Source organism: Bos javanicus, chromosome 15 (assembly GCF_032452875.1).
Source record: "Bos javanicus breed banteng chromosome 15, ARS-OSU_banteng_1.0, whole genome shotgun sequence".
Classification (NCBI taxonomy): domain Eukaryota; kingdom Metazoa; phylum Chordata; class Mammalia; order Artiodactyla; family Bovidae; genus Bos; species Bos javanicus.
Genome location: NC_083882.1, coordinates 275,886 through 420,064, shown reverse-complemented (window position 1 = coordinate 420,064; position 144,179 = coordinate 275,886). Strand labels below are relative to the sequence as shown.

General features: G+C 37.7%; 3 protein-coding genes, 1 long non-coding RNA gene and 4 pseudogenes across 4 annotated transcripts; all 8 read left to right on the top strand.

Moving 5' to 3' along the window:
* Nucleotides 1–13,560: 13,560 nt before the first annotated feature.
* On the top strand, nucleotides 13,561–15,062 carry LOC133261580 (olfactory receptor 5M5-like; annotated as a pseudogene).
* An 8,093-nt stretch (nucleotides 15,063–23,155) lies between these two features.
* On the top strand, nucleotides 23,156–32,401 carry LOC133261145 (uncharacterized). Its single transcript, XR_009741027.1, has 3 exons — nucleotides 23,156–23,308; nucleotides 29,728–29,780; nucleotides 32,224–32,401. It is a non-coding gene; the product is annotated as an uncharacterized LOC133261145 (long non-coding RNA).
* On the top strand, nucleotides 27,713–28,703 carry LOC133261139 (olfactory receptor 5M5-like; annotated as a pseudogene).
* Nucleotides 32,402–55,234: 22,833 nt separating the features above from the next.
* Nucleotides 55,235–56,394, top strand: LOC133261144 (olfactory receptor 5M5-like; annotated as a pseudogene).
* A 12,165-nt stretch (nucleotides 56,395–68,559) lies between these two features.
* On the top strand, nucleotides 68,560–71,066 carry LOC133261579 (olfactory receptor 5M11-like; annotated as a pseudogene).
* Nucleotides 71,067–87,451: 16,385 nt separating this feature from the next.
* LOC133261142 (olfactory receptor 5M5) lies at nucleotides 87,452–88,408 on the top strand. Its single transcript, XM_061439688.1, has one exon. It carries the CDS (start codon nucleotides 87,452–87,454, stop codon nucleotides 88,406–88,408), a length of 957 nt encoding a protein of 318 aa, XP_061295672.1.
* Nucleotides 88,409–102,783: 14,375 nt separating this feature from the next.
* LOC133261578 (olfactory receptor 5M8-like) lies at nucleotides 102,784–104,337 on the top strand. Its single transcript, XM_061440031.1, is given in 3 exon segments — nucleotides 102,784–104,091; nucleotides 104,094–104,114; nucleotides 104,117–104,337. Coding segments are annotated over 3 exon segments (918 nt in total). The 5' UTR covers nucleotides 102,784–103,415.
* An 18,293-nt stretch (nucleotides 104,338–122,630) lies between these two features.
* LOC133261141 (olfactory receptor 5M9) lies at nucleotides 122,631–123,925 on the top strand. The gene has a single exon (XM_061439687.1). It carries the CDS (start codon nucleotides 122,631–122,633, stop codon nucleotides 123,561–123,563), a length of 933 nt encoding a protein of 310 aa, XP_061295671.1. The 3' UTR covers nucleotides 123,564–123,925.
* The last annotated feature ends 20,254 nt before the right edge of the window (nucleotides 123,926–144,179 follow it).

The following is a 144,179-nucleotide window of genomic DNA, read 5'->3' as shown; positions in this document are numbered from 1 at the left end:
CTTTTTTTAATCTATGTTAAAACATATGTATAGAAGATTTATAAGAAAAACAATTTAATGCATTGAGGACATTTCCTCCTGAATGTGAGATTATGGTTGATATTTTATTTCTCATGTTTTTCAGTATTTTCTAAATTTCTACAGCTTACATTACTAATTATATCATGAGAAAATAAATATAATTTTCATGTTTTGTCTTAGAGTTGTGATGTTGAAACTATGTTGTTTTAAATTGATTGGAATATGCATGAGAAAACAGACATAGGGAATTGTACTTTTGTAAATCATGGGACCCCAAGAAATATCTAAATATAATTTTAGTTAACTGCTTTAAGGTACTTGAAATTGTTATCAATTCACCAACTAGACATAGAGTGAGGACACAACTGGCACTCTTTGACTTGAAAATTAGGGTGAAGTGTGAGGCTTCCACGGCTGCCCCATGGGTCACTTATAATTACCCTAAATCCCATCTTTATTCTACCAAGCAAAAATTTTGGCCTCTGCTTTTAACTTATACCATTTATACATATAGCCAATAAGTCCTCTGAATAATCAACCATATCAGTTTAAAGCAAAGTCTATTTCAACTTACTTGTAATAGTAATACACACATTATTCAAATAAACTTTAAGGTAGCATATAAAACTAAGTTTTATAGGACATTAATAATGGCATTATTAATGTTCACTTTTTTCCTGGATCTCAGATTCTCTTATTCTCTTTAGGTATTCTTAAAGCAAAAAGGCAGTGAATAGTAAAATGATTTCTCCCAGTTACACATGGCCAAGTTGAATAATGAGTTATGTGGAAAGGAAATATCTTCCAGATGATCCCACATATTCTTCATTGAGAAGCTAGTTTTAGTGTTCCAAGCCCCAGGATAGTGGTCTCCCTTCTGGATAGCCCAGTGTATCACAGAATCCTTCCAGAGAAGGGAACACCTGAGGAACAAGTTGAATATACTTCTAATTGCTTCTCTTCCCTAGAGAAGATGGCCTTTGGGAGAACCAAGAAACAAATAATATGTTTTTATAATTTCCTGAGGGTCTGTATCAAAGGTTGGATTTCATGATCAAAATCACATAGAAAATTCCAAACATGACCCACCTGTTCTCATTATTTCACTTATTGCTTCAGTTTCTTGAAAACCTTAAAGTAATTAGAACTATGTTTAAAATAATTCTATCTTATCAATGTCTTTGATATCCTCTATTAACTGACAGACTCAAACACATGATCATTTTCTTCTTACGTACTAGACTTAACTATGCCTGCTGGTGCTGCTGCTGCTGCTAAGTTGCTTCAGTCGTGTCCGACTCTGTGTGACCACATAGACGGCAGCCCACCAGGCTCCTCTGTCCCTGGGATTTTCCAGGCAAGAATACTGGAGTGGGGTGTCATCATTGCCTATTAACACTCAAATCCTCTATGATACATATGTTTGGGGGAATGAGAAATAATGTTAATCTCACAGAGTAATTCTTATCTCTCATAAAGGCATTAATACTACAATTGAGAGGCAATAACAAGCAGATAAACTTCCTTCCAATCAGAGAAACCTTTATTACTTGTTTATTTTTTTTTTAAGTCCACAGCTCTTTCTTCCTTTAGTTATTTTTTTAAATTTTATTTTATTTTTAAACTTTACATAATTGTATTAGTTTTGCCAAATATCAAAATGAATCCGCCACATGTATACATGTGTTCCCCATCCTGAACCCTCCTCCCTCCTCCCTCCTCCCTCCCCATACCATCCCTCTGGGTCGTCCCAGTGCACTAGCCCCAAGCATCCAGTATCGTGCATCGAACCTGGACTGGCAACTCGTTTCTTACATGATATTTTACATGTTTCAATGTCATTCTCCCAAATCTTCCCACCCTCTCCCTCTCCCACAGAGTCCATAAGACTGTTCTATACATCAGTGTCTCTTTTGCTGTCTCGTACACCGGGTTATTGTTACCATCTTTCTAAATTCCACATATATGCGTTAGTATACTGTATTTATGTTTTTCCTTCTGGCTTACTTCACTCTGTATAATAGGCTCCAGTTTCATCCACCTCATTAGAACTGATTCAAATGTATTCTTTTTAATGGCTGAGTAATACTCCATTGTGTATATGTACCATAGCTTTCTTATCCATTCATCTGCTGATGGACATCTAGGTACTTGTTTAAATTCCATATACTCTAACATTATAAGATATAAACTTTTACTATAAATCTGCTTTTTCTCATTTTTAATAGAATGCAGAGATTAAATTTCCACCATGTGGTTCTTAAGGGCTTCCCAGGTGGCACTAGAGGTAAAGAACCTGCCTGCCAGTACAGGAGACATAAGAGACACAGGTTCAATCCCTGGGTCAGGATGATCCCCAGAGGAGGTCATGGCAACCCACTCTAGTACTTTTAACTGGAGAATCCCCAAGGATAGAGGAGCCTGGTCAGTGATAGTGCATAGGGCTGCAAAGAGCCGGACATGACCGAAGCAACTTATCACACATTGTTCTTATAATAATCTTAAAATGTTGTTGAGTTTTTGCTATGTGCTATCATTATACTGCTGCTGCTGCTGCTGCTAAGACGTTTCAGTCGTGTCCAACTCTGTGCAACCCCATAGATGGCAGCCCACCAGGCTCCCCTGTCCCTGGGATTCTCCAGGCAAGATCACTATACTACAAGCTTTATATACACTATTCCATTTAACAACACTAGTATCTGTAGTCTAAAGAAAAGTAAATGTGGTGAGAAGGTAAACAATTTGTCCAAGTCAAAATGATAAAAAAAAAAATAAAAAAATAAAGTCTGTATTAAAAACCAGGATGTCTGGCTCTAGCTCTTTGGAATTTAGCTCTCTAGTGTAGATCCAGTTTACTACTAGGAATCAGCAATGTCAGAGTTCTGACAAAGCTACCACCTGTGACCATATGTAATCCATGGCAGCTATTTGGCTAAGCTGTGAGATGTACAGTTAGATGTTAATGAGTTCAGGATCTATTTAACAATTGCAGAGTTTTTGTGCCCTAAAATTCTTCCGGTACTAAGGAATAGTTCGGGAGTTTTGGATGGACATGTACACATTGCTAGATTTAAAATGGATAACCAACAAAGACCTACTGTATAGCACATGGAACTCTGATCAATGTTATGTGGCACTGAGGAGAGGAGGGGAGTTTGGGGGAAAATAGATACACATATGTGTGTATGGCTGAGTCATTGTTAATTGGCTATACCCCAGTACAAAATTAAAAGTTAAATTTTTTTTTTCTAGGACTTGTATTTTATCAACTCATATTCTCTTTAAAGATGAAGGAGCTGAGGTCAGAGAAGAAACACAGCTGATTAGTAGCAGATAAGAATCCAAGTTTTCTAATGATTTTTTTTTCCCACCACCACACCTTACCTTCCTTAAGATGACTGAAGTCCAGTGTATACAAGGACAAAAAAAAACAAAAAACAAAAAACAAAAAAACACCTTATGGTGACAAAGAAAATTAACTTTCATCTTTTATCTTCAGCAATATGCATCTTGCCTCTCTAAGATCAAAGTCTAAGTCTGAGGTCAGGGATGCAGAAATTCAGTCATATTGCAAAGACCACATCTATTTCCAGCAGAAATAAGATCTTACCTGGTTAGAATATCCAAGAATGTTTAAATATAATCAGAATAAAAAGTTACCCAGAGCTTGGGATTTAATGTATATTCCCAACTACAGCAAAGGGTACGTTCATTATAGCATTCTTGTAGATGCCATATATTAATGCATTTTCCACTTGGAATTCAATATTTGAGCTGAAGATTTCCTTCAAAGAACAAAATCTAAATGCTGACCTTCCCTTTAGTCCCAGGCTGACTTAAAAATTGACTTCAGAATCCACAAATTATAATCCTATTCTGGATAAATTACAGATAAATCCATATATATGCAGGAGAACAAATATTTCTGCAAAAGATCCCAGGGTATATAAAAGTAATACATAAAATATTAGGAAGTAAATCTTTAATGATTTTCATTGTAAAAATCCCTTGGAAGAAAACAGAATTGTAAAAACTCGAGAAAAACAACAACAACAAAAAATAGCAATTCTAATTCACTTACCATGGTTGACTCTGTAGTTAAGGAGAATGCCCAAGGCATTTAGTAATAAGAAATAACCATTACTTGTAATGTCAAATCATACATATTTCTCAAGTCCCCACTGCCTGGACAATTCTAGAGGAAGCAGAGATGTAAAGATGACACAAGTTTATTTAAATGGATTCAGCATCCTCCAATGCCTTGGAAAACCAAGTCAAAATAAAAGAAAATGCTCTGTTGAAACCCAAAGTCTTAGGTACTAAGGGGAATCTTCTGATCTTTAGAACCTAGTCTATGGCTAATAGAACAAGAGACACAAATATTTCTGTTACCTAATAAGCTTTTCTTAAGTTTTCTCTGAAAATTAGGAAACATCTTCTCCATGAATGCTAGTGTTTAGAGAGAATACTGAGAACATCAAAGAACCAATCTTTCTATCTAAGGTTTTATCCTCCCTGGAATTAATTACCTCTGTTTTGTAATATTTTGCCAGAAGCAGATATTCGGGAGAATCCATCCATGAGCAACACATTATCACCTTATTGGTTCTTTCCCTGCACTATAACAGCCTACATTCTTGGTCTGGAAAATTATGTGGTAAAGCTGAGGCACGAAGGACTCTAAATGATGGAACCATGGTGTTTCATCCAGGTGGAATATCCCTGAGAAAATTTACTCACTGACTGATGTCACCAGAGGAGGCTGAGATACATATAGGTTCATGATTATTATATCTTGAGTAACTGACTATTTATTTAATCATTATAAAATGTCTTTCTTGGTCTATAGCAACAATTTATGGCCTAAAGTTTATTTTGTCCTATATTTGCATTGTCCGTTCTTTCACCTCTCTTTTTGTTACTATTTCCATAATATATACTTCTTGACATTTTCACTTTCCACTGTGTCTTTGGATTATGAACCTTGTAGATAAAATATATATGAGTCATGTTTTTTGTCCATTCTGCTAATCTCTGCCTATTAATTGGAGTGCTAAACCAATTCTACTTTATATAATTATTGATAAGATAGGATTTACATCTTACATCCACTCCTGCTAGTTCTTTCCCCTTTCCACTCCTTCATCCTTTCCCCTGTGCAGGTCTATAAAATTATGGAAACCTTTTATTCAAGGCTCCCTCAGCAATGAGATGACTCGCATATCTGTGCTAATCCACCTGACTCCTGGCTGTGCAATGTTTCATGAGGGATAATGGAACAGGGGGAAGTTGATACTTACTCTACTTTTGACCTGTCACTTATACTATGTCAGCAAATGATTGCTTTCATTTGTGACTTATTAATTTATTCATTCCTCTGTCATCTGACAATTCAGTTCTCTTTTCCTCTCAGCTGAGCCCTTGAGTCTATATATAAAATTATGATATCTGTGAATAACAATGGTCTTATATTTTATTTTCCCATCTTGATACCTTTCATTTTATTTTCCTATTGTATTGTATTGAATAAGCTTCCCAGATTGTGCTAGAGAACCCATCTACCAATGCAGGAGACATAAGAGATACAGGTTCTATCCCTGGGTCGAGAAGATCCCCTGGAGGAGGGCATGGCAAGCCACTCCAGTATTCCTGCCTGGAGAATCCTGTGGACAGAGGAGCCTGGTGGGCTACAGTCCATAGGGCTGCAACTGAAGTGACTTAGCACAATATATTGGATAAGACCTCCAATATTATATTAAATATAATATATCCAATGTTATATTAAATTTCTGAGTCTTTTCAGAAAACAATTTTCCAGAAATCCACAGATTCTATCTTTTGACTCCTGGTCAAGTCATTAAATAAAAATCAGTCATAATTATTCATCTCCTGCATATATCACTTATAAAACAGAAAAGAATAGAATGACATCTGCCAAGCTGCTAATGCCTTGTATCATCAAATGAGGTGTGGGCATTTTTAAAAGAAGCATTTCATTTAACCAAATATTTCACCACAAACTTGTTCATAAGGATGCATGACTTTGATAACCGTTTTATCTCCTCTGACCACTAAAATTTAAACTTAAAGAAAAGTATCAATGTATTGATTATGTAACAATTCATTGATTGTTAACTAACTCTAGTTCCTCCTCTAACACATCAGCTTTCATCTAATGAATATCATGGGGAGATTTTAATTCAATTTCCTAATATGTTTGATCATCAATATCAGTATTATCACAGATTTCATTGAAATAAAATTAATCCTACCAGTTATACCTGTATTAATCCCCCAAAAAGGTACACTATTATTTATTTATTTATTGGCTCCCTTTTTAGCAACAATTATTTCTTTCTATTATTTGAATTAATTTTCACTCAGATTCCCCTATTTGATATAATCCAGGGTTCCCCTTATCTTCCAGTTATCTAAGGCCCATTTTGCAGACTCTATTATGAATCCATTGGATACTTAGTGAGAATCAGTAGTCCATCTGATGCCACTACCATTATAATCCATTTCTCATTCCACAAGGAACACCACTCTTCATTCTACTCACTGAATGGATTTACATTTTCCTCTTCAGTGAATTAGTTTCTATGCTGCTACTTACCAGATTGAGAAATAGCTTTTCACTCTTGAGCCACCATTTGTAAATAATACTGATTTTAGGCATCTTCCAATAACTGATCATAGGGAGGGACTCCTTCAGCCATGAGGTTTTGATAGTCTTCAGGTGGATCTAGTATAGGGCTTGAAGGCAAAGCAGCCGTTGTTCATACATGCAATGATTACTGTATTCACACATTCTTAAATTTGATTTCCTATTTGATAAAATAACTCTTCTGTTCATTTTCCTACATACTAGAATGATTATCTGACATAATTCAGGGTAGTTTAGATCTCAATAATGTATGTCCTCTAGTAATAAAAAGCAGTTTCAGGTAAAGTTCAATTACAAGCTAGAAAATCATCATTCAGTGTGTTCTCTTTAAGTGTTTCAGGTAAATTCTCAGTCCAAAATCCCACTGATTAACAATAAGTGGCAATTCTGGCATCCCCTTGCAAAAAAGCATTATTCAGAAAAGAAAAAAATTGTTTCATAACTCTTTTTAGGAACAGAGAAGCATCACTCAGAAGTGCACCCACATGTGGAGAAAAGGGAATGCTCCTATGGAAAATAGGATGGAGGTTCCTCAAAACAAAACAAAACAAACAAACAAAAAAGAAACCCAGAGTTGCCATATGACCCAGCAATTCCACTTCTGAGCATATACTCAGAAAAAACTAATTTGAAAAGATACCATTCCTACATTCATAGCAACACTATTTACAATAGCCAATACAAGGAAACAGCCTAAATGTCCATGAACAGAAGAATGGGTAAAGAAAGATGTGGTACATATATACAGCAGAATATTATTCAACCATCAAAAGAATGAATCAATGCATTTGCAGAACATGGATGGACTAGAGATTATAATACTAAGCAAAGTAAGTCAGAAAGAGAAACATAAATACCATATGATATCACTTATATGTGGAATCTAAAATATGACACCAAAAAATGTGTGGGTATATGTATATGTATATGTATATGTATAATTACTTCACTTTGCTATACACCTGAAGCTGACACAACATTGTAAATCAATGATATGCCAATAAAAATTTTAATAAATAAATAAAATATGACACAAATGAACATATCTACAAAACAGAAACAGACTCACAGACATAGAGAACAGAGTTGCAGTTGCTAAGGGGGAGATTGGGTAGGGGAGGGAAGGAATGGAATGGGAGTTTAGGATTAGCAGAGGCGAACTGGTATATACAGGATGGATAAACAAGGTCATATTATTTAGCACCAGGAACTATATTTAATATCTTGTGACAAATCATAATGGGAAATAATATATATTCTAAGTCACTTTGCTGTACAGAAGAAATTAACAGAATATTGTAAATCAACTATATTTCAATCAAATTTTTTTAAAAGTAATACCCAGAGTTTTTTTTTTTTTCCTTAGCTAGAATTGTGTCACATGCCTATTCCTAAATTTATCACTAGAAAGGAGAAAAACATAGTCATAGTTACTTAAACTAATTCAGAGTCACACTATGGTCTGGAGATGGACCACAGTTTCCCCTGAACACATGGTCACCTGGCACCAGAACAAATGAAGCTTTGGTTGAAAGAAAGAAGATGAGAAATAGCTACTCTGTGGACAACTGTCTGCCATACCTAATAAGCCTCTACTGATTACTCCTTCTCACTCCTGTATCTATAACTTTATTACTCCTTCCCTGCCCCCTCCATTTCCCTTCCCCTCCTCCTTCCTCTGCCTCTTCCTCTTCTTTTCTTCTCTCCCAATTTCTCACCCTCCCTCATCTCCTCTCTTTTTAAGCTCTTCCATTGGTATTTAGACACGACCAACTTTCTCCCGTTTTGAAAAACAACCATCTTCAATCCCATATCCCAAGATAGTACCTAAGTACCTAATTTGATTCTAATCAACCTATGAGGTACTGTTATTATCTCTCTTTATAAGATAGAGGAAACTGAGGCACAGAGAAGTTGAATAACTAACCCAAGATTACACAGCTTAGCCAGGATTCAATAAATGATGATCAACATTATTATAGTTGTGGAGAAATGCAAAATTTTCAGGAAATATTTTTATGCATAAAGCACTAATGGGTAATTGTATATGATATTTTTTGGTGTCCCTCCCAATAACCCCTATTTATTTAAGCTGTATTTAAGCTGTTTAACAGGTTCTGGTAAGTTCGATGACAAGCATAAAATCTACAGTAAATAGAACTGATCATCAATACCCAGGTTCATGTCTTTGGTATATTATTTCTCTAGGACTCCACCATGCCCCATTCATATAGAGATTATCCCTGGTCCTAGGTCTGAACATCTGCTCAGTCTTCCATTCTACTCTGAAAACATCAGGAAATTTATAGAATGAAAACTCCCAAGAAAGTGCTTAGGACGATATCCCAGATAGGGGCCAAATGTGGAAAGGGAGATGAGAAATATTCTCTTTTCTCAATGGTCCTTTCTGGTCAGTGCTACACAGGGGGTATGTCTGAGGAATATGTATTCCTTGCCACTGGTGGTAGAAGTAAAGCCTCTAAATAATGTACAGTTGGTCTGAATCAGCACCTTTTCCCTCACCAATACCAGTGCAAAAAACACATCACAGAATCAGTGCCCGGTGCCCTATAATAACATAATTGTTAGAGCTCAAGCTTAGAAATTAGACCAGCTTGTATTTCAATCCAAGGTCTACTTATTATTAGCCTTTTGATCTCAAAAGATGCTCACAGTAAACATCAATTTTAATTTACATAAAGTAGGAGTATGTGAGAATTAGATGAAATACCACACTTAGCGGAGTGACATAAATACAGAGTGCTCATTATCTGTTAGTTCTCATTGCATCCACATTTCCTGTATCTCCTACAACCTTCCTAGGACTCAACTAAACTGTCAGATTTTTTAGTGAGAGAAGGCTGAACATCCATAGATTTCTGGACTATAGTGACTTTTGAATCAGTATTCAATACTTTAAAATTTAACCTTCCTTCTCTCTTAATTTCTGTATTTGTCCAGATTTTACCAGCCATAAGAATAAAGAAGCCATGTATGTGATTTGAGACAATTCTTTCAGAAACTTGAATCAGTCAAGCCATGTGCTCTGGTTTTGTATACAGAAAGTGACGAAAGACAACAGTGAGCTTTTGGTTTATGCCAAGCACTGTTGTAAGCACTTTACACGTGCTCACTCATAGAAACCCCACAATATCCTGTGACAGGTACTCCTATTGCCCTCTTCTTACAAGTATTAGAACTCAGGTATAAAGAAAGAGGCTGAGGAACTTGCCCAAGATCACATAATTAGCAAACAGAAGAGGCAGCAAAACTCTTAACAGTTAATCATGATTCATTATTCTATTACTAAAAGCAGTTTCTCTAGCCTGGCAGTTGCTCAGTCATGTCTGACTCTTTGCAATCCCAAGGACTGTAGCCCCCTAGGCTCCTCTGTCCATGGAATTCTCCAAGAGAGAATACTGGATTGGGTTGCTATTCCCTTCTCCAGGGCACCTTCTCAACCCAAGGACTGAACCCAGATCCCCTGCGTGGCAAGCAAATTCTTTACCTTCTGAGTCACTCTAGCCTACATGCCTTTATCTACTGGGCATTAGCAGTAGAATAGCAGTTCTGCAGGGACTTAGATATTTCCACATGTTCTCTTCCTCAATCCCCCCTACAACTCTGTGTGACAGGTATGAATAAGGCTGTTTTATGAACACTAGGGAGCTCATGCATCCATTATCCCATGACTAGGACCTTCTGTGCCTTGGGTCCCAGAGTCCAAGATCATTTTCTAAACACAGTCATAGATGGGGCGCAAGCCCAGCCCAGATGCCCCTCCCTCGTCTCCTTGATCACAGGTGCCATGGCCACAAGAGAGAATGGATAAACTGGTTTGGCTGCCATCTTGGTTGAAGCTGCTAGTTCTTATCCTCTGGGAGTTGAGAGATCAGAGACTTCCTAACTCCTTGCACTTGAGTAATACGTATTTAAATATTTCCCTGTAACCACACTGGAAAGTGTTGATAAAGATGAACCCCAGAAGACCATATAAGCATAACCATCCCCAGATCACAGAAACTGTGTGGTTTTGAGTCTCCAACACATTTGGATCCAGATTCCCAGGAACCAAAGATCTCTATAGGCTAAGCACAAGTTTAGTAAGAAGAATATTTGAAAGATTTGCCAACCATTTGGCATCACTGACTCGATGGACATGAGTCTCAGTGAACTCCGGGAGTTGGTGATGGATAGGGAGGCCTGGCGTGCTGCGATTCATGGGGTTGTAAAGGGTCGGACATGACTGAGCAACTGAACTGAACTGAACAAATATTTATAACTGTACAGTGGGGTGGTATCATAGCAGAAAAAGAACTAGACCAATGACAGAAACTTAAGTGAGTGTCAAGAGTACAAATTTGTTCATCTCCAAAGACAATTCTGTCCACTTGCAAATACTTCTTCCTGAGTTTTTTTTTTTTTCCCTATCACATAAGATGCTGTGTTCTATTTTTGTAAAAGAAGGTCATTACCATCAAATACTCAAATGATCTGGAATGCTCATTGCTTGCAATCCCTCATTACCCCATAGTAAAAATAAATGGAAAGACAAAAGGTCCTCTATAAATAAATGAGCTCAGTTCTGAGAGTGCATTTGTAATTACAATTTGTAAGTCCAACTAAGTTAGCCTAAGTACCCAATTAACACAGTCGGCAATATACGTTCATAACAGGTACAATAATATGTTTATGGTACAAACAAATAATACACATATAAAGAACAAACACAAAAATAAAGACAACACTTTCAATTTTACAGTACAGTACCTTTAAAAGTTCACTAGTACTCTTGCCTGGAAAATCCCATGGACGGAGGAGTCTGGTAGGCTACAGTCCATGGGGTCGCTAAGAGTTGGACAGGACTGAGCGACTTCCCTTTCACTTTTCACTTTCATGCATTGGAGAAGGAAATGGCAACCCACTCCAGTGTTCTTGCCTGGAGAATCCCAAGGACGGGGGAGCCTGGTGGGCTGCCATCTATGGGATCGCACAGAGTGGAACACGACTGAAGCAACTTAGCAGCAACAGCAGCAGTACTGTGAAATGGCTGGCAAACAGGAGCTGACACCTATGTTCGCACTTTGAAAGTTTGCAACTTGAATGTCTGTATGTAGGGGGTTTACTGTATTAGTTATTTTGGCTTTTGATTAATAATTTAATAAATAGGGACACTAAAATACAATCCCAGAACCAAAAATGCTTTATTATGACAAATACAGAATGATTATAATTTCATTGATTTAGGAGACTTATATTTTATTATGCTGGTCAATAAGTCCAAGTTTCTCAGGTGCATAATGAAATAATGCACATGGGTAAGAAAGCAGGAGTGTTTCATTTACAAAGTACATTACAAGGTGACCTCTGTCCATCACTGAAATGGTAGCTATTAATAAGAGTCATTATAACAATGACATACCTTTATGTGCTATGAAAGTAAAGTGTAGATTTTTCCATCATAATCTTCATGGCCACCTTTATCATGCACAAACGTTGGGAGACACACTTTATGATTTCTTATATACTGTCTCAGTTATATGGATCATATGATTATTTTCAGTATGACTTTTTGCATGCTTTAATGAACTTTATATTGAAAATTCCAGTTTTAGAATTTATACTTACTCTTTGCAAGAGTTAAAACGTGGTAAACTTAAAATCATTATGATCCAAGGATATTGCTGACAATCTTTTTTGATTGCTTTTTAAATTTATATTTAATAGGAGGATAAATGTTTTACAAAATTGTGTTGGCTTCTGCCATAGGACAATGCAAATCAGCCTTACATATACATATGCACCCTCCCTCTTGAACCCCGCTCCTACCTTGCACATCATCCCCCTTCTCAGTTGTCCCAGAGCACCAGGTTGAGTTTCCTGTGTTGTACAGCAACTTTCCATTAGCTCTCTGCTTTACATATGGTTATGTATATGTTTCAATGCTGCTCTCTCAATTCATTCCACCATCTCCTTCCTCTGCTGTGTCTGAAGCCAGTTCTCTATGTCTGAATTTCTATTCCTGCCCTGCAAATAGGTTCATCAGTACCACTTATCTAGATTCCACATATTTCACACCAGGGTGATTTTAATACAATATCACTATACCCCAATCACTCTATACTCGAATATTTAATATCACTGATATATGATACATATATATATATACCCATCCACCAACACAAACATACACATTATTTATGTATTATATGCTTCTCTATTATCCAAAAATAGGGATTTGATTTTGTATCTCATGCAACAAATTTGCCCCCAATAATTGTCTATAAAATACAAAGCAAAGATATTTTGAGCTATCTTAAAAGTTGAATAATATTTGATTATTTTAGGACCCCCTGAGATAGACAAGAGTGGGGAAAGAGGATATGCATTGCAGAGTGAGGGACCAGTCTGAAAGTGATCTTGAGTTTGAAGGGGCAGGTAGACAGAATCTGGTTCTATAAAGACCCACCAATTCCATGAACTTAAGTCCACTAAGCTGTGAAAACACATGAGTTTTGATGACCACATCATAAGTTATATTGAAAAACAAAGTGTCATAATTTCAATGAAAAGCAATGTTTAAAGAATTATAAGTAATTCTGATCATGAAAACAATTTTCAGAAAACATAAATATTTTTCAACTATGAAAAGACTTGGAGAAAAGCATTTGAATGTATGACTTTATGTAAAGAAGCTCTGTATTAATTTAGATATTCAAAGTATTAATTTCACGCTTACTAGGCTATTTATTTCACATGTATTTACATTATGAGAGGAATGGGCATCAGATGATATGATGTGAGTAATGGAAAAATGACAAACGAGTTTTATTTCATTTACTTTAGAACATGTTGGAAGCTGAGCAAACACAATGTTAAAGGAAAACTACACAGAGGTGACTGAGTTTATCCTCCTGGGACTGACAGATGGAGCTGACTCATAGCCTGTCCTTTTTGTGGTCTTCCTAGTCATCTACCTGATCACAGTCATTGGTAATGTGGGCATGATTTTGTTAATCAGAACTGACTCAAAGCTTCAGACTACAATGAATTTCTTCCTCAGCCACCTCTCTTTTGTAGATCTGTTATGCCACCAACATCACTCCTGAGACGCTGGTTCATTTCCTATCCAAGAGAAAAATAATTTCCTTCCTTGGCTGCTTTATACAGTTCTACTTTTTCATTGCCTTGGTGATTGAAGATTATTATATGCTCACAGTGATGGCTTACAATAGCTACATGGCCATCTGCAAACCCTTGTTATATGCCAGCAAGATGTCCCGAGGTGTCTGCCTTTCTCTTTTTGCTGTTCCTTATACCAACCTAGATAGCATATTCAAAAGCAGAGACATTACTTTGCCAACAAAGGTTCGTCTAGTCAAGGCTATGGTTTTTCCAGTGGTCATGTATGGATGTGAGAGTTGGATGGTGAAGAAGGCTGAGCACCGAAGAATTGATGCTTTTGAACTGTGGTGTTGGAGAAGACTCTTGAGAGTCCCTTGGACTGCAAGGAGATCCAATCAGTCCATTCTGAAGGAGATCAGCCCTGGGATTTCTTTGGAAGGAATGATGCTAAAGCTGAAACTCCAGTACCTTGGCCACCTCATGCGAAGAGTTGACCCATTGGAAAAAACTCTGATGCTGGGAGGGATTGGGGGCAGGAGGAGAAGCGGACGACAGAGGATGAGATGGCTGGATGGCATTGCTGACTCGATGGACGTGAGTCTCAGTGAACTCCAGGAGTTGGTGCTGGACAGGGAGGCCTGGCGTGCTGCGATTCATGGGGTCACAAAGAGTCGGACACGACTGAGCTACTGATCTGATCTGATACTTACGGCTTTGCAAATGGTCTTGCACAGACCATCCTGATGCTCCGTCTCTCCTTCTGTGGACCCAATGAAATCAACCACTTTTACTGTGTGGACCCACCTCTCCTAGTCCTGGCCTGCTCAGATACTTATGTCAAAGAGACTGCCATGTTTGTAGTTGCTGGTTCCAACCTCATGTGTTCTCTCACCATCATCTTCATCTCCTACATTTTCATCTGTAGAGCCATTCTGCATATCTGCTCTGCAGGAGGGAGGCACAAGGCCTTCTCCACCTGTAAGTCTCATGTGACGGCTGTCACTATATTTTATGGGACACTGTTCTGCATGCATCTGAGGCCCTCTTCCAAGACCTCTGTAGAACTAGGCAAAACTGTAGCTGTTTTTTACATTTTCTTGAGTCCTATGCTAAACCCTTTGATCACCGCCTTCAGAACAAAGATGTTAAAAACTCAGTAAGGAGAATGATGCAAAGGAAATTTTTTCCCAAAGAGGGTGCACATTTTGATCACAGATATGTAATGTATCCATATTGTCTGATCAATTAGTGAGTTATTTAAATTAAAAAATAATTTTGGCTATGAATTATTCTTTTTCTTTTGAAATTCACCTATAAAACTTGGAGGAATGTTAGCCTATTGTTAGTTGTGACTTAGTGTATTAAAAAAATACCACATATAAATTAAAACACAAGACCAAGCAGCATTGTTATTGCTGTATAAAGTTAATAAAAGAAAGTTTATTCTACCCACTTTACTCATAAGTGTACAGAGTTTTAATATACAGACCTAAAGCCTTCCAAACAAAGATGTAAAAAGAGCAATAAGCAAAGTGTTTCAGGAGAAATTGTTGATCAATTCAGATACACATTTCACCAGAGGTATGTAATATATTTGTATTCTCTAACTAATCAGAGATAATTTTCAGTACATAAATCACTCTTCCTATTTTTTTTTTCTTTTGTAATTCACTTATGAGACTTAGAGGAATGTGTCAGATCATTAGCTTGTGTTATTTTAGTGTATTTAAAATAAATGTCACATAGGAATTTAATGACAAGACCAGACTGCATTGTTATTGTTATGTAAAATTACTAAGGACAGATAATTCTATTCACAGTGCTCATAATAGTCAGTCAGTCAGTTCAGTTCAGTCGCTCAGTTGTGTCCAACTCTTTACAACCCCATGAACCGCAGCATGCCAGGCCTCCCTGTCCATCACCAACGCCCGGAGTTCACTCAAACTCATGTCCATCGAGTTGGTGATGCCATCTAGCCATCTCATCCTCTGTCATCCCCTTCTCTTCCTGCCCCCAATCCCTCCCAGCATCAGGGTCTTTTCCAATGAGTCAACTCTTTGCATAGTACAAAGTTATAAAAGACAGATTTACCAAACGGTGCTAAGACAATGAAATTTTTTTGATTTGGAAGGTTTATAGTTTCTGAAATATTTTCAAAAACTTGTCAGCCATATCATGAAGAGAGGTTTTTCTCTTTGTTTGCTTGATTTTTCCTTGGTTCACACTATGTATCAGTGAATATCATTGGGTATCTTAAGTTATTACTCTAAGAAACTTGTTTAGATGTTAGTACTGGTCCAATGGAATCCTCATTCTTAAATCATTTGGCAGAAATGCCAAATTGCCTTTAGATTTTGAAAAAAAGATTCTTATGATTTGTTTTACCTACAAGTGTCCTTTTAAAATTGATATTTTACTTTCTTTTTTTTTAATTTTTATTTTATTTTATTTTTTTTTAATTTTGTTTTATTTTTAAACTTTACATAATTGTATTAGTTTTGCTAAATAGAGGGATGGTGTGGGGAGGGAGGAGGGAGGAGGGTTCAGGATGGGGAACACATGTATGCCTGTGGTGGATTCATTTTGATATTTTACTTTCATTAATAATTTTTTATTATGATCTTTTACCAGCTCACAACCATAAACACAAAATAATATAAAGAGCACTTGTCTAAGCATAAGAAATCATTGCTAAGTATTCTCACAATGACACTTTTGTTTAGGATTTTCACATATCTCCATGTCATGGACCCCACTGCTCACCTTTGGCATCTCTTTCTGAGGCATACAAGTGGGGGAATCTTATGGTGCTGGAAAATTCTCAGAAGAGATGGCAGTTGAGCAAAACATGGTTTTATTCTGCCAAGTTAGTTGATTTCTCTGCTTTTGTCAGATCTTCAGTATCCCCACACAAGTTTTATTGTTTCACACATAAGACATGAGAGAGATGTTTGTGGGTTTTTCTCTTTTCTTTTCATAGTTCTCTAAATATGGAGTTTATATTATTAAATTATGTCAAGTAATAAGTTAGTATTATTCCTCATATCATTTATAGTTTCTATCCCATCTCTGATACTTAAAAACTAAAAGTTGTTTCTGATAATCATAGTTCTTTAGCAGTACATTTATTGTTTCCAGTTCAGTCAGTTCAGTTCAGTTCAGTTGGTCAGTTATGTCTGACTCTCTGCAACCCCATGGACTGCAGCATGCCAGGCTTTCCTGTCCATTACCAACTCTCAGAACTTGCTCAAACTTGTGTCCATCGAATCAGTGATGCCATCCAACCATCTCATCCTCTGTCGTCCCCTTCTCCTCCTGCCTTCAATCTTTCCTAGCATCAGGGTATTTTCCATTCAGTCAGTTCTTCACATCAGGTGGTCAAGGTATTGGAGTTTCAGCTTTAGCATCAGTCCTTCCAGTGAATATTCAGGACTGATTTCTTCTACGATAGAGTGGTTGGATCTCCTTGCAGTCCAAGGGACTCTTGAGAATCTTCTCCAACACCACAGTTCAAAAGCATCAATTCTTCGGTGCTCAGCTTTCTTTATAGTCCAGCTCTCACATCCATACTACTGGAAGAACAACAGCTTTGATTAGAAGGACCTTTGTTGGCAAAGTAATATCTTTGCTTTTTAATATGCTGTCTAGATTGAGGTTCCCTGGTGGCTTAGAGAGTAAAGCATCCACCTGCAATGCAGGAGACTCTGGTTCAATCCCTGAGTTGGGAAGATCCCCTGGAGAAGGCAGTGGCAACCCACTGTAGTACTCTTGCCTGGAAAATCGCATGGACAGAGGAGCCTGGGAGACTACAGTCCATGGGGTCGCAAAGAGTCGGACATGACTGAGCGACTTTCACTTTCCTAGATTGGTCAAAGCTTTTTTATTTTACCCACTGTGAATTAAATCATATTTTCTAAGCTTCTTTTCTTTTTACTCCTTGTTTGACTATGACACATTCTATCATCTATTTTCAATAAATTGACTTAAAATTTATATTCATACTTGTCTTAGTCATTAATCAGTAGATCTACTTTATTATTAAATAATAAAAGGAGCTTAAAATATTTTAATTATGAATTTATCCTGCTTCTAACTAATAAACTTTCATCTGCAGGCACAGAATTCATCACTAATAATAAATTATTTAATAATGAAGTTTACACATTGTCTATGTAGTATATGATTTCAAGTATATTTATATTAAATATTGATTCAATATCCATGTTCCTTTAACTTTAGTGACATTTATCCCTGTTTCTGTAACAATTCTCTTTGCTGCCACTCTTCGTTTATGGTTTAGTTTTCTTCTGAGAGTTATGAACCCTTAATTAGTTCTTTTAGTGAGAGTCGCTTCAATCCACTTATCTAAGAATATCACTTGTCCATTCGGAATGGAGCATTCATTTGGGTATGAATCAGTCCAGTTCAGTTCAGTCGCTCAGTTCTGTCTGCCTCTTTGCGACCCCATGAATCACAGCATGCCAGGCCTCCCTGTCTATCAACTCCCGGAGTTCACTCAGACTTATGTCCATCAAGTCAGTGATGCCATCCAGCCATCTCATCCTCTGTCGTCCCCTTCTCCTCCTGCCCCCAATCCCTCCCAGCATCAGTCTTTTCCAATGAGTCAACTCTTGAGGTGGCCAAAGTACTGGAGTTCAGCTTTAGCATCATCCCTTCCAAAGAAATCCCAGGGCTGATCTCCTTCAGAATGGACTGGTTGGATCTCCTTGCAGTCCAAGGGACTCTCAAGAGTCTTCTCCAACACCACAGTTAAAAAGCATCAATTTCTCAGTGCTCAGCTTTCCTCACAGTCCAACTCTCACATCCATACATGACCACTGGAAAAACCATAGCCTTAACTAGACGAACCTTTGTTGGCAAAGTAATGTCTCTGCTCTTGAATATGCTATCTAGGTTGGTCATAACTTTCCTTCCAAGGAGTAAGCGTCTTTTAATTTCATGGCTGCAGTCGCCATCTGCAGTGATTTTGGAGCCCCCCAAAATAAAGTCTGACACTGTTTCCCCATCTATTTCCCATGAAGTGATGGGACCGGATGCCATGATCTTCGTTTTCTGAATGTTGAGCTTTAAGCCAACTTTTTCACTCTCCTCTTTCACTTTCATCAAGAGGCTTTTTAGTTCCTCTTCACTTTCTGCCGTAAGGGTGGTGTCATCTGCATATCTGAGGTTATTGATATTTCTCCCAGCAATCTTGATTTCAGCTTGTGCTTCTTCCAGCCCAGCGTTTCTCATGATGTACTCTGCATAGAAGTTAAATAAGCAGGGTGAAAATATACAGCCTTGACATACTCCTTTTGCTATTTGGAACCAGTCTGTTGGTATGAATACTCCAAGACAAATACTTGTTTTCAGTATTTAAAATATATTTTATTTTCTGGCTTCTTCTAGTTTAATTATAGAGAGAGATGCACTATCAGATTATCTTTCTCTGTGGGTAAAGTGTTATCGTTATTAGTTTTATTATTTTCAGTTTCAGTGTTGTGCTAGCTGTGGAAACCTGTCTTCAGGTTGAGGTATGGAAACCACCTATGACTGAAACTGTAGACAGTTTGGTTTCTGAAGGCAGGAACTCAAACACTACCTGAACACAAACTAGCCACATAGGACGAGGTGAGTTAGTGACACAATTTTCCTTTAAAAGCATCTCTATCTGTTTAGCTGAAACTTCAAGAGTGAGTCACTGTCTCTTTGGGTTGTTTTGAGGAATCAACTTACCTATATAAATGATGTTTGCCAATCACTTTGCCAGTTTCAGACTCCTGTTAAAGCCTGACCTGTTCAAGACATGCACATGCATCGTGAAGGATATTGATAAGAGCTCTGAATTTTAGAGAGGAAGTCATTTCTTTATAAAAGAAAGAGAAAACATAAAACAAGCAGTCATCAAACTTTCAATTTGATATTTTTTGTGTGCCCACATACAGCTTTTAAGGCAAACAGTGGTTTGAAATTATGGAGAATAAGACTAAGACATGATTTTCTCTCTGGTCCCAGGTGTTACAATGAATCTCGAGAGGGATGATTCCCAATGTCACATTCAGGTCCCTACTTCCCATATCCTGCTAGAAATGTGGTTACATTTCTCAGCTTGCTGCTGCTGCTGCTGCTGCTGCTGCTAAGTCACTTCAGTCGTGTCCGACTCTGTGCGACCCCATAGACGGCAGCCCACCAGGCTCCCCTTCCCTGGGATTCTCCAGGCAAGAACACTGGAGTGGGTTGCCATTTCCTTCTCCAATGCATGAAAGTGAAAAGTGAAAGTGAAGTCGCTCAGTCATGTCGGACTCTAGCGACCCCATAGACTGCAGCCCACCAGGCTCCTCTGCCCATGGGATTTTCTAGGCAAAAGTACTGGAGTGGGGTGCCATTGCCTTCTCAGCTTAGAGAGGATCAATGAACTATCTTAATCAGAGGTAGAGAAAACAAGTGCACATCCAAACCAGAAGTAAACCTTTGTGTTTCTACTTTCTCTTTTTAGTCAAAAGAAACTTTAGTAAAGTCTCAATCTAATGCCTACAATTTACACTTTGTTTTATCAAGTTATGTGCAGACATTCCTTTCTATTTTCAGTGTCAGTTTGAAATTCAACTAATTTCCTAGGCAACAAAGTTATTGAAATGTCTATTGATCTTTCTGAGCAATATTTTACAGAGCTGTCAGTGGTGCAGAAGAACCAAGAAAGGCAAACATTCTGCTCCTCACATACTAATATAAGGACATGTCCTCAGGCATATGATGGACCTGATCTAGTACAAGAGATTTTATCATTAGAGGCAGACAACCTAAGAACCACTTGTATATTGATTTTTTGATTTCTTGTTAAGATTGTGTGGGGTTGCCTTATTTTTATTGAGGATCCATGATTTTAATATACTTTTGAAGGTTTTCATGAGATATAAAGCAAAGCAAACAAATAAAACAGAGGATGTGAAAACCATCTTACAGTGAATTCATGCTAAAATTTTACCTTTACTGATTTTTTCTGAAACAAAATATTTTCTCATTGACTTGTAATTAAATATCTTAAAAAATTCATCTGTACAAGTAGGTTGCCCTCTGTCTTACAGGAATGGTATGCTTTGTGTACATACAACTAGTATGTTAACAGTGTTTTGGTCTCAGAAACCCTTATATTAGATGCAATGCTCTCCTCTCATTGTCTTGAAATGCTTGATAGTTTTTGACAAGGATATAGTATATTTGTTATTGTACTGGATCTTATCTATAATGTACAAAGTCCTACTTCCAGGTTTAACAATTTGTAGCTTTCTACCGTCCTTGAGCTAATCCTTTGATATATACTTTTTCCAACAGATAGAGGCTCTTCTTGGCTATGAACTAGTAAACCCATAAGTACCTTGTTCAGAAGATACTCATCTTCACTCCAGCCTGACCAGGCAGCCAGGTCAACTGTGATTTTCTTTCTGTGTATCCAAATTCTCTCAACAGGCCTTTTTTTTTTTTTTTTTTTTTTGGTCTTTCCATTTATCAGTAGCTCTATTCTACTTCAGTTGTTGTATGTCTGGATCTCACATAAGTCATTGAGCTTATGAGTCAAGACTACTTTGAGTTCCACAGGCAAACATCAAGTGATACATAATAAATGAATCCTTCAACTGAACTTCTCTAGTTCAGTTTCCTACACATCTTTATACATTTGAAATTCCCAAGTCTTGATCATTTTCCTTCCATTTTTCTCTGTTCTGGTAATCACCACTTATTCTATCTCTTGAGTTGCTTGTGTGTTAAAGATCATGAAAAATTTCCTAAGCCATCTTGATGCTATCATACAAATGAATATGCTGTTTTCAGAGTGTTTCCTCCTAAACGCTCCTTTAGAGCACCTGTAACTCGGTGCTAACTCTTGTTCTCCAGCAAAAGTTGTTGCATCTTGACTGGAAACTCATAGACAGAAATGAGTCACAGCCTCAATGAAGTAAAACATTTGTGTTTGAGGGAGCAACTCACATATGATTTACTGCAGTGCTCTGTGCTGTGTGCACCCACACATGCCTACAGTTTCCAAAGTAAGATTATACTTTTTTACTTAGTGAAAGATTTTTTTAAATTCTACAGTGCTTTAAAATTTTCAAGAGTTTCATACACATAAATATTCTCATAATAACTCGATTTTCCTGTAGCCCTATTCTGCCTTTCCCCATTTCCCTCTCCCCAATGGCAGCCATAGCTTGGCTTCTGTATCTGTGAGTTTGCTTTTTTTTGTTTAATTCACAAGTTTGTTATATTTTTTATATTACACATGTGTGTGATATCATCCAACATTTGTGTGTTTTCTCTTTATGCATTATTTCGGTAGTTTAATGCCCTCCAATTTAATCCATGTTGTCACAAACAGCATAACTGTATTCATATACAATAAGTCCTTTACATATGAACCTTCAATTTGTGAATTTTCAAAGATGTGAATGTGTTGTTCACATGTCAGATCACATAAGTTAGTTCTTGTGACTGGTGTATATTATGTGTGTGCATCCTCTACAAGTGGTTGTGTTTTTGTGTATTCTACTGTACAGTATCTTTATTTCATCCAGAGGCAAGTGTAAAAGAAGTACTGACTTTGAAGGACATTTCAGATGCTCTCTATAGATTCCCACTTACCTACACTGGTTTGAATTGAAGTCTCTTAGTCATGTCTGACTTTGAGACCCCAAGGACTGTAACTTATCAGACTACTCTGACCATGGGATTTTCCAGGCAAGAAGGCCGGAGTGGGTTGCCATTTCCTTCTTCAGAGGATCTTCCTGACCCAGGGATCAAACCCAGGTCTCCTGCATTGCAGGCAGATGATTTACCATCTGAGCCACCAATGGAAATACATAACATGATGAAAAAGATCACTGCAGGTGCCTCATCATCAATAGAAATGTCCTTTTCTGCTCAGTGTGGTTGATACCCATGTCCATCTCAATCAGACATGCTGCTTGGTCATGTCAAGAAGGAGGAGGGAGTAACAGTCCTCTGACTATTCTGCTGTGCCTGGGTGACTCTAATTCTCAAGAAAGGGGTAGAGAGGCATGTCTAAGCCACATTCTCATATCCAGTTTTATCTGCAAGAATGCTGGTATTTTAGCTGGTGAAGAATCCACTTGCAATGCAGGGGGCCCTGGTTCAATTCCTGGGTCAGGAAGTTCCCCTGCAGAAGGGATAGGCTACCCACTCCAGTGTTATGGGGCTTCCTGGTGACTCAGAAAATAAAGAATCTGCCTGCAATGCAAAGACCTGGGTACAATCCCTGGATTGGGAAGATCCCCTGGAGGAGGCCATGGCAACCCACTCCAGCATTCTTGCCTGGAGAATCCCCATGGACAGAGGTGCCTGGCAGTCTACAGCCCATGATGTCACAAAGAGTCAGATCTGTTGAGTGAATAAGCACAGCACAATGCTTAGCAGACTGAGGCACAAAGAACAGTGGCACTCCTCAGTTAAATTTATTTCTTTGAAGTGGTTTCAATTTTGGTGAGTCCTTCCAACTCAAAATACTTCCAACAGTATTTAGAAGGCAAAAGCACCTTTTTTGAGAAAAACTTCCCCGTCCAGATCCATGAAACAAAAATAGATTTATGGTGAAAACTGAAAATGAGCACAGAGAAGAATAGCAAAGTCAGTGGTTTGGTCAGATGGGTTTTTTTGTTGTAGTACTTTTTGATTTCTGGTGTGTTTGGTGTTTCATTTCTAATGTGTTTTATAACTACAAAATGGTTATTACATTTTGTAGCAATTTAAAACCAAAGTTGTTAGCATCATTTTACTGTTGTACCAGTTAATATTCAGATTCCTATTAAATGTGCTAAGAATACTAAATGTAGAAGAAACAGTCTGGTAAACAGCATTCCAGTAGGAAAATAATAATACTATCCCACATTGAGGCTTGACCACCGTCCCCCTCACTGGACATGTGCTGAGCTTCAGACCTTGATTGCTGGACTCCTGTCATTTAATACCTGTTTCTGTTTACAATGGCACCCCACTCCAGCACTCCTGCCTGGAAAACCCCATGGATGGGGGAGCCTGGTAGGCTGCAAACCATGGGGTCGCTAAGAGTCGGACACAACTGAGCAACTTCACTTTCATTTTTTCACTTTCATGCATTGGAGAAGGAAATGGCAGCCCAATCCAGTGTTCTTGCCTAGAGAATCCCAGGGGCAGGAGAGCCTGGTGGGCTGCCATCTATGGTGTCACACAGAGCCGGACACAACTGAAGTGACTTAGCAGTAGCAGTAGCAGCAATGCTAGTAATTTTAATCTCTGACTCCTGCATGTAGTCGGCAAGTGATCCATGACCCAGAAGGATGGTGATTCAATGCCCCCTTTAGTATCCAGCAACGGTGAAGCCAGAAATATCACTTCAATCACAACATTTATTGAGTAATTATTGTGTAACACTCTGGTCTGAGTCAGGGATGTGAGACAAAACAAAATCCTACTCACATGTTTTAACTGAAGAGAATTTAATGGAAAGAATTTAATTTAATGAGGAGAATATTGGCAGTGTTAAATAAATCAGCCCAAGAATTTGAAGCACCTGGAGGCTAAGGTCATAAAGCAATTTTCATACAAATCTGAAGCAGCCAATACAAGGGACTCTGTCAGCGTTCTAGTGTCACAGGATCCAGGAAGAACGTGCCAGGCCACCTTTTCAACACACCTCAACAGGAATTTTCCTTGAAAAGATGCAGCCACCTTAACACTTCATTGTGAAACTGGGAGAAAATGAAAATTAAATTTGGATACTTTTCCCTTCTTCTCATCTCTATTATGCTCCTGGTTTCTCTCGGTGGCCTAACTCAGATGGAAACTAGACACTTGAGGAGCTCTATTGATGGAATTTAAAGATTAAGCTCCAGGTAGACCAAAAAAAAAAAAAAAAAGAAGATAAAAAAGACAAACAGTATAGATGGTCTAGACTGACAAACGAAGCATCATCAGCATATTTATATTATCTGTATATCCATGGTATTCCCTTTGCTAGTTATTTATTATTATAGCAATTTAAAATATAAAGAGCAGGGAGGGTATGGGGAGGGAGGAGGGAGGAGGGTTCAGGATGGGGAACACATGTATACCTGTGGTGGATTCATTTTGATATTTGGCAAAACTAATACAATTATGTAAAGTTTAAAAATAAAATAAAATTAATTAAAAAAATAAATAAAATATAAAGAGCAATGTTCAGAATCAGTAAATAAGTAGTTCAAATGCAGCAAAAGTTATCTGACTGAGGGTTTTCCTATATCATTCAGTCTTCTATCTGCATGGGAACTTAGTAACTTTTCCAAGTCAAGTCTCAAAATATCAAGACATTTAAGCATTAGTTTAAAAAAAAATGAGTCCCATTAGTATACCATTTCAGATTTGATTCCTTAAAGATACTGGGGAGAGGCAAGAATCATGTCCTCAATGGGTTTAAGATTTTAAAAAGAATAAATCACTCATGGTGGTTTATAGTCTAGATGATTTTCTGTGAGAAATAATTGAACCCTAGGGTGTTGGCCCCTCTGTGACAATTTTGGTATAAATTCCTCAGCTTCTTCATATCCATTCTGTCACTGGGAAATCATTCTTCTTTCACAGGTAGGACTAGGTATTAGACAGTTTGCTGTTCTCTATGCTTAGTCACTCAGTCGTCTTTGACTCTTTGCGACCACATGGATGGTAGCCCACCAGACTTCTCTGTCCATGGGGATTCTCCAGGCAGGAACACTGGAGTGGGTTGCCATGGCCTCCTCCAGGAGATCTCCCCAATCCAGGGATCAAACCCAGGTCTTCTGCATTGTAAGCAGATTCTTTACTATCTGGGCCACCAGAGAAGCCCAAGAATACTGCAGTGGGTAGCCTATCCCTTTTCCAGGGGATCTTCGGGACCCTGTAATCAGAATGGGGTCTACTGTTTTGCACTAAGTGAAGTTGCTCAGTTGTGTCCAGTTTGCGATCCCATGGACTGTAGTCTACCAGACTTATCTATCCGTGGGATTTTCTAGGCCAGAGTACTGCAGTGGGTTGCCGTTTCCTTCTCTAGGGGATCTTCCTGACCCAGGGATTGAACACAGGTCTCCTGCACTGCAGACAGATGCTTTACCCTCTGAGCCACCAGGGAAGCTCCTGCATTGCATGCATATTCTTTACCAGCTGAGCTAAATTCTATTTTTTTCATATTACAAATATTTATAAATATGCCATGGAGTGGTATCACAATGGAAAAAGAAATAGATCAAAGGCCACAAGACAGAACCTCAGGTTGAGAGTCTGTCAAGAATACCAAGTTTTATAGTGCCCAGAGCCACTTCTGTCCACTTCTCTCTAAGTTTTCCTTGCCAAGTCATCTCTTCCCATCAGGTGGCCAAAGTACTGGAGTTTCAGCTTCAGCATCAGTCCTTCCAATGAATGTTCATGACTGATTTCTTTTAAGATGAACTGGTTGGATCTCCTTGCAGTCCAAGGGACTCTCAAGAGTCTTCTCCAACACCACATTTCAAAAACATCAATTCTTAGGTGCTTAGCTTTCTTTATGGTCCAGTTCTTACATCCATACCTGATTACTGGAAAAACCACAGCTTGGATTAGACAGACATTTGTCAGCGAAGTAATATCTCTGCTTTTTAATATGCTATCTAGGATCGTCATAGATTTTTCTTCCAAGGAGATAGTCTCCTTTATCATGTACTAAAGATGAGAAATGCACTTTATGATTTCTTACATACTGTCTCAGTTTTATAGATAATATGGTTATTATTAACAGTATGACCTCTACAGACTCAAATTGAATCCCTATCATACAGTTTATTTTTATTTTCTGAGAGTTAAAATGAGGTAAAATTACAACAAAATTATTATGGTTTGGGGATGGGTCTGTCAATCACTCTTTAAAAAATTGTCTTCTTCTCAAGAAGAAATTTTTAATATGTTATTTTACCCCAATTATTCCTTCTTTTAATATTTAATACCACTGATAAATGTGGATATATAAAAATAATCATGTATTGTTTATGTACTGTATTTTTACCTGTATTTATACAAAAACACTGATTTAATTTTTTCCCATGAGCCAATTATTGCCCTAAATAATTGGCTGAAATATACAAAGCTAAGGATAGCCTGGGATATCTAACTGAAGTAAGATCTGGTCATGTGAGGGCCACCTGAGGTAGGCAAGGGTGCATAAAATGAACATGCAATGCAGTGTGAGGGACTACCTAGAAAATAACCTTGAGGTTAGAGTGGCAGGTAGACAGACACCAATTTTATAAAGATCTATTTGTTCTATTTCCCTAAATCATTCACCTGTGGGGAAAAAAACAATGAATTTCAATTATTGACACTTTAGACACTACATCAGAATTATTCTGAAAACAAAAAATCATAGTTTTAAAGAATATAAATATAAATCATATATTTAAAGGGATTGTAAGTGACCAATCCATGGTAATGATTTGTAGAAAAGATCTAAGCTTCTCAACTATGAAAAGACTTGCAGAAAAGTATTTGAAACTATGTAAATGTATCCTATATTAAGTTAAATATTGAAGCATCTACTACATTATTTCTGGATATTTAAAGACAAATTTGATGAGAAACATTTTTAAAGACTACTGAATTTCTTATAACATTGCTTCTGTTTTATGTTTTGTTTTTCTGGCCATGAGGTATGTGGGATCATAGCTCCCTAAAAGGGGATCAAATCTTTGTTCCCTGCATTGCAAAATGAAGTTCTAACCACTGGATAACCTGAAAAGTCCCTTATGTAACTTCTTTATGCCACATATATTTAGAAGTTTGAAAGAAGTAGGCATTGATGAAATGATGTTAATAATGGAGAATGATAAAAAAATGCATTTTTATTTCATTTACTTTAGACATCATTGGAAGCTGAGCAAACACAATGTTAAAGGAAAATTACACAGAGGTGACTGAGTTTATCCTCTTTGGACTGAAGATCGAGCTGACTTGCAGCCTGTCCTTTTTGTAGTCTTCCTAGTCATCTACCTGATCACAGTCGTCGGTAATGTGGGCATAATTTTGTTAATCAGAACTGACTCAAAGCTTCAGACTCCAATGAACTTCTTCCTCAGCTACCTCTCCTTTGTAGATCTCTGTTATGCCACCAATGTTACTCCTCAGATGCTGGTCAATCTCTTATCCAAGAGAAAAACCACTTCCTTCCTCGGTTGCTTTATACAGTTTGACTTTTTCATTTCCTTGGTGCTCAGAGATACCTATATGCTCAAAGCAATGGCTTATGACCACTACATGGCCATCCACAAACCCTTGTTATATGGCAGCAAGATGTCCCGAGGTGTCTGCCTCTCTCTCGTTGCTACATCTTATATTTATGGCTTTGCAAATGGTCTTACCCAGACCATCCTGATGCTCCGTCCCTCCTTCAGTGGACCCAATGAAATCAACCACTTTTACTGTGCTGACTCGCCTTTCCTAGTCCTGGCCTGCTCAGACACTTATGTCAATGAAACTGCCATGTTCGTGGGGGCTGGTTCCAGCCTCATGTTTTCTCTCACCATCATCCTCATCTCCTACATTGTCATCTTTACAGCCATTCTGCAAATGAGTTCTCCAGAAGGGAAGCACAAGGCCTTCTCCACCTGTGGGTCTCATCTGACAGTTGTCACTATGTTTTATGAGACACTGTTCTGGATGTATCTAAGGCCACCTTCTGAGGCATCTGTAGAACAGACCATGCAGCTGTTTTTATGTCTTTCTGAGTCCTATGCTAAACCCTTTCATCTACAGCCTTCAGAACAAAGATGTTAAAAGAGCAATAAGGAAAGTGTTTCGAGAGAATTTGTTTGTCAAATCAGGTACACATTTAGTCAGAGGTATGTATTCTCTGACCAATTAGAGAAAATTTTCTACTAATAAGTCACTTTTTCTCATTGACTTGTCTTTTTCTTTTGTAATTCACTTATGAGACTTGAAAGAATGAGTCCAGTCATTAGCTTGTGTTACTTTACTGTGTTTGAAATGACTACAACCTTGAATGGAGAAGAAAATGGCAATCCACTCCAATATTGTTGCCTGGAGAATCCCATGGACAGAAGAGCCTGGCAGGTTACAGTCCATGGGGTCTCAAGAGTTTGACAGGACTCAGTGACTAAACCACCACCATCCACCATGCTGAAAATCATAAAGCATTGCTATTTTTCTGTAAAATTAATAAATGTCAGATAATTCTACTCGTAGTACCCATAATGGTAGAAATTTATGAAATTTTAAATTTCATAATGCTAAGACAATGACAATTTGTTTGATATGGAGGGCTTAATAATTTGCAACTGTTTACCAAAATCTGTCAACCATATCAGGAAGAAAGATTTTTCTTTCTTTGATTCTTTTGGTCAGTTTTTCCTGTTTTCACCTTATATATCAGTGAAGATCAATGGGTATCTTAAATTATTAATCTAAGAAACATATGTAGATATTAGTACTGATGTAATGGAATCCTCATTCATAAAACTTTTGAGAGAAATGCCAAATTTCCTTTAGGTTTTTAAAAAGCTTATTTATTTTGACTCTTGTTTGCTTGTTTTACCAATATGCTTTTCACTTTAAAAGTGATACTGTGTTTTGATTTAGTATTTTTTTAATTATGAACTATTAACAGCTCACAGCCAGAAGTAGGAAATAATGTAAAGAGCACTTGACTGTGCATAACTAATCATCAGTAAGCATTTACACAAGGACACTTTTGTTTAGGATTTTCACACATCTCCATGTCATGGACCCCACTACTCACCTTTAGCATCTCCTCCTGAGGCATACAAATTGGGGAATCTTATGGTGCTGGAAAACTCTCAGAAGAGATGGCAGTTGAGCAGAACATGGTTCTATTTGGCCAAGTTAGTTGATTTCTCTGTTTTTTTCAGATCTTCAGCATCCCTACACATGTTTATTACTTCATACATAAAACATGAGAAAGGTTTGTGAATTTTTCTCTTTTAATAATTATTTAAATATTGAATTTGTATTATTGTATTATGTCAAGTAATAAACTAGTATTATTCCTCATATCATTTATAGTTTCTATCCCATCTCTGATACTTAAAATCTAAAAGTTGCTTCTGATAATCATAAATCTTCAACAGCACTTTTTATTGTTTTGAGTTGGTGCTTATTTATATATGTCCATTCTTTTAAAAATTAATTTATAATTGATTTATAATTTATAAGTTTCAAGTGTATGACATAAGGATTCACTATTTTTAGAATTTATAGGAAGCTTCCCCATTAGCTCAACAATAAAGAATGCCTGCAGTGCAGGAGACTCAGAAGATTCTGATTTGAGGTCTAGTCAGGAATATGTCTTGGGGGAGGAATTGTTAAAAAAGCAATAAGGAGAGTGACTCAAGAGAAATTATTTGCCAATAGGATAGATATTTTGGTCACTTGTATACCACATATCCATATTCTCTGATCAATTAGTGAGTACTTTAAATCATTTTGGCTATAAACTACTGTTTTTCTTTTTGTAATTCAGGTATTAGACCTGGAAAAATGTTTTCAAATAGTTGTAACTCAATGTATTAAACAAATACCATATATAAATTAAAACACAAGACCAAAAATCATTGCCAGTGCTCTATAAAATTAATTAAAGGCAGATTATTATGTCCACATTACCCATAAGGGTACACAGTTTTACCAGACAGAATTAAAAAATTATGCTAAGGCAATGACATTTTGTTAGATTTCTAGGGCTTTCTAAGGTTTCCAATCTATTTTCCAGGAACCTGTCAAAAATGCATGTGTATTGTCTGTTGATATTTTTCTTTTATTTACTTTTATCCAAATTATATAAGAATGAAGATCATGAGATTTTTTATGTAAATGTAATATATCCTATCAGATCAGATCAGATCAGATCAGTCGCTCAGTCATGTCCAACTCTTTGTGATCCCATGAATCACAGCACTCCAGGCCTCCTTGTCCATCACCAACTCCCAGAGTTCACTCAGACTCACGTCCATCGAGTCAGTGATGCCATCCAGCCATCTCATCCTCTGTCGTCCCCTTTTCCTCCTGCCCCCAATCCCTCCCAGCATCAGAGTCTTTTCAAATGAGTCAACTCTTCCCATGAGGTGGCCAAAGTACTGGAGTTTCAGCTTTAGCATCATTCCTTCCAAAGAAATCCCAGGGCTGATCTCCTTCAGAATGGACTGGTTGGATCTCCTTGCAGTCCAAGGGACACTCAAGAGTCTTCTCCAACACCACAGTTCAAAAGCATCAATTCTTTGGCGCTCAGCCTTCTTCACTGTCCAACTCTCACATCCATACATGACCACAGGAAAAAACCATAGCCTTGACTAGACGAACCTTTGTTGGCAAAGTAATGTCTCTGCTTTTGAATATGCTGTCTAGGTTGGTCATAACTTTTCTTCCAAGGAGTAAGCATCTTTTAATTTCATGGCTGCAGTCACCATCTGCAGTGATTTTGGAGCCCCCCAAAATAGAGTCTGCCACTGTTTCCACTGTTTCCCCATCTATTTCCCATGAAGTGATGGGACCAGATGCCATGATCTTCGTTTTCTGAATGTTGATCTTTAAGCCAACTTTTTCACTCTCCACTTTCTCTTTCATCAAGAGGCTTTTGAGTTCCTCTTCACTTTCTGCCATAAGGGTGGTGTCATCTGCATATCTGAAGTTATTGATATTTCTCCTAGCAATCTTGATTCCAGCTTGTTTTTCTTCCAGCCCAGCGTTTCTCATGATGTACTCTGCATAGAAGTTAAATAAGCAGGGTGACAATATACAGCCTTGATGTATTCCTTTCCCTATTTGGAACAAGTCTGTTGTTCCATGTCCAGTTTTAACTGTTGCTTCCTGACCTGCATACAAATTTCTCAAGAGGTAGATCAGGTGGTCTGGTATTCCCATCTCTTTCAGAATTTTCTACAGTTTATTGTGATCCACACAGTCAAAGGCTTTGGCATAGTCAATAAAGCAGAAATAGATGTTTTTCTGGAACTCTCTTGCTTAATACTTTTATTATTCTGTTAATGTTTTAAAACAATTTATACCCCTATCATAAAACTAGTCTTGTGGTTTCACTTTTATTTATTTTTTGTTATGAACTATTTTGAATACACAGCCAAAATACAAACTCATATAAAGACCACCAGTTTCAGTAACTAACAGGTAACATCTTCGAGCAATGCAACATTTTTCTTTTTCATTTTTATTTGATACTGGAGCAGAGTTGGTTAACAATGTTGTGTTAATTTCAGGTGTACAGCAAGGGGACACAGTTATACACATACATGTAACTACTTTTTTCAAATTGTGTACCCATTTAGATTATTATAGAGTATTGAACAGTGCTTCCTATTCTCTAACAGCAGGTCCTTTTGTTTCATATACTTTAGAAACTCAGATCCTGCACCTCTCCATGTCATGGACCCTACTGCCCATCTTTGTACCCCCTCTGAGGTACATTTGGGGGGAAGACTATGATGCTGAAAGTGCTTATAGGAGATGAGAACTGAGCAGAGCAGGGTTCTATTACTTCCATCTACTGCAATGTATTCCTAAAGATCTTCCATAGCCTTAAAAAAGTTTGAATTTTCTTATGCAAAAATGGAGAAAGATGATGTGGATTTGCCTTTTTTTTAAATTTTTTAAAATATATCGAGGCTGTATGATTAGGTCTAGTCAAGTACTGAACTAGTGTTATTCATTTTAACATTTATGGTTTCTATTCCTTATATGATATATAAAGTCTAAAACTCTGATATTCACATATATTGGGCAGTGTTTTTTTTTATTTTTTTAAATTTTATTTTATTTTTAAACTTTACAATATTGTATTAGTTTTGCCAAACATTGAAATGAATCCGCCACAGGTATATCCGTGCTCCCCATTGATTTTAGTTGGTTATGCCTGTTATGTATATTTCAAAACTTTTATTTTCAGGTCCTGAGTCCTTTTAATCATTGTGTATCTTATTTTATTGTGAGGGTTGACACTTTTGAATATTTTCTAACAAGTTAATTTGTGCTTTTCACAAATTGTCTTTATGTGTTTTTTCCCCCTTTACCTACTATGAATTAAATCATATTTTTAAGTTTCTATTCTTTTTGCTCTTTGTTTATCTATGACACATTCTTTTACTTATTTTTAATAAATTCCTGTAAATTATATGCATACTTGTCTTAACTTAGTCTTCATTAATCAGTACATCTACTTTTCTAATTAAATAGTAAAATGAACTGAGAATATTTTAATTGTGAATACATCCTGCTTCTAACTTATAAATGGTTATTTACAGGTATAGAATACATCACTAATAATAAATCATTTAACAATGAAGTTTAAATATTATCTATATTGTATCTGATTGCAATTATAATTATTTAATATCAATATTCCTTTAATTTTAATTATAGTGACAATTATAAATATATCACTCACAATTCTTTTTGTTCCCACTCTTAATTTACAGTTTAGTTTTCTTCTCTGTGTTATAAACCCTTATTTAGTTCTCTTTAGTGAGATTCTCTCCCTATTCACTTATCTGAGAATATCACTTGTCGGTTCTCAAAGAAACATTTATTTGGATATAAATGTAGAAAGTCAGATACTTGCTTTCAGTACTTAAAATACTTTATTTTCCAGTTTCTTTTAGTTTGGTTATACAGATAGATGTACCATAAGATTACTTGTTATTTCTCCATTGGTAAAATATTTAATAATTTGCTATTTTTCAGTTTCATTATAGGGATTTAGTTATATTGTTCCTTTTATATTTCCAATGCTTCCTTGGCTGATCTCTTAAAGTCATATCCTTTTAGGATATGTTTTCAAAATAGCATATAATTTTAATTCATAGAAATTTGGCAACTGTAGTTTTAATATTACCAGTGTGATTGTCTCATGATTTTATCATCTGCAGTATTCTCAGTTTCATGAAGATCAGATCTATGGTTCATGTCTGGCTTTGCTCACTAATTTAAAGTCAGAAATTATTCCAAAACCTAGAGTTCTCAATAAATATCTACTGAGTTAATAAACTAATAAACTATGCCTACTGCATTATAGTTCTTTGAGTATTGCAAGCTCTATTCTCTTCCATTTCCAACACAATTTTCACTAATTCTTAACTATTTAAAATCTGATTGTACAACTTCTATGCCTCATCTCTCCCATCATGAAACAAAAACTTTTGAAGGACAAAAAAACATCTTTTGTCTTTTTCTTTCACTTTCTTCATCGACCATACAGTGGCAAACAAGGGATTATCTCTGAATATTTGATAACTATATGAATACATGAATGAATGGATTAATGGATAAATGAATGCCACTTTACCCAGAAAATGTGTAGTGAGAGAGTTAATTCGTATGTAGGTTAATAAGGAGTCTGGAGATCTCAAGGAGGAAAGAAAGACAACATTTTTGTCTACATTCCTTTGCCTTAGACACGTAAGACTTTTTCCTTAAATTCTGAGTTATTATGACAATAATCTTTATGACTGACTTCCTTTAAGCCCAGAGATAATGATTATAGAACAAAACAACTCACCTTGTTCAAGGGTATGTTGTTCCTTAAGCTCTGTGCTGGAGCAGCCGTGAAGAGATACCCCACGCCCAATGTAAGAGAAACCCAAGTAAGATGGTACGTGTTGCAAGAGGGCATCAGAGGGCAGACACACGGAAACCATACTCACAGAAAACTAGTCAATCTAATCACACTAGGACCACAGCCTTGTCTAACTCAATGAAACTAAGCCATGCCCATGGGGCAACCCAAGACAGGCAAGTCATGGTGGAGAGGTCTGACAGAATGTGGTCCACTGGAGAAGGGAATGGCAAACAACTTCAGTATTCTTGCCTTGAGAACCCCATGAACAGTATGAAAAGGCAAAATGAAAGGATACTGAAAGAGGAACTCCCCAGGTCAGTAGGTGCCCAATATGCTACTGGAGATCAGTGGAGAAATAACTCCAGAAAGAATGAAGGGATGGAGCCAAAGCAAAAACAATACCCAGTTGTGGATGTGACTGGTGATAGAAGCAAGGTTCGATGCTGTAAAGAGCAATATTGCATAGGAACCTGGAATGTCAGGTCCATGAACAAAGGCAAATTGGAAGTGGTCAAACAAGAGATGGCAAGAGTGAATGTCGACATTCTAGGAATCAGCAAACTAAAATGGACTGGAATGGGGGAATTTAACTCAGATGACCATTATATCTACTACTGCAGGCAGGAATCCCTCAGAAGAAACGGAGTAGTCATCATGGTCAACAAAAGAGTCTGAAATGCAGTCTCAAAAAAGACAATGCATTCTCAAAAAAGACAGAATGATCTCTGTTCATTTCCAAGGCAAACCATTCAATATCACAGTAATCCAAGTCTATGCCTCAACCAGTAATGCTGAAGAAGCTGAAGTTGAAGACCTACAAGACGTTTTAGAACTAACACCCAAAAAAGATGTCCTTTTCATTATAGGGGACTGGAATGCAAAAGCAGGAAGTCAAGAAACACCTGGAGTAACAGGCAAATTTGGCCTTGGAATACAGAATGAAGCAGGGCAAAGGCTAATAGACTTTTGCCAATAAAATGCACTGGTCATAGCAAACACCCTTTTCCAACAACACAAGAGAAGATTCTACACATGGACATCACCAGATGGTCAACACCGAAATCAGATTGATTATATTCTTTGCAGCCAAAGATGGACAAGCTCTGTATAGTCAACAAAAACAAGACCAGGAGCTGACTGTGGCTCAGATTATGAACTCCTTATTACCAAATTCAGACGTAAATTGAAGAAAATAGGGAAAACCACTAGACCATTCAGGTATGACCTAAATCAAATCCCTTATGATTATACAGTGGAAGTGAGAAATAGATTTAAGGACCTAAAACTGATAGATGGAGTGCCTGATGAGCTATGGAATGAGGTTCATGACACTGTACAGGAGACAGGGATCAAGACCATCCCCGTGGAAAAGAAATGCAAAAAAGCAAAAAGGTTGTCTGGGGAGGGCTTACAAATAGCCGTGAAAAGAAGAGAAGTGAAAAGCAAAGGAGAAAAGGAAAGATATAAGCATCTGAATGCAGAGTTCCAAAGAATAACAAGAAGAGATAAGAAAGACTTCTTCAGTGATCAATGCAAATAAATAGAGGAAAACAACAGAATGGGGAAGACTAGAGATCTATTCAAGAAAATTAGAGATACCAAGGGGATATTTCATGCAAATATGGGCTCGATAAAGGATAAAAATGGTGTGGACCTAACAAAAGCAGAAGATATTAAGAAGAGGTGGCAAGAATACACAGAAGAACTGTACAAAAAAGATCTTCATGACCCAGATAATCACGATGTTGTGATCACTGACCTAGAGCCAGACATCCTGGAATGTGAAGTCAAGTGGGCCTTAGAAAGCATCACTATGAACAAAGCTAATGGAGGTGATGGAATTCCAGTTGAGCTATTTCAAATCCTGAAAGATGATGCTGTGAAAGTGCTGCACTCAATATGCCAGCATATTTGGAAAGCTCGGCAGTGGCCACAGGACTGGAAAAGGTCAGTTTTCATTCCAGTTTCAAAGAAAGGCAATGCCAAAGAATGCTCAAACTACCACACAATTTCACTCATCTCACATGCTAGTAAAGTAACGCTCAAAATTCTTCAAGCCAGGCTTCAGCAATATGTGACCCATGAACTTCCTGATGTTCATGCTGGTTTTAGAAAAGGCAGAGGAACCAGAGATCAAATTGCCAACGTCTGTTGGATCATGGAAAAAGCAAGAGAGTTCAAGAAAAACATCTACTTCTGCTTTATTGACTATACAAAAGCCTTTGACTGTGTGGATCACAATAAACTGTGGAAAATTCTGAAAGAGATGGGAATACCAGACCACCTGACCTGCCTCTTGAGAAAACTGTATGTAGCTCAGGAAACAACAGTTAGAACAGGACATGGAACAACAGAGTGATTCCAAATAGGAAAAGGAGTACATCAAGGCTGTATATTGTCACCCTGCTTATTTAACTTCTATGCAGAGTACATCATGAGAAACGCTGGGCTGGAAGAAACACAAGCTGGAATCAAGACTGCCAGGAGAAATATCAATAACCTCAGATATGCAGATGACACCACCCTTATGGCAGAAAGTGAAGAGGAACTCAAAAGCCTCTTGATGAAAGTGAAAGTGGAGAGTGAAAAAGTTGGCTTAAAGATCAACATTCAGAAAACGAAGATCATGGCATCTGGTCCCATCACTTCATGGGAAATAGATGGGGAAACAGTGGCAGACTTTATTTTTTTCAGCTCCAAAATCACTGCAGATGGTGACTGCAGCCATGAAATTAAAAGATGCTTACTCCTTGGAAGAAAAGTTATGACCAGGCTAGATAGCATATTCAAAAGCAGAGACCATTACTTTGCCAACAAACGTCCATCTAGGCAAGGCTATGTTTTTTCCTGTGGTCATATATGGATGTGAGATTTGGACTGTGAAGAAAGCTGAGCATCGAATAATTGATGCTTTTTAACTGTGGTGTTGGAGAAGACTCTTGAGAGTCCCTGCAAGGAGTGCAGGAGATCCAACCAGTCCATTCTGAAGGAGAAGCCCTGGGATTTCTTTGGAAGGAATGATGCTAAAGCTGAAACTCCAGTGCTTTGGCCACCTCATGCGAAGATACGACTCATTGGAGAAGACTCTGATGCTGGGGGGGATTGGGGGCAGGAGGAGAAAGGGACGACAGAGGATGAGATGGCTGAATGGCATCACTGATTCGATGGACGTGAGTCTGAGTGAACTCCGGGAGTTGGTGATGGACAGGGAGACCTGGTGTGCTGTGATTCATGGGGTCACAAAGAGTCAGACACGACTGAGCGACTGAACTGAACTGAACTGAACCTAAATCTGATGAGAATGGAGAGAGTCGTGACTCAGGGAAAGCTAAAGGAATGTTTAAAAAAAAATACTGAAGGGAGAATGGACAAACTGTGTCTTTTAGTTTGAGGAATGGAAACTATCTATGACTGAAAAAATAGTCAACAGCGTTTTTGAAGGCAGGAATTCAAATCCTACCCTGAAACATACTAGTCGTGTGGCACAGGTGAATTAGTGATTCACTTTCCTTTAGAGGAAACGATCTCTTTAGCTGAAACTTCAAGAGTAAATCACTGTCTCTGTGTTTAGAGGAATCAATTAAATTACCTACATAAATGGTGTTTACCAATCACCTTGGCACTTTCAGAATCCTGGTCATTCCTGACCTGCCCAAGACATACATGTTCATCAGGAGGACACTGGTGAGAGTTCTGATTTTGAAGAGGAGGCAGTTTCAGTATTAAAGAAAATTGAATGCTCATGAAATTTCAAGTTGAAATATTTTGTGTGCCTGCATAGAGCTCTTAGGGAAATTAGAGATTTGAAATTATTTAGAATAAGACTGAGGCATATGATTGACTTTCTGAACCCAGATGTTCCAGTGAATCTTGTGTGGGTTTATTCCCAATATCACATTCATAGCTACTGTTGCTAAGTCCTTCTGAGATTTGATTTAAAAGCAGGCCTTTACCTCCCATATTCTGCTAGAAATATGGTTGTCTTCTCAGTTTAGAGTGGATCAGTGAACTTTCTTAATCATAGGTAGAGAAAATAGAAGCATACCCAAACCAATATTAAGCCTCCGTGTTTCTACTCTCTATTTTTGGTTGAAAGGACATTTTATTACATTCTTAATATTATGCCCACAATTTGCACTTTGTTTTCTCAAAATATGTACATGCAATCCTTTCTGTTTTCAGTGTCAGTTTCAAATTCAACTAATTTCCTGGACAACAGAGTTACTGAAATATTGATCTTTATGAACAATATTTTACAGAGCTGTCACTGTTGCAGAAGAATCAAAATAGGCAAATGTTCCACTCCCCACAGACATGTCCTCAGATGTAGAATGAGACTGATTCTAGTACAAGAGATATTATCATTAGAAACAGGCAATCTTAGAACCACTTGAAGTGGATTTGTTTATTTCTTTGGAAGATTTTGTGTCAGTCATTCAGTCATCTCAGTTGTGTCCAACTCTTTGCTACCCTATGGACTACAGCACACCAAGCTTCCCTGTCCATCACCAGCTTCCAGATCTTACTCCAACACATGTCCATCAACTCGGTGATGCCATCCAATCATCTTGTCCTGTCATCCTCTTCTCCCCCTGTCATCAATCTTTCCCAGCATGAGGGAAATCAGTCTTAAATATTCATTGGAAGGACTGATGCTGAAGCTGAAGCTCCAATACTTTGGCCACCTGATGCAAAAAACTGACTCATTGGAAAAGATTTTGTGTGGGTGCATTGTTTTTATTGAGGATCCATGATTTTAATAGCCTGTCATCATTTTCTCATGAGATTTAAAACAAAACAAAGGAGTTGGGAAACTTGAGAAATATTCTTACAGTGAATTCTTGCAAAGAGTTTATTTTTGATGCTTTTTTTCTGGGGAAAAAATAGTTTCCCTTTCACTTGTAATAGAATGTCCTATGAAATTCATCTAGACGGGTGGATTCTCTTTTTGAACAGTCTCACAAACACTTAGCTGGAGGAGGAAATGGCTCCCATTTCAATATTCTTGCCAGTGAAATTCCCATGGACAGAGAAGCCCACTGGCTACATCCATGGCATTGCAAAGAGTGAGAATCGACTTAGTGACTGAGCACACACACTATACAAGCACTTAACACTTGATTTGGGGAGCAATTTTCCTTTCTCTTTCCATTTTAAAAATATTTTTGTAGGTTTTAGGATACTTTCCTTTTTCCCTCCATACTCCATTGGCAGCTCTGCTTACAAACTGTTGCAGAAATGCAAGCTTCATGCAGATCCAACTTGTGCAGTTAGCATGCTTCTTTTTTCAGAAGCCCATTTCATGCTCTACTCTCATTGTCTTGAAATGCTTGATAGTTTTTGAACAGTGATTGAGAACATTTTCCTTTGTACTGGATCTTGTCTATGGTATACAATATCCTAGTTCTAAGTTTAACAATTTGTAGATTTCTAATTATACAGTGGAAGTGACAAATAGATTCAAGGGACAAGATCTGATAGGCAGAGTGTCTGAAGAATTATGGACAGAAATTCCGTAGTACAGGAGGCAGCTACTTTTTCTTTTTACCCAAGAAAGAGAAATGCAACAAAGCAAAAGTTTTAGGAGGCTTTACAAATAGGTCAGAAGAGAAGTGAAAGACAAAGGAGAAAAGGAAAGACTTACCCATGTGACTGTAGAATTCCAAAGAATAGCAAGAAGAGATAAGAAAGTCTTCCTAAGTGAACAGTGCAAAAAAAAAAAAAAAAAATAGAGGAAACCAATAGACTGGGAAAGACTAGAGCTATCTTCAAGAAAATTAGAGATACAAAGGGAACATTTTATGCAAAGATGGGCACAATAAAGGACAGAAATGGTAAGGACCTAACAGAATCAGAAGATATTAAGAAGAGGTGGCAAAAATACACAGAAGAACTGTACAAAAAAGGTCTTAATGACTCAGATAGCCATCATGGTGTGATCACTTGCCTGGAGTTAGACATCCTGGAGTGTGAAGTCAAGTGGGCCTTAGGAAGCATTACTATAAATAAATCTAGTTGAGGTGAAGAAATTCCAGCTGAGCCGTTTCAAATCCTAAAAGATGACATTGTTAAAATGCTGCACTTAAAAGGCCAGCAACTTTGGAAAACTCAGCAGTTGTTACAGGACTGGTAAAGGTCAGTGTTCATTCCAATCCCAAAGATGGGCAATGCCAAGAAATGTTCAAACTGCCACACAATTACACTCATTTCACATGTTAGCAAGTTAATGTTCAAAATCCTTCAAGCTAAGTTTCAAGAGTATGGAGACTGAGAACTTCCACATGCACAAGCTGAATTTAGAAAAAGCAGAGGAACCAGAGATCAAATTGCCAACATCCATCAGATCATAGAAAAAGCAAAGCAATTCCATAAAAAACATATATTTCTGTTTCATTGACTATGCCAAAACCCTTAACTGTGTAGTCACAACAAGCTGTGGAAAACTTTCAAACAGATAAGAATACCAGAACACCTTACCTGCCCCCTGAGAAATCTGTATGCAGGTCAAAAAGCAACAGTTAGAACTGACATGGAACAGCAAACAGGTTCCAGGTTCAAAATTTGGAAAGGAGTATGATAAAGTTGTATATTGTCACCCTGTTTATTTAACTTATATGCAGAGTAAATCATGCAAAATGCTGGACTGGATGAAGCACAAGCTGAAATCAAGATTGCCCAGAGAGGGGAGGAGCCAAGATGGCGGAGGAGTAGGACAGGGAGAACACTTTCTCCCCCACAAATTCATCAAAAGAGCATTTAAACGTCAAGTAAATTCCACAAAACAACTTCTGAATGCCGGCAGAGGACATCAGGCACCCAGAAAAGCAACCCAACTCTTCAAAAGAGGTAGGAAAAAATATAAAAGACAAAAAAAAAGAGACAAAAGAGGGAGGGACGGAGTTCCGTCCCGGGAAGGGAGTCTTAAAAAGAGAGAAGTTTCCGAACACCAGGAAACCTTCTCACTGCCGAATCTGTGCCGAGCTTTGGAAGCACTGAGGGCAACATAACAGGGAGAAAAAATAAATAATTAAAACTCGCAGATTGTGAGCCCTACGGTAACTCCCCCAGCGGAGAAGCAGTGCAGACGCCTGCATCCGCCATTAGCAAGCGGGGGCTGGGCAGGGAGGCGCGGCGCGGGCTGCATCGCTGGGAGTAAGAATCTGGCCTGAATACCCTGAGCGCTATCTGAGCGAAATAATTTTGGCTAGCAAACCAGATGGAGGGATATCTACCACGCGAAAAGCCAGCCCTAACCTAAGACACCGCCAGGCCCGTGCACGGAACAAAGGACTGAATAGAGATAGCCAGCTGCAAACCTTCCCCCTCCGGTGACAGGCAGCCAGAGCCGGAAGGGGGCAATCGCAACCCCAGAGAGACATTATCTATAAAACTGTAAGCAGGCTTATTTGCTATCTAAAACTTATTGGGGGTCTGGACGGTCAACATCTGCCTGAGAAGGTGGTTTTACACCCAGATAACTGAGTGGCGGGGAGGCGATAAGTCGCAGCATTGGCGCTCACCAAACACCTCATCACCTGAGCTGCTCGGACCTGGGAAGAGCACAAAACACAGGCCCAACTGAGTCTGCGCCTCTGAGGACTACCCAAGTGCCTGAACCTGAGCGGCTTGGATCTGAGAGGTACATGCAGCCCGGGGCCGGCCTCGGATTGTTCCCAGTGGAACAACCTAGAGCCCGAGCAGTGTAGGCAGGGAGGCTACACGCGCCGTGAGCGGGGGCAGACCCAGTGTGGCTGAGGCATTGTGAGCGCACGCCAGTGTTATTTGTTTGCAGCATCCCTCCCTCCCTCCCCGCAGCGCGACTGAACAAGTGAGTCTAAAAAAAAAAAAAAAAAAGTGTCCTCCACCATCCCCTTTGTGTCAGGGCAGAAACCAGACACTGAAGAGACCAACAAACAGAAGAAGTTATAACAGAAGGAAACGCCTTGGAAGCTACAGGCAATAGATTAAAACCCTGTGGTTACTACGGACTACATAGGAAGGGGCCTATAGATCTTGAGAAATATAAGTCGGACCAAGGAACTAGCCAAAAATGAACTGAACCCACAATACTCACAACAAAACCGAAGAAAGTCCTAGATATATTTTTACTATTTTTTACCACCATTCTTTCTTTTTTTTTTTTTTAATTTTAAGTCCTCTATTGTTCCCTTAATTTTCACTTTTATAACCTATTACTTTGCAAAAAAAAAAAAAAAGACCCTATTTTTTTCTTCTTCAGCAAACTTCATATATATATTTCTTATAATTTTTTGACCTTGTGTTTTTTTCTTCTTCTTCTTCTTTTCTTTAACATTGTATTTTTGAAATTCCAAACTCTACTCTAGATTTTTAATTTTAGCTTTTTGGTATATATTATCAATTTTGTACCTATAGTCTTTTTTATGATTTCTGTGACTTTTTTTTTTCTTTTCTCTGTTTCTTTCTCTTCTTCTTTTATATAACACTGTATATCTGAAATTCCAAACTCTACTCTAGATTTTTAATTTATGTTTTTTGGTATTTGATATAAATTTTGTACCTGTATTTTCTTTATAATTTTTGTGACATTGTTTGTTTTTGTTTGTTTGTTTTTTCTCTCTTTCTTTTCCTTCTTTTCTTTAACATCGTATTTTTGAAATTCCAAACTCTACTCTAGATTTTTAATTTTTGCTTTTATGTTATGTATCTGTTACCAATTTTGTACCTTTAAGAACCCAATCTTCAGGACCCATTTTTCACTAGGGAGCGAGATTACTGGCTTGACTGCTCTCTCTCCCTTTGGACTCTCCTTTTTCTCCACCAGGTCACCTGTGTCTCCTCCCTAACCCCTCTCTACTCTACCCAACTCTGTAAATTTCTGTGTGTTCCAGACGGTGGAGAACACTTAGGGAACTGATTACTGGCTGGATGTGTCTCTCTCCTTTTCATTCCCCCCTTTTTATCCTTCTGGCCACCTCTGTCACCTTCCTCCTTCTTCTCTTCTCTGTATAACTCTGTGAACATCTCTGAGTGGTCCAGTTGTGGAGTGCACATAAGGAAGTGACTACTGGCTAGCCCACTCTCTCCACTACTGATTCCACCTCATCTCATTTGGGTCACCTCTAACTCCCTCCTCCCTCTTCTCTTCTCCATGTAACGCTGTGAACCTCTCTGAGTGACCCTCACAGTAGAGAAACTTTTCATCTTTAACATAGATGTTTTATTAATGGTGCTGTATGGAAGGAGAAGTTTTGAAACTACTGTAAAAATAAGACCAATAACTGGAAGCAGGAGGCTTAAGTCCAAACCCTGACTCCAGGGAACTCCTGACTCCAAGGAACATTAATTGACAGGAGCTCATCAAATGCCTCCATACGGACACTGAAACCAAGCACCACACAAGGGCCAACAAGTTCCAGGGCAAGACATACCAAGCAAATTCTCCAGCAACAAAGGAACACAGCCCTGAGCTTCAAGATACAGGCTGCCCAAAGTCACCCCAAAACCATAGACATCTCATAACTCATTACTGGACATTTCATTGCACTCCAGAGAGAAGAAATACAGCTCCACTCACCAGAATACTGACACAAGCTTCCCTAACCAGGAAACCTTGACAAGCCACCTATACAAACCCACACACAACGAGGAAACGCCACAATAAAGAGAACTCCACAGAATACAGAAAGGACACCCCAAACGCAGCAATTTAAACAAGATGAAGAGACAGAGGAATACCCAGCAGATAAAGGAACAGGATAAATGCCCACCAAACCAAACAAAAGAGGAAGAGATAGGGAATCTACCAGATAAAGAATTCTGAATAATGATAGTGAAATTGATCCAAAATCTTGAAATTAAAATGGAATCACAGATAAATAGCCTGGAGACAAGGATTGAGAAGATGCAAGAAAGGTTTAACAAGGACCTAGAAGAAATAAAAAAGAGTCAATATATAATGAATAATCCAATAAATGAAATTAAAAACACTCTGGAGGCAACAAATAGTAGAATAACAGAGGCAGAAGATAGGATTAGTGAATTAGAAGATAGAATGGTAGAAATAAATGAATCAGAGAGGATAAAAGAAAAACAAATTAAAAGAAATGAGGACAATCTCAGAGACCTCCAGGACAATATTAAACACTACAACATTCGAATCATAGGGGTCCCAGAAGAAGAAGACAAAAAGAAAGACCATGAGAAAATACTTGAGGAGATAATAGTTGAAAACTTCCCTAAAATGGGGAAGGAAATAATCACCCAAGTCCAAGAAACCCAGAGAGTCCCAAACAGGATAAACCCAAGGAGAAACACCCCAAGACACATATTAATCAAATTAACAAAGATCAAACACAAAGAACAAATATTAAAAGCAGCAAGGGAAAAACAACAAATAACACACAAGGGAATTCCCATAAGGATAACAGCTTATCTTTCAATAGAAACTCTTCAAGCCAGGAGGGAATGGCAAGACATACTTAAAATGATGAAAGAAAATAACCTACAGCCCAGATTATTGTACCCAGCAAGGATCTCATTCAAGTATGAAGGAGAAATCAAAAGCTTTTCAGACAAGCAAAAGCTGAGAGAATTCTGCACCACCAAACCAGCTCTCCAACAAATACTAAAGGATATTCTCTAGACAGGAAACACAAAAATGGTGTATAAATTCGAACCCAAAACAATAAAGTAAATGGCAATGGGATCATACTTATCAGTAATTACCTTAAACGTAAATGGGTTGAATGCCCCAACCAAAAGACAAAGACTGACTGAATGGATAAAAAAACAAGACCCCTACATATGTTGTCTACAAGAGACCCACCTCAAAACAGGGGACACATACAGACTGAAAGTGAAGGGCTGGAAAAAGGTTTTCCATGCAAATAGGGACCAAAAGAAAGCAGGAGTAGCAATACTCATATCAGATAAAATAGACTTTAAAACAAAGGCTATGAAAAGAGACAAAGAAGGTCATTACATAATGATCAAAGGATCAATCCAAGAAGAAGATATAACAATTATAAATATATATGCACCCAACACCGGAACACCGCAGTATGTAAGACAAATGCTAACAAGTATGAAAGGAGAAATTAACAATAACACAATAATAGTGGGAGACTTTAATACCCCACTCACACCTATGGATAGATCAACTAAACAGAAAATTAACAAGGAAACACAAACTTTAAACAATACAATAGGCCACTTAGACCTAATTGATATCTATAGGACATTTCATCCCAAAACAATGAATTTCACCTTTTTCTCAAGTACATATGGAACCTTCTCCAGGATAGATCACATCCTGGGCCATAAAGCTAGCCTTGGTAAATTCAAAAAAATAGAAATCATTCCAAGCATCTTTTCTGACAACAATGCAGTAAGATTAGATCTCAATTACAGGAGAAAAACTATTAAAAATTCCAACATATGGAGGCTGAACAACACGCTGCTGAATAACCAACAAATCACAGAAGAAATCAAAAAAGAAATCAAAATTTGCATAGAAACGAATAAAAATGAAAACACAACAACCCAAAACCTGTGGGACACGGTAAAAGCAGTCCTAAGGGGAAAGTTCATAGCAATACAGGCACACCTCAAGAAACAAGAAAAAAGTCAAATAAATAACCTAATTCTACACCTAAAGCAACTAGAAAAGGAAGAAATGAAGAACCCCAGGGTTAGTAGAAGGAAAGAAATCTTAAAAATTAGAGCAGAAATAAATGCAAAAGAAACAAAAGAGACCATAGCAAAAATCAACGAAACCAAAAGCTGGTTCTTTGAAAGGATAAATAAAATTGACAAACCATTAGCCAGACTCATCAAGAAACAAAGGGAGAAAAATCAAATCAATAAAATTAGAAACGAAAATGGAGAGATCACAACAGACAACACAGAAATACAAAGGATCATAAGAGACTACTATCAACAATTATATGCCAATAAAATGGACAATGTGGAAGAAATGGACAAATTCTTAGAAAAGTACAACTTTCTAAAACTGGACCAGGAAGAAATAGAAAATCTTAACAGACCCATCACAAGCACAGAAAATGAAACTGTAATGAAAAAATCTTCCAGCAAACAAAAGCCCAGGTCCAGACGGCTTCACAGCTGAATTCTACCAAAAATTTAGAGAAGAGCTAACACCTATCCTGCTCAAATTCTTCCAGAAAATTGCAGAGGAAGGTAAACTTCCAAACTCATTCTATGAGGCCACCATCACCCTAATACCAAAACCTGACAAAGACCCCACAAAAAAAGAAAACTACAGGTCAATATCACTGATGAACATAGATGCAAAAATCCTTAACAAAATTCTAGCAATCAGAATCCAACAACACATTAAAAAGATCATACACCAAGAAAATGAAGCAACTGACAAACAACTAATCTAAAAAATATACAAGCAACTCCTCCAGCTCAACTCCAGAAAAATAAATGACCCAATCAAAAAATGGGCCAAAGAACTAAATAGACATTTCTCCAAAGAAGACGTACAGATGGCTAACAAACACATGAAAAGATGCTCAACATCACTCATTATCAGAGAAATGCAAATCAAAACCACTATGAGGTACCATTTCATGCCAGTCAGAATGGCTGCGATCCAAAAGTCTACAAATAATAAATGCTGGAGAGGATGTGGAGAAAAGGGAACCCTCTTACACTGTTGGTGGGAATGCAAACTAGTACAGCCACTATGGAGAACAGTGTGGAGATTCCTTAAAAAACGGGAAATAGAACTGCCTTATGATCCAGCAGTCCCACTGCTGGGCATACACACTGAGGAAACCAGAAGGGAAAGAGACACGTGTACCCCAATGTTCATCGCAGCACTGTTTATAATAGCCAGGACATGGAAGTAACCTAGATGCCCATCAGCAGATGAATGGATAAGAAAGCTGTGGTACATATACACAATGGAGTATTACTCAGCCATTAAAAAGAATACATTTGAATCAGTTCTAACGAGGTGGATGATACTGGAACCTATTATACAGAGTGAAGTAAGCCAGAAGGAAAAACACCAATACAGTATACTAACGCATATATATGGAATTTAGAAAGATGGTAACAATAACCCGGTGTACGAGACAGCAAAAGAGACACTGATGTATAGAACAGTCTTATGGACTCTGTGGGAGAGGGAGAGGGTGGGAAGATTTGGGAGAATGACATTGAAACATGTAAAATATCATGTAAGAAACGAGCTGCCAGTCCAGGTTCGATGCACAATACTGGATGCTTGGGGCTAGTGCACTGGGATGACCCAGTGGGATGGTATGGGGAGGGAGGAGGGAGGAGGGTCCAAAATGGGGAACACATGTATACCTGTGGCGGATTCATTTTGATATTTGGCAAAACTAATACAATTATGTAAAGTTTAAAAATAAAATAAAATTAAAAAAAAAAAAGATTGCCCAGAGAAATAACAATACCCTCAGATATGCAGGTGACACCACCCTTATGGCAGAAGGCAAATAGAAACTGAAGACCTTCTTGATGAAGGTTAAATAGAAGAGTGAAAAAACTGGCTTAAAACTCATATTCCAAAAGCTAAGATCATGTCGTCAGGTCCCATCACTTCATAGTAAATAGATGGGGAAAAAATAGAAACAATGACAGATTTTATTTTCTTGGGCTCCAAAACCACTGTTGATAGTGACTGTAGCATGAAATTAAAAGATCCTTGCTCCTTGGAAGAAACGATTTTACAAACCTAGACAACGCATTAAAAAGCAGCAACATCACTTTGTCAACAAAGATCCATATTGACAATGTTATGGTTTTCTCAGTAGTCATTTACGGATGTTTGAGCTAGACCATAAAGAAGACTGAGTGCTGAAGAACTGATGTTTTTGAATTGTGGTGCTAGAGAATACTTTTGAAGAGTCCCTTGGACAGCCAGGACATCAAACCAGTCAATCCTAAAAGAAATGAATCTTGGATATTCATTGGAAGGACTGATGTTGAAGCTGAAGGTCCAAAACTTCGGTCATCTGATACGAAGACCCTGATGTTGGTAAAGATTGAGGGCAGGAAGAGAAGGGGGTGGAAAAGGATAAGATGGTTGGATGACATAGTGGACTCAATGGACATGAGTGAGCAAACTCAGGGAGATATTGAAGGACAGGGAAGCCTGGCATGCTGCAGTCCATGGAGTCACAGACTCAGACATGAATGAGTGACTGAACAACAACAAATGTTTATATATGTATAAATTTTATGTTATGTTATTCTATTATCTTTATTGGCTGAACCATTCTTTAAAATCTGTAGTGCTTTGAAATTTTGGCTCAGATGGTAAATGCGGGAGACCCAGGTTTGATCCCTGGGTCGGGAAGATTCCCTGGAGAAGGAAATGACAACCCACTCCAGTACTTTTGCCTAGAAAATCCCATGGAAGGAGGAGCTTGGTGCAGGCCACTGTCCATGGGGTCGCAAAGAGTTGGCACAACTGAGCAACTTCACTTTCTTTACATGTGATTTTATATATTCTCATAACAACTCATTTTTTTTCCTAATGCTGTATTGCATTCCCCTGCTTCCCTCTCCCACCGATAACCACTAGTTTGTCTATATCTGTGCCTCTGGTTCTTTTTTGTTTACTTCACAATATTGTTGTATTTTTTTATATTCCACCTATATGTGATATCATACATCATTTCTTTTTGTCTCTTTCTGCCTTATTTTAGTAGTTTAATGTCCTCCAAGTACATCTATGCTGCCACAAACAGCAAAACTGCATTCACATACAGTAGGTCCTTTACATATGAGCTTTCAAGTTGTGAACTTTCAAAGGTGTGAGTGTGTGTTCACATGTCAAATCACATCAGTTAGTTCACATGTCTAGCCTACTTTATGTGCGTGCATCCTCTACCACTAACTGTTTGTGTGTGCTCTTCTGTACCATACTGCAGAGTACACTGGTACAGTACCTTTATTTCAAGTCAAACACATCTGGAAGCAACTGTAAACACACTGTGATGTGAAGTACACTTCAGATACTCTCCACTTATGCCTACTTACTTACAGGTGATTGGTAACAATGTCCCATCTCAGTCAGACACGCTGCGTGGTCTTGGCTCTGGAAAGGGGAGAAGGGAGCAATAGTTATCTCACAGCTTTGCTGTGCCTGGGTGATTCCAGTTGTCAAAAAAAAGGGGGACAGAGAAGCACCTCTAAGACACATTCTCAAATTCAATTTTATCTGTGATAATCCCAGTAATGTTAATCTCTGATTTTTGTGTTTAGTCTGCAAGTGACCCATGATCCAGAAGGATGGTGATTCAATGACCCTTTTAGCATCCAGCAATATTGAAGCCAGAAATGCATATTCTACTGCAGCATTTATTGAATAACTATCATGTGACACCCTGGTATAAGTAAGGGATGAGAAACAAAATTTTACTCAGATGTTTTAACTAAAGATAATTTAATGGACCAAATTTATAAAGACAATGCAGTCAGAGTTAAAGAAATCAGTCCAAGAAATTGAAGTATCTGTGGCTAGGTTTAGAATGCAAGTTTAGTCCCAGACCTGAAGAGGCCAACACAAGAACTACTGTGAGGAGTACAGTGAAACTATATCCAGGAAGAATGTCCCAGTCCACCTCAGCAGGAATTTTCTTTGGAAAGATGCAGCCACCGTAGCACTTCATTATGAAACTGGGAGAAAAATGGAAAAGAAATTTGGATATTTTTCTCTTACTCTCACCTGTGTTATGCTCTTGATTTCTCCCATTGGCCAAACTCAAAACTAGTTACCCTAGGTGCTCTATTGATGGACTCTAAGGATTAAACTATGAGTGAACAACAACAAAAAAATTGTAGAGAAAAAAGACAATAGATCTAGATGGGCTAGACTGATAGAGGAAGAATCAGCAGCACATTTATATTATGTCTACCCACAGTGTTCCCATTGTTATGTGTTTATTACTATAACTACCTAAAATATAAAAAACAAGGATCAGAATCAGGAAATAAGTAGTCCAAATGCAACAAAAGTTGTCTGATCATCTGATGGTTTACCTATATCATGAACTCTTTCATCTTGTTTCTTGTAAACAGGAGAACTTAATGTGTTCCCCAAGTCAAGTCTCAAAATATCAAGATATTTAGGCATAAGTTAAAACAAATAATGGATCCCATTGCTTCACCAGTTCAGGAGATTTTATTCCCTGATGATACTGGGGAGTGGCAAGAAGTTATGTCCTCAATGGACTTAAGATTATTAAAAGAGTAAAAAACTTGTTTACAGTCTAAATGATTTTATGTAAGAAATAACTGAACCCTGGGGAGTTGGCTCCTCTGTGACAATAATGGCAACTCCTTAGGTTTTCCACTTCCATGCTGTCCCTGGGAAATCACTTTTCTTTCACAGGTAGGACTGGTTATTATTAAAATATTTTAGAATCTAAAAATAAATATTTTAATCAAAAGAATAAAGTCATGGCCTGAAGCCTATTCTCATAAAATAACAATTTTTTTAAACAATTCTTAAATGAATTTTAATAAAATTTCTACATTAAAGTAGGAAAGAACAGTACATATTTAGAATAAATGCAATGGAAGAAACATCCTTCACTGAATATTGCATGGAAATCATTATTATTTTATAAGCTAGGCAAAGTTCTTTTAAAAGTTATTTTTCTTCTTTTTCTCTATAACGGAGGTAAAAGAAGAATTAACTGTGCCTAGATCATCACTAAGTAATTACTTCTTATTGAGTACTTTCTGCTATGAAGATGAAAAAAAAAAAAAAAGTGAAAGGGTTAGTCCTTCAGCCATGTTTAACCCTTTGCTACCCCATGGACTGTAACCCACTGGACTCCTCTGTCTATGAAACTCTCCAGGCAAGAATACTGGAGTGGGTAGCCACTCCTTTCTCCAAAGGATCTTCCCAACTCAGGAATTGAACCGGGGTCTCCTGCATTGCAGGCAGATTCTTTACCATCTGAACTACCAGGGAAGTCCCCTTTCTGCTATCCTGCCCTTCTAATTGCTAACTTTCACCTGATGAAGGTGATGTGCTCCCCGCAAAGAAAAGGATGTCATAAACACATGCATCAAATATAAGACACAATTCAGTTTGTGAAATGCTAACAGTTCAGTTCAGTCGCTCTGTCATGTCAGACTCTTTGAGACCCCATGGACTGCAGCATGCCAGCCTCCCTGTCCATCACCAACTCCCAGAGTCTACTCAAACTCATGTCCATTGAGTAGGTGATGCCATCTCCATCAGTGCCATTTCGGTCAGTAAAATGCTATAATGTAACTCAAATTCAGGTATTGCTTCTAAATACCGGCCATTTCTTTCACTTCTCTCTGAGTTTTTCTTGTGCAATCTTGTAAGATACTGTGTTCTGTTTTTGAAAAGAAAGATCATGACCATAAAATACTCAGGTAAATGAAATGGAATGTTCATTGCTTGCACTGTCTCATTTTTGCACAGTGAAAATTGAATGGAGATGTTAATTATTTGGAGTTTAGGTTGTTCAGTTCAGTTCAGTCACTCAGTTGTGTCTGACTCTTTGCAACCCCATGAATCACAGCATGCCAGGCCTCCCTGTCCATCACCAACTCCCAGAGTTCACTCAGACTCACGTCCATCGAGTATGTGATGCCATCCAGCCATCTCCTCCTCTGTCGTCCCCATCTCCTCCTCTGTCGTCCCCTTCTCCTCCTGACCTCAATCCCTCCCAGCATCAGTCTTTTTCAATGAGTAAACTCTTTACATGAGGTGGCCAAAGTACTGGAGTTTCAGCTTTAGCATCATTCCTTCCAAAGAAATTCCAGGGCTGATCTCCTTCAGAATGGACTGGTTGGATCTCCTTGCAGTCCAAGGGACACTCAAGAGTCTTCTCCAACACCACAGTTCAAAGGCATCAATTCTTTGGTGCTCAGCCTTCTTCACAGTCCAACTCTCACATCCATACATGACCACTGGAACAACCATAGCCTTGACTGGATGGGCCTTTGTTGGCAAAGTAATGTCTCTGCTTTTCAATATGCTATTTAGGTCGGTCATAATTTTCCTTCCAAGGTGTAAGCGTCTTTTAATTTCATGGCTGCAATCACTGTCTGCAGTGATTTTGGAGCCCCCCAAAATAAAGTCTGACACTGTTTCCCCATCTATTTCCCATGAAGTGATGGGACCGGATGCCATGATCTTTGTTTTCTGAATGTTGAGCTTTAAGCCAACTTTTTCACTCTCCACTTTCACTTTCATCAAGAGGCTTTTTAGTTCCTCTTCACTTTGTGCCATAAGGGTGGTGTCATCTGCATATCTGAGGTTATTGATATTTCTCCCGGCAATCTTGATTCCAGCTTGTGCTTCTTCCAGCCCAGCGTTTCTCATGATGTACTCTGCATAGAAGTTAAATAAGCAGGGTGACAATATACAGCCTTGATGTACTCCTTTTCCTATTTAGAACTAGTCTGTTGTTCCATGTCCAGTTCTAACTGTTGCTTAGGATTCAATAAATACATATTAAAGACACAATCCTTACCCTAAAGTATGTTTACTTATTACAAGAAAAGCTATAATCTTCAGTTCAGTTCCATTGCTCAGTCATGTCCAACACTTTGCAACCCCATGGTCTGCAACACAGTAGACCTCCCTGTCCATCACCAACTCCCAGAAATGACTCAAACACATGTCCATCAAGTCAGTGATGCCATCCAACCATCTCTTTCTCTGTCATCCCCTTCTCCTCTGGCCTTCAATCTTTCCCCAAATCAGGGTCTTTTCAAATGAGTCAGTTCTTTGCATCAGCTGGCCAAAGTATTGGAGCTTCAGTTTCAGCATCATTCCTTCCAACTAACTGTAATCTTAGGAACTTATAAAAAGAAAACCAAATGATTGTGATCTTAATTGATTTAGATGACTTCTCTTTCATTTTATGACCCTGGTCAATAAGTTCACATATCTCAAGAGGATAATGAAGTAGTGTAAATTGCAAAAAAGCAAGCGTGGTTCATTTACAAAGTGATTTAAATGTGACCCATGCCCATTCTTGGCACTGTAGCTACTAATAAGTGTCATTATAACAATGACATACCTGGTTATGTGCTATTGAAAGAAAGTGTAGATTTTTCTAGCATGGCGTTCATGATCTCCCTTATCATGCACAAATGTTGAGAAATGCACTTTATGATTTTTTTACATACTTTCTCAACTTTATGTGTAATATAATTATTCTTATCAGTGTTTCCTTTTACATGCTTTAAATAACTTAGAATTCTTGTTGTTGAGTATATCTTTATTCCCTACAAGAGTTAAAATGAGGTAGTTACAATAAAATCATTACAGTTTGGGGATGTGTCTGTCAGTCAGTCATCTTAGAAAAATTGTCTCTTCTCCTAAGAGGAAACTTTTCATACATTGCTTTCCCCCAATAACACATTTAATGCATTATTACCATCGAGACCAGCTCAACAAGCAAGGTTTCTGAAAGCATGATACCATGAGAGAATGAGAAAGAGACACAAGAATTCAGAGAAAAGAGAGGATCAGGAGACCAACACCGCTCCAAGGTGAAGATGTCGATAATGAATCCAAGCCAGCTTTATTATACTTTATTATAACTTTATTATACTTTTTATATGAATGAAAGAATATGCGGGGAGTTAAACTATAACTCATGCGGCCTTCAGGGCCAAAGAACAAAATGATCATTAACCATTGAGTAATTAGGAAACAGTAATCAATAACAAATCAGTAACTAAGACTAATATTCTTATATATAGAGTTTCCTCCAAATACATAAAACATGTGACTCTGAGAAGCCAGTTGAGAAACAGTCTGGGGTCGGTTTTCTGACCCCAGGATCATATCTTGTTTTCAAGATTATGAGTTGTTTCCTCTGGACTTGTTCCAAGAGTCTCATGCCTTATAGTATCCAGTTTATCAATAATTATAAATTTCTTTTGTGGCCCTTGCTGGGGCCTGCTTTTCTTTTATTCTTCCTGTCTCTTACAATTACATCTCCAACAATGTGTTTAATACATTTAATACATTATTGCTCCCCAAATAATATGTTTAATACATTATTGCTCTTTCATTTAATAGTTACCATGTATATATATATATAAATATATACATATTGCTTATGTACTAATTGCTTACATGATTTTGCAAAAAAAAAAAAACTGGTTTATTTTGTACCCTAGGAACCAATTTTGCCCTCAATAATTGACTGTAATATAGAAAGACAAGGATATCTTGAGATGTCTTAAAAGTTAAGTAAGATTTGGTGAGGGCCACCAGAGATAGGCAAGAGTGGATAAAATGAACATACATCGCAACGTGAGGGGCTATCTTTAAAATGACCTTGAGGTTAGAGTGGCAGATTAGAAGACAGACACTGCTTCTATAAAGATATATCTATTCCACTTACTTAAGCCCAATCAGCTGTGAAAAAATGAGTTTCAATTACTGATGCTTTAGACACCACATCAAAATTATAGTAAAAACAAAGGAACATAATTTCAAAGAGAAACAATATTTAAAGGAATTACCAGTGGTCAATTCATGCTAACGTTTTCTAGAAAAGATAAAAGCTTTTCAACTATTAAAAGAATAGCAGAGTAGCATTTTAAAATACGATTGCCTTTATGTAAAGAGACTGTATTAAGTTAGATATCGAAAATACATAGTTCATGCTTACTAGCTTATTTCGGTCTTTAAAGTACTTTCTGATGTGGCCCATTTATAAATTTTTTACTGAATTTGTTACGTTATTAGTATAGTTTTATGTTTTGGTTTTATGGCCACGAGGCATCTGGGATCTTAGCTGTCTAACTGGGAACCAAACACACATGCACCACATTAGAAGGTGATGTTTTAACCACTGGATTGCCAGGGAAGTCCCCTATGTTATTTCTTTATACCACATGTATTTACGAGTTTGAAAGGAATAGGCCTCAGATGACATGATGTCAGTAGTGGAAAAATGATGAAGGACCAATTCATTTTAATTTCCTTTACTTTAGACATCACTGGAAGCTGAACAAACACAATGTTAAAGGAAAACTACACAGAAGTGACTGAGTTTATCCTCCTGGGACTGACAGATTGAGCTGATTTGCAGCCTGTCCATTTTATGGTCTTCTTAGTCATCTACCTGATCACAGTCATTGGTAATGTGGACATGATTTTGTTAATCAGAACTGACTCAAAGCTTCAGACTTCAATGTATTTCTTCTTCAGCCACGTCTCCTTTGTAGATCTCTGTTATGCCAGCACTGTTGCTCCTCAGATGCTGGTCAATCTCTTAACAAAGAGAAAAAATATTTCCTTCCTTGGTCGTGTCATACAATTTCACTTTTTAATTGCCCTGGTGATCACAGATTATTATATTTTGGCAGTGATGGCTTATGATCGCTACATGGCCATCTGCAAACCCTTGTTATATGCCAGCAAGATGTCCCGAGGTGTCTGCCTCTCTCTCGTAGCTGCTGCTTATATTTATGGTTTTGAAAATGATCTTGCCCAGACCATCCTGATGCTCCGTTTCTCCTTCTGTGGACCCAATGAAATCAACCACTTTTACTGTGCGGACCCATCTCTCGTAGTCCTGGCCTGCTCAGATACTTATGTCAAAGAGACTGCCATGTTTGTAGTTGCTGGTTTCAACCTCATGTGTTCTCTCACCATCATCCTCATTGCCTACATTTTCATCTTTACAACCATTCTGCGTATCCATTCTGCAGAAGGGAAGCACAAGGCCTTCTCCACCTGTGGGTCTCACCTGACGGCTGTCACTGTATTTTATAGGACATTGTTCTGCATGCATCTGAGACCCCTTCTGAGACCTCTGTAGAACAGGGAAAAATTGAAGCTGTTTTTTATATCTTTATGAGTCTTATGCTAAATCCTTTGATCTACAGCCTTCAAAACAAAGATGTTAAAAGAGCATTAAGGCAAGTAATTCAAAGGAAATTGTTCAACAAATAGGGTAAATGTTTTGGTCACAGGTATTTAACATAGCTGTATTCTCTGAGCATTTATTAAACATTTTAAATTAAGTCATTTTTTGTAATTGGCCTATTATATTTATAAGAATTTATCAAATTATTAGCTTGTGTTGCCTTAGTTTATTTAAAATGAATACTGCACAGAAATTAAAATGTAAGACCAGACAAAATTATTATTGCTCTATAAAATTGATAAAGGACAGAAAATTATATTGGCAGTATTCAGAGGGATACATGTTATAAAAGGCAGAATTTCAAAAAAATGTTACACTTATGACAATTTGTTAGATTTTGGGAGTTTAAAATTTCCAAGTGATTTTCCAGAAATTTTCAACCATAGCCAGTGTGGTTTTGTTTATTTGTTTGTTTTTCCTTCATTCAAATTATGTATCAATGAAGATCTTTCAGAATATCATGCTGTTAATCTAAGGAGTATTTTTAGATCATAGAACTGGTCCAGTGAAATCCTCAAAAATTAGCACTTGAAGGAAATTCCAAATTTTCTTTGAAAGTTTTTTTTTTTTAATTTCTTTTATTTTTTTAAATCAATATGCAGCCATATCTTAAAATATTTAGCCATCTGTATGTCTTCTTTGGAGAAATGTCTATTTAGTTCTTTGGCCCATTTTTTGATTGGGTCGTTTATTTTTCTGGAGTTGAGCTGTAGGAGTTGCTTGTATATTTTTGAGATTAGTTGTTTGTCGGTTGCTTCATTTGCTATTATTTTCTCCCATTCTGAAGGCTGTCTTTTCACCTTGCTAATAGTTTCCTTTGATGTGCAGAAGCTTTTAAGGTTAATTAGGTCCCATTTGTTTACTTTTGCTTTTATTTCCAATATTCTGGGAGGTGGGTCATAGAGGATCCTGCTGTGATGTATGTCGGAGAGTGTTTTGCCTATGTTCTCCTCTAGGAGTTTTATAGTTTCTGGTCTTACATTTAGATCTTTAATCCATTTTGAGTTTATTTTTGTGTATGGTGTTAGAAAGTGGTCCAGTTTCATTCTTTTACAAGTGGTTGACCAGATTTCCCAGCACCACTTGTTAAAGAGATTGTCTTTAATCCATTGTATATTTTTGCCTCCTTTGTCAAAGATAAGGTGTCCATATGTGCGTGGATTTATCTCTGGGCTTTCTATTTTGTTCCATTGATCAATATTTCTGTCTTTGTGCCAGTACCATACTGTCTTGATAACTGTGGCTTTGTAGTAGAGCCTGAAGTCAGGTAGGTTGATTCCTCCAGTTCCATTCTTCTTTCTCAAGATCGCTTTGGCTATTTGAGGTTTTTTGTATTTCCATACAAACTGTGAAATTATTTGTTCTAGCTCTGTGAAGAATACTGTTGGTAGCTTGATAGGGATTGCGTTGAATCTATAAATTGCTTTGGGTAGTATACTCATTTTCACTATATTGATTCTTCCAATCCATGAACATGGTATATTTCTCCATCTATTCGTGTCCTCTTTGATTTCTTTCACCAGTGTTTTATAGTTTTCTATATATAGGTCTTTAGTTTCTTTAGGTAGATATATTCCTAAGTATTTTATTCTTTCCGTTGCAATGGTGAATGGAATTGTTTCCTTAATTTCTCTTTCTGTTTTCTCATTATTAGTGTATAGGAATGCAAGGGATTTCTGTGTGTTGATTTTATATCCTTCAACTTTACTATAGTCATTGATTATTTCTAGTAATTTTCTGGTGGAATCTTTAGGGTTTTCTATGTAGAGGATCATGTCATCTGCAAATAGTGAGAGTTTTACTTCCAACATCACTCATTATCAGAGAAATGCAAATCAAAACCACTATGAGGTACCATTTCACACCAGTCAGAATGGCTGCGATCCAAAAGTCTACAAATAATAAATGCTGGAGAGGGTGTGGAGAAAAGGGAACCCTCTTACACTGTTGGTGGGAATGCAAACTAGTACAGCCACTATGGAGAACAGTGTGGAGATTCCTTAAAAAACTGGAAATAGAACTGCCTTATGATCCAGCAACCCCACTGCTGGGCATACACACTGAGGAAACCAGAAGAGAAAGAGACACGTGTACCCCAATGTTCATCGCAGCACTGTTTATAATAGCCAGGACATGGAAGCAACCTAGACGTCCATCAGCAGATGAATGGATAAGAAAGCTGTGGTACATATACACAATGAAGTATTACTCAGCCATTAAAAAGAATACATTTGAATCAGTTCTAATGAGGTGGATGAAACTGGAACCTATTATACAGAGTGAAGTAAGCCAGAAGGAAAAACATAAATACAGTATACTAACGCATATATATGGAATTTAGAAAGATGGTAACAATAACCCGGTGTACGAGACAGCAAAAGAGACACTGATGTATAGAACAGTCTTATGGACTATGTGGGAGAGGGAGAGGGTGGGAAGATTTGGGAGAATGGCAATGAAACATGTAAAATATCATGTAGGAAACGAGTTGCCAGTCCAGGTTCGATGCACGATGCTGGATGCTTGGGGCTGGTGCACTAGGATGGCCCAGAGGGATGGTATGGGGAGGGAGGAGGGAGGAGGGTTCGGGATGGGGAACACATGTATACCTGTGGCGGATTCATTTTGATATTTGGCAAAACTAATACAATTATGTAAAGTTTAAAAATAAAATAAAAAATAGATTTAAAATATTTCTTAAAATTCTTATAGAGATGGGAATACAAACCACCTTACATGCCTCCTGAGAAACCTGTGTGAAGCAACAGTTAGAACCATACATGAAAAAAAATAGACAGGTTTAAATATGGGAAAGGAGTATATCAAAGCTGTATATGGTCACCCTGCTTATTTAACTTGTATTCAGAGATCCTTACGTGAAATGCTGGACTGGATGAAGCACAAGCTGGAATCAAGGCACCTGGGGGAATATCAACATCCTCAGATATTCAGATGACACCATTCTAATGGCACAAAACAAAGAAGAATTAAAGAATTATTGAAGAGGGTTGAAAGAGAAGGGTAAAAACAGTGGCTTAAAACTCAACATCCAAAAAACTAAGATCATGGTATCTCTCTTGCTCTCTCTTTGTCTCTTTAGTTACTAAGTCATGTCCAACTCTTGAGACCCAATGGACTATAGCCTGCCAGGCTCCTCTCTCCATGGGATTTGCCAGGCAAAAATACTGGTCCCATTATTTCATGATGAGTAGATGGGGAAAAAAGTGGAAACAGTGACAGATTTATTTTCTTGGCCTCCCCAAATCACTGCAGATGGTGACTGAAACCATGATATTAAAAGACACTTGCTCCTTGGAAAGAAAGCTGTGACAAACCTAGACAGTGTTTAATACAATATATTTAAATATATTACTTTAATATTAAAAATCAAGGACATCACTATGCCAACAAAGGTCCATCTGGTCAGAGCTATGATTTTTCCAATAGTCAGGTACGGATATGAGATTTGGGCCATAAAGAAAGCTGAGCAGCAAAGAATTTGATGCTTCAAATTGTGGTGATGCTTCAAATTGTAGATGACTGTTAAGCATCCCTTGGACAACAAGGAGATCAAACTAGCCAATCCTAAAGGAAATCAGGCCTGAGTATTCATTGGAAGGACTGATGCTGAAGCTGAAGCTCCAATGCTTTGATCACTTGATGTGAAGAGCTGCCTTATTGGAAAAGACCCTGATGCTGGGAAAGATTGAGGGCAAGAGGAAATGGGAATGTGACAGAGGATGAGATGGTTAGATGACATCAGTGATTCAATGGACAGGAGTGTGAGCAAACTCAGAGAGATAGTGAAGGAGAGGGAAGCCTGGATTGCAACAGTTCCTGGGGTCACAAAAAGTCAGACATGACTTAGCAACAAACAAAAACAACAATCTCATCTTAAAACTGGTTTTGTGTTTTCACTTTTTTGTTTATTTATTTTGTTATGAATTATTTCCAATGTAGAGCTAAAAATAGAAACTAATAGATCACTGTCCCAAATATATGTAATAATTAATGTTTACATATCTATTTTTTATTTTTTTACATATCAATTTTTATTCAGATATTTTAAAAATTCAGATATTGGATCCCATTCCACGTTCTGAAGCCCTACCTGTCATTTTGGCATTTCCTCTTGAAGCATATCTCAATTTTCTGGTGCCAATAAGCTTTCAGAAGTAATAGGAGTTGAGCAGAGCAATGTGCAAATAGATCAATTGGAGGGTATGGCCACCTACTCCAGTTTTCTTGCCTGGAGAGTCTGTAGGGACAGAGGAGCCTGGAGGGATACAGTCCATATGGTCACAAACGTTTGAATACTACTGAAGCGACTTAGAATGCACACTCACATACTTGATTTATGCTTGCTTCTTTCTTCGGATCTTCAGTATCCCTACTAACGTTTTATTGTTTCATCTATAAAACCAAGAGAAATGTTTGTGTATTTGTCTATTTCTTTTTGTAATTTTTTTTCTTTAAACACTGAGGCTATATTATTAATCACATTCGTAATGAACAGGTATTTTTCCTTTTATCATAGATAGTTTCTATCCCTTCTATGATGTATAAAGTCTAAAAGTTTAATTTGTCTGATATTCATAGCTCTTCAGCAGGATTTTTTGTTTGTTTTTAGCTAATTGATGCTTATTATGACTATTTTTTTGTCCTTTTTTAAGTTGAAGTCTTCCCTGGTGGCTCAGATGGTAAAGTTTCTGCCTGCAATGCAGGAGACCTGGGTTCAATACCTAGATCCAGAAGATCCCCTGGAGAAGAGAACAGCTACCCACCCCAATATTCTTGCCTGGAAAATTGCATGGATGGAGGAGACTGATGGGCTAGAGTCCATGGGGTCGCCAAAACTTGGATATGGCTGAGAGACTAACACTTTCACTTTTTTTCATAGTTGACTTACCATATTATGTTTCAGATGTACAACATAATGATTTTGATCCACTTATAGTTATTATGATATATATTGGCTATATTCCTTGAGCTGTACAATATATCCTTGTATCTCACTTATTTTATATATAGTAGTCTCTAGTGTGTCCATCCATACTCTTATCTTGCCCCTCCCCTTTCTTCTTCCCACAGGCAACCACTAATTTGTTTTCTATGTCTGTGAGTCTGATGGTTGTTTTTGTTGTTGTTATACTCACTAAGTTGTTTTAATTTTTATATTTCCAAATAGAAGTGATATTGTACAGTCTTTCTCTGTTTGACATTTCACTAAACATGATACCTTTTTTTTTCTTGATACCATGAGTTCCTCTAATCATTGACTTTCTTATTTTGTTGTAAATATAGGTACTTTGGAATACTTTCTAACAGTTTTGTGCTTTAATTTTTTTTTAATTATTAACTGTCTTCTATTAGTTTTTTAATACAAATGTTGCATTACCAGATTACTTGATATTTCTCAGTCTTTTTCTAATTTCCTAATTTTTAATTTCAGTGTTTGTCTTTTTGGGGATTTAGTTATATTTTATCCTTTTGCATTTTCAGTGCTTTCTTGACTGATCTTTCAGTCATATCCTCTTAGGATATGTTCTCACAATATCATATAACTTTAATTTACAGAACTGTTTTCAACTGTAATTTTAACATTGTGTATGTGATTCATTCATGGTTATATTGTCCTCAGGATTGTCAGCTTCATGAGAACCAGATCCACGTCTGGTTGTGCTCATTAATTTTTTTTTTTTTTAGCAACTTGCTGCTGCTGCTGCTAAGTTACTTCAATCGTGTCTGACTCTGTGCGACCCCATAGACGGCAGCCCATCAGGCTCCCCCATCCCTGGGATTCTCCAGGCAAGAACACTGGAGTGGGTTGTCGTTTCCTTCTCCAATGCATGAAAGTGAAAAGTGAAAGCAAAGTCGCTCAGTCGTGTCTGACTCTTAGCGACCCCATTGACTGTAGCCTACCAGGCTCCTCCATCCATGGGATTTTCCAGGCAAGAGTACTGGAGTGGGGTGCCATTGCCTTTTCCGTTTTAGCAAGTTAAAACAATACAAATTTATTATTTCACAATTCTGCAGGTCAGAAGTTGGATTGGTTCAGCTGGTTTTTCTGGTTGTGGGCAGAATTTCCTGCCTTATGTTTGTGGGACTGAGGTCCTGTTTCCTTGACGGCTGTCAGCCAAAGTCTGCTGTTAGCTCCATAAGGCTTCTTACTGGTCCTTGCTCAAGGGACCCTACATCTCAGGGCCAGCAACAGGGTGTGGTACTATTTTCACATTTGGAATCCCTCCAATTTCCTTTCTGCTCACTAAAGTTAACATTTATCCCCAAATCTAGAACACAGATCATTCTCAGTAAAAATCTATTGAGTTAATAAACTATCACTATGTCATTAGATTTTAGTCATTTAAGTAATGCAAGCTTTACTTTCTTCCCTTCCACTTTCCAACATGATTTTCACTAATTCTTAATAATTTAAAATCTGATTATATGAACTCCATGCCTCATCCCTCCCATAGTGAAGCAGAAGCACTCTAAGGACACAATCTTTTGGCTTTTTCTTACATTTTCTTCATTGACCATATGGTGGCATGAAGAAGGTTTTCCCTGAATACTTGTTAACTATAAGGATGAATGAATACATTGATGGTTGAATGAATGTCCTCACTATACTCATAGAGTGCATAGTGTTTTGTAAGCTTGTCATGTTTCTTTTCTAAATAAAGTGATATCAAATGCTATTGACTATACTGTTTGAATACAAGCCTCACAATTTATTAGTAACCTATACCAGAAGTTAATTACCCTCTACTTGCCTCACTTTCCCCACTAAAAAATAACAGTCCATGGAGTTTGTGAGGGTTAATTGATCTAATGCTTTATAGTGCTAAGCCTAATTCTGGCACATATTAAGTATCAGTGCCTATTACCTGTCAGTAATTACTCCCATTTTATTTTCTTTCCTGTGTTTTTTTTTTTTTTAGTAAGGGAGTCACTCATACTACAGAGAGGCCCCAGACTTAACAGTTTCTCCCCTGTGGACAGGAACTCCATAAAACAAGGATGATAGAGGAGATGGGCCCTTCTCATATTAGAGATAAAAGACCACATATTCCTCATTCTCCAAGTTAAGGAGACCTCCTGACTATCTATGTGCATAAATGCTCTGAACATCAAAAGAGAGGTGGCATTATTTCACAGTAAATGATGCAACTACTCATAGGCCTTTTCACTAGAATCCATCGAGACTAAGAGAGGGGCACACAGACACGTGGAAGGATCCTGAGATATACCCAAAATGGTATATTTTATTATGATTATTGGCATATCAAATCAAAATGATTAGTCAAGGGAAACTAAGATCAAAATGACTGACCAAAGAAAACCCAGAAGAAATGGCCCATAAAAGTGATGCAGACCACTGTGAGGGCGCGACTTTCCTGAGTCTGCACATGTGTCTATTCACGTGTACTGTACTCTTTTTCTTCCCAATAAATATTTTGTTTCAGTACTTTAAATATCTGTGGGAATTTTTTTCTGCAAAACCAAAGAACCAGGGCCTTGTCACTGACCACTGGTAAAGTGGCTAGGATTTGGTGATCTCACCATTGGAACTTGGCCTCAATCTCTGGCCGGGGAACCAAAGCCTCACTTCAAGCCACTGCAGGCTGAGGCCACCCGAGATCAATGGCATATCACCTCGTTAGAGTTTTGGTTTTAAGGGGTAAGGATATGTGTTCAATGAAATGCAAAGTTTTCTGAGAGGGGATAACCAGGATTTGCAGTATAATCACTGAATTAGATACATATTGCACTCTCAAATTATTCAACATGTTTGTTCATCTGTTATTTCCAGAGACTGTGCTAGCTGCCAGAGAAGGCAATGGCACCCTACTCCAGTACTCTTGGCTGGAAAGTCCCATGCACGGAAGAGCCTAGTAGGCTGCAGTCCATGGGGTTGCTAGGGTCGGACACGACTGAGTGACTTCCCTTTCACTTTTCTCTTTCCTGCATCAGAGAAGGAAATGGCAACCTATTCCAGTGTTCTTGCCTGGAGAATCCCAGGGATGGGGGAGCCTGGTGGGCTTCTGTCTATGGGGTCGCACAGAGTCGGACACGACTGTAGTGACTTAGCAGCAGCAGTGCTAGCTGCTGAGTTCATAGTCTGTGCTCATAAGGGTTTGCAGTCTAGTGATAGCAATAGAAATATTAGTAGGTAATGGAAATAGAGTGTATCAGCCAAGGATGGGCCTGAGTAGTAAGATGGTGTGGAGGATGAAGGTCATACCAAGTTCTGTGAAGGCGAAAAAAAAAAAAAAAAGCATTGTTCGAGAACACTTCCACATAAGTAAGCTTTTTCTATTGTCAGGATCAACTTGAATAAGATGAGAACGATACATGCACTGACTGGAGGAAACTAAGGGAAAGTTGAAAAAGTGATGAAGGAAAGATGACAAGCTGAGTTCAGTTCAGTTCAGTCACTCAGTCGTGCCCGACTTTTTGTGACCCCATGGACTGCAGCATGCAGGCTTCCCTGTGCATCACCAACTCCCAAAGCTTGCTAAAACCCATCTCTACTGAGTCTATAATGCCATTCAACCATTTCATCCTCTGGTGTCCCCCTCTCCTGCCTTCAATCTTTCCCTGCATAAGGGTGTTTTCCAATTCTTTGCATCAGGTGGTCAAAGTATTGGCGCTTCAGCATCAGTCCTTTCAATGAATATTCAGGACTGATTTCCTTTAGAATGGACTCCTTGGATCTCCTTTCAGTCCAAGGGACTCTTAGGAATCTTTTCCAGTACCACAGTTCAAAAGCATCACATTGACTTTAAATGGAAACTAACTACAATTGAAAAAGTAATCAATTGGGAATGTGAAGGCAGGAATTCAAGTCACACTCTGCCACTTCCTAACTATGTGGCACAGGGTTTACTGTTCCTTTAGTGGAGGGTCTGGTTCTTCAGCTGAAAGGATAGGAGAGAGTCTCTGCCTCTTAGTGTTATTTTGAAGGATCAATTAAATTGCCTACAGGAAAGTACTCCACACACAAGAATTGCTCAAAAACTGATTTCCAATCATTTTGTCTGTTTCACAGTCCTGCTTATGCCTAATTCTGCCCAAGACTTCAATGTCCATCAGAAAGAACATTGTTAAGAACTCTGGATTTTAGGAAAAGAGGCTGTTTCAAGTATAAAAGAAAAAAAAATCAGACCTTCTTCAAAATGCAAACATGCTTTTTGTGTGTGTGTGCCATCCACCATACTCTTAGGGCATATAGTAAATTAGAAAATATCAAAATTATGACTGAGGCATATGATTAGCTTTATAATACCAAGCACATTCTGGTAAATTCCCAAAGGGCTGCATCCCAAAGACACACTCATTTCTGATGTTCCTAAGTCCTCTAGAGATTTGCTTTAAAAGCTGGTTCCTAACTCCCATGTTCTGCTAGAAATTCAGCTGTGCTTCTCAGCTTAGTGAAGCATCAGTGAACTTCCTTCATTAGAGGTTCAGAAAATAGATGCATATCCAAACAACAAGTAAGTATTTGTGTATCTATTTTCTTTCTATTTCTTAGTCAAGAAGAGACTGTAGTAAAAACTCAGACTGAGGTCCACATATTTTTACCATGTTTGCTCAAAATATGCACATGCTAAACTTGATGTTTTCAGTAGAAGAATTTGAACCTCAATTGATTTCCTAGATGACAAATCTATTGAAATTTCTATTGAGCTCCCTGGGAATATTTTATAGCCCTGGCACAGATGCAAAAGAACCAGGAAGGCAAACAGTCAGCAGACCACTCACAAATACGAGTACATTTTCAGTTGTGGAACACAGAAGAGCCTAATACAAGAACTCTTATACTTTGCAGCCTGGTGAAATCTTACCCCTTTATATATGGTTCTGTAGATTTTTTGTTGCTGTTTTTAAGATTTTGTGATTACACATTGATCTTGGTTGAGAATCTATAGTTCCAACAGGTTTTCATAGTTTTCTATGAAATTTGGAAAAAAAAAAAAAAGAAGAAGAAGCTTAAGGGCCATCTTGCCAAAAATTCTGCTAAATGTTTCTCTTACTTTTACCTCTGCTTTTTTTCTTTTATTTTTTTTTTTTTCCTCCTGAAACAAAATCTCTTCTCTGGCACTTGTAATTGACTGGCCCACAAAATTCATCTAGAACACTAGCCCATTGAGCTGGGTGACCCTTTAGGATAATCACCCAAGAGCTGAACCCTAGCTTTCAGCTTCTTTCTCTGTCTTCTTTTCCTTTCTGTCTACTTTTTGCAGACATGAGAATGTTCTCCTTCTCCCTCCATGTACCCGCATTGTCAGCTCTGCTGGTCTCTGTTGCAGGAATGTCTGGCTTCATGGACATGCAGCTTGTGCACTTGACAGGGCTCTATTTTCAGAAGCCCTTCAAATCAGGTTCAATCTTCTGCTCTGTCTTAATAATTTTTGAAAAGTGATGCTGTACATTTTGTTTAGTACTGGACTCAGTCTATATTGTACCATGCCCTAGTTCCAGGATTAAAAATTTGTAGCTTTCTACTGTCCTTGAGCTACCCCATTCTTGGTTCTTCTTCCATCAGACAGAAGTTCTCCTTGGTTGTGAACTAGTAAAACCACAAACACCTCTTTCAGAAGATGTTCATCTGTCACTCTGGTCTGGCTCGGGCTGCCAGGTCAGCTGTGATATGACTTCTTTATTGTCTGTAGACATTTTTGCATCTCATCACTTAGTTCTTCTGCTCCTTTTCAGTTGTGATATGTCTGGATCCACTGGGATTGTGAGTCAACATCATTTCAGATCCCACAGACAATCATTATATGTAACATGTCATCAACGAGTCCTTCTGCAAATGAACTTCTCAAGTCGAATTTCCTACTGTGTCTTCATAAATGTGAAATTCCTACATCCTGATCTTTTTCTATTATTTTCTCTTCTAGTAACTACTACCTATTCTCTTTGGGGTTTCTTGGGTGCTGAACAATAGGAAAGATCTCTTAAGCCGCCTTGCTCCTGGCATACAAATAGATATCCTGCTTTCAGCTGATATCTAGACATTATTTATTATTTATTGGCTAGACATTTCTTGCAGAGAAGCTGCAAATAACCACCAATGCAAGTCCTTTTTTCCAGTGAACGTTGTGATATCTTGGTTTGTCTAAGATATCTTTGATATCTAAGTCACTTCAGTTGTGTCTGACTCTATGCAACACTATGGACTGTAGCCCACTAGGTTCTTCTGGAATTCTCCAAGCTAGCATACTGCAGTGGGTTGCCATGCCCTCTTCTAGGGGATCTTCTCAACCCAGAGATTGAGCCTGCCTCTCTTACATCTCCTGCATTGGTAGATGGGTGCTTTACCACTAGTGCCAGTAACTTGTTAAGAATCTCATAGGTACAGATAAATCAATCTCTCAATAAAGTGAAACATTTGTGCTTCAGGGGACATCTCAGCTATAATTTTCTGATATCCTCTGTGTGAATTTTATACATGCACATATGCTGCAAGTTTCAGAACTTGTTTTGCTTCTGGTCCTTAACTTTCCTACTGTAGAATATCCTTCTTTTAATAGCTTTATGGTTTTTTCTCTTTCTGTATCAGTTTGTTGCTAAACACATCACATTTGTATGATTTGTTACATCACCTTTCTATGAATTCATTTTTTTTTCTTGAAAGCAAATTTTTTATGTTAAAAATTATTTATTTAAATTGGAGGATAATCACTTTCCAATATTGTGATAGTTTTGGCAATACATCAACATGAATCAGCCACACATGTGTCCCCCAAATCCTGAACCTCCTCTACCTCCCTCCCCAACCTATCCCTCTGGGTTGTCCCAGAGCACGAGCTTTGGGTGCCCTTCTTCATGGATCGAACTTACACTGGTCATCTGTTTTCATATGGTAATGTATATGTCTCAGTGCTATTGCTAATGTTCCTGTTTAAATTTTGAATACCCTTCCCTCTGACTCCATTTTCTGTCTTTCCCTCTATATCAGTGTCATCCGAAAAATGATTGGCTTATTTCATTATTATGTTTCTGTGTTCACTAGAAGGTGGATGCCACAATGGCAGGGGTTTTGAACTTGGTTCATTTTGGCATTAGTGGTGCCTAAACACATGATGTGTTGTGTATTAATAAATATATTTTGGAGGAGTTTGATGTCCATAACGACTTGAGAAGAAAGCAGAACTGATACTATTCCCATTTACAAACAGGGAATGAAGTACCTCATGGGTAAGAATCATTATCTATTATTAAGAACTATTATTAGTGCATTCAACAAATATCTATTAAGTACTTCAAATACTAAGGTAGGGAGCTATAGGTTGAAAAAGAAATATTTACTGTATTTCTAAAATATAACTAAAGTAAGCTTTTCTGACTCACTTTGAAATAAGACAAAGATTTGAGCAAGTTTTAAAAATATGATATATGAGAGAAAGAGAAAGGTATAAAAACACTTGGAGTGTAAGGAATAGGAGACTCAGCACTAGTTTAGAAGTGAGAACAAGCTAATAAATCCATAGATGTTTTATTAATAATAATATATCTATACAGATGGAGTTTTGTTTAGCAACTTAAATATGAACTATGTGAAACTTATTATTTTTCTTTATGAACCATTCTATCATTGCTGTAGACCATTCTCAAAACACTGTGTGAGAATTCATTTGATCTGACAATTCTTTGTTCATTTATTTGTCATATGTCTATGGACAAGACCCTGCCTGCAATGTAGGAGACTGTCAGCAATGCAGGAGACCCAGGTTCAATCCCTGGTTTGGGAAGATCCCCTGGAGGAGGGAATGGCAACCACTCCAGTATTCTTGCCTGGGAAATCCCATGGACAGGAGCCACATAGGCTCCAGTCCATGAGGTTGCAAGATTCGTACACAACTTGGTGACTAAACCACCACCATCATGTTTATGGAAGCACTGTGACTGTGGCTTTTTAAACTGTGATTCTGGGAACATCTATGTTAGAATCACCAAAGTAGTTGTTAGAGGTGAGGTTCCAATATCCCACATGAGACTTTCTGCTACAGACTTTCTGTAGATTAGCTTTATTAATAAGCTTCTCAAGCAATTGTTCTGATACAAGTTCAAAGCTTTTAATTATCCTATGGAGGTATGACATTGTGAAAAGTTTTGTGGGGTTTCAGAGGTGACAGATTGCAAGGAGTATGGTATTTCATGCTCACATTATTTTTCCTTTTCTTTTTAAAATGTACATTTTACAAAACTACATATTTAGTATGTAAACATGTGGTTAGAAATCACAGTACAGTAATGAAATAGAATTTGCTCTACCCCTGGAGAACTAATACATGAGTAGAAAGTGGATCTCTTCTGATGATGTAATGTGCTAAGGAATAAATTAGAGTATATAGGGTATCTGAGAAGTATAAAACAGAAGGGGATTAATTCAATCTCAGGTATAATGAGAGAAGAGTGAGAAATGCTTCACATGGGACTAGCCTTGAGGTTGGCTTTATAAGATAAGTAGAGTTGCAGAAGAAAAAATAGTGCAGGAGATAGGAAATATGCAGCTCACTTGTGACTGTGAACATAGCTATGGTTAGAAGCATACTTATCTAAAGACACAGCCATAGATACAAGAATAGGTAAGAGATGGAAATAAAATAATTGTTCATTTGTAAAGAAGCTGAAACAATGCCTTAATAGAAGTAAAGCAGCAGTGTATGACAGTATTCATTTTGAATAACATCTCGAGGTATATAAAAATCATTTTAATTGTAATAAAATGTGTACCTTCATATTTCCTTTGACTGGACTTGTTTCAAGTGCAGAAAATTCCCCTCACCAATGACAGTAAACTAAGAGAAGTCATTCTCCTCGGGCTCACGGATCGCCCAGAGCACCAGCCTCTCCTCTTTGTGCTGTTTCTGGTCATTTACCTTGTCACCCTCCTAGGCAACCTGGGCACAATGGTGTTAGTCAGACTGGACTCTCACCTTTACACACCCATGTCCTTCTTCCTCACTCATTTATCCTTTGTAGACTTGTGCTATACCTCTACTGCAGCCCCACTGATGCTGATTAATCTGGTATCACAGAAGAAGACCATCAGCTTTGCTGGCTGCTTTGCAGTGTTACCTTCTTATAGCACTTCTCCTCACTGAGTTTTACATGCTGGCAGCAATGGCCTATGCCCACTATGTGGCCATATGCAACCCTCTGCACTACAGTGTGAAGATATCCAGGTATATCTGCATAAGCTTGGCCACATTCCCTTATGTCTATGGCTTCTCATATGGACTCTTCCAGGCCATCCTGACCTTCCACTTGACCTTCTGTAGATCCAACACCATCAACCATTTCTACTGTGCTGACCCACCACTTTTTCTTGCTCTGATACTTATGTCAAAGAGCATGCCATATTGATATCAACAGGCTTCAACCTCTCCAGCCCCCTCATCATCATCCTGATTTCTTATGCCTTAATTCTCACTGCAATCCTCAGGATTGAATCAGGAAAAGGAAGGCACAAGGCATTCTCCACCTGTGGTTCCCACATGATGCTGTTACCCTATGTTATGGGACACTCTTCTGCATGTATGTAAGACCAGCAACAGAGAAGACGGTGGAAGAATCCAAGATAATAGCTGTTTTCTACACTTTTGTAAGTCCAGTACTTAGATGTAAAACAAACATTGAAGAGAGTCCTTCGAAGAAATATGGTCACTAAGATGGCAATGCCTTGATTTCCAATAAACTATAACTCTTAATCTTTGGCTCAAATATCTTTACATTTATAAGACCAGTTTTCATACTCTTTGTGTCTGTGTTTCAATTGTTCTTGGAACTGAGAACAAATAAGCTGTACTTAGTCTAAACTGCTGCTGCCCTTTAATACGTTTTCCTGGGTTGGCAGTAGTAACATTTCCTTGGATATTGTTAGAAATGAAGCTCAGATTTCTGCACCTCAGATCCACTATTTCAAAACCGCTTTTAGAACCAAATTTTAGGTTCGTTTAAATCATTACATTTTGAAGAGGCCCTCTCTAAGTGAAAATTTTGACTAGGTATTCCCTGGAACACTGGTATCCTCTTACTGCTTAAAACAGTAAACAAGATACACATGCTCTGAGCTCAGTTCTTTGAATTTATTCTCTTTTTATTACCATCTATTTTGAGGGGCTAAGACCTGCCTCTTGAGAAATTTATACGCAGCTCAGGAAGCAACAGTTAGAACTGGACATGGAACAACAGACTGGTTCCAAATAGGAAAAGGAGCACATCAAGGATGTATATTGCCACCCTGCTTATTTAACTTATATGCAGAGTACATCATGAGAAACGCTGGGCTGGAAGAAGCACAAGCTGGAATCAAGATTGCTGGGAGAAATATCAATAACCTCAGATACACAGATGACACCACCCTTATGGCAGAAAGTGAAGAGGAACTAAAAAGCCTCTTGATGAAGGTGAAAGAGGAGAGTGAAAAAGTTGGCTTAAAGCTCAACATTCAGAAAACGAAGATCATGGCATCTGGTCCCATCACTTCACGGGAAATAGATGGTGAAACAGTAGAAAGTGTCAGACTTTATTTTTTTCGGCTCCAAAATCCCTTCAGATGGTGACTGCAGCCATGAAATTAAAAGATGCTTACTCCTTGGAAGAAAAGTTATGACCAACCTAGATAGCATATTAAAAAGCAGAGACATTACTTTGCCAACAAAGGTGTGTCTAGTCAAGGCTATGGTTTTTCCTGTGGTCACGTATGGATGTAAGAGTTGGACTGTGAAGAAAGCTGAGCGCTGAAGAATTGATGCTTTTGAACTGTGGTGTTGGAGAAGACTCTTGAGAGTCCCTTGGACTGCAAGGAGATCCAACCAGTCCGTTCTGAAGGAGATCAGCCCTGGGATTTCTTTGGAAGGAATGATGCTAAAGCTGAAACTCCAGTACTCTGGCCACCTCATGTGAAGAGTTGACTCATTGGAAAAGACTCTGATTCTGGGAGGGATTGGATGCAGGAGGAGAAGGGGACGACAGAGGATGAGATGGCTGGATGGCATCACTGACTCGATGGACATGAGTCTGAGCATACTCTGGGAGTTGGTGATGGACAGGGAGGCCTGGCATGCTGCGATTCATGGGGTCGCAAAGAGTCAGATATGACTGAGCGACTGAACTGAACTGAACTGAAGAATCTTTAAGAAGACCAACCTTCTGTACTCTTCCCCTAACTTACAAAGTAAAACTGTGAACTATGGGTCATGATAATATTTTTCTGGTTCTTATGAATGCACTTGTTTGATGATCAGTCTAGAATGAGAAAAAAGAAGAATATAATCGTCCTTCTTTTCCCAGACAGCTGCTTGTGGATCTGGTTTGAGGCCTCTGATCTGTAGGAAACCTACTGTCTCCCTCAGATCTGCAAATGTGAATCCACATACTTAGGTCTAGGGAAAGAAAAAACACTTTTTGTATCATTGGATCTGAAAAATTTAGATTACTTGGGATTACCTTTTATTTTCTTTTCTAGATTTTTTTTAATGATAATTTGAAATATTTATTTGAGTCTTGTTTCTTTTCTTATATAAAATCTTTGTATATTTCACATATGTATTGCTTGAGCTGAAAGTCATTCACTTTGATATATTTTATCCCTGAGTTTGAAATATGTTCTTATTTTTCTGTGCCTTTGTTAACTTCTATGCTATTTAGAAAACAGTGCTTAATTAACATATGTTTGGGATTTAAAGAGATATTTCTTTATCACATGTTATTTATTTCTGTTGTCAGAGATGATATATCTTATGATTTTAACTTTGAAATTTATTACAACTATGTTTATCCAGCTTTATTGATATATATTTGACATAAAAGATTGTATAAGCTTAAGATGAGATGCTTTGATATATGCATGTATTACAAAATGATTCTCATAATAATATTAGTTGTCACATCTATCATCTGATACAAGTACAATTTTTTGTTGTTATTATTTGATGGTGAAAACCTTTAACATCTACTCTCAGCACTTTCACATATACATCATATAGTTAAGTGTTGTCACTATGCTGTATATTAGATTCCCAGAATTTGTCTTATAACTGGAAGTTTGTTCCTTTGGCCAACTTCTTCCCATTTCCCTAACCTCCAGATCCTGATAATCATAGTTCGATTCTATACTTCTCTGAGTCTGATGTTGGAGATTCCACAAAAAGATCATGCTGTATTTAATACTTTTCTTTCTGTTTGTCTGACTTGTCACCCTTAATGTAATACCTTCAAGGCTCATTTATGTTGTAGCAAATAGCAGTTACCCTCTTTTATTTTGACTGAATAATATTCCATTGTATATGTGTTTATATATATATATATAAACACATATATATATATATATGTATATATTCAGTTCAGTTCAGTCACTCAGTCATGTCTGACTCTTTGCAACCCCATGAACCACAGCACACCTGGCCTCCCTGCCCATCACCAACTCCCAGAGTTCACCCAAACCCATGTCCATTGAGTTGGTGATGCCATCCAGCCATCTCATCCTCTGTCCTCCTCTTCTCCTCCTGCCCCCAATCCCTCCCAGCATCAGAGTTTTTTCCAATGAGTCAACTTTTTGCATGAGGTGGCCAAAGTACTGGAGTTTCAGCTTTAGCATCATTCCTTCCAAAGAAATCCCAGGGCTGATCTCTTTCAGAATGGACTGGTTGGATCTCCTTGCAGTCCAAGGGACTCTCAAGAGTCCTCTCCAACACCACAGTTCAAAAGTATCAATTCTTCAGCACTCAGCCTTCTTCACAGTCCAACTCTCACATCCATACATGGCCACTAGAAAAACCATAGCCTTGACTAGACGGACCTTTGTTGGCAAAGTAATGTCTCTGCTTTTTAATATGTTATCTGCTACTGCTAAGTCGCTTCAGTCATGTCCGACTCTGTGCGACCCCATAGACGGCAGCCCAACAGGCTCCCCCGTCCCTGGGATTCTTCAGGCAAGAATACTGGAGTGGGTTGCCGTTTCCTTCTCCAATGCATAAAGTGAGAAGTGAAAGTGAAGTCACTCAGTCGTGTCCGACTCTTAGCGACCCAATGGACTTCCATCCATGGGATTTTCCAGGCAAGACTACTGGAGTGGGGTGCCATTGCCTTCTCCGAATATGTTATCTAGGTTGGTCATAACTTTCCTTCCAAGGAGTAAGTGTCTTTTATTTTCATGGCTGCAGTCACCATCTGCAGTGATTTTGGAGCCGAAAAAAATAAAGTCTGACACTGTTTCCACTATTTCCCCATCTATTTCCCATGAAGTGATGGGACCAGATGCCATGATCTTCGTTTTCTGAATGTTGAGCTTTAAGCTAACTTTTTCACTCTCCTCTTTCACTTTCCTCAAGAGGCTTTTTAGTCCCTTTTCACTTTCTGCCGTAAGAGTGGTGTCATCTGTATATCTCAGTTTATTGATATTTCTCCCAGCAATCTTGATTCCAGCTTGTGCTTCTTCCAGCCCAGCATTTCTCATAATGTACTCTGCATATAAGTTAAATAAGCAAGGTGACAATCTACAGCCTTGACATACTCCTTTTCCTATTTGGAACCAGTCTGTTGTTCCATATCCAGTTCTAACTGTTGCTTCCTGACCTGCATACAGATTTCTAAGGAGGCAGGTCAGGTGGTATGGTATTCCCACCTCTTTCAGAATTTTCCACAGTTTATTGTGATCCACACAGTCAAAGGCTTTGGCATAGTCAATAAAGCAGAAATAGATGTTTTTCTGGAACTCTCTTGCTTTTTTGATGATCCATTGGATGTTGGCAATTTGGTCTCTGGTTCCTCTGCCTGTCCTAAAACCCACTTGAACATCTGGAAGTTCAGTGTTCATGTATTTCTGAAGCCTGGCTTGGAGAATTTTGAGCATTACTTTACTACCCTGTGAGATGAGTGCAATTGTGTGGTATATATATAATATAAACCATAGTAAGAGCTTTGATTTCAATATATCCTTCAGATGATATGTTCTACAGAAAGATTCACCTGTCTCCAGATTTTCCAGTTAGACTAAGAACTTCTTAAGCACATGGTTTATACCATTTTTATTTTTGCATCTCTTGAGTAAGATAATTGAATACTTCGTAAATGAGAAGAAAATGCAGTCATGCTATCTTCATCTTTATCCTGTATATTTTCATTTGCGGTCAAATAAATAGCATTGCTAAATTACATGCTCACAAGGTTTCTATAAAATATTACTTTCCAACACCTGGACCTCACATTTTGCACTGACTTTATGACAACTCATTATGATATGTTGTCCAAGTGATTTTTCTCCCTGTGCCTTATAATTTAATCACTTTATTATGGGTATTAAAGTATTTTTGACAAGCATTCACTGAATAGTAATTTAGGGGGAAAGCACTTACAAAAACACCATTCAGACTGAAATGGTAACACAGAAACATCATAGTGTATGAATTATATAATCATTTTATACCTTTATTAATTGTTCTATTGACCCAATTGAAAAAAAAAATGGTGATCCACAATGCAAAAATCTCTTGACAATCCAAAGCCATCAGTTCAAAATAACTCAAACTGATGAAACAGCATTGTGAAAATCCCAAGACTCTAATGAGTATAAATTCATATAAATTACTATTTCTCAGGAGATTTCTCTTGCAATAACATTGCAATTATTTTTTTCAGAGTGTGCTGAAAAATGCTTTAGGGATAAAAGCTCCAAATTATAAGGTGGGTATAAATCATTCTTAGCAAACACATCACTTGGGCTACTTAAATCTCTGAGAGAATCTTTCCTTCGGTCAGGTAGGAATGAAAATTCTGACTTCCGTACTTGCACTTTCTCTTACTGTTTCAGTTTTGGATCTTTAGCCAGTAGGAGTCAGATGACAACAAAAGCAGTTTTGAAACCTATCTTAATTTCTTAGCTAGTTAAAATGAGTCACTGTGCATAAATTTCTTATTTAGGTTGGTCTGTGTTTACACTCCTCATTCTACAAATAACATTATTTTCATTCATTCAGTAATTTAACACACATCAAATAACCATATTACAGTGAGCACTTGACAATCATATGTCTTTTTAGAATAATATCTGTTGAAAGAATATCCCACCACCCTCAAAAAAAAAAAACTGTATGAAATAATTTAAGAGAGAGACAGATTCAACAGGAATTATACTCATTGTAGCAAAAAAATAAAACTGATTTTAAAAATACATAGATAAAGTCTGATATTGAATAGGTGAGGACTCTGAAGTCCCTGGGAGAAAGTCATCTATAGCAAGATAAAAAGATTATTTTATAAATGAAGACTCAAGAGAGATTTACTGATATAGCATTGGGTAGTATGAAACCACTGTGTGTACTGTAATCAGATAATTCACTTTGTCCTTACATTGTGAGATATTGGACTGGAAAGACATAGGAGGGAGAAGAGCTGGGTTTATTGTGGCACAGCAGACAAGGGCTGCTCCCCTTGGGAAGTTTATATTCACTTGAGATGCATGAGTCCATCAACTACATGACTCATCTGTCTTCTTCATTTACTATCTTAAAATAGCATTACTTGCTAAGCTATTCTTAGAGACTTATCTCTGTCTTTATGACAAGTTGAGATAGTTTCTAGACTGAAACTGAATTTCAATAACTCACTTCCACTTTCTGTTGTCCTTTTCTGGGCTTCAGTATACCCTAGTCTCCTACTCATTTCATCTTAAATGGCCACAAAATTGTAGATTTGGGTACTTAAATTTTTTAGCAAATGTGACAACAGTTCAAAATTAGTCTGCTACACTATTTTCAATGGACCCAGAAGAGGGCAAACTTTTCTCCTATAAGCATTTCAATGAGTAGTATTCCAGGTAATAGTGTCACTTGAAGAGGTGAGTTTTGTACTTTCAGTGATTGATGTTTTTCTTGTTGTGACTTGTTTTTCTTGGAGAGGGAGAAGAGGAAATTCTTGGAACTCCAAGATTCTACCAAATATTTACTATGTTTATCAATTTACCATAAATAGCACCTCTGGTTTTTGGATCAATAATTCCTACTAAATTGCAAGTAAAGCTTTTTTTCTCACACCTGTGCATAGCAAAGTATAAACATATATGAATATCAATATCTTTGTGAATCAAGTTCATTAGGATAAACAAATCTATATTTTCTCTGTTACCTAGCTTATTCTGGTTTGTTCCAATCCAGAGGAAAGCAGTTTGACATTATTGAGCCAGTGAAACCTAATGTGGAGTTTATTTCAGTTATATTTCTTGAGAAAAGAAAAGTAACCTAGACTTTCAAAAAATGATAACTATCTACCTTGACTACTAATGACCCAGAATTTCAAACTGGACATTAAAAAAAAAAAAAAAAGTATATCAATGTCCCATGAGAAAACCATTTTTAGAAGGGTGTCTAGTTCCTTGCCTTACCGAAGCTTACTTAATGTTTGTGTGTGATATTTCTCCAACAGAGAGCAAAATATTCATGGTTATTTTAAAACGAGTTCAGCAATGACTCCAATAATTTTTCCCCAAACTTTAAACTTTTTATTTTATATTGAAGTATAGCTGATACAATAATTTAATACAAATTACTTAGTATTCCATATCAGAAAAGGAGTTAAAAATGAGAGTTGTGGAGGATAAATTTAGTTACTACTTTGATAAGTATCAAATAAACAATATTTCTAACCATAGGAAATACCGGGTGCAGTAAAAATTAAATGGAAGGCTATCAAAAGTCATTCTCATAGCCATTGGACATGAGTCTTTGACATATCTCAAGCTCTATAACCATTTGCTTATGGAAACAGAACGAATCTTCAATTGAATTTCTATTAAAAGTTCAGATATTTTCAGTGGGAAAAAAAAAACGCTTTAAATTTTCAGTGGGGAAAAAAAAGGCTTTAACTCTAAAGCAATGCCTGAATTTATCAAAAAATCTTTAATACCATTTATATTTGCAAGATGCACATTTAGGTTTTCAAAGAATTTTTAACTAAGATGTTGAGAATTATGTTTTCCAGTTACCACAGGCCGTTAAAGTGTGAGTTAGACCAAAAACGTAATTAGAGCTCTCTTGTGGAGAAGGCGATGGCATCCCACTCCAGTACTCTTGCCTGGAAAATCCCATGGACGGAGGAGCCTGGTAGGCTGTAGTCCAGGGGGTCGCGAAGAGTCGGACACGACTGAGCGACTTCACTTTCACTTTTTACTTTCATGCATTGGAGAAGGATATGGCAACCCACTCCAGTGTTCTTGCCTGGAGAATCCCAGGGACGGGGGAGCCTGGTGGGTTGCTGAGCACTCTTGATAATAGTGTCATGGATGGCAAAATAGAGGTGAAAAAAGAGAAGTGGAGAAACTCAGGCAGATATGATTTAAAAAGAGCTTAATATTACTAATTTCAACACAATTTAAAATGTGTGAAAATTATAAATATTTGAAAGTCCTTAAAATATTTGCTTTCACAGTAGTTGTAGTGCACAGGCTTAGCTGTCCCTCAGCATGTGGGATCATCCTACCATGGATCAAACCCATCTCCACTGCGTTGACAGGTAGATTCCTTACCACTGAGCCACCAGGGAAGCCCTGCTGAATAGTTTTGAAAATAATAATATAAAAAATTCAGGTTATAGCAAACAATGTTTATCTCTGCCCCATTATCCTCATTATTAATACATCTTCTTTATATCAGTTGCAGGATTTTTTTAAAGGTAAAATAAAATAAAAAAGCATAATTGCTTTGTAAAATTGAAGCAACCATGTGCATGGGAGGAAGTACTAGTTCAAAATATAGTCTTCCCCCCCCCCAAATTGTGGAGTGTGCTCATTGAATCTATTTAAAGGAAAGAATAAGAAGTAGTCAGATTAAATTCTCTCTTTTATTTTTGGTTATATCTATTTTTGTCTTTTTTTGTTTAGTTGCTAAGTCATGTACAACTCTTTGCAACCCCATGAAGTGTAGCATGCCAGTCTTCTCTGTCCATCATTAGCTCCAAGTTTGCTCAAACTCATGTCTATTGAATCAGTGATGCCATTTAGCCATCTCATCCTCTGTTGCTCCCTTCTCCTCTTGCCTTCAATTTTTCCCAGCATATGGGTCTTTTCCATTGAGTCAGCTCTTTGCATCAGGTGGCCAAAGTAGTGGAGCTTCAGCTTCAGCATCAGTCCTTCCAATAGATATTCAGGATTGATTTCCTTTAGGATGGACTGGTTTGATCTCCTTGCTGTCCAAGGGACTCTCAAGAGTTTCCAGCACAGTAGTTCAAAAATGTCAGTTCTTCAGTGCTCAGCTTTCTTTGTGGTTGAAGTCTCACATCCATGCATGATTACTGGAAAAAACATAGCTTTGTCTATAGGCAACTTTGTTGTATTTTTGTCTTTATTAGTTGTTAAAGGTAATACAGTGACTAAACAGGTGCTGTTATTTAGGGCATAAGTGTAGAGATTTAAAGATTAGATAAGTATCTTTATGCCATGAAACAGAAGCTTTGTATATTCTAAACAAATATTTTCCAAATGGACTCATCATTCTGGTGAGTGAAAGAATTAGTTGCTCAGCTGTGCCTGACTCTTTGTGCCCCAGTGATTGCGTCCTCCATGGGATTTCCAGGCAAGAATACTGGAGTGGGCTGCCATTTCATACTCCAGGAGATCTTCCCCATCCAGGGACTGAACCCGGGTCTACCTACATTGCAAGCGAATTCTGTACCAATAAGCCAGAGAAACCCAAGTGCTCTGGTAAGAATACTCCTGCTATTTACATAAATTCTGATTCTCTAATTATTGTATTTTCCTCCCAAAGACCAAAGGTATAGATTTAAGCCCAGCAAATTATTTATTTGACAAGTTAACAGAAAATATTGGATCTAATCCATCTCCATAATTTGGGTGTAATACATACTTTCCAGAAAAATTCAAAGATATGCTACCTTATAGCTTTCAAGGATATCTACACTTCTTAGCTTGTGATGGGGACTTCAGTTTATTTAACTGTTTTCCCTTTAAAATGTTTTCTTCTGTACTGTGAAAAATTCATCCTTGTAGAAAATTAATCCTTGAAAATATACCTATGGGTTTATTTGATTTCTCTTGAAAGCCTTTTGTCTCTTCATGTTCACTCTATCTGAAAGTACTCTTTACCCTTGTCCTTGTATAAAATTTAGTTTTCCTTCAAACTCTTGTTAAATGCTATTATTCTTCAATCCATATACTGATTCTAGAACACAGTTAATTACTCCATTCAAATCTTTATTATTGAACTAATCACGTCTGATGTTAATGTTCTCTTCATTTATCTCCTTTACCATGAAGACACCAAACAGATCTTTTGAGGCAAGCAGTGTTACCATTTACTTTTATTTCCCCGGGAAAATGACTCACATACATGTAGGGTTGACTGCTGTTTATGTACAAAGATTACCTTATTATAATGACTAACTCTTATGCTATCTTGGAAGTATCACAAAATTAAAGTAGCTAACTTCTGAGGGTACTTCATTCAACTGCTAGGAACAACTTAGATACTGTAAATATAGTCAATATATTGTTATCTGAATTTCAATATATCAAGCACACAGATTTGTTATGCTCTGGTTGAGAATAGGTTTATTTTTTTAATATAAATTTATTTATTTTAAATGGAGGTTAATTACTTTACAATATTGTATTGGTTTTGCCATACATCAACATGAATCCGCCACAGGTATACACGTGTTCCCCATCCCAAACCCCCCATCCTCCTCCCTCCCCGTATCATCCCTCTGGGTCATCCCAGTGCACCAGCCCCAAGCAACCAGTATCATGCATCGAACTTGGACTGGTGATTCATTTCATATATGATATTATACATGTTTCAATGCCATTCTCCCAAATCATCCCACCCTCTCCCTCTCCCACAGAGTCCAAAAGACTGTTCTATACATCAGTGTCTCTTTTGCTGTCTCGCATACAGGGTTATCGTTATTAAAATTCAGATTATTTGCCAATGCTATATTTTGTAAGTTTTACATAAAAAAAGAAACCAATAAATTCTGATATCTCTTTAAATTTGGAAGCTCTTAAGGTCTTAGCTCTTAAGACTTCCCTGGTGGCTCAGACGGTAAAGCATCTGCCTACAATGTGGGAGACCTGGGTTCAATCCCTGGGCCGGGAAGATCCTCTGGTGAAGGAAATGACAACCCACTCCATTACTCTTGCCTGGAAAATCCCATGGATGGAGGCGCATGTTTGGCTATAGTCCATGGGGTCACAAAGAGTCGGACACGACTGAGCGACTTCACTTCACTTCACTTCACTTCACTTAAGATCTTGGACGGCTCATATGATAAATAATCTGTCTGCAATGTGGGAGACTCAGGTTCAATCTCTGAGTCAGAAATATCCCCTGGAGAAGGGAATGGCAACCCACTCCAGTATTCTTGCCTGGAGAACTCCATGGCAGAGGAGGATGGGGGGTAACAGTCCTTAGGGTTGCAAAGAGTGACACAACTGAGTTATTCACACACACACACACACACACACACACACAAGATCTTAGAACACACAACTTGGAACGACCAGTTAAAATTAGACTATCGTGAGTGGCTGCTGAGTTAGTATCAGAAGCGCACCGGCTGTGATAGTGCAGAAGCATGGCCAAGAGGAACTACCCCTCGCCCAAGGTCAGGGGCAGCGGCTGGCAGCTGAGAGGAGCTACCCCACGCCCGAGGTCAGGGGCGGCGGCTGAGAGGAGTAACCACAGGTCCCAGGAGTGGTGGCTGCACGGGCGCAGGAGGGCCGAAAGGAGCTACTCCAGGTTCAAGGTCAGGAGGGGCGGCCATGAGAGGATACCCCTTGTCCAAGGTAAGGAGCAGTGGCTGCACTTTGCTGAAGCAGCCATGAAGAGATATCCCATGTCCAAGGTAAGAGAAACCCAAGTAAGATGGTAGGTGTTGCAAGAGGACATCAGAGGTCAGACACCATGAAACCAAATCACAGACAACTAGTCAATCTAATCACAAGGACCACAGCCTTATCTAACTCAATGAAACTAAGCTATGCCATGTGGGGCCACCCAAGACAGGTAGGTCATGGTGGAGAGGTCTGACAGAATGTGGTCCACTGGAAAAAGGAATGGCAAACCACTTCAGTATTCTTGCCTTGAGAACCCCATGAACAGTATGAAAAGACGAAATGAAAGGATACTGAAAGAGGAGCTCCCCAGGTCAGTAGGTGCCCAATATGCCACTGGAGATCAGTGGAAAAATAACTCCAGAAAGAATGAAGGGATGGAGCCAAAGCAAAAACAATACCCAGTTGTGGATGTGACTGGTGATAGAAGCAAGGTCTGATGCTGTAAAGAGCAATATTGCATAGGAACCTGGAATGTTAGGTCCATGAATCAAGGCAAATTCGAAGTGGTCAAACAGGAGATGGCAAGAGTGAACGTCGACATTCTAGGAATCAGCAAACTAAAATGGACTGGAATGGGGGAATTTAACTCAGATGACCATTATATCTACTACTGTGGACAGGAATCCCTTAGAAGAAATGGAGTAGCCATCATGGTCAACAAAAGAGTCTGAAATGCAGTATTTGGATGCAATCTCAAAAAGGCAGAATGATCTCTGTTCATTTCCAAGGCAAATCATTCAATATCACAGTAATCCAACTCTATGCCCCAACTAGTAATGCTGAAGAAGCTGAAGTTGAATGGTTCTATGAAGACCTACAAGACCTTTCAGAACTAACACCCCAAAAAGATGTCTTTTTCCTTATAGGGGACTGGAATGCAAAAGCAGGAAGTCAAGAAACACCTGGGGTAACAGGCAAATTTGGCCTGGGAATACAGAATGAAGCAGGGCAAAGGCTAACAGAGTTTGGCCAAGAGAACGCACTGGTCATAGCAAACACCCTCTTCCAACAGCACAAGAGAAGATTCTACACATGGACATCATCAGATGGTCCACACTAAAATCAGATTGCTTATATTCTTTGCATCCAAAGATGGAGAAGCTCTATACAGTCAGCAAAATCAAGACCAGGAGCTGACTGTGGCTCAGAACATGAACTCCTTATTGCCAAATTCAGACTAAAATTGAAGAAAGTAGGGAAAACCACTAGACCATTCAGGTATGACCTAAATCAAATCCCTTATGATTATAAAGTGGAAGTGAGAAATAGATTTAAGAGACTAGATCTGACAGAGTGCCTGATGAACTATGAATGGAGGTTCATGACATTGTACAGGAGACAGGGATCAAGACCATCCCCATGGAAAAGAAATGCAAACAAGCAAAATGGCTGTCTGGGGAGGCCTTACAAATAGCCGTGAAAAGAAAAGAAGTGAAAAGCAAAGGAGAAAAGAAAAGATATAAGCATTTGAATTGCAGAGTTCCAAAGAATAGTAAGGAGAGATGAGAAAACCTTCCTCAGTGATCAATGCAAAGAAATAGAGGAAAACAACAGAATGGGAAATACTAGAGATCTCTTCAAGAAAATTAGAGATACCAAGGGAACATCTCATGCAAAGATGGGCTAGATAAAGGACAGAAATGGTATGGACCTAACAGAAGCAGAAGATATTAAGAAGAGGTGGCAAGAATACACAGAAGAACTATACAAAAAAGATCTTCACGACCCAGATAATCACGATGGTGTGATCACACACCTAGAGCCAGACATCCTGGATTGTGAAGTCAAGTGGGCCTTAGGAAACATCACTACGAACAAAGCTAGTGGAGGTGATGGAATTCCTGTTGAGCTATTTCAAATCCTGAAAGATGATGCTGTGAAAGTGCTGCACTCATTATGCCAGCAAATTTGGAAAACTCAGCAGTGGCCAAAGCACTGGAAAAGGTCAGTTTTCATTCCAATCCCAAAGAAAGGCAATGCCAAAGAATGCTCAGACTACCACACAATTGCACTCATCTCACACGCTAGTAAAGTAATTCTGAAAATCTGCAAGCCAGGCTTTAGCAGTACATGAACTGTGAACTTCCAGATGCTCAAGCTAGTTTTAGAAAGGCAGAGGAACCAGAGATCAAATTGCCACCATCTGCTGGATCATCGAAAAAGCAAGAGAGTTCCAGAAAACATCTATTTCTGCTTTATTGACTATGTCAAAGCCTTTGACTGTGTGGATCACAATAAACTGTGGAAAATTCTGAAAGACATGGGAATACCAGACCACCTGACCTGCCTCTTGAGAAGCCTATATGCAGGTCAGGAAGCAACAGTTAGAACTGGACATGGAACAACAGACTGGTTTCAAATATGGAAAGGAGTATGTCAAGGCTGTATATTGTCACCCTGCTTATTTAACTTATATGCAGAGTACATCATGAGAAATGCTGGGCTGGAAGAAGCACAAGCCGGAATCAAGATTGATGGGAGAAATATCAATAATCTCAGATATGCAGATGACACCACCCTTATGGCAGAAAGTGAAGAGGAACTAAAAAGCCTCTTGATGAAAGTGAAAGAGGGGAGTTAAAAAGTTGGCTTAAAGCTCAACATTCAGAAAACTAAGATCATGGCATCTGGTCCTGTCACTTCATGGGAAATAGATGGGGAAACAGTGGAAACAGTGGTAGACTTTATTTGTTTGAGCTCCAAAATCACTGCAGATGGTGACTGCAGCCATGAAATTAAAAGACACTTGCTCCTTGGAAGGAAAGTTATGACAAACCTAGATAACATATTGAGAAGCAGAGACATTACTTTGCCAACAAAGGTGTGTCTAGTCAAGGCTATGGTTTTTCCTGTGGTCATGTATGGATGTGAGAGTTGGACTGTGAAGAAAGCTGAGCGCTGAAGAATTGATGCTTTTGAACTGTGTTTTGCAGAAGACTCTTGAGAGTCCCCTGGACTGCAAGGAGATCCAACCAGTCCATCCTAAAGGAGATCAGTCCTGGGTGTTCTTTAGAAGGACTGATGCTAAAGCTGAAACTCCAATACTTTGGCCTCCTGATGTGAAGAGTTAACTTTTGGAAAAGACTCTGGTGCTGGGAGGGATTGGGGGCAGGAGAAGAAGGGGATGACAGAGGATTAGATGTCTGGATGTCATCACCAACTAGATGGACATGAATTTGAGTGAACTCGGGGTGTTGGTGATGGACAAGGAGACCTGGAGTGCTGCGATTAATGGAGTCTTAAAGAGTCGGACATGACTGAGCAACTGAAGTGAACTGAATTGAACTGCAGTTCTGCATTAAGAATGATTCCTCCTCTGTTGATTAGGTTTATATATATATATAACTTCTGGACATTGCAATCTCTAAAGAAGATAATTGAACTATTTATTATATAAATTGACCTAAATTGAATTAATTGAACTATATGATGCTAGGAAGGTTAGAGTCAAATTTTTGTTCCCCTAGCAGCACAATGTTACCAAATTTTGTTATATGCTATGAACTCCTTAAGTGCTATCTTGGATAAATGAAACATGAATACATAAATGGATAAGCAAACAAAACTATGATCTAAGTTTTTGCCACTTCTCTTTTTCCCTATCCAAGTCTCTCTTGCTTTATTCACATAAACTCTTCTGAATGAAAAATTCTTCCTCTAGTTCATCCAGGTATTTGTTATTTCTGAATCTGGAGTCTTTGCCTTTGGTCTATTCACAAAGAATGCTACATCATTCTGTATTGTTGGGACATAGTAGTAAAGTGGGACTTCCCCGGTGGCTGAGACTGTAAAGAATCTGGCTGCAATGTTGAAGACTCAGGTTTGATGCCTGGGATGGGAAGATCCCTTGTAGAGGAGAATGTCTACTCACAATAGTATGATTGCCTGGAGAATTCCATGAACAGAGGAGGCTGGTAGACTATAGTCCATGAGTTAGCAAAGAGTTGGAGATGAGTGATCAGTAAAATAGGCCTCAGTAATTTTTCTTCAAATTCCTATAATGTGAGACTCTAATACTCAGTGGTAAAGAATCCACCTGCCAATGCAGGAGATGCGGGTTCAATCCCTGGGTCAGGAAGATCCCCTTAAGAAGGAAATGGCAACCCACTCCAGTATTCTTGCCTGGGAAATCCCATGGACAGAGAAGCCTGGTAGGCTGTAGCCCATTGGGTCACAAAAGAGTTGAGCATCACTTAGCAACTAAACAACAACAGCAATACAGTAAGTAGGAAATACAATTCTCTAAGTTTGAATTTCTAAGTATGCACATACTGGGAAGCTTCCATGGTGGTCCAGTGGTTAAGACTCTACTTCCACTGCAGGGGGCACAGGCCAGGTCCCTGATCCCTGGTCAGGTGACTAAGATCCTGCATGTGACATGACTAATAAACAAATAAATATGCACATACTATTAAAGACTGCAAAAGTGTTTCCAAACATGTTCACCATTTTGTCCAGAATCGTCCCTGGGACCAATGATGAATCTACAGTTTTGTAGCAATCTGTAAGTAACAGTTGGTGGTTGAAGCCATTTTAAGCTAAACTTTGGGTTATATTTCCCTCATTCCAATGAGACTGCCCTGGTGGCTCAGATGGTAAAGCATCTGCTTGCAATGCAGGAGACCCAGGTTCAACCCCTGGGTTGGGAAGATCCCCTGGAGAAGGAAATGGCAACCCACTCGAGTACTCTCGCCTGGAAAATCCCATGGACAGAGGAGCCTGATAGTTACAGTCCATGGGGTCACAAAGAGTCGGACATGACTGAGTGACTTCACTTTCACTTTCCCTCATTTCAAAATAAGGTGGAGACACAAGAGCCATTCTGCTTGGGAATCATCTGCACATTGTATACCTAGCTATTAGGGATTATGACCTTATTAAAAGTCTTACCTCCTTCAGTCTTAGACTATGTCTGGTAATAGTTATGTGTGAGGGTAACAGGGTCAAAGAAAAGAGAGAAAGGGAATACAAGAAAGAGAGAGAAGAAATGTATGATGGACTTCTCATTCACTTCTTTTTTTTTTTTTTAAAGTTCACGTACTTTATTTGCAGGAAAACAATTCAGGCCCTTGCTTTCAACCAATTTACTCTTTTTTTTTTTTATTTCTACTTTAATGGGCTACTTTATTTATCTAAGTGAATAATTTTAATTTACCTAAGTGAACTCGCAAAGAGTCAGACACAACTGAGCAACTGAACTGATTGACTGACTGAAGTGAACAATGCTGGCACCTAAGAAAATGGGCAGAGGAAATTCCACCTTGGTGACTGAATTTGTTCTGTTGGGATTAACAGATCGCCCAGATCTTCAGCCCATCCTCTTTGTGCTGTTCCTGGGGATCTATCTGATCACTGTGGGAGGGAACCTTGGGATGTTGTTATTGATCAGGATAGATTCATGCCTCCACACCCCTATGTACTTTTTTCTTGCCAGTTTGTCCTGCTTGGATTTGTGGTATTCCACTAATGTGACTCCCAAGATGTTGGTGAACTTCTTATCAGAGAAAAAAACCATTTCCTACACTGCTTGTTTAATCCAGTGCTATTTTTTCATTGCCATGGTGATTACTGAATATTACATGTTAGCTGTAATGGCTTATGATAGGTATATGGCCATCTGTAATCCTTTGATTTATAGCAGCAAGATGTCCAAGTGGGTCTGCATTCGCCTGATTGCTGGTCCATATATCTACGGGCTCCTTAGTGGCCTGATGGAAACCATGTGGACATACCGCTTGACCTTCTGTGGCTCCAATGTCATTAATCACTTCTATTGCGCTGACCCACCCCTCATTCGACTCTCCTGCTCTGACACTTACATTAAGGAGACATCCATGTTTGTGGTGGCAGGATTTAACCTTTCCAGTTCTCTTCTCATAATCCTTATCTCCTACATCTTCATTCTCACTGCCGTCCTGAGGATGCGCTCTGCTGAAGGCAGGCACAAAGCTTTTTCCACCTGTGTGTCCCATCTGGTGGCAGTGACTGTGTTTTATGGGACCCTGTTCTGTATGTACCTTAGACCTCCCACAGACCAGTCAGTGGAGCAGTCCAAAATCATTGCTGTTTTCTACACTTTTGTAAGCCCTATGTTGAACCCCTTCATTTATAGTTTGAGGAACAAGGATGTGAAACAAGCTTTTTGGAAATTGATTAGAAGAAAGGTACTTTTGAAATAAAATTGCAGTGTCTTTTTCTTTATATATTAAATAAGTTATATTTATGAGAACCAGGCCAAGTTTAACTGCATTACAGAAATGTCAATTTTAAATCCATGACTAAAAGCTATAAGCTAATGACAGAAAAGCTAAAGACTCAGTTTATAGTTTTACAAGTGATATGGGAGTGTATTATGTGTAAAAGGTTGGGCATTATATATGTAGGTATTTTATTTTTATGTTTATATCTGTATATATACATTAATTTTACATTAAAAAGTTATACATTCTCATAGTAAAACATTTAATCTCTAAAAGAATATAAAGTAAAATATTTCCTTTTCTTTGTCCCACTCTGATCTTCCAATCTCACTTCTCAAATTTACCATTACTAACATTTTTTTATATTTCTAGGATATTTCTCTATATCCACAAATCAATATAAGATATGGCCATATATGTACATATATATACAAAATTGTTAATACATGTTCACTATGGTAAGCTAAGTTATAGTATTTTATAATTTTGTAGCATTTACCATGCAGGGGCTTTGATCTCATGGTTTAGAAGAATATGATCACAACTGCTGATAAGATTTGCTGTCACCTTGGGGAGACAATGTGTGATGGCACCCTCATGTCCATGAATGACATCCATTTATTTTTCTCCACCTGTGACAGTCATTTTCAATAAGACATTTTCTCCTTAGGCCATAACAGAAAACAAAAATTTCCAAACAATTTATTTTTATATATTAATTCCTAAAACAAAGAATGGTTCAAACAAACATTTAGGGTTTGCCTCCGGAGGAATTATATCATCTCTAGAGTTTATCAACGTCATTCTGACCTCTTAGGGTTTTCATGCTTTCTCTCCTCTCTAGTAATCTATTTTTTCAGAATGTGGCAGATATTTTTTGTCAATACCATAGTTCAAATTTTACCCACAATTGTCCTTTGTCACAATTAATTCTTATATATCCAAGTTGATGAATGTTTAGCAGGTATCTACAATGAGCCAAGAACTGCTTCATATACCGAGGAACCTGCAAGGAGCACTAGTGTTGCACAGTTTCATGAAACTGTAAATATACAAGTCAAAAAAATGTGTTAAGTGCTATAATAAAGAAAAGGAAAGGGCTGATGCTATAGAGGAGGGAATCCATTTATTCTGAGTAAATTGAAATGAGTCTTATAATTGCACAAAACAAAAACTTGTTCATCTTTTATGCACCTGCCAAAATATACCAGTAAGTCCCATTCAATATTATGCCAGACCAGGCAGTGTCTGAACAAAATCAGTGTTGGATGTTACTTTCAAAGGAAAAGGATGACACAGATATTATTATCCCAACTGACACCTTTTTTTTCTCATTTTATTTCAAAGCATCCTTTTCACCTTAGAACTTATTTTTGCTCAATATTTTTATAGTCATTAATTCTATGCTATCCCATACAATTATTTCTATCTTTCCATTATTAGATATTGTTATCGAAATAACTTTATTTTGAAAGTCAGATTGCTTATAAATTTTGTTAAAACATACATACAAATAGCTATTCTTTTAACTTGTAACATTCAATTTATAGTTTGTTGAATTCTACTTAAATATCTAGAGATCTGTTGTTTTTAAGAATACAAACATATTCAGTTATGTAAAACTAGCCCTTTAATTATTTTTCAAATGTTGTGATCCCAGGGTCCATGTCTCTATCTTTACAATCTAGATGGACTTGACACTAAATAAAGGTTCAGTACTGATTGCAGCATTAAAAAATGCCCATTTTGAAAGTGAACAAAGTGCCTCCCTTTTTACAAATATAAGAAAGTTTCTGGAAGGACCAAGTGACTCTGAGGAAGCATTATTTTTAAGCCAACAGTACTGTTCAGAAATTCAGGTGACCCACGCTGTCACTGATGTTTGTAACTGACATTAGCAATATGGTGATCATAGTTATGCGCTATTGCACATACATTTGAGATATAAGAGGATTTCACCCACTGCTTTCATGAATTGACTAACTGGCCTCAAATAACCTTTTTCTTTTTTTTAGTTTCTATTGAACACCGTGTTGGCCATAGAATAAGTATGTGCTCATGAAATGCTTTTTGAAGTAGTGAAGTACTTCAGTTCAGTTCATTTCAGTCCAGTCACTCAGTCATGTCCGACTCTTTGTGACCCCATGAATTGCAGCACGCCAGGCATCCCTGTCCATCACCAACTCCCGGAGTTCACTCAGACTCATGTCCATCCTGGGTTTCCCTGGTAACTCAGATGGTAAAGAATCTGCCTGTAATGCAGGAGACCCGGGTTCAATCCTTGGGTTTGGAATATCCCCTGGAGATGGCAACCCACTCCAGTATTTTTGCCTGGAGAACCCCATGAACAGAGGACCTTGGATTTTTACCTAAAAATAAGGCAATCACTTTATTAATGATAAAGTCTCTCTTGAAAAATGTTTGAATTGTCCCTTAAATCACTGTCCTTCTCCTTTTAAATCTGACAGATCCTAGTTACTGAACAAATTGAGCAATGTGATGATTGATGCTTCCATGAGAAAATAGAGAATATTTAATGAACTTTCCCTGTTGTTGTTTGCTGTTCAGTCACTAAGTTGTATCCAACTCTTTGTGACCCCATGGACTACAGCATACCAGGCTTCCCTCTTCTCCACTGTCTCATGTCCATTGAGTCGGTTGTGCTATCTAATCATCTCATCCTCTGCCACTCTCTTCTCCTTCTGCCTTCAATCTTCCCCAGCATCAGGGTCTTTTCCTATGAGTCTGCTCTTTGCATCAGGTGGCCAAATTTTTGGAGCTTCAGCTTCAGCATCAGTCCTTCCAATGAATATTCAGGACTGATTTCCTTTAGGATTGACTGGTTGGATCTCCTTGCAGTCCAAGGAACTCTCAAGAATCTCCTCCAGTGTCACAGTTCAAAAGCATTAATTCTTCGACGTGCAGCCTTCTCTATGATCCAGCTCTCCCACCCATACATGACAACTGGAAAAGCCATAGCTTTGACTAGATGGACCTTCATCAGCAAAGTGATGTCTTTGCTTTTTAATATGCTATCTAGGTTGGTCACAGCTTTCCTTCCAAGGAGCAAATGTCATTTAATTTCAAGGATGCAGTCACCATCCACAGTGGTTTTGGATCCCAAAAATATGAAGTCTGTCACTTCTTTTCAATTTCTATTTGCCACAAAGTGATGGGACTGGATACCATGATCTTAGTTCTTTGAATGTTGAGTTTCAAACCAGCTTTTTCATTCTCCTCTTTCACCCTCATCAAGAGGCTCTTTAGTTCCTCTTCACTTTCTGCCATTATAGTGGTATTATTTGCATATCTGATGCACTTTCCTAAGGAGCAATAACTGTTGTAACATAGCTTCATTTTCCCTTCCACCTATCTGAAAGATCATCAGCTCTAACTCTAGTTTTGTTTGTGTTTTTTTTTTTTTTTTAAGTGAAAATCAGTCCTAGTGTATTTATACAAATAGTTGAGTATTTCAGGAAACAATAATGCTATAAGTCTAATATTTTTATTCATACATGTTTTCTTTGGAGTAGTGGATATTTGAAGAATGTTTAGACTTTCACACTCACACATATACGTATGGAGGAGAGAAAAAGAAATAATAATTTTCAAAGATCAGGCACTGTTTTAATATTGGGTTGCCCGAAATGTTCATTTGACTTCTTCCATCAAATCTAGCAGAAAACCTGAACGAATGTTTCTGGCCAACTTAATACCTGTTGTTTCACTTAATGTTATCACCAATACTATTATTTCAGTATTATAGTTCCCATTTTAGAGATGAGCATACAGAGACTACAGATTACTAACATAAAATCACATAACTTAGAAAGTGAAAAGTGAAAGTGGCTCAGTTGTGTCAGACTTTGTGACCCCATGGACTGTATCCATGGAATTCTCCAGGCCAGAATACTGGAGTGGGTAGCCTTTCCTTTCTCCAGGGGATCTTCCCAATGCAGGGATAAAACCCAGGTCTCCCACATTGCAGGTGGATTCTTTACCAGCTGAGCCACAAGGGAAGCCCAAGAATACTGGAGTGGGTAGCCTAGCCCTTCTCCAGCGAATCTTCCTGACCCAGGAATTGAACCAGGATATCTTGCATTGCAGGCAGATTCTTTACCAACTGAACTATGAGGGAACCCCATGTTTGTATGAATATTGGAGTGGGTATCTTTGAAGACTATTTCAAATATGTTTGACTTCCAAGTTTATTGCTTTTTTTTTTTTTTTACTATACCTTCCTTTTTGTCACTATAGTTTGTTGATGACAAAAACCACACAATGAATAAAGCTATAATTTTCTGTCTTCCAATAATGCTATTGACCAGGTATTTAACTGTTCCTGGACACTGAATGATATAATCCACCATGAGAAGACGTCCTATGTTATTATCTATAATAAATTCAACATGTTTAATAAAGTAAGATTTATAATCAGATCCTGACTCCATCATTTGTCAACTAAATTAAGAGTTAAAAGCATGAATTCTGGAATCAGATTCACTGAGCAGATTACTCAACCTCTCCCTGCCCCAGTTTTCTCATCTGTGAGATTAATATATGGTGCTTTCTCATAGGGAAGCTGTGTAGAGGAAATGGATTATTACCTAAAATATTTAGCACAGTACCTGTTACATATTTTTCACTCAATAAAATTAACTCATTTTATTATTAAATAGAAAATTACTCAGTTGTTTGAGACTCTTACTCCTCATAGTGTTATTTTTCCATTATTACATTTAGTACTGTTTAGATATAATACCCTTATAGATTTGGTTATTTAATTTAAACCAATGTTTCCCATGATACTATAAACACCTTAAAAAAAATTGAAAAGTGAAATCACTCAGTTGTGTCTGACTCTTTGCAACCCCATGGACTGTAGCCTGCCAGATTCCTCTGTCCATGGAATTTTTCAGGCAAGAGTACTGGAGTGGGTGGCCATTTCCTTCTCCAGGGGATCTTCCTAACCCAGGGACCAAACCTGGGTCTCCCACATTGCAGGCAGACTCCTTACCATTTAAGCCACCAAGAAATCCTTTTAAATAAACATCTTAAGGCCAGATATAACATTTGAAAGCAGTTATTTCTCTACTACTTAGCCTGGTACATAGTCAGCATTCCCTAAAACATAGGTATGTGATAGATAGAAGATAGATAGATGGATAGATAGACGTATAGACAACTTTTACAAAGTGGAAATTGCAAGTCTTATAATGTGAAGAGAATTAAACACCATGTCAACATACTGATGGTATCATAAATGTATATAATTTATTCATGTGTAATAAATCTGTTTTTGTTTCCTTAAACAGGAGAATTCAACTGGAAATGTTCAGAATAAATCAGACAAGAAGAAGGATTTTAGCCTCCTGAAACTGACCAGTTGTTCAGCTTTGCAACTTGTCTTCTTCATCTTATTACTATTTCCCTGTATTCTCTTTCTTGTTGAAAACTTAGACCTAACTTTAAGATTCACACCCTCGTACTGCCACTTTGCCAATCTGCCAATCTCACACATTCTGGTTAATATTTTGTTTAAAAAAGTCATTTTCTTGTCCAACTTATTTGAAGAGTATAATATGATTACATTCCTGATAACTCAAGATTTCATTCCTGCTGCTCTCTATGATCATTACATCCATATGATTACCTACTTTTCATGTAGTTTCATGTACTCTTCATGTCGTTAAGTCCAAAATGTACACTTGTGGCTACCATTGCCTATACATGAGGTTTTGCATAGATTTGTATACTACATCCAGTTGTTTTCTGCAGAGCTGGTGATATGGAGCAACATTATGGTGTCTTGCCACTTTGTAACTACTAAGATCAAATGAAATTGTTATTTATCATAGATCATATTGGAACTCCAAAATATGATTAAGAGTATATGGTAATCTCAAAACTTTACATTTTTACAAATGAATTTTTCATCTTTTTAATCTTTGCAAGCCAGAAAAATATCCCTGCTTTGTAATCCTCTTATGAATACGGTACTTCCTTGGAAGAATGCAAAGCAAAATTGAAGTAGTGTCTCTCCTACATGTTTGTGATTCTTCATTTGAGCTGCCAAACATATAGAAAGTAAGGATATAAGGAATACCACATTTGAATTACTACATATTACTCTTTATCCATAAGGATGAAGAATCACTACCTGAAAAATTTGAACGGGTCATATTTGATTATCTTTTACTATGGGATATTGTAAACATGATTTTTTGTTTTATTTGAATAATAGAATAAATATTATATGTTTTAAGAATATTCAATCTAGAGCCAAGTAATATTTATTTCAGTGACTTACTTAAAATCCTTGGTTCTGAATCCTTGATTCCTTACTTTAAAAATCACCATCAAAAAATAAATAAATAAAATAAAACTCATCTCACATTCTACAAGTAGATGTTCAATGGAAAATTAATTGTTGAAAAAATTTTTCTGAGTTTTAAAGAAATAATATGACACTCATTATTGAACTTAGAAAATCAGAATGCATGTAAAATTAGTCATTGATTTGGAAATTACAGTATATTTTATTTATTTTTATTTTTTTGCTATTAATATGATTGTTTATTTTTTATTATTTTTAATTAATTAATTTTTTTACTTTACAATATTGTATTGGTTTTGCCATACATCAACATGCCACAGGTGTACACGTGTTCCCCATCCTGCACCCCCCTCCCACCTCCCTCCCCATACCATCCCTCTGGGTCATCCCAGTGCACCAGGCCCAAGCTTCCTGTATCCCTCATCCAACCTGGACTGGTGATTTGTTTCTTATATGATATTATACATGTTTTAATGCCATTCCCCCAAATCATATGCCCCTCCCTCTCCCACAGAGTCCAAAAGACTGTTCTATACATCTGTGTCTTTTTTGCTGTCTCGCATACAGAGTTGTCATTACCATCTTTCTAAATTCCATATATATGCGTTAGTATATTGTATTGGTGTTTTTCTTTCTGGCTGACTTCACTCTGTATAATAGGCTCCAGTTTCATCCACCTCATTGGAACTGATTCAAATGTATTCTTTTTAATGGCTGAGTAATACTCTATTGTGTATATGTACCACAACTTTCTTATCCATTCATCTGCTGATGGACATCTAGGTTGCTTACATGTTCTGGCTATTATAAACAGTGCTGCGATGAACATTGGGGTACACGTGTCTCTTTCAATTCTGGTTTCCTTGGTGTGTATGCCCAGCAGTGGGATTGCTGCGTCGTATGGCAGTTCTATTTCCAGTTTTCTAAGGAATCTCCACACTGTTCTCCATAGTGGCTGTACTAGTTTGCATTCCCACCAATAGTGTGAGAGGGTTCCCTTTTCTCCACACCCTCTCCAGCATTTATTGCTTGTAGACTTTTGGATTGCAGCCATTCTGACTGGCGTGAAATGGTACCACATTGTGGTTTTGATTTGCATTTCTCTGATAATGATTGATGTCGAGCATCTTTTCATGTATTTGTTAGCCACCTGTATGTCTTCTTTGGAGAAATGTCTATTTAGTTCTTTGGCCCATTTTTTGATTGGGTTGTTTATTTTTCTGGAATTGAGCTGCAGGAGTTGCTTGTATATTTTTGAGATTAGTTGTTTGTCAGTTGCTTCATTTGCTATTATTTTCTCCCATTCTGAAGGCTGTCTTTTTACCTTGCTTATAGTTTCTTTTGTTGTGCAGAAGCTTTTGATTTTAATTAGATCCCATTTGTTTATTTTTGCTTTTATTTCCTATATTCTGGGAGGTGGGTCATAGAGGATCCTGCTGTGATGTATGTCGGAGAGTGTTTTGCCTATGTTCTCCTCTAAGAGTTTTATATTTTCTGGTCTTATGTTTAGATCTTTAATCCATTTTGAGTTTATTTTTGTGTATGGTGTTAGAAAGTGTTCTAGTTTCATTCTTTTACAAGTGGTTGACCAGATTTCCCAGCACCACTTTTTAAAGAGATTGTCTTTTCTCCACTGTATATTCTTGCCTCTACATTCTTGGGTTTATCTCTGGGCTTTCTATTTTGTTCCATTGATCTATATTTCTGTCTTTGTGCCAGTACCACACTCTCTTGATGGCTGTGGCTTTGTAGTAGAGCCTGAAGTCAGGCAGGTTGATTCCTCCAGTTCCAGTCTTCTTTCTCAAGATTGCTTTGGCTATTGGAGTTTTTTTGTATTTCCATACAAATTGTGAAATTATTTGTTCTAGCTCTGTGAAGAATACTGTTGGTAGCTTGATAGGGATTGCATTGAATCTATAGATTGCTTTGGGTAGTATACTCATTTTCACTATACTGTTTCTTCCAATCCATGAACATGATATATTTCTCCATCTATTAGTGTCTTCTTTGATTTCTTTAACCAGTGTTTTATAGTTTTCTATATATAGGTCTTTAGTTTCTTTAGGTAGATATATTCCTAAGTATTTTATTCTTTTCGTTGCAATGGTGAATGGAATTGTTTGCTTAATTTCTCTTTCTATTTTCTCATTATTAGTGTATAGGAATGCAAGGGATTTCTGTGTGTTGATTTTATATCCTGCAACTTTACTATATTCGTTGATTAGTTATAGTAATTTTCTGGTGGAATATTTAGGGTTTTCTATGTAGAGGATCATGTCATCTGCAAACAGTGAGTTTTACTTCTTCTTTTCCAATTTGGATTCCTTTTATTTCTTTTTCTGTTCTGATTGCTGTGGCCAAAACTTCCAAAACTATATTGAATAGTAGTGGTTAGAGTGGGCACCCTTACCTTGTTCCTGACTTTAGAGGAAATGCTTTCAATTTTTCACCATTGAGGATAATGTTTGCTGTGGGTTTGTCATATATAGCTTTTATTATGTTGCGGTATGTTCCTTCTATTCCTGCTTTCTGGAGAGTTTTTATCATAAATGGATGTTGAATTTTATCAAAGGCTTTCTCTGCATCTATTGAGATAATCATATGGCTTTTATTTTTCAATTTGTTAATGTGGTGTATTACATTGATTGATTTGTGGATATTGAAGAATCCTTGCATCCCTGGGATAAAACCCACTTGGTCATGGTGTATGATCTTTTTAATGTGATGTTGGATTCTGATTGCTAGAATTTTGTTAAGGATTTTTGCATCTATGTTCATCAGTGATATTGGCCTGTAGTTTTCTTTTTTTGTGTGGCATGTTTGTCAGGTTTTGGTATTAAGGTGATGGTGGCCTTGTGGAATGAGTTTTGAAGTTTACCTTCCTCTGCAATTTTCTGGAAGAGTTTGAGTATGATAGATGTCAGCTCTTCTCTAAATTTTTGGTAGAATTCAGCTGTGAAGCCATCTGGACCTGGGCTTTTATTTGCTGGAAGATTTCTGATTACAGTTTCAATTTCTGTGCTTGTGATGGGTCTGTTAAGATTTTCTATTTCTTCCTGGTTCAGTTTTGAAAAGTACTTTTCTAAAAATTTGTCCATTTCTTCCACATTGTCCATTTTATTGGCATATAATTGTTGATAGTAGTCTCTTATGATCCTTTGTATTTCTGTGTTGTCTGTCGTGATCTCTCCATTTTCATTTCTAATTTTATTGATTTGATTTTTCTCCCTTTGTTTCTTGATGAGCCTGGCTAATGGTTTGTCAATTTTATTTATCCTGTCAAAGAACCAGCTTTTGGCTTTGTTGATTTTTGGTATGGTCTCCTTTGTTTCTTTTGCATTTATTTCTGCCCTAATTTTTAAGATATCTTTCCTTACAGTATATTTTATATTTTATTTTTTTTAAATTTTTTAGTATATTTTAAATTATTGTTTATTTTGATGATTTTGGGTTGAGAACTCTATTATAATAAAATGGACTTTTCCTAGAAGACTTTCTCTATTTAACAACCTTAATGGAAGTTTGCTTTAGCTAGGCAAGACTATGTTGAGGGAAAGTTTCCTTTTATTTCACACCTCAACTGATAGAGATTTTTTTAAAGAAATTATATGATAATATATCTGATAAAAATATATTAATGGTCATGTGTTAACTTAGCTCAACACAAGTAATTAAAGTTTGTCAAAGGTAGAAAACATAGGTTTTAAAAATGATTAAATAGACACCCACTGCCATGTTTATTTATGAATAAAATTCACATTTAGTTACCATACAACTTCCTAGGATAAGGGAAACAGTTGATGAATTTTTTTTTATAAAAATGTTTTGTGAAGAGAAATAAAATATTAATTCTGACTAAGATTTTCAGGATAGGGATAGGCTTTGGAAACTGAGTATAATTTAAAAAGGTAGAAGATGGGTGAAAAAGGCATTTTCTAAAGAAAGAGGCAATAAGAGGCAATTGATGAAAGGAGAATAACTTGATCATGCCTGGGGCACCAATCATGGATAGAAAATTGAGAAATAGTACACAGGATCACATGAGGTGGGATGGAAATGCTTTGCTAACATATGTAGGATTAATTTGTTATAGATAGGAACCATAAATACTGTCAAACCTGAGTAGTGACAAGAAGGGTGTAAGACTTTGCCATTATTTGTTATGTTTCTGAGAGGCAAGAACTCTGTGAAGAACAATGATTTATTTTACCCAAGGTAGACAGTGACTACAGGAGTGGCCACCATTGTTAGTCTGGCAAATGAGTTTCCTTCCCAGACCTTTTTTATTCCCCACCAAGATGTGTAGTTTTTTGCTTTCATCTAGGGATACACTTTAAAAAAAAACACATATGAATTGGTTATTTGTATGTGTGCATGCTAAGTCTCTTCAATCATGTCCGACTTTCTGGACTGTAGCCAGCCAGACTCTTCTGTCCGTGAATCCTCCAGGCAAGAATGCTGGAGTGGGTTGCCAGTTCCTTCTCCAGGGGATCTTCTAACTTAGGGATTGAACCCGGGTCTCCCACATTGCAGGCAGATTCTTTACCATCTGAATGACCGGGGAAGCCCAATAAAAGTGAAGATGCAGCTGACTTGAGGGACAGTAACTGAGAAAGGAGGTGAGACGTGGATCTGAAGTAGTGTTAATCTTCTCCTTGCTTTAGAACTTGGGTCATTTATAAGTTTGTTTACTGTGTTAAAAATTCATTAAGCTGTACATGTTTGTGTTGTGCACATTTTGTATGTGTGTGTTAACCTTCACTATAAATAGTAAAAATATATAAAAATGATACTAGTCTTCAAAGGAAAAAAAAAAGCTTCAATCCAATATCAACGCATTTTATTTGTCTGTAGAACACAGAGCATGTTGATTTTATAGGACTGCCATAACCAAGTACCACACACTGGTTGACTTAAACCAGAGAGATGGATTTCCTCCCAGTTTGGAGGCTACGAATTCAAGATCAAAGTGTCAGTAGAGTTGGTTTCATTCTGAAGCCTCTCTCTGCCTTGTAGATGGCTGTAATTTCCCTGTGTCTGTAAGTACTCTATCCTCTGTGAGTTTGTGTACTGATCTCCTTTTTTTTTTTTTTTTTAATAATAAAAACAGCAGTCATCTTTGGTTTAAACCAACTCATACGAACTTATTACACTTTAATTTCCTCTTTAAAGGCACTATCTCCAAATTAATTCATATTCTGAAGTACTGAAAGCAGAGGTTTTGATATATGGATTATGAAGTGAAATGAAAGTCGCTCAGTCCATTCAATGGACTATACAGTCCATGGAATTCTACAGGCTAGAATACTGGAGTGGGTAGCCTTTACCTTTTCCAGGGGATCTTGCCAACCCAGGAGTTGAACCCAGGTCTCCCACACTGCAGGCGGATTCTTTACCACCTCAGCCACAAGGGAAGTCTGATATGGATTATGTGTGTGTGTGTATTAATCACTCAGTCGTGTCTGACTCTTTGTGGCCACATGGACTCCTCTATCCATAGGATTCTCAAGGCAAGAATACTGGAGTGTATTGCCATTTAAAGGAACACAATTCAACCCATAAGACTAAGTAAGGTGGTAACACATTGTGACACAAAGTTACAATAATGGTGTGGAAGAGATTGCATTAAGCTATTATGGCAAATATAATGTAGACATTATGGTAGACATCAATACTATGGTGTAGACTTCCCCATGTAAGAAAAAAATATTGAGACTGAAGGTTGGGTCACATGGTAAATCTGCATTGTGCCCAACTGTTATTTCTCCAGAGAACTCATGTATTGAAAAATAATTATCTTAAAAAGTAATTATTTCACCCTCATTTGTTTGTGCAATCTCTTAGGAAAATGGTATCAACCTACAAATGACATAAATTGTGCCTTAATCATTCCTCAGAAGAGCCATTGATATTCTTTCTTAAGACAGCTCTTCCCCCATAGGTAGATTTCTTTATTCTACAAGTATTTATAACTATCAAAACTTTCTTATTTGTGCAATCATGTATGATACCAAAATTAGACCTATGATTTATAAATAACTATATGGAAAAAAATAAATGTCAATGAACATAAAAGTGCAGACATTTAGTGAATATAGATGAAGTCTACATAGAAAAGCAAACACATATTTTAGTTATTATTAGTTTGAGTATTTATTTATTTATTTTTATTTCTTGCCAAAACAGAAGTCAACTCTAGCTTTCTCAAGCAAAAATAAACTGTTTTGGAAACACATGTAGTGTTGCAATCAATGTGTAGCCAGAAAGCCAGGCATAAAGAAAAAACCCAAGGAGTCTGGAGACCTGTCAGCTCAGACTTCATAGAGTCAGTCTTCCTTTGCAGGATCAGTCTGGCCTTTAAAGCACACTGCAATCTATTTAATGGAAATGTATACTGCATTACGGTGACCACCTTAAATCAGTGACTCATGTAAGATATCCAGGGATGAGAGTTTGATTTCTGCATATTCCTCTTTGAACAAAGAATCTTGGCCCTCAGATTTCACACTGAAACCAGAAGTGAGACCAGGAACTGAAGATTTTTATCACTGCCAACTCCATACAGTGGGAAATTCTCTATAAAATAACCTAATGGAAGATTAATGGATGGAGAATTTAAAACCTTGTCAAATGCCAGAATATAATTATGTATTTATGTTTGAAAAAGTGAAGGAAAATTTGAGTTATTCGCCTAAAAAATCCTTATTCTATTGAGTCTGAAAAAGTTGCAAAGCATAAAACTTGCCCAATTTAATTATTTTGTATTCTCCAGTAAGGAACTGATTAGGTGAAAATTATCCAAAATGAATTAGGTCATTTGGGAAAATATTGTTCTTTGATATCATACTCTTTTCTCTTTCTAAGCTCTTTCTCACATGTTTATATAATTAGATATAAACAAACCTGACTGTAATATTTGAGGATGACTATGCCACAGGACTGGAAAAGATCAGTTTTCATTCCAATCTCAAAGAAAGGCAATACCAAAGAATGCTCAAACTACTGCACAATTGCACTCATCTCAGACGCTAGTAAAGTAATGCTCAAAATTCTGCCAAGCCAGGCTTCAGCAATACGTGAACCATGAACTTCCAGATGTTCAAGCTGGTTTTAGAAAAGGCAGAGGAACCAGAAATCAAATTGCCAACATCTGCTGGATCATCAAAAAAGCAAGAGAGTTCCAGAAAAACATCTATTTCTGCTTTATTGACTATGCCAAAGCCTTTGACTGTGTGGATCACAATAAACTGTGGAAAATTCTTCAAGAGATGGGAATACCAGACCACCTGACCTGCTTCTTGAGAAACCTATATGCAGGTCAGGAAGCAACAGTTAGAACTGGACATGGAACAACAGACTGGTTCCGAATAGGAAAAGGAGTACATCAAGGCTGTATATTGTCACCCTGCTTATTTAACTTCTATGCAGAGTGCATCACGAGAAACTCTGGGCTGGAAGAAGCACAAGCTGGAATCAGGATTGCTGGGAAAAATATCAATAACCTCAGATATGCAGATGACACCACCCTTATGGCAGAAAGTGAAGAGGAACTAAAAAGCCTCTTGATGAAAATGAAAGAAGAGAGTGAAAAAGTTGGTTTAAAGCTCAAAATTCAGAAAACAAAGATCGTGGCATGGTCCCATCACTTCATGGGAAATAGATGGGGAAACAGTGTCAGATTTTATTTTGGGGGGCTGAAAAATTACTGCAGATGGTGACTGCAGCCATGAAATTAAAATACGCTTACACCTTGGAAGAAAAGTTATGACCAACTTAGATAGCATATTGAAAAGCAGAGACATTACTTTGCCAACAAAGTTCTGTCTAGTCAAGACTATGGTTTATCCAGTGGTCATGTATGGATGTGAGAGTTGACTGTGAAGAAAGCTGAGCGCTGAAGAATTGATGCTTTTCAACTCTGGTGTTGGAGAAGAGTCTTGAGGGTCCCTTAGACTGCAAGGAGATCCAACCAGTCCATTCTGAAGGAGATCAGCCCTGGGATTTCTTTGGAGGTAATTATGCTAAAGCTGAAACTCCAGTACTTCGGCCACCTCATGCGAAGAGTTGACTCATTGGAAAAGATTCTGATGCTGGGAGGGATTGGGGGCAGGAGGAGAAGGGGATGGTAGAGGATGAGATGGCTGGATGGCATCACTGAATCGATGGTCATGAGTCTGAGCGAACTCTGGGAGTTGGTGATGGACAGGGAGGCCTGGCGTGCTGCGATTCATGGAGTCGCAAAGATTTGGACACGACTGAGCAACTGAACTGAACTGATGCCCATAAAGCATATTTTTCAAACAAAGAGGTCAAGGCAGAGAAAGAAAAGGAGAGAGTAGATAAAGAAAAAAGTACGAGAAGCACAATTAGAAGGGAAATGAAAAATAAGGAAATTAAAAAAGGGGGGGAGGCATGTCAAAAATGAGAGATGCTTTGAATAACATAAGATTTCATTGCCATGTTGAGATTGTGCTTACTGAGAATGAACAAGAGTTGAAAAACAGTAATAAAAAAGAAAGAGAAAGAAAAGAAATTGGTGAAAAAGCCATTAGTGACATAGTAATATCAATTTTTCCACTTTATTGTAATCTAATATAAATGTAAAAGTCAATATCTCATGGAGGAAATTATGAGAAGAACTTCACATTAATGACTGAGTTAATTCTCCTTGGACTATCTGGTACCCAGGAATTGCAGATTATCTTCTTCGTGCTGTTTTTCACCTTATATATGGTCACAGTGGCAGGAAATCTTGGCATAATTGTCCTCATCAGGGTCAATGCCTGCCTCCACACCCCCATGTACTTTTTTCTGAGCCACTTATCCTTCGTGGATCTGTGTTTCTCTTCCAATGTGACTCCAGAGATGTTGGGAATTTTCTTATCAGAGCGGAAAACCATTTCTTATACCGCTTGCATGGTTCAGTGCTGCTTTTTTATTGCCTTGGTCCATGTAGGGATCTACATCCTGGCTGTCATGGCCTTTGATCAGTACATGGACATTTGCAACCCCCTGCTTCATGGCAGCAGAACGTCTAAAAGTGTGTGCACGTCCCTCATCATGGTGTCTTATGTATATGGATCTCTCACTGGCCTTATGGAAACCATGTGGACCTACAACCTAGCCTTTTGTGGTCTCAATGAAATTAATCACTTCTACTGTGCTGACCCACCACTGATTAAGCTGGCTTGTTCCAACACCTATAATAAAGAGTTGTCCATGTTTGTTGTGGCTGGTTTTAACTTCACTTGTTCTTTCTTCATCATCCTCATTTCTTACATCTACATTTTTCCTGCCACATTGAGGATTCATTTGACAGAAGGCAGGTGCAAAGCTTCTCCACCTGTGGCTCCATCTGAGAGCTGTCACTGTCTGCTATACAACTCTTTTCTTCATGTACCTTAGACCCCCTTCAGAAGACTCTGTGCAGCAGGGGAAAATGGTTGCTGTGTTTTATACCACAGTGATCCTCATGTTGAATCCCGTGATCTACAGTCTGAGGAGCAAGGATGTGAAAGAAGCTTTTATCAAAGAATTGTTCATCAGGAAACTGCTTTTTATTAATAAATAAATTCAATGTTACTGCTTTTAAGAATTTTTATTTTCTATAGACAATAACTTCCTCCTATTTCTTAGTTCAGTAATGTGTCCAAATACATATCCTTTCCTTAAGGAGATGGGGGAAATTTACATGGAGAAAATCTTACTAAAGTGTATTTGACATTCCATGTCAATAGACAGAAATTTTGAGTTCTCTGAGAAGACTTTGCTTGCCCAGACCCAAAATTAAGAACTTATACATTGAGGAATCAATGTCACCCAAAAAGCTAATTTATATCTTGGAGAATAAAAAATATTAATGCTGGAATACTGTTTTTTTTGGGGGGGGAAGGAATTGGTCATTGTTTTAGACTATCTCTTAATGGGGTGATTTGTCAAAAAATGTAGCTGATAACTTTCAAAAAATTGTATGGTATGGACCTAACAGAAGCAGAAGATATTAAGAAGAGGTGGAAAGAATACACAGAAGAACTGTACAAAAAAGATCTTCACGACCAAGATAATCACGATGGTGTGATCACTCACCTAGAGCCCCAGGATTACTATCATCCTGGAATGTGAAGTCAAGTGGGCCTTAGGAAGTATCACTATGAACAAAGCTAGTGGAGGTGATGGAATTTCAGTTGAGCTATTCCAAATCCTGAAAGATGATGCTGCGAAAGTGCTGCACTCAATATGCCAGCAAATTTGGAAAACCCAGCAGTGGCCACAGCACTGGAAAAGGTCAGTTTTAATTCCAATCCCAAAGAAAGGCAGTGCCAAAGAATGCTCAAGCTATCACACAATTGCATTCATCTCACACGCTAGAAAGTAATGCTCAAAATTCTGCAAGCCAGGCTTTAGCAGTACATGAACTGTGAACTTCCAGATGTTCAAGCTGGTTTTAGAAAAGGCAGAGGAACCAGAGATCAAATTGCCAACATCTGTTGGATCATGCAAAAAGCAAGAGAGTTCCAGAAAAAAACAAAACAAAACAAAACAAAACAAAACAAAACATCTATTTCTGCTTTATTGACTATGCCAAAGCCTTTGACTGTGTGGATCACAATAAACTGTGGAAAATTCTGAAAGAGATAGGAATACCAGAACATCTGACCTGCAGATGGTGGTTGCAGCCATGAAATTAAAGACACTCCTTGGAAGGAAAGTTATGACCAACCTAGATAGCATATTGAAAAGCAGAGACATTACTTTGCCAACAAAGGTCCGACTAGTCAAGGCTATGGTTTTTCCAGTGGTCATGTATGGATGTTGGACTGTGAAGAAAGCTGAGCACCAAAGAATTGATGCTTTTGAACTGTGGTGTTGGAGAAGACTCTTGAGAGTCCCCTGGACTGCAAGGAGATCCAACCAGTCCATTCTAAAGGAGATCAGTCCTGGGTGTTCATTGGAAGGACTGATGCTAAAGCTGAAACTCCAGTACTTTGGCCACCTCATGAGAAGTGTTGACTCATTGAGAAAAACTCTGATACTAGGTGCGATTGGGATCAGGAGGATAAGGGGACGATAGAGGATGAGATGGCTGGATGGCATCACCGACTCGATGGACATGAGTTTGAGTGAGCTCTGGGAGTTGGTAATGGACAGGGAGGCCTGGCATGCTGTGATTCATGGGGTCGCAAAGAGTTGAACATGACTGAGTGACTCAACTGAACTGAACTTACTAAATAAGCATGCCTTCCTTACCACTGAAAACAAACACTTGAACTTTCAAAGAGGGGAAACATTCCTCCTTACCTTGTTTGAGTTCTTTTGAGTGGTCTATAAATAAGTTTACACAGATACATAAAGAGGAGAAAAAAACAAAAAAAACTCATATGTACAGAAGTCTCATAGAAAGAAACACCCAAAGTGACAAAACGAAGTTGTTTATGTGTCAGTTCCAGACAAAGACAATTATTTGTGAAGATTTTACGAAATAAAGGGACTTGTGCTTGGGGTTGTGATCTAATGAAAAAGTCGCAGTTGGTTTACAGTTTTCTTAACTTGACTTCTCTAACTCTGGTGATAAGGATGATTTCTATCTTCCTGGTGTTCAGAGGGTACCCTCACAGGTGAGATTTATTTTCCACCTTTGAGGAAAAGTGGAGGGCTAGAATGTGTTTTTTGAAATAATCAATGAGCCATTGCAGTTTATCTTGCTGTGACCTTTTTTGAGCCTCCACGAAATCATTCAGTCAGCAGTATGTCTCACTCCTTTATACTTACCCGTCAGCTCAGTTCCATACCCTGCTTCCATCAGCACTCTCTTTAGCCTGAAGCACAAGAGACATGGTCCTCAGCAAATCACACTTTTGTCCCAGGATCTACCTCTGGCTTTTTTTTTTTTTTAACCTTGAGACTTTTGTTGAGGGGTGGGGGGCAAGATTAATTGGTCAAATTCAGTGCTACCTAAAGGTCTATGTAAAGAAATATACATAGATATACATAGTTCCCTTGGACTTGAAACAGCCAATTCTATTTTCTCCTACAGGAGCCCTGGATAATAAAATGGAAAACCACTCCAGTATTTTGCCTGGAGAATTTCACAGACAGAGGACCCTGGTGAGGTACAGTCTATGGGATCACAAGGAGTTGGACACAACTGAGCAACTAACACAAACACATAAAGAGATAAAAAATGCCTTGATAATCAGTTCAGTTTACTCGCTCAGTCATGTCCGACTCTTTGCAACTCCATGGACCTCAGCACGGGCTTCCCTGTCAATCACCAACTCCAGGAGCTTGCACAAACAACTCATGTCCATGGAGTCAGTAATGGCATCCAACCGTCTTATCCTCTGTCATCCCCTTCCCCTCCTGTCTTCAGTCTTCCCAGAATCAAGGTCTTTTCCAGTGAGACAGTTCTTCTCATTAGGTGGCCAAAGTATTGGAGTTTCAGCTTCAACATTAGTCCTTCCAATGAATATTAAGGACTGATTTTCTTAGGATTGATTAGTTTGATCCCTTGTAGTCCAAGAGACTCTCAAGCATCTTCTCCAACACCACAGTTCAAAAGCATAAATTCTTCAGTGCTCAGCTTTCTTGATAATACATGTGTCTAAAACTATTATGTCAACCCATATTGCTTAAAACACAGCTATAATAATATAGAATAATTCCATGTTATACTATATATAATATAATAATAGTAATACTTCACATTTGAATACCAATTTGCAAACCACACAGTCCTTTACCTTATCTCACTTTATTTCACAGAATATTAAGAGTAGAAAATACTTATTTTCAATGGAAACCCCGTGGAACTGAAATTATTTTTCCTGTTTAGAGACAAAGATACTGCAATTCAAATCTCAAAGTGATGAGAGATAGTCCAGTCCAGCACCACCTCTGCCAATCATGTAGACTTGTGTTTTATACATGCTGAGACCAATAGGTCATCTAAAGGTAACTCGGTCTTTAAGTATAATTATTTAATGGAATATGAGAGGCCAGTGATAAGGTTCACAAAAAGCAAGGAGCTAGAATAGACGTCTCTCATGAAATTAAGATTGTTGTAGGCCTATAACTTCAACAGAGGTATAGAGTCAACAATAACAGCAGTAACAACAAAATCAAAGTAATTTACTTAGGTTTTGATGAATGGACAAGTTAAAAATAATTTTTACTGAAAATCCAAAAAATAATACATCAATTTTTTTTTGTCATTTTGGGTTTAGATTTACAGTGTTTTAATGAGCTGTCAAATTCATTTAAAGTGAATTTAAGGTGTTCCTACTTTAAAATAAGCTTTGTGGGACTGGAAAACCATAAATACAGAAATGAACTATCAACCACTCACACATGAAGGAACTTCCATAGATAAAGTCCTTGTTCATGCAAATTTCCAGAAAAATAGAAAAAAAAAAAAAGGAAGGATACTGTTAACTTCAGATATTGAATTTATATTATGCAAATTATACATTTAATATTTGAAAGAAATAAAGGTTAACACTAAAGCCATGGGACTATAAAGAATAAAGTGGACAACTAGAACTTGTGAAGAAACTTTTCAATTAGGATGGAGTACAAGGAAAACAAGAGCTTCCCTGGTAACTCAGAAGGTAAAGAATCTGCTTATAATGTAGAAGACCCAGGTTCAATCCTTGGGTTGGGAAAATCCCCTGGAGAAAAAATGGCAACCCACTCCAGTATTCTTTCCTGGAGAATTCCATGGACAGAAGAGCCTGGCAAGCTACAGTCCATAGGGTCACAAAGAGTCAGACATGACTGAGAGATTAACACTTAACACAAAGAAAATAAAATCCATCAATGAGAACAAACTTGTGACTAAATATACATAAATACAGATCATATGGAACAACAGTATAAATTTGGGTAGTTCAAAAGACAGAACTAACTTACTGAAAAGAAACAAATTATAAAGAGAGAGGAAGAAATGGTAGCTAAAATGGTTTTTATTCTGCATTTTTAAAGCCAAAGAAAAAAGCATTGGATGACTTCAGAATTTATTAAGCTTAGTGTGGATGTTAGAATAACAAGTGATACTAGTGAAAGACCAAACATAGAGTATAGTTTGCAAAAACATTAGAAGGCGGATTAATAGACAATCCATGTATAGTGTTGCTTATATGCCAAACAATAATCAGCACATATTTTACAGATCTTTTCCCCCAGATATTTACAGATATTATGTCAATGGCCATTGAAACAACTGAGACAGGTGATGTTACTGTCTCAGATTTGTACTTGGGAGAACCTGAAACAAAGAACCATTAAACAACTGCCACAGATTACAGGTATTAAGTGACAGAGCTGGAAATATTAATGTGATTTAAGTCTAATTCATTATAGAATGTTAGAATATTACCCAATTAATTCATGGAAATGAATGAAAAAAAGAAAAGCAAATCATGGAAATGTTCTCAACAAAGATATATTCAAAAAACTGAGTAATATGTGACATATCTTCAATTTCAATGGAAATTAGAGAAATGAAAATTAGAACTATAAAATATTTGTACCTACACACAAACCTAGCATACAAAAAAATTTGATAAACACCTTGTAATATTAATATTGGTGAGACCATGAAACAAAACTACTTAAATAGTGCTAATGGGAATGTAATTAATATAACCAGTTTGTGAAACTATTTGCCAGTTTAAGCAGACTATATACCTCATCTGTAAATCAGCAATTCTATCCAAAATTTTATCAAGCAGAAGTGCACGGATATATTCATATAGAGACAGGAGCAAGAATGCATTTTGTAATAGCCACATCAGGAAGCACTCTAGACATTTTTCAAAAATAAGAAGAATACATAAGTTTAGGTACAGTCATGTACCTAAATGGATACTATGCTGTTGCTGTTCAGCCACTCAGTCATGTCTGACTCTTTGTGACCCCCATGGATAGCAGCAGACCAGGCTTCCTTGTCTTTCACTATCTCCTGGAGTTTGCTCAAATTCATGTCTGTTAAGCTGGTGATGAGTTGGTGATGAGTGGCCAGTTGGAGTTTCAGCTTTAGCAACAGTCCTCTCAGTGAATATTCAGGGTTGATTTCCTCTAGGATTGACTGATTTGATCTCATTGCAGTCCAAAAGACTCTCAAGAGTCTTCTCCAGCACCACAATTTGAAAGTATCAGTTCTTGAGTGCTCAGCCTTCTTTACGGTCCAATTCTCACATCCATACATGGCTACTAAAAAAACAAACAAACAACAACAACAGAAAAAAACCACCCTCTGTCAGCCAAGTGATGTCTCTGCTTTTTAATATGCTATCTAGATTTGCCATAACTTTCTTTCCAAGGAGAAAGCCTCTTTTAAGTTCATGGCTTCAGTCACCATCCACAGTGATTTTGGAGCCCAAGAAAATATAATCTGTCACTGCTTCCAATTTTTCCCCTTCTATTGGCCATGAAGTGATAGGACATCCCATGTAGCACTAGTAGTAAAGTACCTGCCTAGAAATGCAGGAGACATAAAGGATACAAAATATTCTGGTTTGATCCCTGGGTAAGGAAGATCTCTTGGAGAAGGGCATGGCAATCTACTCCAGTATTCTTGCCAGGAGAATCCCCATAGACAGAGAAGTCTGGCATGTTACAGTCCATGGGGTCACAAAGCGTAGGACATGACTGAAGTAAGTGAACACGCATGAACAATGGGACTGATCTTAGAGTTTTGAATAATGAGTTTCAAGCCAGCTTTTTCAATCTCTTCTTTCACCCTAATCCTCTTTAGTTCCTCTTCACTTTCTGACATTAGAGAGGTATTATCTGCATATCTGAGGTTGTTGATAGTTCTTCTAGCAATCTTGATTCCAGCTTTTTATTCATTCAGCTCAGCATTTTTTATGATGTATTCTGCATATGTTAAATGAACAGGTTGACAACATATAGCCTTGACATACTCCTTTCCCAATTTTGAACCAGTCTGTTATTCCATGTCCAGTTTTAACTGTTGCTTCTTGACCAACATACAAGTTTCTCAGAAGACAGCTAAGGTGGTCTGGTACTCCCATCTCTTTAAGTTTCTCTACAGTTTGTTGTGATCCACACAGTCAAAGGTTTTAGTGTAATCAGTGAAGCAGAAGTAGATTTTTTTTTTATTTTTTAGAACATTTTTGCTTTCTCTGTGATTCAGTGAATGCTGGCAATTTGATTTCTACACTTAAAGTAATAAAAGAACAATTGCTATTTAGATGTGAGGGCTTTAGGGAAGTGATTAGGTCATGGAGGCTTTGCTTTGCCCTCATGAACTGAATTAGTACCTGCACATGCTTAGTCATGTCTGACTCTGTGACCCCATGGAAATTTATGTTTTGTGCACATTTTGAATGTGTACTATAATGGTTTAAAATATATTAAAAATGATACTCTTCAAAGAAACTAAATTTCCTTTGAATATGAAAGCAGTCTCTTTGTCAACAGAAGGCAGAGCATATTAGTTTGCAAGGGCTGCTATAATTAAGTACCACAGCCTGGGTGGCTTAAACAAAGGAGACTGATTTCTTTCCAGTTTGGAGGATACTAACTCAAGATCAAAGTGTTAGTAGGGTTGGTTTCATGCTGAAACTTCTGTCTGCCTTATAGATGGCCATCACCTCCTGTGTCTGTCACAGTCTTTCCTGTGTGTGCTTTTGTGCCCTAATCTCCTTGCTTAAATATGACACCAGTCATCTTGGGCTAGGATGCACTCATCTGAACTCATTACAACTTAATATCCTATTTAAAAACTATATCTACAGATTCAGTCATATTCAGAAGTATTGGGAGTCAAGATTTTGATACATGGATATTAAAAAAACTATTCAACCCATAACCCAAAGTAAGATGGTAATAGGTTGTGGCACAAAGATATGATAATTGTTTGGAAGAAACTGCATTAAATTGGATTAAGCAAATATTACAGGTAACAGAATATGGTATGAGTATCGATGGCAGATATCAATATTATGATGTGGACTTCCCAACCTATGAAGAAAAATATTGACAATGAACCTAAAAAAGAAAATCACTAGAAAAGCAGTTGGGTCCCATGGCAAATCTGCATTGTACCCAGTTGTTATTTATCCAGAGAATTCATTTAGTGCAAAATACTATCTAACAAAGTAGTTACTTAATACTCACCTATATGTGTAATCTCTTAGGGAAATGTATCAATTGACAAATAATATAAATTCTGCCTGCATTATTCAGAAGAGCCATGAAATTGATATTCTTTCCAAAGATGGCTCTTTTTTAATAGATATGTAGACTTCTATATTATACATTTATTTATTTATAACCATAAAAATTCTGCTTTTTTATTTAGACAATCATGTGCATTACCAAAACTAAACTTATGATTCATAAATGACAAGATAGAAAAAGGAAATACCAATGACAAGAAAAGTGTGGATATTTACTATTTTAGGTACTGTTACTTATAAAATTCATTAAATCATTTAGGTGGATGATAAGGAAATTGAAATATATTGAATGCCATTGTCTAGGATTCTTTATTTAATGACTAATAGCTATGATTACTAAGAACTAGCCAGTCTATGGGTGTACAAAGTGTCAGAAATAACTAAGCATACACACATACAGACAGACATGTATGTAGAACAATATTTTCTGTATTGCATATTTCTACTGTATAATCCTCAAAATAACCCTATCCATATAAGGAATCCATTTTGAGTAGATAAAAAAATCATGAAGCCCAGAAATGTTAAGAAATATTGTCCAGAGTGCTTGGATCAAAATTGCTAAAGCCAGAATGAGAATTCCACAAGCTGACTTCATAGCTCATGTTTTCACAAGTAAATTCTCAGTTCAGTTCAGTCACTCAGTCGTGTGTAATTCTTTGCGATCCCATGGACTGCTGCATGCCAGGCCTCCCTGTCCATCACCAATTCCCAGAGTCCACTCAAACTCATGTCCATTGAGTTGGTGATGCCATCCAATCATCTTATCCTCTTTTGTCCTCTTCTCTTCTCTACTTCAATCTTTCCCAGCTTAAGGGTCTTTTCCAATGAGTTAGTTCTTCTCATCAGGTGGCCTAAGTATTGGAGTTTCAGCTTCAGCATAATTCCTTCCAATAAATATTCAGGACCAATTTCCTTTAGGATGTACTGATTGGATCTCCTTGTAGTCCAAGGGACTCTCAAGAGTCTTTCCTGACACCACATCCAAAACCATCAGTTCTTCGGTAGTCAGCTTTCCTAATAGTCCAATTCTCAAATCCATACATGACTACTGGAAAAACCGTAACCTTGACTAGATGGACCTTTCTCGGCAAAGTAATGTCTGCTTTTTAATATGCTGTCTAGGTTGGTCATAACTTTCCTTCCAAGGAGTAAGTGTCATTTAATTTCGTGGCTGCAATCACCATCTGCAGTGATTTTGGACACCCCCCAAAATAAAGTCAGCCATTGTTTCCCCATCTATTTGCCATGAAGCAATGGGACCAGATACCATGATCTTAGTTTTCTGAATGTTGAGCTTTAAGCCAACTTTTTCACTCTCCTCTTTCACTTTCATCAAGAGGCTCTTTAGTTCTTTTTCACTTTCTGCCATAAGGGTGGTGTCTACTGCATATCTGAAGTTATTGATATTTCTCCAAACAAACTTGATCCCAGCTTGTGCTTCATCCAGCCCAGCATTTCTCATTATGTACTCTGCATAGAAGTTAAATAAGCAGGGTGACAATATACAGCCTTGATGTACTTCTTTTGCTATTTGGAACCTGTCTGTTGTTCCATGTCCAGTTCTAACTATTTCTTTCTGATCTGCATACAGATTTCTCAAGAGGCAGGTCAGGTGGTCTGGTATTCCCATCTCTTTCAGAATTGTCCACAATTTATTGTCATCCACACAGTCAAAGACATTGCTGTAGTCAAGAAAGCAGAAGTAGATTTTCTTTTTTCTGGAACTCTCTTGCTTTTTTAATGATCCAGTGGATGTCAGCAATTTGATCTCCTAATCCTCTGCCTTTTCTAAATACAGGTTGAATATATGGAAGTACAAGATTCACATACTGTTGAATCCTGGCTTGGAGGATTTTGAGCATTACTTTGCTAGTGTGTGAGAGGAGTGCAATTGTGTGGTAGTTTGAACATTCTTTGACATTGCCTTTCTTTGGGATTGGAATGAAACTGACTTCCAGTCCTGTGGCCACTGCTGAGTTTTCCAAATTTGCTGGTATATTGAGTGCAGCACTTTCACAGCATTATCTTTGAGGATTTGAAGTAGCTCAACCAGAATTCCATTGCCTCCACTAGCTTTGTTCATAGTGATGCTTCCTAAGGCCCACTTGACTTCACATTCCAGGAAGTCTGGCTCTAGGTGAGCGATCACTCCATCATGATTATCTGGGTCATGAAAATCTTTTAAGTATAGTTCTTCTCTGTATTCTTGCCATGTCTTCTTAATATCTTCTGCTTCTGTCAGGTTGATATAATTTCTGTCCTTTATTGAGCCCATCTTTTCATGAAATGTTCCCTTGGTATCTCTAATTTTCTTGAAGAGACCTCTAATCTTTCCCATTCTATTGTTTTTCTCTATTTCTTTGCAGTGATCACTGAGTAAACCTTTCTTATCTCTCCTTGCTATTTTCTCTGAAATTCTGCATCAAATGGGCATATCTTTCCTTTTCTCCTTTGCCTTTTTGTTTCTCTTCTTTTCTCAGCTCTTTGTAAGGCCTTGTCAGACAACCATTTTGCCTTTTTGCACTTCTTTTTCTTGGGTATCTTCTTGATCCCTGTCTCCTGTACTGTGTCATGAACCTCTGTCCATAGTTCTTCAGGCACCGTGTCTATCATATCTAGTCCTTGACTCTATTTGTCACTTCCCCTGTATGATTGTAAGGGATTTGACTTAGGTCATACCTAAATAGTCTAGTGATTTTCACTACTTCAATTTAAGTCTGAATTTAGCAAGTGAATTTGGCAAATGGATTTGGGTAATCTATGTTACCTCTTTTTTTTTTTTTTTCCCAAAAGTGAACCACTTTCTATACTGTCTTCAGAGTTGTTTCAGTGTTGCATGAAGAATGATAATGTCAAGGTCATTGGTTATGTCATGTTCCTGGTTTTAGCTTCCAGTATTCAAACTAATTTGTGTGTACCTTGAACCACTCATTTTGTGTCATTCATCTAGTTAATTTTTAGGATGTAGTATCTGATCTCCAAGATCACTACTGGTTCATAATTTCCCCAAATCTGGATTCTTTCTGTTAATTTCAAGCAATTTTTCCATTTACAGGAAATTCAGGATGGTTTTGTAACATACTTTTAAAAAATGGATCTCATTCATACATTTATTTATATATCTATCAACTTTGTTATAGTTAAGCATCTGTAGTATAAAATGTATTTAACCTTTACTCTCTTCCTTGCTCTCTCCTGCTTTAACACACACCATATACACTCACACACACAATGCTTTCTTGTTTTAAATTTCATTTTTCTCTAGGGAGTGCAGGTTAAGTTATAATAATGTGGGCCAATGAGTTTGCCTGATGCTATTTCTTCATAAAAGGTGAGAAGGAACTAAGGAGTCTGGGGTCCTTAGAGGAAAGGAAAGCTTTGCCTGAGTATTATTCTGTCCATGATTTTCCAGCAAAGTTGAGGTAGTACAAATCAGAGTTTATGAGCAATTTTGTTTTCCATTCAGAGTTTTTAATCTGCTAGCTATCTTTAATGTCTGAGCCACTAGGGGAGCACCAACAATACTGGAGTGGATAGCCATTCCTTTCTCCAGAGGGTCTTCAGGACCCAGGGATCAAACATGAGTCTCCTGCATTGTAGGCAGACTCTTTTCCATCTGAGCCACAAGGGAAGCCCCTACTATCTATACTTTGTGGAAAAATTGAACCTCAGAATTATTTTACATATGCTTTTTTTTACTCTTCAACACAGAGATAATACTGATCACAATCACAAATAGGTGGTGAGACTGTACTTGTGAACTGTTAATAGGTGAAACTACACAGGTCATTTAAATTTTTTGACGGCTTCATCAGAGACAGGCATTGTACTAAGAATTTCCCAATGTTATCTGTGATCCCCACACCTCACTGTGAGACAGCAGTTTCCTTTTTCTACACATAAGCTTTGGAACTGAGAATCCTTACTTTTCCAAAGACAGGTAGTTGACTATGGTGCAGACTTACGATGTTATTTCTGATCTGACTGACATTGAAGTTGATGCTCTACTGACTCCCAAAAGAGCCTCAGTGCACTGATAAATTGTTCTACTACAATCAACTTCTCCACCAATGACCTCTACTTGTACTCATTCTCCCTAGATGTTTCCATGTGATCTGTACTTTTGAGGCACCCGGGATCTCTTCAACAGCCATGAGATGCATAAAATGTGCATTGCTGTGTTTGGCCTGAAAGATAATGATTACTAGAACTAAAGCACAATAGAAAAGAAAGTTACTGAGGAACATTTTATAATGCAAACCAAGAATGCTTTCCTGAGGTGCAAGGTGTTTTCCTGAGGCAGATATTATACCATGTGAAGATGGGAGAGATTATATCATGATATTAAGGATATTGGTCACTAATGTTATCAGAAGACATTCTTCTGATTAATCCTCCTTAACTTCCCTTACTCCTGAGACGTTTCTATAATTTTAATTATAATTTGTTTCATCATTATCTGGATAGTTCCTTGGGGAAATGCTCTCAATGTGTGCAGTGTTCAAGACTCTATTATAAATAGTGAGGAATTATCATTGTTTTTTTGTTGCTGCCGAAAGTAGGTCTGCAAATTTTATACTCTGCAATACAGATTAATGCAGTCACATTTTTAATTTTTATCCTCTTTTTGAAGAGGAGACTAAGACCTTACTTGTGGACCTATTTGTTATCACAGTGTTTGATTGTCTGGAATTATATACTTGGGGAATATTAATATTTATATTAATAGTTGATATAAAAATTCATAAGAATATCTTGCTACCATAGGGACTGACAAGAATTTTTGCTCTTCAGGTTTTGACTTTTATGTCTTCTCTACAAAAACCAGTGATTTTCACATTGTGTTTTAAAATGTATCTGAGTGGAATTGAAGGTATTGCATCATTGGGAATTATTGTTATTGTTCAGTCACTAAGTTGTGTCCTACTGTTTGCCATCCCATGGACTGTAGCATGCCACACATCCCTGTCTTTCACTATATTGGACAAAAATTATACTTTTGCTGTATTGTGTGTTTGTATAAAATTCCTAAAAAGTTAATGAAAGTGATTTTTTTAATTTGTAAATTATATATTCTATAGGCTTAATTGCTTTAAAAGATGATGCACAGTTATTTAACAAAGTGGCTCTCTATAAGAAATTACTTCAGTCATCTGGCCCTAGGACTATAGGATCACCAAACCTTGAGAGGCTTAGATAATGGTGGTCCAAGAACTCTGGTTTTAGGGCTGTAGGGCATTGCCAAGCTCTTCTGGTTCATCAAGCATGAATTATCAAAAGGATAAAATTTCCCCTTTTTTGGAGGATAATCAAACTAAATTTTAAATGTAGGGAAATAGAATATTAGAAAAAGTTATCAAAGAGGCAGCAGTGATATACAGTTATTAAGAGTGTACCCTTAGAGTCCAATTAATTGGCTTGCATTTCCATCTGGCCAATTTGCACATGTCTGATCCAAGGAAAGCCTCTTAGTCTGTCAGTGCTTCAGTTTTCTCATTGTTTAGAAAGATACACTAATTTGAACCTCTCTCATGAGACCTTTGCTTACAAAAGATTTTGTAAGGATTCAACAAAAGTTAGCTATTATCTTACCTTAAAGCTGAGACTACTGCCACTAGAACAATTTTTTAATAGAAATTTTATTAGTTATGAACACAGTAATACATTCTATGAAGCTGATCTGGAGATCAGGATGCTTAAAAATCATGTGTGACTATCCATGAATGTCTACAATATATAACAACTAATGTAGTCAGTTTGAAGTGTTCTAAAATGAATGAGACAAACTCTACTATTACAGAGCTAGTGATTATGACAAGTGGAAGAAAACCCACATATCACACAGGAAGGGAAATTGGAGAAGTAGTATTATTACTTTATGTTTCTTAGGTGCCTTGATGATTTTTTATATTTTCTATATTTAGTTGCTGTTGTTGTTCAGTCACTAAGTTGTATTCAGCTATTTGAGACTCCATGCACTGCAGCATGCCAGGCTCCTCTGTCCTTCACTATGTCCCAGAGTTTGCTAAGGCTCATGTCCATTGTGTTGGTGATGCTATCTAACCATCTCATCCTCTTATAATTAGTAGTACCAATAATCCAAATCGAACTCTGTTAATTAGTTAATTATGGCTTCACCAAGAAGAGTCAAGAGTTTTTATATATGAAAATTCTTGGTCTTAGCTCTATCTCCCAGTCAAAATCATCAACTCATATCTGGCTTAGTATATCCACACTTAGCAGCCAGAAGACCTACAATCATGAAAATATAGGGTACAGGTGAATCCAGACCAGAACTGAAATATGAGTGCCTATGTTATGTGCCCAAATCATTTTCTCTGTGGTGCATTTAATACCCATATGAATGATTTCAGAGGTAGGAAAATAGTTCACAGATATTAATCAAATTACAAATTGTGAGTTGCTACCCTTTTCCAACAACACAAGAGAAGACTCTACACTTGGACATCACCAGACGGTCAACACTGAAATCAAATTGATTATATTCTTTGCAGGCAAGGATGTAGAAGCTCTATACAGTCAGCAAAAACAAGACCAGGAGCTGACTGTGGCTCAGAACATGAACTCCTTATTGCCAAGTTCAGACTTAAATTGAAGAAAGTGGGGAAAACCACTACACCATTCAGGTATGGCCTAAATCAAATTCCTTATTATACAGTGGAAATGAGAAATAGATTTAAAGGACTAGATCTAATAGACAGAGTGTCTGATGAACTATGGATGGAGGTTTGTGACATTGCAAAGGAGACAGGGATCAAGACCATCCACAAGAAAAGAAATGCAAAAAAGCAAAATGGCTGTCTGAGGAAGCCTTACAAATATCTGTGAAAAGAAGAGAAGCGAAAAGCAAAGGAGAAAATGAAAGATATACCCATTTGAATGCAGAGTTCCAAAGAAGAGCAAGGAGAGATAAGAAAGCCTTCCTCAGTGATCAATGCAAAGAAATAGAGGAAAACAATAGAATAGGAAAGACTAGAGATCTCTTCAAGAAAATTAGAGATACCAAGGAATATTTCATGCAAAGATGGGCTCAATAAAGGACAGAAATGGTATGGACCTAACAGAAGCAGAAGATATTAAGAAGAGGTGGCAAGAATACAGAGAAAAACTATGCAAAAAAGATCTTCATGACCCAGATAATCATGATGGTGTGATCACACACCTAGAGCCAGACATCCTGGAATATGAAGTCAAGTGGGCCTTAGGAAGTATCACTATGAACAAAGTGGAAGTGATGGAATTCCAGTTGAGCTATTTCAAATCCTGAAAGATGATGCTGTGAAAGTATTGCATTAAATATGCCAGCAAATTTGGAAAACTCAGCAGTGGCCACAGGACTGGAAACAGTCAGTTTTCATTTCAATGCCAAAGAAAGGCAATGCCAAAGAATGCTCAAACTACCACACAATTGCATTCATTTCACATGCTAGTAAAGTAATGCTCAAAATTCTCCAAGCCAGGCTTTAGCAATATATGAACCGTGAACTTCCAGATGTTCAAACTGGTTTCAGAAAAGGCAGAGGAACCAGAGATCAAATAGCCAACATCCACTGGATTATCAAAAAAGCAAGAGAGTTCCAGAAAAACATCTATTTTTGCTTTATTGACTATACCAGAACTTTTGACTGTGTGGTTCACAATAAACTGTGGACAATTCTGAAAGAAATGGGAATACCAGACCACCTGACCTGCCTCTTGTGAAACCTGTATGCCATTCAGGAAGCAACAGTTAGAACTGGACATGGAACAACAGACTGGTTCCAAATAGGAAAAGGAGTACAGCAAACCTGTATATTGTCACCCTGCTTATTTAACTTCTATGCAGAGTACATATCATGAGAAACACTGAGCTGGAAGAAGCAGAAGCTGGAATAAAAATTGCCAGGAGAAATATCAATAACCTCAGATATTCAAATGACACCACCCGTATGGCAGAAAGTGAAGAAGAACTAAAGAGCCTCTTGATGAAAGTGAAAGAAGAGAGTGAAAACATTGGCTTAAAGCTCAACGTTCATAAAACTAAGTTCATGGCATCCGGTCCCATCACTTCATGGAAAATAGATGGAGAAACAGTGGAAACAGTGGCTAAATTTATTTTGGGGGGCTTCAAAATCACTGCAGATGGTGATTGCAGCCAAGAAATTAAAAGATACTTACTCCTCCAAAGGAAGGTCATGACCAACCTAGACAGCATATTAAAAAGCAGAGACATTACTTTGCCAACAAAGGTCTGTCTAGTCAAGGCTATGATTTTACCAGTGGTCATGTATGGTTGTGAGAGTTGGACTATAAAGAAAGCTGAGCACCAAAGAATTGATGCTTTTGAACTATGTTGTTGGAGAAGACTCTTGAGAGTCCCTTGGACTGCAAGGAGATCCAACCAGTCCATCCTAAAGGAGATTAGTGTGGGTGTTCATTGGAAGGACTGATGTTGAAGCTGAAACTCTGGTATTTTGGCCACCTGATGCAAAGAGCTGATTTATCTGAAAAGACCCTGATGTTAGGAATGATTGAAGTCAGGAGGAGAAGGGGATGACAGAGGATGTGATGGTTGGATGGCATCACCGACACAATGGACATGAGTTTGGGTAAACTCCAGGATTGGTGATGGACAGGGAGGCTTGGTGCACTGCGGTTCATGGGATCGCAAAGAGTCTGACACTACTGAGTGAACTAAACTGAACTGAACTTATTGGAGGGAGCCATGATACAATCATAGAGTTTATACACTTTTTAAAATAGTTCCTCTTCTAACTTTTTGTATATTTATTTTCCTCAATATTTTTATATAACTGGCTACTTGCCCATAACTGAAAAGTCAATCCTCAAAGAGATCTTTGACTACTCTGTGTGCATCCTGCTTCTGCTTATTTCTCTGTTTATCAGCATGCTCCATTTTTGTCTCACTGTAGTTCCATTCCCTAAATTGTCTCATTTGTATGCTTTTCATTCACTCATTTTCAAAAAGAATCAATAATGATACAAACCAGAATCTCACATAGCTTGTTCAATTTCATATTATAAAACTTAGGCTACTTCTAGATACTTCTAAAATACCTCTTAGATATAATGTAATACATAATAAATATAACATAGCAAATATATTTGGCATAAAATTGGTTTTAATGTCTGTAAATTAATTATTATAAGCAATTAAAACTACAGCCCATTTTATGTCATAATATTCTCTTCAAGCAATATTATTATGAGGATCTTAAATTCCCAAGATGATGTTAATCCTACAGATGCATCCCTAAGTACTCAGAGCAGTTTACTTCTCAGGAGACTTATCTGGGGAAGTATATTAAACAGAGAAAACATTCCTTGTGGACATTTTCCTTGTAATGGCATTGAATTTGAAAATAAATAATTGGACATATAATGGATTGTTGCTTAAAAGCAGTAGAATCTGAAATAGGACAGTAATTTTAAAAACATGGCACCTGAATTTTATATGTAAATAGAATTTATCAATTGATATAATTTTGATATGGTGATTGAACCACTTGCAGTTTACTTTTCTAAGATAGCTGTTAAATTGATACAGTCTGTGTCGTTAAACACCTGTTACCTCATCCTGCAAGGAGCAGTAATCAAGCAAGTGAAATATATAGCTAAATAAAATAAAACATGACTAGGATTTTCATAAGATGAAAGCTTTTTATATCCTATGCTGGCATAGTGTAGAAAGGTATGCCAAGGTATGACTAGATTGTAAGACCAAGATTTAAGACAATCATCCCATAAAATTGTGTAGATAAGAAGATATCTTCTGGACTTCCTTGGTGGCTCAGTGGATAAGAATATGCCTAACAATGTAGGGGACACAAGTTCAATCCCTGGTGGAAGGAAGATTCCACATGCCATGGAGCAACTAAGCCCAAGAGCCACAGCTACTGAGCCTGCACTCTAGAACCTGTGATCCACAGCTGTTTAAGCCTGCTCATCTAGAGTCAGTGCTCCACAACAAGAGAAGCCACTGCAGTGAGAAGCCCACACACCCCAACCAAGAGGAGCCCAAGGGCAGCCAAAAATAAATACACAAATACATTTTTAAAAAGGACATCTTTCAAGTCATAGGGAAATTAGTAAGTTAATATTACATGTATTTGTATTAATATTGACAATGAGAGGCAACCATCATACACAAAAATAGTATTCAATGGAATTTCAATGATTCACTCTTATTACTTCCCTATTCAGCACAAAGTGGTTGTCTGACCTTGGTTGAATATTTATGAGTCTCAAGTCTTTTCCTATAAGACAATATGTTGAAATGGATTTGGTCATTCTCTGATGACTCTCGGTCTACCTTTACTTCTATTAACACTCTATGATGTTAACATCATTGTAATAATTTAGCAAAAACAAGTGTCTGATACTAGTAGTACATGAATGTAATTGTTTTAGAGTTAAGAAATTAATAAATATTGCAATAATTACCTATAAGGCCTATTAAAGGAAATAAATGTTATTATATAGTCTTATATTAGACTGTGCAAAGTCTACATTGACTTTTATATTATTTGAACTAGGATACTGATAAACATGACTCAAAATTTTCAAGAATAAAATAAATCTATTTGTTTCTTTTAATTTGTCCATAGGCAATGCAGACTGGGTCTAAATGAAGGCAATGCCAAATTTCACAGATGTGACAGAATTTATTCTTCTGGGGTTGACCAGTCATCAGGAGCTTCAAGTTCTCTTTTTTGTGGTGTTTCTAGTAGTTTACATGATCACTCTGATAGGGAACATTGGTATGATTATTTTGATCAGCATCAGCCCCCAGCTTCAGAGCCCCATGTACTTTTTCTTGAGTCATTTGTCTTTTGTGGATGTGTGGTTCTCTTCCAATGTCACTCCAAAGATGCTGGAAAACTTACTATCAGAGACAAAAACCATTTCCTATGTGGGGTGTTTGGTGCAGTGTTACTTCTTCATAGCCCTTGTCCATGTGGAAGTATATATCTTGGCTGTGATGGCCTTTGATCGCTACATGGCCATCTGCAACCCTCTCCCTTATGGCAGTAAAATGTCCAGGACTGTCTGTGCTCGTCTCATCTCTGTGCCATACATCTATGGATTCTCTGTTAGCCTTATCTGCACACTGTGGACATATGGCCTGTACTTCTGTGGAAACTTTAAAATCAACCATTTCTATTGTGCTGACCCTCCTCTTATCAAGATTGCCTGTGGAGGGGTCCACATTAAAGAATACACCATGATTGTTATTGCTGGGATTAATTTCACTTATTCCCTCTCTGTGGTTCTCATTTCCTATACCCTCATCATAGCAGCCGTGCTGCGCATGCGCTCTGCTGATGGCAGGAGGAAGGCATTCTCCACCTGTGGGTCCCACCTGACAGCTGTTACCATGTTTTATGGGACTCTCATCTTCATGTATCTCAGGAGGCCCACTCAAGAGTCTGTGGAGCAGGGGAAGATGGTGGCTGTATTTTACACCACAGTGATTCCCATGCTGAATCCCATGATCTACAGTTTGAGGAACAAAGATGTGAAAGAGGCGGTTAACAAAGCAATCATCAAGGCAAACTTGAGGCAGTGAACCTGCAGTACATAATTCTGTGTATGCCGCTTCCTGTTATAAATGTCCAGGCATATAAATTCCCTGTTTAAAATAGACTGTATACGGGCAACACTTAAATATACTAAGAGGTCCAGTCTAACACAGTGATGGTTTACTCCATGAATGGACTCTCAGGACTAAGCCTCCTTTATCTACATATGCAAACATACTAACCCTGACCTATTACTGTTAGTCCCAGTGTATGCAAAATTGTGCTAAGTGTAGTCATCGGATAACTCATAAATACATTTGGATAAGCACATGTTAATTTGGAGGTATCTTTGTAAGAGTTGAATATGACTTCTTAGGATATTTTGCATATATAATTACTCTTCACTTGTTTTATAAATAATATATAATTTCATGAGAAAAAATTAAGACTTCATCACTTTTCCATGAATATAAAAGTTGGTGGATCCTCATTTACCAAAAGAGCTTTCCATAACATTCATACATACATGGGCTTTGAAAACAAAAATGTATTCACAATCTTAAACTAGTGTCATGAATCAATCATAAGGTTAATTCTCAGTATGTATTGCTCTATAATTAACACTATTTGTGTTTCAAGCAATCTGTTGACTCACCATAATTCTACTCTTTGGTTTGGATTTTGGCTAGTTTTTCTCTTTATTAATTTAAATAGGCGAAAAATTTAGACTAAAGCCTATCATGTCCTTCTCATAGTTTAAAAAGATGAAGCAATATGGATTTTTTTTTCATTTAAAATCTAACTTTTGATCAGAAGAATGTCCTATTAAACATTTGATTGCTATGATGAAGCTATTGTTTGATTCCAAATCCTTGTCACTAACATTACATTCTTAGGTCTGTGTTTAGCTGCTTAAGTCAAGCTTTTAATAACTAGAATGGATCAACCAGATAAGAATCTCTGTAAAACTGAATGCCATTGCACTCAACATGTGTTAAAATGTGATCAGCACAGCTCAGACTGGTATCCATTGGGATCTGATTACAAGTTCACTATTCAACTTATGTTGATTGGTGTCAACTTAATCTACCTTCATTCTTAATATAAGTGGAATAAAATTTTTGTCCTTGTTGACTCTTGCTAATATTACCAGCATAAAAGCAAGTCAGAAGCAGAAGTAATTTCTCATGAATGAGTTTATTCTTGTTTAAGGGCTAATGCAATTAAAAGGGGTGCACAACTGAACATGTGTAGAAAGACTTTGAGAAGTAACATTTACTTGTGATAATATCACTGGAAAGATGGATTCATTTAAGCACAGAAAGTATTGTTACTCAGGCTAATTTACTAATTTCTCACAAGACACATTCCCTCAGATTGGTTCTGAGAAAAGGCAGCCAGTGGCAGGAGAGTTCTTTTTCATAACTTTAGGTTCTGAACAGGAAGAAAGAGTACCATTTGATTAGCATTGGAAACTACATTAACAAAGTTTTTTTTTTTTTTAATGTTTTCAAATCACCAAAGTTTGCTTCTAACAAGTTGGTTTCAAGTATGAAACAATAGGCTGCTCAAGAAATAATCATATTGACAGAGATCATTGTAACTTGACCCTTTAAGATCACATTTTCTGTGATCCTTATGGCAGACATATTCCTCAGTGTCCAGTATTTTATATTTTATTTTATAAGTAAAACATTTGTCATCCAGCTGTTAACCACCGTTCCCATTGCCCCTTGTCAGTGGGATACATAATGTTGTCAAGTCTTGGCAATGAGCCATCAGTAGAAAGTGGTGCCTGAAACCTAAAGATCACCTTCTCTATGTTAAAGCCATTAGATATGGACTTTTTTCTCTTCCTTCCCACTTGAAAATGTTGCCACTGAAATGATCACTTTTTAGACAAAGATGGCAACCCCATATTGAGGGTCTATTTCCCCTTCCCAAACCTCTTAACTCATACTGCTGCCTGAGAAAAAAATAAATTACTTTATTAAGTCACTGCATCTTGGGAGTTCACTTAGCTATAGTGTTATATTTGCTCTTATAATACTTTCCATAAACATATCTTTGGCACTTCACCTCTGCATCTTATCACTCACTAGGATGATTTTTACCAGAGAATGATCAAGTCTTTTCAGAAACTATTCTGGTATTGAGAGAAGGGCATCTTGTCTTCTGTCTTAACCAGAAGGAGAAAAACTCAAGCTTCTGATCTATATTAGATATTAGGTTATATATCCGTTTGTCCTAACTACTTGATGAGTTCTTGGGCTTGTTATGATCTTTAAGACTCCAGTTGTCACATTAACTGGTTTTGGATCCCTTTTGACCAGTCATCTAGGCCATTTTGCTAGCCTTTTTAGGTACTTGCAGGTCTCTTTCTTAAGCTAGGAAATCTCAGCTATTTTTTTTTTTTTTCTGCACTATGCCTGCAGGTGCAGATAAGGTGTGTTTTCATCAGACATTTGAGCCAGCACATCTTTAACTATCCTTACTTATTAGTGGGGCTTCCGCAATGGCTCAGCAGCAAAGAATCATCTGCAAGGCAAGAGACATGATTTCAATCCCTGGGGGAACATCCCCTGGTGAAGGAAATGGCAACCCACTCCAGTATTCTTGCCTGGAAAATCCCATGGACAGAGGAGCCTGGTGGGTTACAGTCCATAGGGTCACACAGAGTCGAACACAACTGAGTATGCACACACTTACAAGCACTTATTATGAGTGAAATTGTCCCCCCATAAGATGTGTTAAGTTCCTAACCTGAAGAACTGCAGAGTTTGGTTATACGGTCATTGGGTTACAAGGTCATTATTTGAATATAGGGTCACTGAAGATGAAATTGTTAATATGAAGTCATACTGAAGTAAGGTGGACCGTTAATCCAGTGTGAGTGATGTCCTTACAAGAATAAAGAAAATTGGACCCAGATGTAGGGGGAAGAAGACCATGTGAAGACAGCAGAGACTGGAGTGATGTTTACAAGCCAAGGAATGCCTGGGACCATGAGCAGCTGGAAAAAACAAGGAAGTAACCTCCCCTAGAGCTTCATAGAGAGCCTGGTTCCACCAATACCTTGACTTCAGACTTGTAGGCTCCAGAACCGTGAAAAAATAAATTTTTGTTGTTTTAAGTCAATGAGTGTGTTTACTTTGTTAACACAGACTGATGAAACTAATATATTTCTTTAGAGTTTTGTTTCAATGTTAGAACTTTGTTTTTTCTTTAGTTTTTTTTAGTCTTCCAGGCTATCACCCTTTCTTCTCTGGGAGCTCTTCAAATGTATCTGAACTATCTTTGGTAAATGGGTGGTTTTGCAGCAACCTCCCCCGAATCCCCCAGAAGGGGCGCCAGATTCCTTTTGAAAGATTCACTAACCTTTAAACCCTTCTCACATTGCCAATCTCAGGTTCACCCTTTACTCTACAGTTTACTATATAGGCTTGCTGCTGTGCTTTTAACTATTTAAATTATACTTTTGGAATTATTTTTTTTAAGCTACAACAAAAATGTTCTATTTTATTGAGTTTTATCTTTGGCAATTGACAGTCATGATTTCCAAGATTAATTTCTCTGCAACTGTGCTCCCTGACCCTGAAAGAAGTTGATATAAGAACTTGAAAATCAGGATTGTAAGTCATTGTTTCTCTTCAGAATTTGTACAATTTACATCCACTTAGAACACCTCATTGCTGCTTTAATAATGGTGTTGAGGTTAGGTGAGGCATATATTAAAATAAAGTTTAATATAAATAATTTAATAGGGCAATATTGATGTCTCCACATAAATCTGAAAGCTAACTTAACAATGAAATGTGTACTAAGATAACTTGGATAAAATAAGCTAAAATGTTTCTGAATAACTTATACAATCATTTCTTTTGCCAATATTTCCCAAAATAGCAGACTGTTCAGCATATTCAGGAATGGTTTTGATTTTGCTCTACAAGAATAGTTCACAATATCACCCACATGGTAGACACCAAACATTTGAATCTGAATAAAAGAAAACAAATACATTCCAGTTTAATTGGGTTTTAGATTACATCACTTTACAACCACCCCAACATAGAACTATATTCCTGACATCTGACAGCAACCACATTTATAATTTGGTTTTAAACTACCCCTTTCTGTCCCCTCAACCCATTGCAATTTCTTCAAATCCCTAAAATATAAAAGGATCTTAAGCTTTGCAGGGGGAATATAGGAGTATGTCTGCATTTTTGTTTTGATACAGAAAAAGAGAGTATGACTTTCCAAAAGCTGACCCTGATTCCCAAATCTGCATGGTGAAAAATGACATAATTTTGAACAACATGCTGCTGCTGCTGCATCGCTTCAGTCATGTCTGACTCTGTGCAACCCCATAGATGGAAGCCCACCAGGCTTCCCGTCCCTGGGATTCTCCAGGCAAGAACATTGGAGTGGGTTGCCATTTCCTTCTCCAATGCATGCAAGTGAAAAGTAACAGTGAAGTTGCTCAGTCGTGTCCAACTCTAGCGACCCCATGGACTGCAGCCTACCAGGCTCCTCCGTCCATGGGATGAACAACATGAGAACCATGGAATTACAGAGAGAAACCAACACTGAATCTAGTGGGGATCACAAGCAGAGAGGAATGATTTTTAGTAAACAGGGTACAGTTGAGGAACGGCTACTGCATGAAATGACGTGGGGATGGACAGGAATCTTACTTTATCACTTCCCTTTTTCTGTCTCCACAATGTATAAAATAGAAATATTTTTGAAAGCAGTGGCTAAATCTTAATATCAGTTAAATAGAAACTATCCAGGTTAAAACTGTCAAGTGTCACATATGCAAATAGTAGCGATTTGTTAAAAATGTGCATTATAATTTTTATTTATTTTTTTAGAATCTTTATGTTTTAGTTTATTATCCCCCTCTTGTGAAGCATAAGCACTTTAAAATATATTTTCTTTCCAGTTGGACAAAAGCAATTAACATAACCTCACCCACTTCTTACCGCATGAACTTAATTACAATTTCAGTTTTAAGAAGATATTTTTCCTTCTTGCTTTTCACTCAATCTGAGGTGCCCCTGCTCAAATATGACGTATACTCTTAGCATATTTAATACACTCTACTGTGACTGCTAAAAACCTTTTTTATCCTTCTTTTTTTTTGAAATATAAAAAAGATTCATCTTATTTATAAATTATATAAAAAATAGAACACATGTGCAAAGTCATTTTGCTTACATAAAAATGGTGAAAATAAAATTAATCTATCAAAGATAATAAAAACAACATATCTGCATGAGGCATAGTTCCAAGACAGTCAGTGTTACAAGCTACATTTTAATGTTTATTAGAGATAGGAAATAACATTTTTCAAAGGCTTTCCTCAAGGCATTTTTTACCTCTTGGTTCCTCAGGCTGTAGATCATGGGATTCAACATAGGAATGACTATTGTGTAGTAGACAAGAGGCCATTTTGTCTGTGTCAAGGGAATGGTTTGATTTGGGCTGCAAATACATGAAGATCAGAGTCCCATAGAATATAGTGACAGCAGTCAGACGAGAACCACAGGATGAGAATGCTTTGTGCCTCCGTTCTGCACATTGGATTCTCAGGATGGCAGCTACAATGTATAGGTAAGAAATAAGGACTGTGGTCAAAGAGCTGATCATGTTGAATCCAGCTAAGATAAAAATCAAGATCTCTTTGAGGCTGGTGTCTGAGCAGGCAAAAGCCAGCAAAGGGACATCATCACAATAGAAGTAATTAATAACACTGGGGCCTCAGTAGATCAATCAAAAAGTAACAACTGTGTGGAGGAAAGCAACAGAAAAGCTGTATAAGTAAGGGCCTGCTACCAGTTGCATGCACACCTTTTGGGACATGATCACCATGTAGAGAAGAGGGCTGCAGATGGCCACATAGAGGTCATAAGCCATTACTGCAAGAAGGAATGTCTCCAAAATCAAGAACTTCAGGGAAAAGCCCAGCTGTGTACACATGCATAGAGAGATATGGACCTGTGCTTGGTCAGGAGGGTCTCCAGGGACTTTGGAGCTATTGATGAGGAGTAACAAAAGTCTACAAAGGCCAGATTACTGAGAAAAAAGTACATCGGTGTGTGAAAGTGAGGATCCAACTGGATTAAAGAAATCATGCCAATGTTTCCCACCAAAGTTAGAGAAGATACCACTAAAATGAGAAGAAAGAGAAAATTTTCAATCTGTCTCTGGACTGAAAAACCCAAAAGAATGAATTCCATCACCCTGGTAATATTCTCTTCAATCATTTGTTCTAGTCTCTGAACTGCTGAAAAGGGACAAGGTAAAGACAGATAAGTTATCAGGAGTAAGGAATTGTCATCAGGTGCCAAAACGTGTGTGTTTTAACTTGAGAAATTATTGCTCATTGAAGCAGAATATCAGAACAAATAAATATATCCCCCCCTCAAACTCTCCTGTTTGACTATTTATAATTTTCTGAAGCCAAAAATTGAGGTTTAATAAAAATAATGTTTATAAAAATATGTAACATTTTAGGTTTATTTTAGTTATATTTAATAATAGAGAGAATTAAGATATTTTTAAATATCCTGCTCCCATATTTACTTCTCAGTGGAATAAAACTTAAATATGTAACATTTTATCTGTTTTAATAGACATTTATTTTAACAAATATACATTATGCTAAATATAATAAAAGCTAAACAGGATATTTAATAGATAAAAAAGTGGAGGCAACAAAATATTTCTATTTGTGAATTAGGCAAATTTTGGATTCATATGTAATTTGTTTATTTTCAAATACTACTTTATAAAAGTGAAAAAGTACACTTGTAGTTAGAGTTAGAATACACATATATTAAAAAGTACAGCTCTTTACAATCATTTACTCAACGAACATGAGTTTGAGCAATCTCCAGGTGGGTAGTGAAGGACAGGGAAGGCTGGAATGCTGCAGCCCATGGGGTCACAAAGAGCCAGACACTACTGAGTGAGTGAACAGCAACAAATAGTTTTACATACATTATTTTCAACACTTATAATTAGGAATGCTTTCTAAATTATCTGGTAAATATTTAGTGTAACAATAGCCTTCACTCCTGCTTTTAAATGGTAGCCATCTGTTTGACAAGAGAAATAGCAATTATACGGAAGTGGTACTCCTATCACGATGTTCAACTTGCATGATGTGGTTTTTGAGAGTTCTATGCTTCTTTCCACTTTTAAGGCTAAGGAAGATAACTAGCTAATTTTAATTTCAGGAGTAAAGTTGAAAAGAAAAAGAAAAAAATCTCACCATAGCAAATTAAAATGAAGTGTGTGAAATAGAAAGAATAACCCCTTACTTTTCCCCTAAACATTTTACCCAAAGGGAAGCTTCATTTTTTGCTGCTGTTTTTTAAAAAGGTACTGTGAGTAGTCAGAAAATGTGTCCTTTTAGTTTTTCCTCCTCTTTCTATTGACTCAGCTCAATGTGATGACTTGTACCTAATGTGTTTTCCAGAAAAAAAAAAATTACACATGCAACTATGTATATATATATATATATATATATATATATATATATATATATATATATGTGTGTGTGTGTGTTAAGTCACTTCAATTATGTCTCACTCTCTGTAACACTATGGATTGTAGTCTGCAAGGGTCCTCTGTCCACAGGATTCTCCAGGCAAGAATACTTCAGTGGGTTTCTGCCCTCCTCCAGGGAATCTTCCCAACCCAGGAACTGAACCTGCATTTCCTTTGGCTCCTGCACTGTAGACAGATTCTTTTACCACTGAGCCACTGGAAAAGTATATATATATATATGAACACCCAGAACTGATGCCAATATGCATATATACAAACACATGCATACTTATACATGAGTACATACATAAAATGTGACGTGAAAACTGTTTTCCCCCATTCATTTATTTTCCTCTTGCTGGAGGCAAAACCCAGCTTGTGAAAGGTGTGTTTCAACTAACTTATCTTCCTGAACAGACATCTTAGAAGAGCTATTGGCACTACAGCTCACCATTCTGGCAAAAGAATGGAAAAAAAAAAAGATAAAATATTGATCTGAACATCATTTGCCCATTTCCATGATGGTAATACAATAACTCTAGATGCTTTCAAACTGTGGTGTTGGAGAAGACTCTTGAGAGTTCCTTGGACTGCAAGGAGATCCAACCAGTCCATCCTAAAGGAGATCAGTCCTGGGTGTTCGTTGGAAGGACTGATGTTGAAGCTGAAACTCCAATACTTTGGCCACCTGATGTGAAGAGCTGATTCATTTGAAAAGACCCTGATGCTGGGAAAGATTGAGGGCAGGAGGAAAAGGGGACGACAGAGGATGAGATGGTTGGATGGCATCACCGACTCGATAGACATGGTTTTGGGTAGACTCTGGGTTGGACATAGAGGCCTGGCGTGCTGCGGTTCATGGGGTCACAAAGAGTCGGACACAACTGAGCAACTGAACTGAACTGAGTCTCACTTTGGTCTTCTATGATAAATATCAATTTGGATATTTTAGAGGTAATTAGCAGAAATTTTGATACTGAGTTACTTTTCTTTGATCATACATTGAAATCAGGCTTATTTTCTTATATTTGTTCTTTGTAATAAAAGGAAAAAGAAGCCAAATCCACACAGCCTCATCAATTTTGGGAAAAAAAAAAAAAAAACTCCCTACTTTGTGAATTACTTTCAGCCACAAATGTCTCTTTTGATATTTTATTATTTTAATTTTATTTATTTTTTATTTATTTTTGGTTTTGCCATACATCAACATGCATCCACCATGGGTGTACACATGTTCCCCATCCTGAACCCCTCTCCCACCTCCCTCCCCATACCATCCCTCTGGGTCATCCCAGTGCACCAGCCCATCAGCAGATGAGTAGATAAGAAAGCTGTGGTACATATACACAATGGAGTATTACTCAGCCATTAAAAATAATACATTTGAATCAGTTCTAATGAAGTGGATGAAACTGGAGCCTATTATACAGAGTGAAGTAAACAAGAAAGAAAAACACCAATACAGTATACTAATGCATACATATGGAATTTAGAAAGATGGTAATGACATTTTTTTTTTTAAAGATAAAAAGTTTCCCTTGAGAGAAAGACAACATTCATACATACAAATGCTCTTCTTCCTTAGGAATTGGCTTCCACAGTTTCATCAACAATGTGTTTTCCTCTAAAGGAAACCCAAGTCTTGGGCAGAAGTCAAAGAGGATATTTTATTTCGTGTGGGCTAAGAAAGTATTTCATTACTGTGTATACATGTCAGCTTCATCCAGTTGGAGCAGAGTTAGACAGGGTCCTCTGCTGCTGCTGCTGCTGCTGCTGCTAAGTCGCTTCAGTCATGTCCGACTCTGCAACCCCAAAGACAGCAGCCCACCAGGCTCCCCTGTCCCTGGGATTCTCCAGGCAAGAACACTGGAGTGGGTTGCCATTTCCTTCTCCAATTCATCAAGGTCTTCTACTTTCCTTTAAATTGTGAAAAGTGTAGAGGCTTGGAAAAGGAGGGTTATGGAAATGATCAACAGTATCTCTTAACCTACTTCGTTGTAGAAGAAATCTTCCCCTGAAAGTTGGAAGACCCAGACTACCTGAATGTGTGAAGTAGGCCTTTATAAAGTGCAGTATCTGTTCCTTGGGGAGTTAATTTCTAATATTCCCCAGACATGACTGCACCAGGTTCACTGACTCTCCATGGTGCAACTGTGATTAGAAAGCTTCAATTAGGGAAAAAAAAAATAGCCTATAAAGACAAAGGTAACAATAGGTCTTATTTTAAACTAGAATGTTGTGAAGTAATTAGCCTTCAATTAAAATAAATAAATTAATTTTAAAAAATAAGCAAAAATAAACTATAATGATGTCATCATGAAATCACTAATGCTTGATTCAGTTCAGCTCAGTCACTCAGTCGTGTCCAGCTCTTTGCAGCCCCATGGACTGCAGGATTCCAGGCTGCTCCTATCTATCACCAACTCCTGGAGCTTACTCAAACTCATGTCCATCAAGTGGGTAATACCATCCAACCATCTGATACTCTGTCGGTCCCTTCTCCCCCTGCCTTCAATTTTTCCCACCACATCAGTGTCTTTTCTAGTGAGTCAGGTCTTAGCATCAAGTGGCCAAAGTATTGGAGTTTCAGCTTCACCATCGGTCCTTCCAATGAATATTCAGGACTGATTTGATTTAGGATAGACTGATTGGATCTCCTTGCTGTCCAAGGGATTCTCAAGAGTCTTCTCCAACACCACAGTTCAAAAGCATCAATTCTTCAGCTCTCAGCCTTCTTTATACTTCAACTCTCACATCCATACATGACCACTGGAAAAACCATAGCTTTGACTAGAAGGACTTTTGTTGGCAAAGTAATGTCTCTGCTTTTGAATATGCTGTCTAGATTGATAATAGCTTTTCTTCCAAGGAGCAAGGATCTTTTAATTTAATGGCTACAGTCACCATCTGCAGTGATTTTGGAGCCCCCTCAAAAGTGATTTTGGAGGCCTTTGTAAGGCCTTCTCAGACAGCCATTTTGCTTTTTTGCATTGGGTTTTTCTCATGGATGGTCTTGTTCACTGCCCCTGTACAATGTTATGGATATCCACCCACAGTTCTTCAGGCACTCTGTCTATCAGATCTAACCCTTTAAATCTATTTGTCACTTCTGCTCTGTAATTGTAAGGGATTTGACTTAGGTCATACCTGAATGGTCTGGTGGTTTTCCCTACTTTCTTCAACTTAAGTCTGAATTTACCAGTAAGAAGTTCACGATCTGAGCCACAGTCAGCTCCCAGTTTTTTTTTTTTTTTTTTGCTAACTGTGTAGAGCTTCTCCATCTTCCACTACAAAGAATATAATCAGTCTGATTTCAGTATTGACCATCTGGTTATGTCCATGTGTAGAGTCTTCTCTTGTGTAGTTGGAAGAAGATGTTTGCTATGACCAGTGTGTTCTCTTGGCAAAACTCTATTAGCCTTTGCCTGGCTTCATTCTGTACTGCAAGGCCAAATTTGCCTGTTACTCCAGGTATCTCTTGACTTCCTACTTTTGCATCCCAGTCTCCTATAATGAAAAGGACATCTTTTTTGGGTGTTAGTTCTAGAAGTTCTTGTAGGTCTTCATCAGTTCAGTTCAGTCACTCAGTCGTGTCCGACTCTTTATGACCCCATGAATTGCAGTACGCCAGGCCTGCCTGTCGAACAACAACTCCCAGAGTCCATCCAAACTCATGTCCATTGAGTTGGTGACACCATCCAACCATCTCATCCTCTGTCGTCATGTTCTCCTCCTGCCCCCAGTCTTTCCCAGCATCAGGGTCTTTTCAAATGAGGCAGTTCTTCACATCAGATGGCCGAAGCATTTGGAGTTTCAGTTTCAGCATCAATCCTTCCAATGAACACCCAGGACTGATCTCCTTTAGGATGGACTTGTTGGATCTCCCTTAGTCCAAGGGACTCAAGAGTCTTCTCCAACACCACAGTTCAAAAGCATCGATTCTTTGGTGCTCAGCTTTCTTCACAGTCCAACTCTCACATCCATACATGACCACTCAAAAAACCATAGCCTTGACTAGACGGACCTTTGTTGACAAAGTAATGTCTCTGCTTTTAAAAATGCTGTCTATGTTGGTCATAGCTTTCCTTCCAGGGAATAAGCATCTTTTAATTTCATAGCTGTAGTCACCATCTTCAGTGATTTTGGAGCCCAGAAAAATAAAGTCATCCACTGTTTCCCCATCTATTTGCCATGAAGTGATGGGACCAGATGCCATGATCTTAGTTTTCTGAATGTTGAGCTTTAAGCCTCCATAGAGCCATTCAACTTCAGCTTCTTCAGCGTGACTGTTCCGGGCATAGACTTGGTGTTTTGTTTTGTTTTGTGATATTGAATTGTTTGCCTTGGAAACAAACAGAGATCATTCTGTCATTTTTTTGAGATTGCATCAAATACTGCATTTTGGACTCTTGTGGAATATGATGGCTACTCCATTTCTTCTAAGGGATTCTTGCCCACAGTAGTAGATATAATGGTCATCTGAGTTAAATTCACCCATTCCAGTCCATTTTAGTTCACTGGTTCCTAAAATGTTGATGTTCACTCTTGCCATCTCCTGTTTGACCACTTTCAATTTGCCTTGATTCATGGACCTAACATTCCAGGTTCCAATGCAATATTGCTCTCTACAGAATTGGACTTGACTTCCATCACCAGTTACATCCACAACTGGGTGTTGTTTTTGCTTTGGCTCCATATCTTCATTATTTCTGGAGTTATTTCTCTATTAATCTCCAGTAGCACATTGAGCACCTTCCAACCTCAGGAGTTCATCTTTCAGTGTCCTATCTGTTTGCCTTTTCATACTATTTATGCGGTTCTAAAGACAAAAATACTGAAGTGGTTATCCTTGATTGTGCATGTCCAATTCAGTTGCTTGAAACAAAACAAGCAAAAGCAAAAAAAAAAAAAAAAAAAAAAAAGTGGTAAACTTTAAATATCCCAACTGTTTCTGATGCATTGTCATCATTTGTTTACATCTGTCTCTTCCATTCCCTGTGACCTTCCTAGTTGATGGGATTCTGATTCAAATTATTTGCTTTATAACTACTACCTGTGTTTTTCACCTAGATGTTATAAATCGTAAGTTGTTTTCTCTATTTTTTGTGACATGTAGACCTAAGAACAATAAATACCTGCTGTCTACATCATTTATCGTTAAAGTTCAACTTTTAAATTACATAGCATTAATTTGTTGTGTGACCTGCAGCAAGAATGTAAGCTATTGTTTTTCCACACAGTGAACTAATTTCCTTAATATTATTAATTAAATAATCCATCCCTTTATATTAATTTATAATTTGCTAAGTTGTTAAATCACTTCAGTTGTGTCCGACTCTGTGTGACCCCCATAGATGGCAGCCCACCAGGCTCCCCTGTCCCTTGGATCCTCCAGGCAAGACATTGGAGTGGGTTGCCATTTCCTTCTCCAATGCATGAAAGCAAAAGGTGAAAGTGAAGTCCCTCAGTCATGTCCGATTTAGTGACCCCATGGACTGCAGCCTACCAGGCTCCCCCATCCATGGGATTTTCCAGGCAAGAGTACTGGAGTGGGGTGCCATTACCTTCTTCAATTTATAATTAAAAAGACTTTTAAAAATATCACCTCATTTACTAAAATAACTCAAGAAAATCCATGAGTTTAGAGTTTTAGAAAACTTGATAGGTATAGGGCATTTTTATATATGATTTACTGTATGAAAATTTAATTCTTTAGAACATAAATAAAGTATAGTTGACACCTGAACACTAGTAAAGTAATCCTCAAAATTCTCCAAGCCAGGCTTCAGTAATACATGAACCATGAACTTCCAGAAGTTCAAGCTGGTTTTAGAAAAGTCAGAGGAACCAGAAATCAAATTGCCAACATTTGCTGGATCATCAAAAAAGCAAGAGAGTTCCAGAAAAACATCTATTTCTGCTTTATTGACTATGCCAAAGCCTTTGACTATGTGATCACAATAAACTGTGGAAAATTCTGAAAGTGATGGGAATACCAGACAACCTGACCTGCCTCTTGAGAAACCTATATGCAGGTTAGGAAGCAACAGTTAGAACTGGACATGGAACAACAGACTGGTTCCAAATAGAAAAAGGAGTACATCAAGGCTGTATATTGTCACCCTGCTTATTTAACTTCTATGCAGAGTACATCATGAGAAACGCTGGGCTGGAAGAAGCACAATCTGGAATCAAGATTGATGGGAGAAATATCAATAACCTCAGATATGCAGATGACACCACCTTTATGGCAGAAAGTGAAGAGGAACTAAAAAGCCTCTTTATAAAGGTGAAAGTGGACAGTGAAAAAGTTGGCTTAAAGCTCAACATTCAGAAAACTAAGATCATGGCATCTGGTCCTTTCACTTCATGGGAAATAGATAGGGAAACAGTGGAAACAGTGGCAGACTTTATTTTGGGGGTTCCAAAATCACTGCAGATGGTGATTGCAGCCATGAAATTAAAAGACACTTGCTCCTTGGAAGGAAAGTTATGACCAACCTAGATAGCATATTGAAAAGCAGAGACATTACTTTGCCAACCAAGATCTGTCTAGTCAAGGCTATGGTTTTTCCTGTGGTCATGTATGGATGTGAAAGTTGGACTGTGAAGAAAGCTGAGCACTGAAGAATTGATGCTTTTGAACTGTGGTGTTGGAGAAGACTCTTGAGAGTGCTTTGGACTGCAAGGAGATCCAACCAGTCCAGTCTAAAGTAGATCAGTCCTGGGTGTTCTTTGGAAGGAATGATGCTAAAGTTGAAACTCCAATACTTTGGCCACCTCATGCAAAGAGTTGACTTTTTGGAAAAGACTCTGATGCTGGGAGGGATTGGGGGCAGGAGGAGAAGAGGATGACAGAGGATGAGATGGCTTGATGGCATCAGCAACTTGATAGACATGAGTTTGGGTGAACTCCGGGAGTTGGTGATGGACAGGGAAGCCTGGCATGCTGCGATTTATGGGGTCACAAAGAGTCGGACACGACTGAGTGAATGTACTGAACTGAACTGACACCTGAACAACATGGTTTTGAACTGCATGGATCCACTCATATGCCATTTTCTTTTCAATAAATACTACTACAGTCCTACTCTATCCAAAGTTGGTTGACTCTTCAGATGAAGAACTGCATATTTAATGCAAAGTTAAGGCAAATTCTACAGTCAGTGGGGTTTATGTTCCCAATCCTACATAGCTCAAGGGTCAAATGTAAATGTTCAGTTCAGTTCAGTCGCTCAGTCGTGTCCGACTCTTTGCAACCCCATGAATCACAGCAGGCCAGGCCTCCCTGTCCATCACCAACTCTCAGAGTTCACTCAGACTCACGTCCATTGAGTCAGTGATGACATCCAACCATCTCATCCTCTGTCATCCCCTTCTCCTCCTGCCCCCAATCCCTCCCAGAATCAGAGTCTTTTCCAATGAGTCAACTCTTCGCATGAGGTGGCCAAAGTACTGGAGTTTCAGCTTCAGCATTATTCCCTCCAAAGAAATCCCAGGGCTGATCTCCTTCAGAATGGACTGGTTGGATCTCCTTGCACTCCAAGGGACTCTCAAGAGTCTTCTCCAACATGACAGTTCAAAAGCATCAATTCTTCGGTGCTCAGCCTTCTTCACAGTCCAACGTTCACATCCATACATGACAACTGGAAAAACCATAGCCTTGACTAGACGGACCTTTGTTGGCAAAGTAATGTCTCTGCTTTTTAATATGCTATCTAGGTTGGTCATAATTTTCCTTCCAAGGAGTAAGCGTCTTTTACTTTTATGGCTGCAGTCACCATCTGCAGTGATTTTGGAGCCCCAAAAATAAAGTCTGCCACTGTTTCCCCATCTATTTGACAGGAAGTGATGGGACTGGTTGCCATGATCTTCGTTTTCTGAATGTTGAGCTTTAAGCCAACTTTTTCACTCTCCACTTTCACTTTCATCAAGAGGCTTTTTAGTTCCTCTTCACTTTCTGTCATAAGGGTGGTGTCATCTGCATATCTGAGGTTATTGATATTTCTCCTGGCAATCTTGATTTCAGCTTGTGTTTCTTCTAGTCCAGCGTTTCTCATGATGTACTCTGCAAATAAGTTAAATAAGCAGGGTGATAAGATACAGCCTTGATGTACTTGTTTTCCTATGTATATGTATGCATCATAATAAAATGTGATATACAGAAAAATATGAAAAATATACAGTATAAGTCAGTCACTATAGGTAAGTACTCTTTAAACTTGAAGACAATTCATTGTCCTTCATATTTTATGTACTTTATTAAAATATGCTCTTAGAGTATATGATGATTTACTTCTTATACTGGGACTTCCCTGGTGGCCTCTTTTCCCCAGCAAGTCAGTAGTTCATCAATATCTTGGGGGGGGGGATGGTTCTAGGACACCTCTCCTTCCTCCCCACCAAACGCAGGGGTGATAAATTCCCTTATACAAAACAGCATAGCATAGCACAATTGCCCCTCCAATTCAGAGGTTCTGCATCAGTGGATTCACCAACCATGGCTCCTGGATGAATTGCCAAATTCAGGCTCCACAAATATAAAAGTCTGATGATATATCAGGATTCTGGGCCTCCCTGGTGGCTCAGATGGTAAAGAATCTGCCTGTAATGCAGAAGACTTGGTTCAATCCCTGGGTCGGGAAGATCCCATGGAGAATGGAATAGCAACCCATTCTAGTATTCTTGCTTGGTGAACCCCATGGGCAGAGTAACGTGGCAGACTATAATTCACAGAGTTGCAAAGAGTTGGACACCAGTGATTATCAGGATTTAATACACTATGTAAGATTATTTCCAAAATATGTTTATAATACTCTATAATATATCCAATTTTAATATTTTGTCATTTTTTCTAATTAGTAAAATTCTTCTCTGGTGGCTCAGTAGTAAAGATTCCACCAGCTAATACAGGAGACACGAGTTCTATCCCTGGGATAGATCCCAAGGAGAAGGAAATGGCAGGAAAATCCACTGGAGAAGGTAATGGCAACCCACTCCGGTATTATTGCCTGGAAAATTCCATGGACAGAAGTTGCTAGCTGACTACAGTCCATGGACATGACTTTTGACCAGAAGAGTTGGACGTGACATAGTGACTAAACAACAACAAATTAGAAAATACTAATCCTATAATAAATTATCTTACTCAAGATTGGTTTAGAATGATCCAATATTTTTAAGATTAAATACTGAAAAATAGAAATGTTGAGTAAGACAATAAGTCTACTTTAACATTTTTGCTGTTGTTGTTCAGTAACTAAGTTGTGTCTGACTCTTTTCAACCCCATGGACAGCAGTATGCCAGTCTTCCTTGTCCTTCACTATCTCTGAGATTTTACTCAAGCTCATGTACATTCAGTCAGTGATGCCATCCAACCATCTCATCCTCTGTCACCTCCTTCTCCTCCTGTCCTCAAACTTTCTCAGCATCAAGGTCTTTTCCAGTGAGTTGGCTCTTCACATCAGGTGGCCAAAGTATTGGAGCTTCAGATTCAGCATCCGTTCTTCCAATGAATATTCAGGGTTAATTTCCTTTAGGATTAACTGGTTTGATCTCCTTGCAGCCCAAGGACTCTCAAGAATCTTCTCCAGCATTGCAATTTGAAAGAACAAATTCTTTGACCCTCAGTCTTCTTTATAGTCCAACCTTCTCATCTGTACATGACTACTGGAAAAACAAACAAACAAACATAGCCTTGTACTTACTTTACTGCAAAATTATCTTTTTTGCAGCACTGTTCTTTGCAAAGTTGTTTGTGTTTGTATGCTGCCTCCAGTGTATGTCCTCCCACTCCTCATGAAATCATTCCAGTCATCCTTTTATTCCTATTATTCAATATAAGGTCCACTTAACAAGATCATCCTATTTAATCTATTACCATATTTGGCATAGTTTTTCCTTTCTTGATGAATTTTCTCACATTTCAATTTTCATGCCCCCCTGAATTTCTTCCTGAATGTTCATCCTCAGTTTCATTGCTGGTTTCTCTTCATTGCCTTGACCTCTAAATGTTGGACAGACACAAGTTCAAGTCCTTGTCAATTTCATCTGATTATATCTACACATTTTCCTTTACTTGTTAATTTCATTCAGTCTTATTCCATTTAACAGTGTCCACATGCAAATTGTTCCCAATGTAATTCTTCACCTTAGTACTTTCTGAATTTTAAACTCTCATATTCAATTTCAGATTGATGTCTTTACTTGATAGTGCACTAAGCATCTTAGATTTAGTGTCCAAAACTGAGTTTCTAATACCATTCCCTTTCTTCTCTCAAGTCCATTCCTCTCAAATGCCTCTGAATCCTATGGTTGCTCCAGGCAAATACCTTGAATCACTCTTGACTTGGGGGAATTCCGATTGGTGCTTTCTTCCAATTTATCTGGCATCCAACTTATTTTGCCAGCTAGAATGCTATTCCATGTTTTTATCCATCATCCTTTCAGCTAGGTTCTCTGTTTCCTTCCTTTCTCTCTTCAGTTGATTGTAAAGCAGAGTAATTTGTTTAAAGAGTAAATTAGGTTATCTTACTCCCTGGCACAGAATCTTCCAATAGTTGCCCATTTCACCCAGTATACAAATCAGATTCTTTTTTATGGTTTTTTAAATTTATTTTGAATTGGAATATAATTGCTTTACAATGTTGTGTTGATTTCTGCTGTACAAAATGTGAATCAGCTTTAAGTAGACATGTATCTCTTTCTCTTGAGTTTCCCTCCCAGTTCCCCCCTCCATCCCATCCCTTTAGGTCATCAGAGAATACCAAATGAGCTCATTGTCCTCTACAGCAATTTCCCACTAGCTATCTATTATACCCAGGTGGTATATACATGTCAATGCTACACTCTCAATGTGCCTCACTCTCTCAGATATGCAGATGACACTTCTAATGGAGGAAAGCAAAGAGAAGCTAAAGAACCTTCTGAAGATGAAAGAGGAGAGTGAAAAAGCTGGCTTAATACTCAACATTCAAAAAACTAAGGTCATGGCATCCAATCTCATCACTTCATGGCAAATAGATAGGAAAAAAGTAGAAACAGTGCTAGATTTTATTTTCTTGGGCACCAAAATTTCTGCAGAATGTGACTGTAGCCACAAAATTAAAAGATATTTGCTCCTTGGAAGAAAAGATAATAAATCTAGACAACTTCTTAAAAAGCAGAGATGTTACTCTGCTGACAAAGATCTGTATAATCAAAGCTATGTTTTTTTTCAGTAGTCATGTAAGGATGTGACAGTTGAACCATAAAGAAGGCTGAGTGCTGAAGAATAGATGCCTTCAAATTTTGGGGCTGTAGAAGACTCTTGAGAGTCCCTTTGACTGCAAGAACGTCAAACTGGTCAATCCTAAAGGAAATCAACACTGAGTATTCATTGGAAGGACTAAGAAAGAAGCTCTAATGATTTGGCCCCCTGATATGAAGAACTGACTCATTGGAAAAGACCGTGATGCTGGGAAAGATTTAAGGCAGGAAGAGAAAGGGGTGACAGAGAATGAGATGACTGGTGTCATTACTGACTCAATGGACATGAGTTTGAGAAAACTCCAAGAGATAGTGAAAGACAGGGAAGCCTGGCATGCTGCAGTCCATGGGTTTGAAAAGAGCTGGACATGCTTAGGAGCTGATCAAAAACTCCTTCTCCTCCTGTGTCCACAAGTCCCTTCTCTATGTCTGTGTCTCTATTCCTGTCCTGCAGATAGGTTAATCAGCACCATTTTTCTAGGTTCTATATATATGCAGTAATATATGATATTTATTTTTCTTTTTCTGTCTTACTTTTTGTATAACAGGCTCTAGGTTAATCAACATCACTTCAAAAAGTTTACAGGGGTCCACAGAACTGGGAATGATTAGGCTATTTATGGTTTTCTGACTACATTTATCTTAATTCTTCCCCCTCCCCCCATTCCCTTCTTTCTATCCATATATATATATATATATATATATATATATATATATATATTTAATATTTAAGGCATGCCAGCTTGCGTGTGTATGTTCTAGGCTCCTCTGTCCATTGGATAATCCAGGCAAGAATACTGGAGTGAGTTGTCATGCCCTCCCTCAGGGGGATCTTCCCAACCCAGGAATCAAACCCATGTCTCTTATATCTCCTGCATTGGCAAACTTGTTCTTTACCACTAGAGCCACCTGGGAGACCCCAGGTTTGCATTCATTCCCTCTGCCTAGGATACCTTTCTTTGATATCTCACTCTTTCACCCCCTGGACACTTTCACAGTGTGAAATGTGAGAACACTAGAGTTAGATTATCTAGGCCCAAATTCTGGCTTTGTTGGTATGAGCCATGACAATACTTATTCACATAACACCCTGTATTTTATTTTCAACATCTTTGAAACAAAAATGGACATAGTAACTGCTTCTGGTGTGACTTTGAGGATTAAATGTGTGTGTAAACTATGCAAATATAAAGGATGTAAATTGTGTAAAAGGTCTAGAATCATGTCTGTACTATCATAGAGGCCACATCAGCATTAATTACTAGTACACTGCTTCTCTTCCCTAACTTACTTTTTTTCCCCCAAGATCATTCATCATTATACCAAACTTTTAGTTGATTTGTTCCTTTCTCTTTGTTATTTATCATATGGGAAGACGTTTTGGTCTCTTATTTGCCTCTTTATATGTCTTTGTTGACACAAACAGGAGACTCAATAAAGATTCTCAACAGAGTTGCAATAGTTTACATTTTTTTCTTCACTAATATTAATAATTATATATAGTTTTCACTTGCCAAACTCATCCTTTAAAAATGATATTTTCTCTTTTATGCCTATTAAATTGTTGTTGTTTAGTTGTTATGTCATTTCCAACTCTTTTGCAACCCCAAGGACTGTAACCCACTAGGGTCCCGTGTTCACGGGATTTTCCAGATAAGAATATGGAGTGTGTTGCCATTTCCTTCTGCAGAAGGTCTTCCTGACCCAGGGATTGAACTTGTGTCTTCTTCATTGGCAGGAGGATTCTTTATCACTGAGCCACCAGGGAAGCATTAAATCTTTAGTAAATTGTATGTTAATAATTAGTAAAGTTATGGATGCAAGAGTTGGACTGTGAAGAAGCTGAGCACCAAAG

Excerpts from the sequence above, each read along its gene's own strand:
- LOC133261142 (XM_061439688.1), top strand. The coding sequence starts at position 87,452 with ATGCTGGCACCTAAGAAAATGGGCAGAGGAAATTCCACCTTGGTGACT.
- LOC133261141 (XM_061439687.1), top strand. The coding sequence starts at position 122,631 with ATGCCAAATTTCACAGATGTGACAGAATTTATTCTTCTGGGGTTGACC.